Source organism: Diadema setosum, chromosome 10 (assembly GCF_964275005.1).
Source record: "Diadema setosum chromosome 10, eeDiaSeto1, whole genome shotgun sequence".
NCBI lineage: Eukaryota > Metazoa > Echinodermata > Echinoidea > Diadematoida > Diadematidae > Diadema > Diadema setosum.
In genome coordinates, this window is record NC_092694.1 from 18230625 (window position 1) to 18374803 (window position 144179).

Sequence of the window (144179 nt, forward strand, 5' to 3'; positions counted from 1 at the left end):
CACAAAGGGAAACCTTGAGAGCTATTTGTGTCACTTCAATTCTGTACTAGTATACGAGAGCGCGCCCCCACCGTACTGGCGTTCTGAAAGAAGCATGAAAACAGCGCAGTGCGAACAGCGTGAAAATGACATTGAGGTATAATAGCTCCGAGGGCATTGTTGGTCTATATGCACCATAGTGGAGAACGAACAAATAGAGCGAGCTAAAGTTTGTTGAACCGCTAACATGTACTCATGACCCCGATCCACTTATTTCGCCTCCATTTGTCGCCGTTGCATTAGAAATGTAGCTGGACTGGTCAGGGGTTTGTCTGCGTCGCGATCAATAGAATGACGTTCTCTGGAAGCTTCAAATACAGAATCAGATTCAGATCTTATCGTTTTCACAATTGCAGCATTCGAAATGAGTGCAGTACATTGTGATAGCATTTTACATTTCAGATTTCACTACTTGATTTACACGATGAAGTCACGAGTGTCAGAGACAAATTTCTCATCTTATGATCAAGATATCAAAAACTGCCAGGACAGAGCTTCACTCTAGTAATGTTCGAACTGGTGTATCCGAGAGAGACATAGTAGAAAGAGACGGGAGAAAGATAAAGGAGAGACTGGTAGACGTATAAGAATGGAGATATAAATATGTATGTATATATATATATATATATATATATATATATATATATATATATATATATATATGTGTGTGTGTGTGTGTGTGTGTGTGTGTGTGTGTGTGTGTGTATTAGAAAGAGAAAGGAGGAGAAATTAAAATCGAAAGAGAGAGAAAGAGAAGGAGAGACTGTAGTGGAAAATGGGGAAGAGAAGAGAAGTAGAAGTAGAAAGAGATAGAGAGAGAGATAAATTAAGATAATAGAGAGATATGAATAGAGAGATAGATAAAAGTAGGAAGCTATAAGAATAGATCCAGACAGGGAGATAGATAAAAGTGGATCCAGACGGAGGTAGATAAAAGTAGATCCAGACACAAAGGAAGATATAAAAGTGTAAACAGTTAGGGAGAGAGAAGGAGAGGGAGAGAGGGATATATGTGAAAGTGGGAGAGAAAGAGAGAGAGAGAGAGGAGGGAGATAGAGTTAGGAAGAAAACAGAGGAGAGAGGAGAAGTTGTGTAATAAAAGACAACGAGTGTGCCTTGATCATATTGATGAAGAATGAGAAAGAGGAAGACAAATGACTGGAAATATACTGGATAGATTGCAGATATAATCAGTAGATTGAATACAGAGTTGATAGATGTTGAAGTATCAAGTTCAACGGCGAAAGCATTAACCAAACTTAATGAAGAATAATGTACTGGATAAAATAATGGCTACGACAGTTTCAAATAGAGTATCATAACGCACACACTCGCAAACACGCAGATATACAGTCACCCCCCCCCCCCTTTCTGTCAGACACTGACACAAGAGACAAACAGACACATACACACACAGACAACAAACGAGTGAATGACTCCGTCCAATGTCGTCCATTGTTATCGGTCGCTGGCTGGTGTAGAGCCACAATGTAAATAACATTTTAACATCAGTACAGAGGGGGTAAATTATCCACGTTGATATCCACGGATATAAACCTAAATAATTCAATACGGAATGGTAACACAATGATATACCCATGAAGGGTTTCGCTATACCATGACATTACGTACGAGCCATTTTTTAGTCACTGTTAGTGAGCGTTAAGTCACTCTACACCGTTTCATAAGAATTAAAGTGCAGTTTCACACGATGGTTAAGTTGACTTATGGAATCAAATAAACAACTGGTATAGACGTTTCATCAAACTCAGACCGATATATCAAAGTTATGAGACTTTAAACTGCACTTTTCCCTTAAGTTGCGACTTCGGTCGCCACCACACTTGAAAATGAGATGGAGTAATGAGTGCATCACCTCACAGCTATCACAGCGATGTGTTTAGAAAATCGCTGTTTGATGCACATCCTTTCCTATCACTTGTCTTAAATTCAACCATAGAATCCATTCATAAAACATCTACTGACCGTTTTTCTTACAACTATTTTATGGTAGGATGTTGGTTTCATGTGTTTGTTTTAGTTTCATACAAAGCTGCACAAACCACATCCTATTTTGCTCTGTCTGATGATGGATTTACTTTAAAATGTTTAAAAATGGCGCTTAAAGCGCTTTGCGATGAAACTCAATCTTCATACTATCATTATGATAATAGACTCCATATGATTTCATGTTAACATTTAAACACATCTATAAAGAAAGATGGCAAGTTTTGGACCAATAATCTCTAAGATAAATTTAACATCCTCCTAATCATCGACTGGAGGTTACCGAGTTCAACCTGACACCCTCTTCAATATATACACTCTCCTCTATAGCACACAACTGAGGTATGATCAATGCGAATTCAGCCAACCCAATTATGGATCGTTTCACGGCCACCTGGTGCCGTTCACTTCTTACACGTTTGTGTCTGGTAAGCAAAGATTGCACATTCATCACGAAATAAAACATCTGATGAATGTTCCACTAGCACTTCCCATAATGCAACACCGAACGGATACGGATTATTCTCTGTATATATACGAGTTATAACCGAAACGTCCGCTGAATACTTTATGCATCTGGGACAGCATCATTGATGACGTCACCCAGGCATGACCATTTTGGCGTTATCAGGTTTCCACGTAGCGCCCACCATAAATATCCAGTCGACAGATGAATCACAAATGTGATAAACAACCAGCGCACCGGACGAGATATCGTTGTTCTGTACAGCCCAAAATGGTTCTCAGTTGCACACAGTAGTTTGACATCAGTTGAAGACGTACACTCCCAAGGCCCTCCTTTCTACCACTTTGCTTCTCATTGCCTGTGCTATTTTTGTTTTCATATAGTTACCAAATACAGGCAAGGTTGCCTTTGTATCAAAACTCCCTCATTTTCTCGACAAAAATAGTGTCAAATAGTCCGCAGGCCTATAAAATGGCGCATGAATTAACTTGAGCTTTGGCTCACAGGGCTACAATGACATCTCGCCTACTGGCACGTTGATTCCTTGCCCTGGGTGTGAATTCCTTTTTAAAACAATGACAGTGTCGGGGTAAAACCACTGGCAGGGCCCTCTCGGAGAGCAGCCACAATACTGAGTAGAATACCATGGTTTATGACCTGATTCATTGCATTCATATGATAATAATAATATTATTATTAGCATTATCAATGTTATTATCATTACTATCATTGTTATCATTATTAACATTATTATCACTATCAGTATTACCATTAATGTCATTACTACTACTACTTTTACTACTACTTCTACTACTACTACTGCTACTACTACTACTACTACTACTATTACTACCACTACTATTACTACTACCACTACTACTACAATTTATAACACCAATTTTCATGCTTAATATTTCATTATATTACATGCGTTCGACGTTCATGAGAATACATCACACAAACTTATTTGATTTTTTCCCCCAAAGACACAACCACACCGTTACTCACGAAAAAACACTGCATACACACTCACTGTATGATAATGTATACTGTGGGTGTAGAGGGATCTTCACAAACATGTCGGAATGATCACAAGGCTTCTGAAAGTATCACAAAATACAATCGCTATGTGGACTCATGGAGTTAATTTATGCCAGGCATGACATTTTCACACTGAAATTTTTGATTATTTTTTTTTAATATAAAGTATCACACAGTTTATTACCATTTTGGTAATACGGGATACTGATTACATCAGTTCTGTTTTACATAAAGCGCAAATCAATTTAATCAGCATAGCTAATTCAATTTCGCCTTCGGGTAAACATACATCGATCAATTATCTTTCACAGTGTACCTCTTCCATCACTCATAGAGCAGTCAATTTTTATTTTTGAGGTCTATACCAATGGCGCTTGCAAAATCGAATATCGAGCAATATTTCGCAAAACCTTCATGTAATGTCTTTAAAGTTTCTCTAGCTATTTTTGATCCGTCGCTAAAACAAATTGGGCCTCAAAGCAATGGACACTCGCTAAGCAATGGACACTCACTAATATTGTTTTGTTCTTATTTTCAATATCCTGCTGAGGAAATTATTGGGGGAAAAGTAAACACAGGAAAATGAATGAGAGAAATGAAGGCCACATGAATCGAGTACAATATACTTTAAGTGATACTTGGAATTGCTGGCTCATATTCTATTTATGAAGCAGAAAGTTTGATGACTTCTGCCAAGATAGGCAGTACAGCTGTCTCCCCTCCCCCCCCCCCCCTCTCTCTCTCTCTTCTCCTGCTCTTTTTATATTTACCACTTTCTTCTCGCCTCATCTTTCTTTCTCTAAATATCTTATTCTCATTTTCTTTCATTCTTTGCCCTTTGCCCTTTGTATGTGCTCTAACTGTAGATCTGAAAGGAAGATTTGACGTGCAAATTAATTCAACCTTTCTTCACCACTAAATTGACCTATACAGAATGACATGTTGCGAATATTTCATTTGGTATTTGCTTTGTTTTTGTTTCTTCTTTTTTGTTTTTTATTTTCTCTCACTATGTAATGATTCTCGTGACACCTTGGTCACGTGTGACTTCTAGTCTCGAGAGATGAGTGCAGTGAGGTGAGCTAGAGAGATATTATCTGTTGTTTTATTCATGAGGTTTATCCCGACAATAAATTCACTCATAGGTATTTTCCTTATACAAAAATATTGTATGAAAGAATAACCAATATACCAGTATTCATCATAATGGCGAGCAAAATAAGAGATTCCGCTCTTGACCTATGACAGGTTTCAATGTCAATTACTTTCTAAAGACAATACAAGAGAAAATGATTACATAGATAACAGAGGACAAGGAAAAAGGGTTACTGAAATAGATCAAGCTACAATATATCACGGCTGGTCTATCAAACATTCGTCGCCTCTTTCGTTTTTCCATCATTCTTCCGCGTTGATTGTTGTAATGTTAAAATACTCGTGAACATCATTTGGCAATTCATTTAAAACAAACGCATTAACAGACTTTTGTTGGTGTCCTGATCTGTTATCAGAATGTGATTATTCATGAAAGATTGGGAAGGCAGAGATTTCTCAACGCCAAATGCTTCCTTTTGGGCATTTTGCTGAGCTAGAAAAGGAAAGATTATGAAATACTATATTTTCGTAGAACACTTACAAGCAGAAGCTTGTTTCACATACCTTTTCTGTAGACCATTGCTAAATAGAGTAAATTCATTAATCAGATCAGAATCGAAAATCAGTGCAATGTTTTATTTCCCATTATGAAATAAAAGCCATAGCACATTATATTGTATGTAAACATGACACAAATAGCAATCATGGCAACTGTGTGATAATGGGAGAAAGGAAGACATTTCTAAAGCCTTTCCATGACTAATTTTTATCCCTTTTACATAGCTTCAAAAACATAACGGAAATCTATATCTTCTATCACTATACGTCCAAATTATATTCCACTTATATATCCTGTATGATCTATAGTATGTAGATTCAAATAAACGTTTTACGAGGATAAATCACTAAAACGAAAATGAATCTCCATCCCCGATGCCAATCGACGTCGAAACATTATAGATGATGACTGGCGAGGGAGGGAACATACCGAATGTTCCACCCGAAGGGTTTGAAATGCTATTGAGGGAGGTTATAAGTCCCGAGACGAAGTCGAGGGACTTATAGCCTCCCGAAATAGCATTTCAAACCCTGAGGGTGGAAAGTTTGGTAAATGTTCCCGACAACATAAGTCATCATCTGTTATATTATATAGGTTAGTCAAATCTGCTTTTTCACATTGTATAGAATAGAGGCAAATTAATCCTACCGATTGCGTGAAAAATATGATCGTTCAATCGTATCGTTTGTCATTTGTTACGTGAAAATGTTTTTCCATGGGAGAACATTACAAAAATGTTCTGCCCATGGGCGAACATAACCAATGTGCCTCCATCACGTGACTGTGTTTAGCCAATCACTAACCGGTATTTGACTTACCCATTTGATATTGGCTATTGTACTTAAAGTTTGCTGAGGGAGGGGTGTTCCTTGGGTAATGAAGACATGTAACGTGGCTGAGGCACAGAGACCGTTCGTATATCTTTGGGCATATTTTCCTTTAAAAAAAAAGAAGATATAATAGTATATACAATATTCTGAATTACCATTGTCGTTCTCATGCTGACGTAGTTTACTGTAACATTATCAGCGTTTGATTACTTTTTTTTTTTTTTTACTGAGAAGCGTTGTAGTGTAAGAAAAAGAAAGAAGTATCATCTTAGTCGAAGCAAGGATGTTTCTTTCGCCTCCCTTTATGACAGATACTTGATGCTTTTTATTATAACAATGTATTCACTTATGTCCACTTATTTCCACCAGTCCTGTTTGTTGGTCATTCATAGATGCACTTATAATATGCATGAATTTTTTTAAATAATCTTTGTTTTGGGTTGGTCCCTCCTTTCTATATTCACAGATCAATATAATCTACCATTTCTAACACACACAACATGACAGTCTGATAATCATATCGATTATTTATAATGATTTTAGAGCACCGACATACATCACACCTCCTCCATGAGATCATGTTGAGATTTTTATTGGCCATCCATGTTTCTTCTAGTAGGCCCTATCATTCGAACGTGATTCTCTGCATTCATCCTACTTGATTTGCACTGTATATACTGGTGAGTATGGAACATAGTTATTCTTTACATATATGACGTTAAATCAAACCCCTATCGCTTTTTACAAAACAAACAAACACACAACCAAACAAACAAACTGTCACTTCGACAATATAAGAAAAAAAAAAGAAGGAAAGTTGGGCAATGATATATATATATATAAAAAAATGGCCCCAAAGCTGTCCATTATGTATATATACGACATAAATTATCGTTTGTCTCTTAAAGATTCCATGTTTTTCCTCATATCAACAGAATTGTTATATACTCCCTCTAAATTTCCTGTTTGAAACCACTTAGAGCTTGCTGAAACCTTTTCTGGATTTCTCCTCACGAGTTAGGAAAGAAACCACTCCCTTTGTGTGGGATATCTTATCAACGGAAAATAGGCGAAATACAATCAACAACAGCGACAAACATTTTTGTTGATTGTTTGTTCTGTCTCGGATGGACAATGGGAATGTACATGTATGCCATAAAGAGCAGACGGAGAAAACGCAAATCTCGCCAATGGATGGGTGATCAGGGAGACAGCAAGGGGTCGTGAAGTTGTTTCGTAATTCAGCGTTTTCTTTGTTATCGTCGCGACAAAGCCTCTTTTTCTGCTGTTTTGGATTCTTGTAATGGGAAAAAGAGGTGTTTTTTTTTTATTTCACTGATATCTGGCCTCAAATCACGTTACCAGAACGCATGCAAACTACAAGAAGAGTTCCCATAGAAACAATCAAAGCAAAAAACAAAACAAAACAAAACAAAAACAAAAGGCAGATTGCCATTTAATTGTAGCAAAGATGACTATGACAATTTGTTTGGTACAACAAAGTTTTAACTTTGCAACTGATTGACAAATTGCCCTACATCGACGTAAATAAGCACTGAATTGATCAGTGTTTTAGTAGTAGCCATGATAAAAAATCATGGCGTACATACTCGAGCAGGACCTGCTCGAGTATGTACGCCCATGATTTTTTGATCATGGCTACTTCTAAAACACTGATCAATTCAGTGCTTATTTACGCCTAGTCGATGTAGGGCAATTTGTCAATCAGTTGCAATGAAAACATCTCGACGGAAGAATGTTATGAATTTGAATAAAGTTTTAACTGTCGATATCAATAAGGGCGATTCGTTTCAGGGGCCCTTGGGAGAATTCCCTTTTGACTGAACCCATCAATACAGAAAGGCCTCATTGTGCGACGAGTCAAGGTGTATATAATTTGCATGTAGCTGCAATGGTGGCAGCATGTTTTCTCTCAATGCGTCCATCACGCCTGCAGCTTTTCGGCGCGAAACGCTTTGTGTATCTTGTGTGTTTCATCATTGTTCGCATAGCACGGAGATCTGTACTTTGACCCAAATTTGGCCATACGCGAAACTTGTATTACAACGACATTTGGAGATTCCCATGTAAACGCTGAAGTTTATCAAGCTTTCACTTGGCTTATAGGGAATTTGAAAATAAAACTTGGCCCAATAGGCCCTACTTCCGAAATAAACCTCTCATCAACACTAATTACATTCTGTTCTGGATGAAACCAGCGCAACCCCACGAACGTATGGTATCTATAGAGGTAAACCGAATGGCATTCAGATGTGGAGATTGCAAAAGTTTGTTGAACCCTTTACGTCTGCCTCCGCTATGCTATCATTCCTGAATACGACTTCCTGTTCCAAGAAGTAATTCAAATAGTTCATTCATCAATGCTAAGTGAGATTTATTCGCAGTTCATTTCCTGTTGCTAAAAATGTTATTGTTCCTATAATAATTATTCAACGCATTAATCTAATGATCAAAAACTGAGGGAAAAGAATGATCGCCACCACACTTTTTTTTTTATTTTTAGAACAGAATAGCCATAAGAAGCTGTAAATCTGTGGACTGTAAGATCCGTCTAAAAATGACATGTGAATAATCATTTGTCCGTATTGTGCGATAAAATAAACAGCATAGAATGTCCTCCACAAACAAAAAGATTTGTGAAAAAAAAATGTCAGTGACTATTGCTGATGGAATATTTTACAATCGTTTCCACATTTCCGTTTTGAATATAAAAAGCGTTGACAGACAGACAAATTAAGATACACGAGGCTATAACATGCGTGGTTGTGCTGCATTGAAGTGCAATATATGGCTATTGTCGATTCAACTCGTTGCTGGGTTTTGGGGTTGTTTTTTGTGTTTTGTTTTTTTCGTCATCAGCTTCTTCTTCTCCTTTCTCGCAGTGAGTCATTTCAATATGTCTGTTTCTATTTATTTCATAAGCAGGAACACTCAAATTCACGAATAACTATTGTCGACAGTAAACAATTAATCATTGGTTTTAGACAACGTGCGTTTGCGCGCGTTTATATAATATTTCCAAAACGACTGATCCACTGTATCCTTGTTCGTTGAGTATATTTTTTGTTGTTGTTGTTGTTCTTTCCCATCACTCACTGCATTCGTGAACAGCCTGCACTCATGCACAGCTAACAGTTCATTACCGAGGCCAAAGCAGGTTATAAAGAGTTGTCAAGTTTCGCTTTTGTAAGCCACAATGGTAGTATGACCTCCACGACCGATATCACTGTCTCCAACAGAGAGAATATCATTTTAAGTCATAATGTTTTGTTACGTACACGCAGACACACACACACACACACACAACCATACAATCACACTAATACTCTCCAATTTGCTCAGTGTAGTGAGATCGAATGGTATTACTAGTGTGATCTGGTTGTGAAATCATGTCCCGTTTCTCAGTGGATATCGATTACTGTATAATTATATACTAATTCTTCTTTTCTTTTGTTTGTTTTTTGTTGTTGTTGCCTATGCATCGCCCAACAATAACTGCATGAAAACGGACAGCGAATGTTAATGGAAATAAGCTGCAGTAATAGTACTTTTATCTACGAACTAATGGGGGCGTGAAAATCGAAGCTTCGTATCGCATCATGCCCACATCCGGGATAATCTTCTTTACTTCAGGGGAAAACCGTTTGAATCTCCGTGGAAATCGTTTGGAGCTGTGGCGTCGCCATTGCGACTCTGTCAGGAGTTGCGCCAGTCTGTTTTATATTGTTTCTCGGTGTCGCAATGGCACACCCTTCGATGTTTGTCCAAACTAGCAGAACGTGACGAATAGACTAGGAAGGAATGAGGGAAACAGCATCGATTGTTGTCTTGTGTTATAGAATTCAAGCTGCATATGCAGCACCCGTAGTCGATGAGAATACTAAAGGTTTATTCATATTCTTTTATCCCAAACAGTTGGGATGGGTCTGCTACAATCTTTGCAAGATAACAAATCACGTGACGTCACGTCTACCTTTCGTTGGTGCTCATTCCTTTGTATGATGTTAAACGTACTTAAAATGTAACTCCAAAAAGTGTGTTCTAGCGTGTTAAAGCACCCCTACCCCCCCCCCCAAAAAAAAAATCTTTATGGCCGAAAAAGAAAAAGAAAAAGAAAAAAAAACTAATCAAACGCATCTTCTTTCTTTCTTCCGTATAAGCTCTTTATGAGAGGAGCATTTGGGGCTCCCATAGCCTAGCTGTCGAAACAATGTCCTGAAATCTGTCTTACAACTCCAGAAGATATAAAGTCATGGATTTTCATGGACGTAATAGCATGAGCGTTCACCAGAACTCTCAAGCCTACACATGCTGAGATCCATATACTTTAACGATAAGTACGCATGCAGAAGAAGAATGCTTTTAGGAGCCCTATTATCATCCATCGACACCCCTATACTCCTTTTTAGCGCAAAAGGATGGTCTTCATTGAGGTAGCAAAGGACCCTGTCACTATAATACCCTATAAAGCGTAGCCATTTACCTATTTTATACACGTTGGTACATTTTGGGTAAAAACATCTTGTCCAAGGACGCATAACAGACACTTGACGGGATTCGAACTCGTGCTGTAGGGAACGCCGGTTGAATGTTGGGAGTCTTAATAATTATAATCAAGTGTCAAAAGTGCCACCGCTGCATGTTGCATAGTACCCAGCATATCATTTTGGTATATAACTTTGAGTCTCATCAAAGAGTCAAGCATCTTTTCTTCATTTCATCAAGCTGAGGGGCAAATTTACAACTTGATTGATCAAGCAAATCTCTCTACCTTGTTCATTGCAAGACACAGTTGCAAGAGGAGCGGTTAAGCGCAGCGTGGTGGTTCGGAATCCATACTGTATAATCGCCTGGCATTCCTTGATCGTACCTTTTCGCCTCCTCGAAGCACAACAATTCCCGGCCGAACTCTTAGGTGCGCAAAAGCGTCAGTGCGGAAATTAATGAACAACGGGGCAACAACTTCTTATACTTGTTTACTGAATTTCTTTCGCTGATAACGTATATTAATCCAGCTTTTAACGTCTTCTGCAGGCTATGAGCAGATGAGGAATCGTATTAAGAATATAAGGCAAGAGAAGAAACGGTCTTTTCTGGTTATACTGTGAAGGGCCGGTAATTACATGTTCGTTACAATGAAAAACAAACCGCCATGCGTCGGTTCACCAAACTTTGAGGAGATGTGTTACATAACCCTGCGACAGGTTGATTACACGGGAGCTATTAAGTGTGGACAGTTCCCCTGAAATTAAAATAGGCTCTATAAGCCTGGGTGGCAAGTGGCCGTTTAATAGCAAGAATGAACTGTAATTCTCAAGAATGCTCATCTATGATAGCAGTAAAAGAGAGAGAGAGAGAGAACATCCCGATACAATACGTCTAACAAACAATGTACAAGATGCTCATTGATGTACTACTGTATCTATCTACATTCTTACTGTATATGGGCCTACCATATTCATGCAAAAAGCAGAATATGAAGGAAGTTGAGGGAACATATAAATAAGACTGCGCCGCATATTATTCATCAAATCTTATTGAAAATAAAATTATGCCAGAAACAAAAGCGGAAGAAGAATTTAGATGATGTGGGCATGATTTTGTGTAAACAATACTCGATGCGACGATCACAAACTCAGGACTGAACAGTTTACTTTGTATTGCTGTGGATGTTTGTACATAGTTATCCACGAAGTGAACAAATGTGAACTTTAACCAGCCGTTGTTACACGAGGCGCAGGTGTTCGAGCCTCCGGCTCTAGTAAGAGTCATGCTGTCCTTCTTATAACCCATACAAACACCATTAAATTGGCTTTGAACAATTTGCTGGACACTGGCATTGGACACGGTGACCAGTGCAAAAAGTTAGGTCATTTTCAGGGCTAAAATATATCTTACTAAACAACACTCCATCAGAGGTCAATGTTTTACATTTATAAATTTATGAACAAAACAAAACAAAACAAAACAAAACAAAACAGAATAACAACTTACATCTTCTGGGCAACAGATGAAAAATCCACAATTTTCGTCGTAACGGCACAGATGACAAAATTCCCATTAAAATCCTTGTCTCGTATTTAAGACGCGTGCGGCCACCCACAAAGTGTAGACAGAGAGCTCCATTCAAGAGATGAGATGAAAATAGTTAGAAGTCATCCCTCTTCCACATTTCACAGGGTGTAGGAAAGGACCTCTCAGCAGCAGACGAACACGTCCGAAATCGAAAGAGCCAGCGTCGCGAAATGAAGGTGTTGGTGAGCAATCCCCTCTCCACGTGTGCGGGCGGGTAGGGTTACAATTCTCCAACGAACTTTTGTTGTCCTCTCGGTAGCTACCGACCAGAGTTTAACAAACTTTGGCGCCCTTGCTCGCGTTGGATTTGCCTTCCATTTCTGGAGCCACGGTTAAGCAGAGCGTGACGCCAACCTCCCTGCGAGAACCCCACGTCTTTTGTTTGAGGCTACCTGTCTGCCTTTTCGTAATATTTGACATTTTCAGAGTGCTTCGTGCATGTACTTGAAATGTTTCATCGGCAGGCGAATGGAAGTTGAGCAATGTAAATAAGACTCTCGCACTCTTTTGATTATTTTTATTTGTTGTTCCATGAATTTAAAGTTACTTTGTCTTAGAATACTTGAGAAACAATTGTATATCTTTTATCTTTTATCATATACACTACATCAAAAAGAGAGGCGGATTTAAACTCTTTTCTTTAGCATGTTTAGTACAAGTTTTAAGACAGAGTTGCGACCTAACGTTAACGATTCGAAATGAAAATCGGCCCGCATTATTGACGATGTTTCACATGGGAAACTCAAAGGTCCCAAAAGAGCATCAAGTCTCTATGATGGGGGGGGGGGGGGAGGGGAAGAGATTAAATGTTTAATGGCATGCAGGTTCGTTCTAATTATTGCTAAAACTTTAAGATTACTGCTCTGTAAGCTGATTGTTTCCTCTTTGAATTATGTATGCATCAAGCATCTGTAGTCCCTTATAATGTATATGTTAAGCCCATAGCAACAACTTAAGTGTTTAGATCTCCGTTGAAAAGTGTTTAGGAAAATAGGGTTTGGAACATTTTATAGCTAAGAAATAGACATGGGTAACGTAGCCATTTTTTTTTTCATATTGTATGATGGAATCTTATTCGAAGTAACAGGTAAAGCAAAAATACGTCATAATAAAGTGTAATGTGATGGAGACGGTAATAAGATTATACTGTTTTACTTGATCTTGGGCGGTTTTGTTTGTTGGATTGCTGTTGTTTGTTTGTTTGTTTGTTTGTTTTTAAGCTTGACATTGTTCTTAATTTAGCGCATAAAAAGTCTTTCACATTTAGTATGACGTGGGGCATCACAGGTACATAATATATCGAACTGTCGAATTGTTTACAAAGATGCTAAGCACTCAGTCGAGGATTTCCAGTGTAACAGGTGGTTCAACTGATGGGACCGCTTATAACAGTAATACTGAATGTTTTGAATGTGTCAAAATCAACGTGGTGTGAATATTATATCGGTGTGTATCCATCCGGAGTCTTCATCAGCTTTTTGCCATATATCTGCACATTGTCCTCGTGAGATTACTATGTACTACAACAGACGATGTTAATCTCGAGGCACATTCAGAAGGTTGTTATGAGGAGCACACCTTAACTTGGGCCTCCTTTGTAAAGCGATTTCTTGCCGCATCAAGACCTATAGCTGTTGCATTGTGATTGTACCAGGTAATGAGCCCAGAAGATGTTGGGGCTCAACCTGGGAGTGCATGTACATTGTATTTTCCGATCCTGATTGTTCGTTCTTTGTCGCTCTGAGTACCTTCCAAGGACAGTCCTTTTTTACTTGGAGCAAAGTACGTCAGCAGTGGTTTTGTATCGAGCAGGAACCGTTATTCACCTCAAGTTGATTTTTAGGAAGTTCACTGTGTTAAGCATTGGGACGATCTTATTTGTAGCCCTGTTAGCATGCTACGTTTGCCTAAGTTATTATTTTTTTTTATTTACCAGTGTTCATGTGTGCATTGGGAACTTACAGTGTATACTGGTACTTTAATGAAAGCTGTTAAAATACCGTCTCTAGGTAACACACAAGCCAGGTTGTGAACTCCACCTGGGAAATGGAGGACAATAATTATACTGTTTTACTGTTTTATAGCGGGATTACGTTCACAGCCTTGAACTACTGGAAGAAGAGTATAACTGTTCTTCTCGAAATTGAGTTCGGGATCTATAGACAAATTTGTCGAAAAGCTCATGAACCTCGACTGAAGAAGGGAACCAGAATGAGTTTCGTCTTTATAAAGATTAGTTTAACTAGGAAAAATATCAATTCATCGTACAATTTCATAGTACTTAATAGTACAAAGCCAAGTTTATTCATTACATATCTATTTCAAATTCTTATCTGCTTTATTTTCATTACTATATATATTATGGTATTTGAACTTGTATTTGCTTAGCAATGATATCATGATGTGTGTGTGTGTGTGTCTGTGTGTGTGCGCGCGCGTGTTCTTTCTGCAAAAAGTTCTGTTCTTAATATTCTGCAAAAAGAGCACGGAGACATATTCACATTTATTTTGGGAGTGTATTAAAGTGCGGGATTTGTGGCAAATTATTATTCAGAAATTTAATTTAGAAGAATTAGGAAATATGAATCGGGAAGTTGTTTATACAGGTATATCTGGAAACTCGTTAAAAATCAAAGGATGGAATACAATTATATTGATGATTAAATATATTTAATATTTAGCGAGATCAGAAGGGGAGGTACCAAATTTTAATGAAGTTATGAAGTATTTTAATATGTGTAAAGAAGAAGAAAATAAGATAGCTAGTAAAAGAGGAACAGTTGCAATGCATCTGTCAAAGTGAGAATATAAATGAGGAATACCGAGGATGATAATCCTATGTGAGTATCTTTGTTTTTTTCTTGTTTTTTCCTCGTCTCTATTGTTTCATTTCCACATCACTTCCATATTATGAGTAGAAAGTATTTTATTGTATGGGAAACAAAATGGCAATTTATACTGCAAAGGTATTAAAGTGTGAATAAAACATGAAACCTGAGGGCTGAAGGCACGGGGGGGGGGGGGAGGGGTGCATGTTGGCATTGTGTGGGGATGTATGTGTACATGTGTGCATGTGTGTATGTTGTCTCGCAAATGGCCTTGTTTGTTTTGTTGTTTTTTTTTCATAGAGAAACAGTGAAATATGCCCCGTTTTGTGTCTTAAGCAAATGATCTTTATGTTCCCGTTTTGTGAGAATATTATGTGTCAAAAAAAAAAAAAAGCGGATTTCGTTTCCTTGATTATAGAGAGTTACAATGTGAAATTTGATATTAGTTTGCACAATGGTGGTGATAATGCATTTTGTTATTTATGTAGTGTAAGTTTGACGTTATTGTGTACAATGTTTGTGTAAAAAGCAGTTTGTTTTTGTATGATGTTTTGATTCTGTGAACATTTCTGTCTCTATGATATGGAAATTCGAATAAAGAATTATCAAAAAAAAAAGTGTGTCTGTGTGTGTGTGTGCGCACGTGTGTGTGTTTTACCAGAGATGTACAAGAGTGATTGCTAATAATAATGATGGTTTATGATGATGCTGGTAAGATAAGTACCAATTGTTCAAGCATCTTCACCTAGGTCACAAGTTCCAGAAAGAGCTATAAATTCTATTGTCTCGGCATGTGTGGGCTCCCTAGGGTTTAGCTATTCCGGCCACAGGTCAGTAAGATGGACACAAGAGATAGAGGAAATGAGAGCCGCCAGGATACCAGGTCAGGTGCCGAAACTCGGTCGGGTTGGGCCTTAATTGTTTTGATGCGACTTCCATGAACATAAAATTATACTTCAGCGATAAAAATGTGAACGCTGAAATCAGGATAAAATGCATTGTGGAAGCATTTTGTTGTAGAAGAACACTGTCCTTTCATGTTTTCAGCGAGTGCGTAAATCGAGTGCCACTGTTATGATAACTCAGATTTTATGAAGTGTTTGAAGATTAAAACAATTATTGTTCTTTGTCATTGTCTGTCTGATGAAACGACACACCAAACTTGAGTGAATTTAGATAGACCTACATCTTTTCTTTCGAGGGCCCATGCCAAGACCGGGGAAGCGGGTAGGGGGGGGGGGGGGGGTGGATCGGCACCCCCTCCCACTTCTTTTGAGGAATGCGTTGGATCGAACCACTTGCCCCCCCCCCCCCCTTTTTTTTTTTTTGGCTGATGAAACCCTCAAGTGGCAAGAGAAATATAAACTGTCCTCACTTTTAAGAACGCGGCGTCTGCATGTTCTCATGTTCTGTAAAATTTTCTACTTTAATGTCATCGGCTGTCAAGTCATATACGTGTACAGTCATATCAATACCTGCACATTCACTCACACACACACACACACACACACACACGCACGCGCGCGCGCACGCACGCACACACACACACACACACACACACCACACACATTGCACACTCTTAGGCACACCATCACGCAGGCGAGACTACAAACATACAAACACGAGAAGCATCCAGCGCATCATTTTCTGCTGAGGTTAGTGATGCTCTCCGTCTGTTACGGGAGTATAAGGTCAATAAAAGTTCATGATTTTTCCTATGCAATTTGTACTAACGCTTTGTACAGTCCTAATGGTGTTTAAAAAAAGTTGAGTGTACAAGAGTCAGTGTAAATTAGCCCCATTAATCGTCGCCTGCCGCTCATTAGATTTCATCCCTTGATCTTTCAGACAGTAACCAGATCGAAGGAACCCATTCTTATGGCGCGAAACTGACCCTTCGTCAGATCATATCTACAGAAATGAGTGACTAACGAAACAGACAGGCTCCTATACATTCTGAACCATTGACACCCCCTGCCCTTACCGTCTCTGCGTGGGATTACACTTTCCAACAAGTACAGAAACGGAACAAACAACAAACCATAATAGGAAGGAACATTGTTCCCTTGAATAGATGCGGTTAACCAGCAAAGATAATCATTATTATCAAAGCCAATTACAGTGTAGTTAAATAAATGAACGGCACGGTTCTATTTTTTATAGGAATTTCAGTCGATTCACATCACACTGCAATGGGTTCAGGTGATATTCCGAACTATTCTCGAATAGCAAGTGTAGGTGCGTGAGAAAAATTGCGGGAGAAGATATTCTCTTTATCTTCGTCCTCATTCTCATCCTCATCGACACAATCATCAGCGCTGTCGTCATCATCATCACAATAAAAAATAACAAAAACAAACAATCGTTGAAAATCGACAAATTATAATCATCACTTCACGTTTCTTTTCAATATTTTTATTGCAGGATAATCCAGCACATAGGCAAAATAATATTTCCTCGTTCGTTCATATACATGTACAAGAATATATTAGATATCTATATATCCATTCATCTGGCGAGATTGCAAACATTATACATGAAAGAGCGCTGAACGCCGCCTCCTCCATCCGTGACACGAAACCTTCACAAGATGCGGCTAAGATAAAGTGTATTGCAAGTCCGCACAGGTGGGCGTGGTCCATGATATCTGCAACGTTTTCAACTTGCCTCGCTTTCCTCTCTTTAAACAAAGCAACACAAACTATACAATGTGCATGACGTTTAGAACTGTTGCAATGATGTCTAACGAAGTTAACATGACGTAGGTTTCCACAAAGAACTTCTTTGACAACCATTTAAATTGTAAACGAAACTTTAAGCTGGTATACAGTGCAAATGAAACCAGGTCCTGCTCTACAGAGAGTTTTGGTTCATTAAGATCAATCCTAACACAACGGCTAACGGTGTATTCAACAAAGTAACAGTCAGTTTGAAGCTCTTTATGAAGAAGACTACGAGATGAAATCTAAAGTGTGCCTAAGGTGTCACCACTGCTTCTGAATTAATCCAAACAAACAACCACGGCTTCTGAGCACAAAAGTAGAAACAACATTTATAAATGTTATGAACATCCAAATATTGACATTGGTCTTTTTTTCTTCATTCTTCTTTTTTTTTTTCAAAAGTAGCGAGAAATATTCACTGTCAGAGACAACACCTTAATTCTAAATCATGAACACATTAACATCAAACTAAAAGAATGATAAACACCGGTTCTTCTTTGCTTTCTACTCCGACATTTCATGTCGATTCCAGAGAGATCATGTCCAGTTATAATCATAAGTCTCTTTTTTTTTTCAGCCCTGCGTGCATTGCGCGTTTTAGACATACATCCCATAACCCTATACAACAGCTTGATATAGAGCCACAAATTGTGAAACAGATAAGAGAAACAAACTTCTGATCACTCAATGACCTTTCTATGTCTATTTCAGCATTATTCATATCGTATCAAAAAGAAAGAAAATTTTATAGAATAACTCTTCTAGAGTAATATAGGAACCGAACAGTAGATTAAAAGTTATTTGGTAAGTTTCTTTGCAACATCTATTTCTAACAAGTTTAGTGCAAACATATTACTTATTGTACTCAGACGAGGTACAAGGTTATATTCTAAAGGCACATACTCTTCAGCATCAGCTTGCAGTTATAGATACATGTACGCTTCCATTAACGAGGTAATGGAAATATCCAGGAGCTACAGATCAGCACGACAGACATAGATGTAAATCAAAGCGAATCCTACAATTGGAGGTGAAAATAAACAATTCCCTTCGTTTTGTCACCCGTGGTGGGCGGGGAGCCGTAAGAGATGAAGACCTATTTTGTGACCTTTATTCAAAGACCAGAGTCTCATACATCCATTGTGTCTTTGATAAAGGACAAAAATTTGAATACATACAGATAATCAAATAAATAAAGTGCAGATTACCTTTAACAAAATGAATAACTAAAAAACCAAACGCTGATTTTCAGGACAGATGAAGAGATGCAGCGACTTGTAGCTCGAGGATAATCATTTACAATTATCTATGTTAGGAATGCACAACTGATGGCAAGCAATGTTTCTGGATTATCAAATCTTCCATTATAAGTCTTACATTACGTACCCGTTACGCACTGATGTAGAAGGAAAATAGGTAAATCACGTGTTACTGATCTACGTCAATTATCTTAGCAATCTGAAAGGGTATTTATGAACTTCCACAAGTTCGGCCTCTTTTTTCAATTATCATTTACAAGAGATTAATCATAAATTATAATTGCATGCATGTAATTGCATGCATTATTAAAATATTCATTTACAACTTCGCTAAGTTATTACAGGTATGTATCTTACATTATACCCTACATCAAGTTAATGTATCTAACGTATATGTATGTCATGTTATCCATACGTATGTCATGTAGAATATTTTTTGTTTGAAAAATACAGAAATCAAACAAACAATGCTGTTATATGAGAAGTAGCCACTGGCTATTACCACCATCATGCCAATAACATGGACAATATCAGAAGGTTCAATTTTTACTTTAACCATTGTCATTCTGCTATCAAATCAGATACATTTGAACTGCATGTGGAAACTTCTTATCCCTAAGTAATCACATCTTACAATGCAGCACAGTTTATACATCTGAGAAGTGCACCTGTTTTACCTCCCCTATATATGGCATGTTTTACCAGCTGAAATACATGTACATGTACAATACTTTTTAGGTGTCACGGCAATACACGTACCTTTCTCCGCCGCCTCACAAAGAAGCGCACGTTTACATATTGCATTGTGCATACTATAAGCGAATCAAGTACAATATGCTCTTCTATGCAATATTTTGGCTCCTCTCTAGAAAACAGAGAGATACAGTAAGTTTACGCTATGGAAATTTGCAACAAGTGAGCGACTCACACTATCATGAAACACATAGCTCTCATAAATAATATCTATACAGCTGTCGAGTTCATTACAGCTTGTGGTTTGGCTCTAACTAAAGACGGGGACAGAGACATGTTCGGAACATCCACATGAATTCACGACAGTAAATAAAGCTCCTGTTTGGCTTTTGGTAAGAAGATAGCTGCTAGACATTGATTTTGCAAGGTGCTTTCGACTGTACAGGCATAAACGTTGCATAAGATAAATCACATGACAGACACTTGGAAAAGAATCGCACATACGTGTATACTGAAGTAGTTGGGATCCAGGTTTTACGCCAATGAACTTTGACAGTGTAACCAGTCAAGATGATTGGTTCATACGCTCAAAATAAACCTACACTGTATAAACCATGAAAGGGATGAACTCAGAATACTTTTGATGCTATTCCTCACAGCAATAGTCCAGCAAGTAGACAATCCTTGTCGGGATTAGACACTCTCTTCAACAGTCAGCTCTCACGTTCGTATGCGCTTTGTTATGTCTTGCTTTGTTTTGATCTGAACGGATATGAGCATCTGCTCAAACTGATTTTAGAAAAATAGAGCAACACACATTATTCATATCCGTGCACACAAACAAATGCTCCACTCGAATAGCAAATGTTATCATGCAACTCCTGGCATATATGTGGCCAAAAAAAAAAAGAAAAAAAGAAAAGAAAAAGGTATTCTATCTGTGTGGCAGGATACAGTGTCAGGCTCCCACTCAAAGGATTTCTTAATGATGACTGTCACGCGTTAATACTATTCAAAAGTTTAATATTATTGATGTAGAGCAAGTTTCTTTTTGAAAACGTGCAAAGTATGAAATATACCGTCTAATACTGCATTGAACTGTTGCTATTACTGCATCTAGTTATCAAGACACATAGATACTGTGATAAAACGGTTCTGAACACAATTCTGTGTAAAGATGAACTTCCACACTCGTCCTAGATTCACCGCAAAAGCACTGCTCAACAATCAGCCATGCTCTTGCTGTTATGTTCCCTTCACATCGAACAGGTAGACAGGAACGAAATTAAACACAAGACTTTTTCAACTATTTCTATAGAAACACAGGGCGAAATTGATAAAAACAGGCAACTACAGATTTCAGAGAACTAATAAGCTGACGCAAAACATAAAGGCATGTCAAACACATCTGAAAAGAAACCACGTATTACTGACAAACACACATAGAACAAAGCCATGCACTGTCGAACACTTAAAAACAAAAACTCATAAGGTAAAGGGAGGGATAGGATTAACGAGGAGAATTTTTTGGAATCATTCATGTTTTATCTGGACAAGCCAACACTGTCACTGATATGGTTGAAACAGGAACATCGAGCGAAGTTAAAGGAATGAAACAGTGATCAATGATGTCCAAGTTACCTCTCTTGTCTGCAATATTGCCAAGTGTAATGAGAAGAAAAATATAAGGAAAAGAAAATAGGAGATTAAAACTGTTAGTATTCAAGAGATAAGACATGTCTCAAGAGGTAAACTGTAAAAAGAGAAAAATATATCAATTTTGTATCTTACTTTCTTTGGTCCCGCCTTTGCAAGTGATAAAACAACAGCTTATAAACAAAATCGTCTCCAAAACAAGTCTCCGTAAACCTACTGAAAAACTTTAATAGATGCTTGTTCAATACTGCCTTGTTCTTTGGAAGAGGCAGCTATACCTCAGCAGGAAGACATGCAGGTTGGAGGCTGGTGCTACAGCTTGGGTAGGGAAGGACGGTCACAAATAGCAATCTTGGCATTTGGGTTCCATCTCAGCCAAGTTGCTCGCAAGCGTGTTGCGTGGAATGGCAATGCAAAACAATGCGAAAAGGATGTAAAGAACGTTGGTCCAATAATTCTTCACAAATGTCATTAAACAATCTTATCAACTGAAAACTAAAATCAGGAAAATTGAACAAAGATTCATTTTGTCCAAGCAAAGAAGTCCCGTATGGCTTCCTACAGAATTAGCTTTGATCATACAGTTGAAATTTTCAGGTCTACAACTAAAACTTCCTGCTCCCCGTCAAAGACAATGGGGACTTTTGTAGGTTCTCCTGTACCTGTGATTGCTTTAAAATCCTGAACGTCCTTGGCGACACATGGGAGAGGAGGTTTCTCGTAGTACTTCTCCTCTTCCTGTTTATGTGGCATGCATCGGCCCATGTAGGATAGTATGACAGGGAGGAGCATCAATCCATGGTACGCTCCAAAGATCATCACGAGGAACAGCGTCTTGAAGAAGATGCGAAAGACGTAGACAGGTGCTGTCGATAGGACGGATATCGCCAGAATCGATGACGCTGCACCCTGAAGAATGGGCATTCCAAGGGCCCTCAGTGCAGAAATTGCCCTTTCATTTGGGCTGTCTTTGGGCGCGATGACAAACGCGTACGTTATGTGCGCCGAAAAGTCTACGCTGAATCCTATGCACAAAATGATGTTTAACATTGAGATGGGGTCCAGCGGTACGTCCCACAGAGACATATAGCCAATGACTCCAGTGTCGATGGAGATGACACAAAAAGTTACCCAGAGAGCACATACAGGATGCGGGATCATCACCAAGGCAACAAGGAACATACATCCAAGAGCAATACCCAGCGTCTGAAGTGTGTTTGGCAAGACACCAATGTACTGGTCATACACCACAAAGGCTGGGTTGAATACAGTGAGGTTAAAGTCGCTGTTTTCAGCAATGTCCCGCACTGCTAACATCATATCGCCTTCTCTCGTTGTGTTCATCATGTCTTTTGATGTGATGAGGAATCGAGACACCTCAATGTCCGTGGCTCTTCCATTCTCATCCTTTTTAAACTTAATATCTAATGAGTACTGCTTGAACTCGCTCCGCGTCAGGAAATGATTTTGCAGAACAGACAAAAATGTTGCTTTGTCCAGATCAGACGTGCCCATGCCCGCTTTCAGGAATCTTTGATACATTCGAAGCCATGAGTCGGTCAGCTCTGATCCGTATATGTACTCACTGGCTTCAAATGACTGAGTCAGGTCCTCGATCCTTTCCTGCGTCTCAAGTTTCCAGTACTCCACGTCATCCTGCAGGATGACACTCACAACTGGCCCAAACTTCTTGAAGTACTCGTCCTCGTAGCTGTAGTACAGGTAAGCCGGCGAGTTGTCCCTGGCCAGGCTGTTAAGCTGAAGTCCCTGAGTGATGTGAAAGAGACCGTAGATGGCACCAGCCAGGTAACCCAGGTAGGAGAGGACGATGATGGCCTTGACTGGGCTCTTCATCAGCAGGGGGCCAAAGTGCTCTCCAAAGAACTTCATGAGGAGGTGCTCCAAATCAGATACTTTGGTGCGCGTTGTTTTGGAAATGCCTCCAGCGCAGAAAATGTGGTAGAATTTGTTGGGAGACTCGTCCTTTGGCAAGACCTGAAATCAGTATCAAGGAAAAGAAAACAGAGCAAATTAAATTCAAGATATAATACATCTCAAATCGTGTATAATTCTATCTCCATTTATACTTAAAAAGTCTTCAGATGTTTTGGATTTGATTGAAATAGCAGGTCTTCTTACCTTTTTACAGGTGTAACAGTGCATGTTGTTGGCCTCGCGTTCACCAATGTACGCCATACAGGCGCCGAAGAAGGAAAGCTGGTAGAAGTAAACGAAGAGCATAGCGATTCCCGCGTAGATGCAAAACGTCCTGACACCAGGCATGGAGGTGGTGGCCCCGATGATGAAGGCCAGCATGTCGGTGAGATTTGTGATTGTGATGGACACGGCAGCCTCGGAGAACGTGCGAGCCATGCGCTCCTCTACTGACAGGTAGATGCTGAGCTGACGCCAGCCAGCAATCATGATGAACATGTTGTCGACACCAACACCTGGAGAAAAAAAAAGGAGTTGGCATAGGGCATTAACATTTAGTATGTATTACTGAGAGTCCTCCGTGTCAATGGCATCATGAGGAATGAACAAAAGCCTTTATATAAAAAAAAAAAAAAAAAAATTCGTCTCCATAATTATGCCTTTCTTTTGGCATGAAGGTACTCATATTAGACTTATCTAGGAAATATTATTCCCTTTCTTTGACATACATGTACACACAACTCTAACAGTAACAACTGCTCTTGATTAACCAAACCAAAATGACAGAAAAAACTGTAACGTAAGTTTATCACATTCAATAAACTAGTTTTTAACTGAAAATATGTGTATCCATCACTGGCTGAGAATCTTACCAAGAACAAGGAAGGGCATGAGTGAGACGATCTCGTTGAACTTTAGTCCACAGTAGCTTAGAAGACCCACCGCTGAGATTACAGCAAAGACAGCGGAAAGAACTCCAAGAAAACCAAGCCAGGGCTTGCTGAGAACCCAGTCCCGCATGATGCAAGAGAGCACAGCGAACAGGATCATCATGCAGAAGGTGCCACCAAAGCGGGGAACCACGTGGATGCTGGCCTCCGTGATCTCGTGGGACAGGGAGCGTGACGTGCATCTCGCCAGCTTGATGTGCTTCATCTCCTTAGAGTACATCTCGATCAGCTTGTCGAAGACCATCTCCCAGTCTTCAGCCAGTTTGTCCTTCTCCTTGTCGCCAGTAGACAGCGTGTAGATCAGCATCACATTCTTGGCACTTTTGACAACGTCTGAGCCTTCGTGGAGCTCTACTCCACCAAGGTTGGGTCCGATAAAGAGGGGGTACTGCCCTGCAGTGTGGAATGGATAGCTGAGGTTGATGTAGTTGAACATTTCGACGTTCTGCCGATAGATCATCATGAGGTTGTTGTCTAGGCACTGGCCCAGCCATTTCATGCAGAGAGTGCCATAGTTGTCCAGGGTTCCGTTGTCATGGAGCGTGATGGTGCGTATCTTTTCATCCAGCTCCACGATCTCCTCAAACATCTCCTTCTTCATGATGTTGTCGCCCTCAGCAGGTAGAATGATGAGACGTCCACGTCGGATGAAAAGATCGAGCTCACGGTTTGGCAAGAATTCTTCTCCTTCATCGCCGGTCATGAAGAGTTCCCGTGTGACTTTCCGGTCGTCTCGGCTCTGGCTGTTTTCAGGCGTGAATAGATACTCCACGTTGTCGTCAATGATAAAGTGCGTGAACCCCGTCATTAGAAAGGTCACCATTGCCAGTGGAATGAGCAAGAAGATGAGCTTATGTCGAAAGACAACTTTCCCAAGCTTGTAAAAGGCTTTGCTAATGCAGCGATCGACACAGTCATACCTTGCCATGATTGATGGATTGACAGTCCAACAAATTGAAATGGTGCTCCCTTATATCCAGACGATTGATCTCTTACTTGTCACCTCTCCGCTCTCACACGGAATGTGGAATGTAACATTTGGAATCGTTGGTCAGACGAAGGTGTGAAGTTTACACAGTGGCGTTAGAGATCTGAGGAGAGAATAAGAAAGCATAGCACTCAAAAATACAGAACTTACAGAGGATATACTTTTTTCGATTTCATTTTCACATTTTTTTTTTTTTTTGTTCAAGGAAAATGTATGCACAGAAAAAAAAAATGTATATTTTTCAGACTCTAATATCTGAAACAGAACAAAACATATAACTAAAACAAAGAGACAGATTAGAGGGGTGTACACTTGTAGGCTGATTCAAAACAAAGAAAAATGATGGTAACAAAGAAATGTATACTTATATTGAAGGACAAAGAGTTTTGTCTTCGCAATGCGAGAAAAAAAAAAAGTGAAGAATGCCAGTAAGGGCCTATGATACTACGCACCCATTCCACCAAAAGCCAATGAATACGTTTGCATTATTGAATTGTTAAATATTATAAACGCATACGAAAAAAAAATAAATTTATAATATTTAGAATATAGTAGGCCTATTAAAAACACCTGAAAAGATTCGACAGCATGGAGACAAAAATAATACCGTCACTGAAGTATTCTCTCTAATGCTCCCAAATAACAGAATTCATTCATTCCCGGCTAAAGATGACATGCGATTCGGATACAGGAATGACTTGTAGCAGAGTCTAGCAGATAAAGTCATGGCTAGACGGAGATGGCTCAAGAACACGAGCTACATCCTCTGAACAATATCTCATTTCCTTGGAAAGCTATGCGCATTCAACGCATTAACCACAACAACGGCAGGTGAACAAACTTTCTCTTAATGCATATTGATATATCGGGGAGGGTCTTTTCAAGAAGCCACTCCCCGATATATGCATAGCAATCCCCGAACAGTGGCGTTCTGTCACAATATACATATTCATGAAAAAAAATTATTCGTAGCAACCGCTGATTGGCAGTACGGCCTAAGCAACCCACTTTCACCGTATCTGATTGGGCGCAGCGGAGGGTAAAGCAAGGGCAACAAACTTTCGCACTGTGGCCGTTGCAGGTGAGATCATATCGAATGGTGACGCATTTAGCAACTCCCTGTAAAATACTACAACCAAGGAGCTTCCAAGCTCCTTGCTACAACTAGACAATGCATCATGGAGCAATAAAACATATTTCTTAGGAATGGCAAATGGCAAATTTCGCAGGCATTTGAGACATGCATGTGATGTACATTGTACTTTTTATATCATAAATCAAGTTGACGATCAGAAGCCAAGGGAAAGTTAGTTACAAGATGCATGTTTACCTCATAAACTAACAAGAACGGCGTCCCGCATTATTGCTGATCAGTTACAAGTTTCATAATTATGCATAAATTTCCTTGTGTAGAAAAAGAACAGACATGGTATGCGATTCTACCACTGGGTCTACAGTTACCAAGTGCGGATTTTTTTGTTCATTCTATTTTTGATTTTTCATTTGATTCAAGTATTCAAGACAATGACCATTGCTACATGCCACAGTAACGTCTAAATCATTGCGACATATGGGATAATTGTTGGCAGAAGAGATATGAAATCCATCCAGACAGCAGCTGCTTGGATCGTTGAGGTGAGGAAAAAAAAATCTAGAAATATTGGATACTGGATTCCAGTTTAAACACGTGAGATCGGTAATGTTTGCGCGAAAATCGATTTTCAACACTACATGTACTTACATCCAAGCGAACACCCCCCCCCCCATTCCTTGACCTGTTCCGTAGAACATTATATTGGAAAGAAAACACACATACACACACACAAACACTCACTAAAAAGTGCTTACACTGCTTTGGAAAGTTCGGTGCTAACTTTTAAGAGGGCCTAAAATAATCTGTGTCGTGCAGCAGAAAGATTTATGCTTTACACGTGTGGCACGCAAAATTACGGGGGCGCTGCAGACACGTTCTATGCATTTTTGTCTTTGTACTTTTTCTTCTAGTTCTTGTTTGTTTAAATCGACGAGTGGAATATTTTTTGAGTGCATGGTACTTTCCATTTAACGACCTCATTGCAGAGTTCATAAAAAGTGTAGGCCTACATTGTTTACGTCTCTAAGTACGAGACCGATTTCACACGGGAACGGCATTTATGATCCCTTCAAGAGTGAATGTCCCTTGGATTGAAAGTGCTTCTGATTGTTTTGGTGGTGTTTTTCCCCTTACTATAATCCCATTGGTAAGGGCAATAAAAAAGTCCTGTGAAGGTTCATGACATAATATTCCCAAAACTGTAGTACAGGGTATATCTGCAGATAATCCTCGGTAATTGAGTAAGAAAAAGCTCAAGCGTTCGAAAGTCTCCGTCGATCGCCTCTTTTTCGTGTGTGCATGTGAAGTTATAGACGAGCAAACTGATCCGACGTTCATATAAAGTGTCATCAATAGCGCTATTATGTCACGTGTATATCCATGCATGGAATATACAAAAGTCAGCAAACTGGGATAGTAGATTATTTGAGAAGAGAATAGGCCTGCATTTATGTGTGATTCTCACAAAGCTCTCTTATTTCAGCTGTGAATTATGCAGTGTATGCTACGCGGATCTGTGTTAAAATTGTTATGCTCAGTTTAACAGTGTGTGAGGGTTAAAAATAAAAAGAACAAAGCACGCAAAACTCGACAGGTTTTTGCATTAAAGCCAATACACAATGTAGGCTTAAATAGTTTCAATACGAAATTGGCATTAATATATTCAAAAGGATTTCGGTAAGTAAATTCGCAAATGTTGTTGCACCATTGATGTTGATTCCACGGACTGAAGGTGACTTTTAGACCACTAAAAGGTCCCCAAATTTTAATCCACACAATGTGGTGGACCTCGCTGATATCAGCATGTTTTCTTCCCGACTTATACCCACGTGAGGGCGTTTGTCAGACCAGCCCACGCTTCCTTTGATCGTTCCAAAATTTATCAACGGACAATTAGGTAGCACATAATTAAATCTTTAGCATTTTTTTCTTCTTCTTTATCCCACCAGGATATGACTCAGTCGTTCTCGCCACCAACTTTTGCCTTCTTCATAAAGCTAAACCTAAAACTACCCACCACAACATTTCGATCTTAAAAGTGCATTAGTGCCCTTAGTCGCGGCTATTCATTTATTTCTAAAGCTGAGCGAAACAACCTTTATGTAAACTGGACGAATCGTCAAATAGAAGGACGGATAAACATGTGTGGACAGCTGTGTTAATGAACCTCACTGCTATTATATCACACACCCGGATACGGGTTAAGTTCTCAAGTTAAGGCGGGAATGCATGCTCATTGTTCGAATACTTTGACTTCTGGGTCAACTTCAGATTAATAACCTTGGGGTTTGCAAATTATGGTAGTAAGATATATCCTGTTTTTAGCGTTTATCGTACATTTTGCATTGTATCCTTCCTGAAATATGACGATCGTAATGTACTTTTGATCTAAATAGAAACCACCTGGGCAAATGCTGCATATAATCTCGTTTTCTTTTTCCACTGGCGAAAATCAGCATGTAAATTATTCTCAGGTGTTCCTGCAGTTATTCCACAGAGTTCTCATTATTTGAGACATTTGTTCAAGATTGTCGCTGCACTTCAAATCCCCGTTGCATTGATAACAGGTGGTAAGCTGGCTTCAGCCTAGAATCTAAGCCAGTCCCATTGTGTATAGGGGCATGACATGGCTTATACAAAGGTAAGTCGGATCTCCGACCATGTGGTGCTCCTCCGTGAGACTCGATAAACAAGTCTTGCTCAATAGCCTGTAAGTGGTGAAGCAGTGCTCACAATAGTTCATACATTTGCACTCTTATGGGTCCCTTATTTTGTTGTGAAGGGGGGGGGGGGGTTACTAGGCAGTGGCGGATCCAGAGGGGGCGCATCGGGCGCGCACCCCCCCCCCTTTATTATGTCAAAAGAAGTTCGTCGACCATTTTCGCTTCTTCACATTGAACACGACGGTATAAATGTACGCCACATACATAAAATCTACAGCATGTAGGTTTATCTTGACATTAAAGTCGAAAACTTATTTTCCCTTAAGATGAAAACCTGCTAACAAAAATATTTTAAGACAGCTGAGGGATCTCTGACTAGATAATATTATGACCATTAGGAGTTACTGATGCCATCAGCAAAACATCCAGGCAAAGAGACTGGTAAAGTAGTCTACAGCATGTGCTTTGAATAACGTTCTTCAACAGAGGTCACAGACGATGAACGTTGAAGGTTGCCGCCAAGGGACTCTGTGACACACACCACGACCCTAGACGCCGTGTGATGCCAACAACAGGCGGCGCTCTATTATTCTGCTGACCCAGCCAATGGCACGAACTTGAACCCCTTTCAGGGAATACAGTGTATTTTGTATGCAAACTCGAATGTCTATAAATGACTACATTCAAAAACAGCTGGCTCCCCGGGAAGATGAAGTAGATTTTGCCACGGCGACAGACACCAAACCGCACCAAAAGTGACAGGGTTCAGACAGTCATCGTAGAGGTTGTCACTATAGGTCAATAGTTATACCTGGGTCCTTGTCTAAAACACTCTTGTTAGTTGAAATCAAAGAATATGCCTACGGAAAAAAAAAATGAAGAGACTATATAAGAAAGTATGAGATACCTCTTTGCAAAACTAGGGGTATCGAAGTAACATCTGAAAGCAACAACCACTGGACCTTCAGTTCAAAAAGTTATCTGACATGATCGAACACTATACCCGAGTTTTTAATTTCTAACACGTCTCTACTGGCATGACTGGTGTTCTCACTGGTAGGACCATGGGGCTCCATGGTAGCATCATGCATCAAGGGGATACTCGCCTAGTACCTTCTTGGTGTAGAACTAGGGAGGTGGATCCCACCTCCCTGGTAGAACCAAGGAAGTGGTGTTTCGCCTCCTTTGTAGAACTCGACAGTTACTATGGAGCACTGCGGTCTCTATCTCATTTCATTTCGGTCGAAAACTCGCATGTTTTATGTTCCTTTTTTTCAGCCTCGGCCTCCTACGAATGCAAAGTGATTATTTCCTACCTCCTCGCTACTAGCAGGTAAAGCCCATAATTATTATGAAACGAGGCGATTCAAGGTATAGGTATCGTGATACGAGTAGGGGATCTATCTTCCACCTCCTGATGCAACAGACCGTATAGTGTGTCTTTTTATCATTTCGCCTTGTGGACCTAGTTCTAGCTCCAGCCCACCAATTCTGGGATTTCTCTACTCGTGCGCCTCTTGCAGACTTTTTACCGTGAACATTATCATCACAGGCGGCACACTGACTGTTTTGCTCGCGCTGTACATTCTAAACATTACTACCCATCGCTCGAGGCCCTATCTATTTCAGCACCGGAGAGAAGACTACGCATGATATTCAATGACTTTGGCTTGTACATTCTCTGCCGCTAATCTCAGTCATCTAGACTGGCGATATTGTATTCCATCGACACAAAAATAGCATCATCACTTCGCCTCAAGTCAATTCACAGACATCTAGGCTTATACTCAAGTTGCTCGATTGACTCTCAAGTTCAGCCTTCGGAATTCTAAATCAGATTCTGTCCTCCTTTTTACGGCTCTGAGTTGGAGTGTCTGCGAAGAAAGCCATCTCAAGTTAGGACAGGACTGAATGAAATATCCATTACACAGCTGATCTGACAGTAGATGAGAACCTCTGAATGACATACAGTAGGATGTAGAACGGCCATGATTGTTGTCTCATTTTATCTATGCCAACGACGTACTTTTCGTAATACATGGACAATAAATTCTCTAAAAACACACACACACACACACACACTATATTCTAAGTTTCTTTCAACTGACAAACACTGAAAGGTGACTATTATTTCATACAGTCACCCGCCTCGCTGGATTAAGTGGTGGGAGACAGATAAGAGAAAAGAATCGGTTTGGACAGCAAAATATTGCCTCAGTCACCATGGATATCCTGTGTGAAGCCCCCACTGCGGAAATTGTCGCTCCGTCCTACATGGATCAACCTAGTCATGCGCCATTTCACGAAACCTCAGATGGAGTTAGTTAGTTGTGTGCATAGATAGGTAGAGCCCGAAACCCATACTTACTTACTCACTAGTTTGCAGCGCTTTTTCAATAAGGTAGATGGGGGAAAGAGATCATTCTAAGACTGTAAAATAGCTTACTAGTATTATGACCTAGCCTAGACTAGAATCGCAAAGCGTGGGACAAACATTGTACAAGATCACACATTTTGTTCATCCTCGTCGTATTTAGTAGGGAGGCGGAAGAAAGCAATTCCTTAAAACCAGATTTGTAATGTATTACTAGTATGCAATGTTAGGCAACGCCGTTTGCAGGAGAGATGAGGAGGCTGGAGAGACTTGTCTTCCTCTGATGATACCTAAAATGGGGGTTCCTGAGGGTGAACAAACTTTTGTGTCTTGAATATTCACGACTGCCCCTTCCTCTACCCCGAAGCAGCAGGGTGAACAAACTATCCTTTATGAATAGTCATTAGACACTTCCTCTGTCGCTCCGCCTCCCACTTGCCTCCGCTCCGTGATTGTAACAACGCCGCGCAGTGAAAGTGAGAGGTGAACAAACTTTGTCTAATGAATACGGCTGTAAGCAGCAACCAACCGTTCCTCTCCTCGGCTGGAGGTATATTCTCATTAATATGCATGACCACGTACCACGGAGGTTTTGTTGATCTATCTTCCTGCCTTACAACGCACGTGATTCAAGTCATCGCATCTAATTTTACCGCTCAAATACGATGGGCACTGGACTGAACAATAAAACGCACACTTTGATGTACTCGATCGATGCCTTCTTTAGCCGATACAGATGAGTTGGACAAACTTTTGTTTCTCGTCAGCATCCCGTTATTTGAGTTGTCCTCTATCTCATTCTTGCAGTATCACCATAAAACGCATCCGCCGTCTACTCCATGATATGCGGGAAGAGATACAAAAGGTTGTAAACCAGATCTATCTTTCTGATAACAGCCATGAAACAGAGAAAAACAACGTAGCTCTTCATGCATTGTTCATTATGGATGATATCTCGGAAGCGTAGCTCAGGGCTGGCTATTCATCACCGACAAACCATTTTTTATGCACAGTGAACGCGCATTTTGGGAGATTCAGTAGGCCCCCTACAATATTAAAAAACAAAAACAAACACATACAATGTACAATGTAATAGCCGACTTTTCGTGGGGTTTATGTAGGACTGGAAAGAAATTTACGCATAATTCACAGATGAGAAACAAAAATGAGAAAGAAAATTCAAAGTTGCACTATTCGAAACGAGGACTATCAGTGTTATTAATATGATATTAGCCGTGCGAGTATGCGACTATCTTGGTATATCATGTAGGGGTCCTATTGCCGCGTTGCAGTGAAAGTGACCCATAACAGTACTCAGTAGGGGATCTCCTCGGCTATTCCTGTAACCTGTATTCCTAGGATTATTAAATCAATAGTTGTATACATATGCACAGAGCTAGCTCCCCTTTGATCTTGTGCAACAGTTTGGCGCATGGACGAACAGGATGAATTGAAGACAAGGTGGTGAGGCTGTCTTCTCTTTGTTGAGGTTATTGAACAAAATGAACGAAAACTAGGAACAGAATGAATGGGCTATACCTGGTGTGGTACTATGGTCGAAGCATAAATTTTACGAATTCATTCCGGATTTTTTTATCGGGTATGATACACAATGCTGTCTGCAAAATGGAGATAAATATTGAGGCCAGACTAGTCGGAATACAAGTTAACAATGACAAATGATCAACAGCATAATTACTTGAGATTCAAAGACAATTCGAACGATGCCATCTTAGGAAGCTCTCAGAATGTTTAAAATCTGTGGTTCATCTATAAGTACAATTATCTTTAACTACAAAAGCTAAAATCGGTCAAGTAGAAAGTTTCGAATTTTGAGTCATAGCACTGGACCCTCCACCATTAAGAGCCTGATACCAATCTGCATTTAATTTTCATAGGCCTGTATACTATAGCTAGCTCCCTATTTTATGTCTGCAACGAGTTCATGTAGGCCCTATCAAAGCTAATGGTTGCCTATTTATAGGAATGATGAAATCAGGTTTACAGATACCCACATTTTCATCACCATACATACAGTTGCATGTTTCTCTTTCGTTGAGTGATTATCAAAGCACATTAAAAAAAACAATGAATGTGATTACAATAGCATGTATTAATGACAAACAGAAAACAATTGATATTCAGGTTATTTTCCCCTTTTCGCATGCAGTGAGCCGCAAATTTTCCTCTTACGCCCCCATGCTCATGGAGGACGAGCGATTAAACTGAGCCTTCAAGTCTAGTTAGTACACCGTATAGTACTAAAATTGTTAATTATACATTTCGTAACAGAAACACACCTCTATAGTTTACATACCACGTTTCTATAAACCTTTGAATCGTAACCTTGCATCAGTTGGGTTTCTTTTTTTTTCTCTCTCTCTCTTTCTCTCCCTCTCTCTCTCTGTATTTAGCCACGCCCGATTGACAGGTAAAAGAACTTATTGTTACAATGAATCATTTAGAACTTTTTCAATAGAAGTAACGTCCGTGAAACGTGAATCGGCTAAGAGGCCCGTAACCTTCTCTTTTCGAGTTGTCTGTTTTATCATGGACCCTATACATGTAGGGTCCATGGTTTTATTCATTGGTGTGGTTTTTTGTTTTGGGTGTTTGTTTGTTTTTTTGGGGGCGGGGGTTTGAGGGGACATGTTAAAAAGGAAAAAAAAAAGTGGATATAAAAAAGTGGATATCCCTTGATCAGTTAATGTCGACAAATCCATCACAGAAATTTAACTCGCATGTTCTTCACAGAAGTATTTTAGAAAATGTGAATTAGTCACACAAACGCTAATAAGATAGTATAACAATCTTTTGCTATTCTTGAAAAAGAAAGCGGGATGCCAAAAATAAGCAAGTGCATAATCAGCCAAGGTGTATTCCAATTCATTCGATCAAGATTTAGGGCCTATACACTATATAAGTTCCAATATAAAACACACAGAAGCGAAAACCTCCTCCTGTGCTTTCTTTCTGATTACAGTACAAATTAGATCGACAGACCCTGCTATGACAATGAGATGGCAAAACTTTAAAACACACTTGAAAACACACGAGTGTAGGAATATGATCAGAAACGATGTCACAGTAAGTTTACTTTATGATGAGTCTTGATCTACACGTGATACAGACTGAGGAAACATTAATTATTTTCCTCTAATCCTTTTCTTCAAAAGAATCCTTTTCTCCCAAACATCTTTCTTCACTCAGTACACGTTGTATCACAGACAATTCAGAAAACTCAGTCAGGCCATGGCATCAGCAATACGATTGTAATTTCCAATACCACCACATTTCACATACCGGTAAGTAAAGTCATAAGTGATTAAAGTAAATAACGTGGGAATATCCCGTAACGTGAGAAATTGATGGAAGATCATGAAACACATGTCCATCATCAAGGACAAACTTACCAGGAGTGCAATCTTTGTGATATACCGGTACCAGTATAGAACCAGGCATGGAACCAAGTATTCTAGTTTGTAGACCTCCCCAGTTTAGGCTTCTACCAGCACTGCACAAAGAGACTCATCCACAAAGACATCTCCTTTCTCGCGCCAAGTGTGCTTCATAAATGAAACCACAATTTTCAACAACCCGCCACATCACGAGGAGAGAGAGAGGGAGAGGAAAATAGAAAGCGGAGGTGTTTCCCTCCTCGGGTCGACAAACTTTCCAGATCCAGCCCACTCATTAATATTCATGTTTTTAAGTGGAGCACAACCTGAGGAGAACACGCCAAACGCGCTGTACATAGGTTCTGGAACGTCGGGGAAAGTATTCAAGCATGAATTTATGAATATCCATTTATTCGTTAGCGGTGTCTCATGCGGATACGATGCGGGTTAACAAACTTTGTCGTCATGCATATTCATCTAACCAATGCCTAGAGCGTGATTCACTGCTGTGTATGTATCCAGTTGAACAAACTTTTTCAAAATGCATATTTATACTACTGCTGAATATTACAATACCAGCATCTCTGATAGATGCTCTGTGAGAGCTTCCTCCTCCAATTTGCTATAGTTCAACAAACTTTTCATGGAATTCCCACTGTACACTGAAGCATGGTCATGACTTTTTTTAAAAAGACGGGGGGGGGGGGGAAGCAGACTGGTCTGGTAAATTCAGAAATACTCATGACCAAGTATGCAGGTGAAGAATGTTCAACAAAACTAACAATCACTTGTGTAGAAAAACATAATGAAATTATTTCAATAATGTTCATCCAGTGCTTCTTTTTTTTTTTCTTTCCATCTAGCTGATCAACGTTATCATCGAACTACTGTTGTCACTGGTTATAGATAGGAACTTCTGAAATGATAATGGTGGTCACATTTTCCTCAAATCTAATTTGACGTGATAAAAAATGATAGTGGAAAATTGAAGCTCAAGGAAGCGTTATCATCTTCAAAAGGAGTCCACTGAAATCTCATGTTTATTTGTTCAGTGTAAGCAGATCCAAATCCTCATCCACTAAGGGCTTGATTGACAAGCGTCATATAAACCAGCAAAGCTAAGGAAAATAGTGAAGGCTGCTAAAAAGTCAAGGTTCTTAAACTGTCCAATTAAATATGCGGGCATATTTACATGTTAATTTGTTGCCAGCGAATTATTTTGATCGTCTTCAGTTTAATTGCTCCTGAGGCGGTTTAAGCCATTTTTTTTTTTGACTTTTTCAGCAAAGATGACTGCAATATGGCGTGAATGTGACTCGGATCGAGGAGGTAAATTTCGCAATTTTTCATATTTTTATAAGGAGCTAGAGTCAAGGTGCGTGGATGCACGTTCTACTTCTCGCTTTCAGAGAACTACTTCCTTGTATCAAAAATACAATGCTTTATTGAGAGGTGTCAAGAGCAGTACGTAGAAAATTATGAGCTTATGTATATATATAAAACCGGCACTACATAGGATCGACTGAAAGGAAATTTAGGTTTTATTGCCTATAGGGATGACTGTCGTGTATCGTACTTGAAGATTAGAACAATCTAATTGTATTTGAAAAGATTCGTGAGATTCGTCGCTACCAGAAGAGCACCGAACTTCTCATGAGTGTCTCATGATAAAAACATGCTTATTTATAGAAACATACCTTCACGTAATCTAATCTAACACGAAACTGTACATCAGATTAAAAACACATTCTAATGGTATAAACTTTGCTTTGGAAGGCCTATCATCATTGCTCATTACAAAGGACGTGTACAATGTAAACTGCCGTACTCGGCCACTCTGCTTTACATGCATTGTGCGAAGGATGGATGTTAATGTAATAAGGTGACATTTAGACCAGTTAAGGCACGGTTACATCGACTACCTCCCCGCATTCTTAGTACATCGAAGGGCGCGAAGGTTGAGCGAATATAGCGGTTATCTACGCAAATGGTTGTCATAGAAACTGCCTCGGAGCACACAGTGCTTCCCACACACCATCGATGCAGGGACTGAGCATCTCATACTCCTCCATAATACTACACGCGTTTAGTTGTTTATATGTCCAATCCCCCAGTCCTTTGCCACCGTCAGTTATTATCATCTTATTTGCATAGATGATGAAGCCGAAAGGCGAACAAACTTTCTTTTTCGTTCAGCTGTGTTCAAACCCAGGATGATGTCCGAGAAAGAAAATATCTTACAAAGATAGGAAGAGAGGAATAGATTCAGAGAGAGATAAATTGATAAGCCAATATACCATAGAGAGATGGGTAGATGGCTGCATAGATTAATTCTATGCAATTTAAATGTGCAGGTAGAAAGATTAAAAGATAACTGGACAATTTAATTATTAGTCATTCTAGAATGTTAGAGAGGTATAAGTGGGATAAAGACAGAGAGCTAGGAGGAGGCTTTTAATATATTAGTTACAATGAAAAAGTACTAATGCTAATAATAGGTATGATAATGATCAATGAAAAAATTTAATATTAAAATCTTATCTCATTTTTCCTATCACAAGAATAGAAATTGAACGTGCTTCACTGCAGCTTGGATGGAAATGCATTATAATCTTAATAGAACAGATGATAAATCATACCTGAAATATCTATGCGTCCTTGCTTGTCACCGATGGCTTATGTAAATTCGAGGGGTATTGTATATACTGCATCGCAAAATGCAGCAGCTAAAGGATAAAATGGGAACGTCTGTTCGTGTATTATATCTTCTGCTTGCGCGCAATTCTTCACATCAGACTTCATTTCACTCACAGTGTGAATAATGGCTGATCAAATTACTGTCACTTACCGGCTGAATGTATAAGGTCCTACTATAAAAAAAAATGTCCCAATGACGCACACGTACACACACACACACACACGCACACACACACACACACGCACACACACACACACACACACAGACACTCAGTCACTCACACACGCACGCACACACACACACACACACACACACACAGACACTCAGTCACTCACACACGCACGCACACACACACACACACTCACACGCTAATATATTTCAGCTCTCAATATTACTGATGTACTTGTCTTTATGATTTTTTTTTTTGTCCAGGAAACCACACGGCAAAAAAAAAAAAAAAAAAAAAAAACAGACAAAGCAAAGACTCTTGTTGATCACCATGCAATGATATTCACATGTACTGTATATTCCAGTGGAAATGTGGAACAACTTTATAAAGTACTTTTCATTCATTAAGGACAATTTGAGAAACAGAATGCCTGAATTTTCATATGTATTGTTAGCATCCAAACGTGTTATGGATTACAAAATGGAATACAGGTTTATTGTGGTCTTTTTTTTTCAACGGAAAATATGTTATCAAATGAGGAAAAACTCTTTTTTCCCCTAATAGTAGTCTTTATATGCAAGACGAAAAACGAGGAAATTCCTCATGTGCGCATAATTTGTTTTCTATGCTTCTTTTATGAAGATCTACACATGCAAAAGAAGCAAAGTTTAATGGGAAAATGCTATGCTGTGTTGCTGTTTTCCCTGCTGAAGGCATAGGCCTCCAACACAACCACAATTGACGAGGTGCCAATGATTAAAAATATGTAGAAAATCCTCGCATCATATCAGCCACCAGAACACATTTTTATTATTATGTCCTGACAGTCCGAGGCTATAATACCTCCTTTGGGCAACGTACGGTACACCTCTGTACATAGCAATGTACTACGTCAGTACTATTAAAGTACTAGTATTTTCTCCTTCGGGTGCTAAACAGAATAACGCATGAGCTTTGTGCATGCATATTCACGCGAACGTAAGTCAACAAACTTTCTCCGCGAGGCTTAATTTTCTCCAGAAACAGTAAGAGTTGTTCATGATCCCTGTCAGTATTCGTGAATATCATCGCATCGGCAAAATTCTGTTCCTTCTTTTTTTTTTTCCTTTTTTTTTCTTTTTTACTGCAATAATGTAAGACGGTTAAAAACATTATGACACATTAAGTTTAATGTACTGTGCAATGATTTTGCTGTTGACAACACGAGTTAATTTAAAAAAAAAAAAAAAAAAGAAGCTCTATTTCGGGGGAATTATGCGGAACATGTACACACACATTGTACACCCACCCATTCAATAGCAAACTGTCGAAACTGTACTGTGACCTTATCAAATTCCCTGCCATGGAAAATGTCCGGTAATAAATACATTTAATGCATCTATTAGGAGTCTAATTTGCACTTTTGATGACAATCCTGTTGGTTTGTTATGCTGCTAGATAATTTGACCAGCCGTAAGTCGTCAAGAGGATGCATGCAGCACACAGAGCTGTACATAGTGTGATTAGGAGTCAAACAAAATTACAGTGCGTTCCCTTAAATACTGTAAAGATGCATAATGAACCCACATTTTCTTTTTCCTTTTTAATATCCAGACGATGCCCAAGGTTAGACCGAAATAACGATGACATCAATATACAACAAATAAACCAACAGACATGTAGTTTATTGCCTGTACTTCAAAATAGCGAAATGAATAGATCATAAAACCTAGATCGCACCGACACCAATACACATATAGACTGTATAGATGTCCGTTTATTTTGCGAGAAGTTGATCGCATACGTTAACCTGATTTCATACAGAGGAGTTGTTGGTTGGTTTAGCAAGAATTCACTTCTTTGAAATTATAAATCAAACTGCACTTCCTGAATTTAGTAGCCTGAATGAAAATAATGATATGCGTCTGTATTAATAGAATATTCATGAGGCACGGTGTCAACAAACTTTCTCGGATTGGATGCATCTGTGTATAGCACGTAATCTACAGTCTGCTCTCTTCCTGAAGCCGACCAACCGTCTGAACATAATGCTACTCACAATTTGTACACACATGTATGGGTGTTACTGTTTAGTATCAATTTTGTTGATGCATAATGGTAACCGTGTTTAAACGAAACAAGTTTATAATTGACGCAATTACCGATGAATGAGGTTTCTCACTTTCTATCATGAATCACTCCCTTCTTCTCTCTTTCTCTTTCTCTCTTTCTCTACTATTTATAGGCCTACATTCATCATCCAGTCCTTATTTGTTGACAAAAATAACTATATACCAAATAATGCATCTATCTTATGCTGCCTGGTATTTTGGACTGAGAAACAAAACTTATCTCGATGTTTGCATTCATGTAAAAGCAGCTCTTATTATACAGTATCGATGAAAGATGTATATCCTCATTTTAACACTCCTTGGTGAGTAGGCCTATACTAAATTACACAATATGCCATCACATGCAAAACAATTGAAATATGCGATTATTTCTAAAGAAAATATGATATCAAACAAACTGAAGGTTGATCAGCATCAAATTCATGAAATTCATGAAATCATGAAATAAGACCAAAATCAACAGACGAAAGTATATCCAACGAATGCATAATGTATGCATAACTTAAGAATCTGTTATATATGAATAATGTCAACACTCCCTCAATCCTCCGTTAACCTATCACCCCTAGGTCTGCACACACAAAAAAAGGCGTAAAATATTTACCAGCTCACATCCCGTGCATTTATCTCCCATGTAATTACATTTACAGACAGTCATCGCGATTTTTCCTATTTATTTGCTTTTCAAGTGTATTTCCTGCATGGTTTTGAAGGTTGAAGTTGTAAGCTTTTATTGCCTGATAGTAGTATAAATTATATTCATGAAATTACGCGTCCTTGTTTTAAAGTTCTCTGACCTATACTGGTACATGTATATATCTTTTCAAGTTAAAATGAAATTCTAACGATAGGAAATATGCTACATACACACACTCATCACATTCGTTTGTAACCTTGACTAACACATGTTGAGTGAGAAATGTTCCTGCACATGCCAGCTGAAAACATACTATCGGAAATAAGTCAACTCCCCTAAACAACAACATCATTATCAACAACAACAACAACAAACAAGGCTATAGATGATAAATGTGTAGTGCTGCCTAAACTGAAATCGGATTCACATATATAGGGACGAAGATGAAACGAACGTATGAGATGTAAACGTTTTTTTTTTTTTTTTTTTTTTTTTTTGATTCCCTATTATGAATCTATGCAGAATTTTCGGTGAGCAAAACATCTACATGCAGTGAGAAATTATTCCAGCTGGGGGAAAAAATAGTGAATATCACGTCTTGGCTAGCATATAGTTTTCAGAGTTTCCCATACATTGGAAGATGACTTACTGATTTTCAACCTATTAGCACCTTGCGTGTCTCTCATTTTACCCATGATTTCAATGTTTTACTCATACTAACTTTCGTTTTTAGAGCAGGGAATGCATAATCATAGTGACATGCGCTGTACATACAAGATTTTAAGACAGTACGCCCACCAGACCGAGCAACCGGCATCCATGCTACATTATCATAGACGATGATAGTACAACAACTGGTTGATATACAATTCATGTACAACACAATATTCGTTAACATGATACTATACTGCTCACAAACGCACATTATATATACATCGTCTATATTCTAGTTGGATCACATGCATTATCAGGGAGGGAGAGGAGTGGATTCCAAATAGTATACCCTGCAGGGAGCAGGGAACATCTCACTGCTTTACCCATCTCTGTGTATACCTTGTTCAGGAAGTAGCAACGTGTTATTTCTATCCCCAGATTTTTTTCTCATTGCGCACATAATCAGCAGTTTACATCATTTCCATATCGGGTGTTGTAGAGAAGGAATCTCAGTTATTGAACTCATCTATACAATTTATAGATATGATTAAGCAACATCTGCCTGATTGAATTGACACAATGGACCACCTGTCTTATCGTTCAACGTTTTCATATAGTTACAGTACATGTCCCTATTTATTCCTGCCATCACGTAGGTCACATGGTATATCTAAAGTCACGTGACACAGAAGAAAAAGGACAATCATTTATATTACAAAGATTGTTCAAACCATGAAGTCAACTCACATTCAATTGATATTAGAGGCATGGAAGGAGAAGGGGGAAGTGACGGGGAAAAGACATCTGATTTTGTCTGCATTGGATAAATGAATAGAATATTTTATAACATTCCACATATATTTAATGTAAGATCAAAATGAGACTTTGCATCAGAAGGTATAAGACAAAATTTGCCTCGCTGTGGAGAAGCGTGGAGCTTGGAAAGTTACATGTCTGTGGCTATTTGATTTTCGTTCACAAATAGACCTATGACCAGTGAATATTCAGCATAATTTCAATTCAGGTTTCAAAAGAAAAGTAATGATTTAGTCTCCTCCTGTTTTATGCAAAATTATAATGTATGCAGTAGACTGTATATAAACAAGAAAAATGATTTGTTGTCGTCATAGAATTTGCTTTAAAAAAGAATATACCAATCTTGTGGCCGTTAAAATGAGTATTTGCATGGAAAATTGAGAATTAGAACAGGAAATCTACTTTTCACTGTTCACGCTTGGTAAGGTGATTTTCTTTTTTTATTACACATCACTGATAATAATATTTTGCTTATTGGATTCTTGGCAATAAAACATTTCACGGCAAATCATCTGAAATGATCATGTCAATATCCTTTGCCTTCTGTCAATAAAATCTGACAAAAAGAAAATGACAAAAGGAGGAGAGTTTATTTCGCGCACAATGTTTCGTCAACTATAGTTATCATTATCATTTCAGTGATTTATAGTTATCTTTTAAATAACAAAATGAGACATACCTGAAGTCACAAGACATAAATGCGGTCAAGCAACTGTCCAGTTTTCTCTGAAATCTAGTTCGACCCTTTATATGTCTGGTTGGTCCTTCCTCGAGCTCAGGCGCGGAGACAAATGACAGCAAATAACCCTTTGTGGAGGTAGAAAAACGGGAGGAGATAACAAGATAGATAACTTTGTCGCCTCTCATTCTCTTTCAAAATCAACCCTGGATTTTGACCTCTTGGTTACCCCGTGCAGGTATACATAGAAGAGATAATGGTGAGCGTGTGTAATGCAATTTCATTTTCAGAAAATGGAAATCAGGCTAAAGACTACATAATTATTATTGCCGATATGGTAGGTGTTTCATAATGAAGAAAAAATTACATTATTAATTATACAATCTTTGCTGTGGTTAATGACTGCATGCTAATATAAATAGACTTTAAGATAGACTACCTATAGCGATCATTAAACAAGCCGCGATGAACTTCAAGAAGAATTAGATATTTCACTTCAAAAGCGCAATATGAGCCCCTGACGTATGTAAGAATGTCAACAGAAATGGCCAGGAATTATGTTTTTGCACTATGTTAATAAGACAATAAAAAAAAAACTGTCATCGCAAAATAAAAGGAAAAGACGACATATTCAATAATTCGTCTATTCGTTGGACCATTTGATTCCATTGTGGCTATAACAATATCAATATTGAGTATGGGTATAGAAACTGCTCAATATAAATTCACAATTCACTATCCAAAAGAATGCAATCATTCACATTCTTTTGAAATCAATGTATTTGAGCCGCGTTCTCTCGCAGTGTATCATAAATTGGTTCCGAGAAATTATTACTGGTGAGTTGCTGGGTGTTGAATGGGAGAGAAAAACGGTAATTCGTCAACACATTATAGGTGTCATTGTTTAATAATCTGGTTTAGTTTATCATTGCGATAGCACTTCGTACACGGTGTTGTACGGTCAGCCATCAGGAGCAAAATATTATGCTAATTCGCTATCAATACATCGACAAGTCGCATTTATTATCACTGAGCGCAATGTTTTGTATAAGGTCGGCCTAGAAATTCAAAAGGTGCTGCTCGATAAGTACGATATATTTTCAGACATGATGTTTTGTCATGACTCTAAAAGGTAATTCTTATGACATTGCATTATTGTGTGTACTTTGTTCATTTAACATGAGCGGTATCACTGAGAATGCCCTGTCCTCTGCTTATCAACCACGATAACATGAAGTCATGATCTTTCTTCATTCTTTTTTTCTGCTGTTCGTACCAGCTAGTGATATAACACAAACTGAATTGTTTCCTTTTCGGAGGCAAAGGTGGAGGTTCGAACAATGTTGCGCAAATTATCATACCGTTAACTATTATAAAAAAAAAAAAAAAAAAATCTTCGCACGGCGTGATGATTTGCACAGTGCAATCTCCTTCGTTGTATCATTTTGGTCCTTGCCCTTCAACAAAAAAGCTTGCTCGTCTCTTGAGGTTCGGACAGTCTTTTCTATGGTGTTCGGTCAATCACGGGGGGGGGGGTAGCGAAGAATCCACGCACATTCATTTCAAAGAGATTCGAATCTACGACCTCGTTAATTGCCATCCAAGCAAGCATGTAATGCACTCACCTGATGCATATTTGCTTGACATGAAACCATTCAGAGCCAATGTTTTATCCTGCCAATATTATACTCTGATCGGAAATGAAAGCAGACTGTAAGCATGCAGTCACATGATATTAATGATGACTCAAGCAGGAACACTAATCCAGAGACAAGCAGGCCCATGGAAGACCCCGCTAGGTGAAGATGGAAAAATCCTTACCTCTTCCTTCCCCCTCAAAAAAAAAAAAGAAAAACCCAACAACAACAAATAAAAGAAAGGGAATTAATGGAAGTGTAAGTGAAGACAGCAATCACTAATGGCTAACCTTTAACTTAGGACCTCTTAACGCCATTTTAGACAGCCTTCAGTTCAGTTTTTAAAAGTTCAGTTTGTTTTGTTTCTCCAATATTGTACAAATGAAATAATTATGACAAAGTCAACAATTCTCACATCAACATAAACAAGAGCTTGCTCAAAACGAAAATCGATATGATTATGTGTATAACATGCGTACATGTTTTATATTTCTAATCATTACATTATCTTGAGTTACAGGTGAAGGAGACCGTTATCGATGAGCAATTGCTTCATTGCATGTATGGATAACGGCTTCTGGGCTATATGGTGTTCTGCATGCAGGTGATAAAAGAGATTTATATTTCCGTAGGAGATAAGTAGCTTAGATAAAAAGATATTGGCAATTTATGTTATATTAAAAAGAGGACTTGCACTTGAATATAGCAATATAGGGTCATTCAAAGTGTTATTCCTATACGCTAGTATACTACTTCTTTTCAACCTTCAAATACCTAAAACTATTTTGTCAAGTTCTTTTTTTTTTTTTTTTTCTGTGTTGACAGTGGTAACTACAGGCTTGCGCTGGCAACCAAAAGAAAACAAAGTGCTCAGAGACAAGATAATTTCCTGTATAAAAGTTGTCGACACTGGGTCATGGTTTCTAACCGGCTATTCTTTTAGTAATGCGTGCATGATCACATGCTTGGCAAAGGAAGAGAAATCACATACAATACAAAGCAGTGTGATAGATAGAAAGATAAAGCACAAAAAAAACCCAACACAACAACAACGAAAGACCAACGAACACATGCAGTGCGAAGCATGTTGTTACGGTTACAGTTTGATACTCCGAAGGTTTGTAATTCTGAAAATAAAATAAGCCTCGTTATTTCAAATGTTCGTTAATCCGAAAACGAAGTAAGGTTTGTAATTCCGAAAGAGCGTCAGTTCGCACCTTCTTCACATTTTCAGATAAGCAAACCTTATTTTATTTTCGGATGAACGAAGCTTCGGAATAACGAACCTTCCGAATAGCGCCACTGCCGTTCGGATTGACGAACCCTTTTTCATTTTCGGTTCAACGAACTTTTACGTATAGCAGGGAATTTGCTTGTTTCGAAATAATGAACTTTATTTCATTTTCGGTTTAGCGTTCCTTCGGAATAACGAACATCACCCGTTACCCACATAATCTGTCTTATGTTTAAAAGACAGAGGTAAAGTAAAAATAGTTCTCATCTTGGGAATTCAACGGAAATACAGCGAGTCAAAACAAGAGTGTATTACCTCTACAGTTCGTTGTGCTCGGCGAATCTGACATCACTGATATTTATATCGCAAAGTAAACAAAGCCGATCTAACTTTTGGCACGTCCATAACAGTCCGACCTTGAAAGATATTGGTAAACGTTAGAAGGTGTGACGACCTGCAGACGTGACCTTCATTTTTTTTTAATCATCATGGAGCCTTCAATATAGTATGCCTACCCCTATATAATGACCACTAAAGGGGCAGAGAAGAAAAAATATTTACCCTTCTGGAATGCTAACTGTCTTTGTTTATTTGTTTTCCTATATTCAGTTTGCTTTAGAGCGTCATATATTTGATATTGATTTGCATTTGAAATTTCATGATTAACTACATATAGACGGATTATGCACATTGAGAGGAGTTAAACTAACATTGTGCGTAACGCATTAACTTTTTTTTAGGGGGTTTAGTGTTTTCATTTCCTTTCTTGATGACATTGCAATTTTACTATTTGCTTGCTCAAAGTCAATTTGTCAATTGAGAGTTTTCTTCTCGTTTGCTATTATTATCTCTTTCTTAAAATGTTATGTCAAAATGATGCTTTCATGGAATATAAGACAAAATGGACTTTAGTTGTGCATCGAGCATTCTAAAAAGAAAATAATCAATGATATACATGGTGTTTGTGCCAATATTTATTCGGTATTGTAATCAGTAAGATTTCATTTCATTTCATTCCTTTATTTGTGTATAGCTCATGTTTCGGTCCGAGGACTGTCCCTGTGGGTCCGTATGGATGAAAATACAACATAAATGTAACATAAATTGCTAATATTGCTATTATTACTAAGTTCTTAACAGAATGAACTTTGCCGTTCGATTTCGCCTCACGTTATTCTTAGTATGGGGTTACACGAAACCATTGGCCTTGAAAGTTTAAATCTTAACAGTTCCACTTCAGAAAGCACAACACAGATATCTTTATCTTTACTAGGATAAACACGATGCTTATTATCATATTCCCTCATTAGCGTTATCTGCGTATACGTCACTTTAACCAATTGAATAGTTGTGTAGTGCAATTCCATATCTATAATACTTCAAGTAACATTCTATCTATTTGAGCTTACCCTGGTTCAAAGTCGGTATGTTTGAAATGCTGCTGTTAACAGATTATGCTGACGAGGCTCAGATGTATCAGAGAAGATGATAATTCATTGAATTATGTCAAGCTTCTCTCTTTAATCTTACATGCACCACTTTGATCACACGTCACTGATAATGGTGGTGTTTGTTGAGTTCAGACTCACTAAGCATTTATCACGTCTACAGTTATTGGTTTATATTGGCAAACAAAATATTGAAAACGACAAATTTTTATGTAAATGTAGATAAATCCAGATGTATTAAATTTGTCTACAGCTTCATGAAATGATTTTCTTGCTGTGATTATATATAGATACAAGACTGCCGAATACAATTTCGCTGCAAATAAAAACGAATGTTTAGATACAATCCTGGCAAGCAGCGCTTTAAGAATAACCCCTTGAATGTCTAGCATTGATTTAGCTTTCTTTTGTTCTTCTTCATATAAATTTCCATGAATTTACTACTGTTATTTTGTGCATATTTCCAGTGATAGAATACCAGGTTCATAAATGTTTTACAGCAACTTAAAGTTTTTGTTCACTATATCCGAATATCAGTGATTTGTCGTAAGTGTAAAGTGCCTATTATGTAAAAGCAATGAGTATCATTAAATTGTTACGTTTTAAAGTGAGTTGTGCTTGTATTGGGAGGTGATGGACTGAATGACCTGCAGTCCCCAAATAGAGCATTGCTGTACAGGACTGACGGCACTATACGTCCTGTTCAGTTGGCCATGGATATTGATTTTCCTTTCTGCAGACATTGTTTGAACCACCTGATCGATATCGGCCAATCGATATAAAAAGCAAAGGTCCGTGCAATGTGTGTGGCATGGTATAGAGGTCTGTACCAAACACAAATCAATAAATGTTTGTTCAGGAATGCCTGATCTGGTTTGGCTCAGAATGCTATTGCTAGTCTTGCCTACATCACAAGTATAATTGTCATAAAACACAATACATGTAATAAAATTTTCATTTATATTTGTGAGTACAAATATAGCACACTAATAGGCGATAATGGATTTGTAAAAAATAAGCAGCCAAACATGTGTACCGATGTTTTGAAAGTAACTATGACCAAAATGACACTATGAACTTTGTGACTCAGCGCAAAGGAATGGAATCGTAAACATGGCAAGATTTTAATCCCTTCTCTCAATATAATGTTATGATATTCCTACATTATAATAAAGAAGTCATTAACATTAAATTAATCATGTGATCGTTTAATTCTGACATTTGTTGCTGAAATTGTCTGCTTTCCGCAAGAAAGCTCCTCATAATGTTGATATTAACGCTTCACAACTGTGTATTTCTTGAGTAATTTGAAAGAGTTGCATTCTTATTACTATTATATATCTTTCTACATTTCTCTATCTTCAGCTGAACTGGTTCATCTCGCTAACTGTAATTTGTCAGGTTGAATGAGAGAAAACTATAAAAGCTATCAGCTACTCAAAGGATCTGTCACAGTGATTAGCTTATGATTACTCGCTCGTGAGAGTTATCTGGTTGAACTGTCTTCCTCTTGTGGCAGATATTACATCCAACCAGGAAGAGATAGGTATTCGACACGTGACTCCAATACAGCTGGATTCCTGATTTCTGGCAAATATAAAGTCTCTACAAAGGTGAAACTATTCAATATGCTTATACAGTTGTTCAATGTCGCGTATTTTGTTTTGTTTTATTTGTTTGTTTGTTTGTTTGTTTGTTTGTTTTTGCAGTAATGTTGGGGCCTTTAAAGCGTCGGGAACCTATAGAATGTCAGTAAATTATACGCATTATCGCATGATTCTGTATATACCTATAGCTTTGCACCACTTTGCATGTATCGAAATCAAACTGAGCACAACGAATATAAAGGATCGATATACACAAACTAATCTATGGAAGTAAACAAGTTTTATATTTTTTAAAACCTGAAATAAATGGATAGAATGTGAAACAAAGAATAGAAAAGACAATTATTTTACACAAGCTTCTTTTAGCATGTTTAGTGCAGTATACATCAGACGTGGGATGACGTACATTGTATATACACGGTTGTACTAACATGTTGAATCGAGTCCATAAAGATGAGACATACCTAAGGATCCATAGAAGATACCTCAATCTATTTATATGCTGAACTGACGCAAGACGCAAAGAAGCGTAATTGGTACCATGTCATTAAGCCCTTGCCTTCGAGATATAATTTCTTACTTTACAGATTTCATCTAAACTCAAGCATACAAAGAGCTAAGATTGTTGTATATCAGTCAAGTATAATGAATGTCAGCTTCGTTTGAGTCCACTATTGGCAACGTACCATTGAAAATGACATTATATCCACTGCAAAAGGAATTCAGCTGTGATCGAGATTCTTGAGTCTGGATAATTAACTTTTATATAGCATGTTCACCCCGAAAATTATGACTTTAGATTAGAAATGAATTAAGGCCGACATTGGTCAATGACATTACTATTTATAACTATACATACCATATGCATACTTTAAATTTTGGAAGAATTGCAACAAAGCTTTCCATCCAAAGACGCTATTGATTTATAGATCAGAGAAAAGATATCGGTATAGTATTTTTTTAAGTTAAGTACTTTTGGATGAACTAAAGCAGAGTCCAATCTCCTCAGTGTTCGTGGCAAATACTGCGCTGTGAAAGCACTCGAAGTTCTCGAGTTGAAGGTATTATCTAAAAGAGAACGTGATTGTTATGTTTTCCAACTGACACGAAATCTCAAATCTTTAATCTTGACCTTCATATCCAAAGAACCCAATCACAGAAAAGGATGATGAGCAAATAACTTGTGCGGCAACTTACCTTGTATAGTTCATTGCCCTTAGACTCAAGCGCAACGCACTGTACGGTTTTTCGCAAACAATGCGAAAAATCAACAACCTACTGTCAAATTTATCTTGTTTAACGACACCACTCAGAGACACTTGAGTAAATATTGTCTTTAGTTTGAATTTTAACCACGGAACAGTTGCTAATTCAAGAATTGTTATCTGTCGTTGCTACATCGGATATAATTATCCGATGACATGGTTGGTCGTGGTATAGATATTGTGGGAGACGTGTATGCATCCGTTTGACATGACATAGCATTATATTGTCCAATAAGGTTGAGACGATATCTGAGCTTCTAGTGCCTTCGACCTGAGTCCACACTGAGTGACCTTGACTCATATCTATCAACTCAATATCTGACTCAACAACTCTGACAACTAGATATGACAGAAAACTGAAAGGCAGTAGAAAGAAATAACAGTAACATGAAGGCTGATTATTTTAACGTCATCCGCTTTCATTCCGAATTTAATCATCTTTGAATATCGCACAAACGGATCGTCCTGAAATTCGACCTGAAAAAAAGACAAAGACGGATACTTAAAATCTGATCTCATACAGAATACAAGGAAAAAAAAAAGACTTGAGCGCACACCCAAACACATACAAGCACATACACAATCTTCAGTCCATAATGTGAACAATAATCATCAATGAACGTTACTGCATCAATGTCAAACTTTCATCAAATCCAAATTCTGAGGCGGATTGATAAATGCCACGCATGGAAAATGTTTTCTGCTTTAGTATCTCCTCAACCTCGTGCGCCATTTCGTGATTAAACTCGTGAACAATTTATCACTGGCATAATCAAGGTCGATGCATCCAGGTGCAGTGATTTTACTTGAAAGCAGATTAGTTCTGGCCTGCATCTTTCATGTCCTTCAAAAATTGTTTTTACCTGTCTCCTGCTTCATTGACAATTGACTTTTCCGGATAAAAATAAGGTGATGACAACAAATTTTCCACGAGGTGAATTTTCCCGTTTCTATCATGAAAATAAAACGTTGAGATAACTTTATCTTTCAGCTATACCAAAGATGGATAGTTTTTCTGAGACCACAGTTATATGCATACAATAAGAGCTTCTGAAAGAGGTGTTGATTAGTTTGTACTATTTCCCTGAAACAGATAAGAAGAAAAAAGAAAGGAGAAATGAGAAAGAGTATAAAAGAAAAAAACAACAGCAACAGGAAAGGAAAATATATAGTGGGAGAGAGGCGGACCCGAAGACCAGTGAATATGTTTCAATCAAAGCATTCGTGCTGTGTTCCTGGCGACAGCATTTCAAGTACTGCACGTTTTGTATAATGTATACCTCTTTGGACGAGACGTCTAACCTTGGACGATAACGCCACGCTTCACACAGGTGTATAAATGGATACCTTTCAATGCTGGAGTGATAGAATTAACAAACTCATCGGGAAAAGCCGAGATGACTTTGCGTGTGAAGAGTCTGGAACATATTCTGTGTGTATATAATATTATATATACAGCGTATTTATAAGTAAGCAGCTATTCTGAAGAGAAGGTTCAATCTCATCACTGGGTACATAGTGCAGAGTCCGTCTCCTGGCTGGGGCTTCCATGCACTGCTTAGAGTTGGTCGGCTGCCCAATGTCATCACTAGAACACGGAAGTCAGCTGGAAGTAAAGGAACTAATGTGCAGTAGTAGTAAAATAGTAGTAGTAGTAGTAGTAGTAGTAGTAGTAGTAGTAGTAGTAGTAGTAGTAGTAGTAGTAGTAGTAGTAGTAGTTGTTGTTGTTGTTGTTGTAGTAGTAGTATAGTAGTATAGGCTTAGGTTATAGTATAAAAAATGGTAGTGGTGGTGATGGTGGTGGTGGTGGCGTCAGTGGTAGCTACAGTAATGACAATCAGTAGTGATAGAAGTAGAAGTAGTATACATGTAATACGAGGAGAAGGCTTGATAGTAACAGTGGTAGCAAAATAAGAGTTACATTGATGTATAGTTGTAAGATAGTATCATGTAGAAGTTGTTGTGGTTATACAAGAAACAGCCATAATAGAAGTAACGGTAATAGTTAAAAAATAGAAAGTGCAACAACAACATTTAGAGGTGAAGGTGAACGCACATTTACAGCAACAGGAAATGACCATGCAGAAGCAACGTGCAGGGATGTGAACCTCATTTTAGGTCCGGCTCATTCTATTAATTGCTTTCCAAGCTGCGTTGAGTTGTTTTCAATGCAATTATTAGTCGAAGATGGGCGCACTATTTTATTGGCTAGGTGATTTCAAAAGGAGGGTGTCACGTGGTGAGTTTTCAGTTTCAGTTTCAGGTTGTTTTCTTTGTCCACTGATGCAAAGGGAAAATGATTCATAATTAGATTAACAACAGTTTAATTATGAAAATGGGGGGAAATCGAATATATCTAATCTTACTTATAACATAATACACATAAAGGTACATGAAATATAATACTGTTCAATATTTTTACATAATATTCAGAGGCACAAGTGGAGGAGATTGTCACCAATAAGCAGCATGCTTGACTGGATGACGGCCCCGGAGTGACAAGAATATAAGAAAATTCAATTAGATTCTAATTTGAGCTGAAGGAGTTTCAAAATAAGAAATAATGCTCTCCACATCAAATAAAACCTGTATGGTTAGTCGCTCCCTTTGACAATACGGCATGGCACGATTTTGTCATGTTTGTGGGATTAAGATAAGCTTGCTGCATAATCCTAAAACAGAGCGATCGTCTCTAGCCACATTATATTATATCATCTATCATATTGCATTGTTATTATTATATTATATTATATTATATTATATTATATTATATTATATTATATTATATTATATTATATTATATTATATTATATTATGTTATATTATATTATATTATATTATATTATATTATATTACATTACATTATATTATATTATATTATATTATATTACATTACATTATATTATATTATATTATATTATATTATATCACATATAGGAATTGCAATTGTTCATGTTTTCCATTTTTCGAATCTTTCCCCGTGTCTACGGAAGCCGGAATGTTTAAACCCTAACATTATGTCGTATTCACAACATCACTCCCATGTCAAAATTGCTATTAGAGGAACTGCTATAGTGTGCAGCATGTGGTTACTTGTTCTCATTTTATCACACACATACATATAATATATATGTGAGAAGAATCTTCTGTACCCCCGAATATTAATAGTCATTCTCTTTTGTTTATCCTTACTTTTGGTCTTTAATTTTTCCCGTGCTCCTCATCCTGTACCCCACACTAGGCTTTTGTTGGGACCTACACTCAACAAACTTTCCTTTTTAGTAGGTTCCATCGTATTTCTCTTTGCATCATTTACTTTGATAGAAAATGACACATCGACCGCTATGTATTATGTTAGTATTCCTATTTTTTTATGTATGTATCCAAGCTGGACATTCTGTATTATCATATTTTGTTATATCATGTATTCTTCATAGAGAAATACGAAAATAAAATTGAAATTGAAAATTATGTTATATTATATTATATTATATTATATTATATTATATTATATTATATTATGTTATATTATATTATATCATATCATATCATATCATATCATATTATATTATATTATATTATATTATATTATGTTATATTATATTATATCATATCATATCATATCATATTATATTATATTATATTATATTATATTATATTATATTATATTATATTATATTACATTATATCATATTATATCATTCTTATCACATTATTTCGATTACTATTATATTAAGTTATAATATATAATTCAACTGAACATGACTCGGGATCGCCAACACAATTCCATTATGGATGGTTCATCTAAGAGTTCGCACCATTCACCACAAGTAAAAGTTCAGGACTTTTGACCTATGGGAGCCAGGTCTGGACCTTGGCATATGTCATTCTCGTCATGGCCCAAAGAACTTGGACTTGATGGCAAGTGAATAGCCTTTGTCAAAGAATCTCGCGGTAGCAATTGCAATTAAAAGCGATCAGACTACACAGGGACCCCACACCAGACTGGTAAAGCCGTCAGCGAGTATTGGCTCTGCAGGCTAGAAGGCTAGGTTACAGACCGCAAAATCGACGTGACAAGCCGCCCAGAGGCTTTATTCAGGTCAATCACATTGTATAACAAAGATTTGTTTCAATTGCAGGAGCCTTTGCGTTATCTCTTCTTGTTTTTGAATTAGCGAAGAGAAAGTCAGAAACAACAACAGCAACGACAACAAACGCCAACGAACAAAGACAGTGAAATCAAGAATAGACCAACAATTACAAAACAGATCTTAAAAAAAGAAAGAAACAACAACTAGCAAAAGGTACAGTAGTTACAAATTTAATATGATTGTATCTCTGGGGATAAACACAAAGGTGCATAGCAAGACAAGAATACACAATAACGAGTTGTGATAGTTATTTCACTCAAATCTCTCTTTGCTTGCCAGCTGTAAGGTTAAATAGTTGAGGTCTCATACAAGCCAAACGTGCACAGGAAAGAGTCCTCATACCATTACACGATTAGAGAGAGTGATTTTAAGTACATAATCCTATTATAATTACGTGATTTCAAATGTTATGTATACAGTTGCCTAAATCAAGTCGGGAGAGATTCCAAGAGAGGGCGCTCTCCCGTGACCATTACCTTGGAAGGCCCACGACATTATGAATCGTCACCCTGTCAATGTAATCCAACTCAAGGACCGGTGTGTGTCCATTTATTGCTCTCATCACACAGATGATCAAATAATACACATTTTCTTCTCTGCATGTGCCAAGATAAAGAAGCTTATAGAGTCATTGTTAGTTGTAACAATAGCAGCTACTGTGGCAGTAGCCAGTGGGGATCATAATCAGCAGCAGCTGTCAATTTTAGTTGCTGCTGTGGCAACTGCGACTAGTGATGACGTTAGTATAAGTTTGAAACATCTCTTTGAATCGGGCCCCTGGATTTTCTTTGGTTTTCATGGAGATCTTTGGCAGAGAAAACATACATTATTTGGATCGATTTGCATGTCATTTTGAAGATAGTGTACACCCAAATGACAGCTCCATTTGAGTCCTCTCTAATATATATATTTAAAGGTCCATCGAAACAAATTCTCTTCAGGCAAGGTACTATCTGAACACGGCATGAAGTATAAAGAGCATTGTGGTTACTATTATCTCCTTTATCCTTTTTTTTTTTTGCATTCTTTCGACTTCTTAAGAAAAAAAGATCGAAAAATAATGATCATTACACAGATTCTGATTTCACTTCACAATAAATTGTTCTTAGCCATCAAAACGGGACTTGACAGATTTCTCAGTGAAAATCCTTATTTCTAAATGGATTAGAGAGCAGGTGAAGGTACAAACTTCAAAATTAAGCAAATAGCTACTGTATATTTATGATAATTAGCGTATAGCAAAACTTGTTTATTCTTCATATTTATTGCGCCAATGAGTCAAATGTGCAGACATACATACAACGTGTAGATAGGTAAATAATGTGGCATACATGGTTGATGAAACAACGTACCTGGACAAGGTCAACTAACCCACTAGCTCCCTAGAGGATTGGACTGATATCATGTCCATGAATTTCGGACATGAACGGATGAAGAGAGCTGCGCCTTGCCATCACCTGTTTCTTCACGTACTAGGTATAGCGTTACGTGTCTATTCGTCATATGACGGTTCAACAAACTTTTCTCCCGTCACAACTCAGACAGGTCAACAAACTTTTGCTCAGTCTTTGGGAAAATTCCACAATTTTCTCCAGACGAGCAAGCGTGCATTTATACCTCTTTGCCTCATTTTTATTTGTGATGTCAAGCATGACGAACACCAGGAGTGAGTTCCGCATAGGCCTATTATCCATACAAAGTCAGATTTGCTAGAGGTCACAAACTGTCTGGGTGGAGTGGGTGTACAAATCGGATTTGACCTGCTTGAACACTGGAGTTATCTCCTCTCTAAGCAAGGACATGCCATTGTGACAAAAGGGCATTAGAGTCAGTCAAAGGACTTATAATACATGTAAAATGTTGTATCCAGGAGAGCAATAGAAAGGGTGAATTGTGTTCATTTTGTCTGACAGAGACAAACTGTTAGAGACGTCATGATCTTGATACCTGATTTTGTCAACCAGGTTTAAACTGGTTTATAAGACTGTATTGCCATTAACCCTCTTCACAGACTCCGGACTGACAATCGAGGTTATGTAGAGGTCGATGAAGGTTGAGTCAGGCAGGTCGGAGGGAGCACCTCCCTCGTTGAGTCATCTCGGGGTAACCTATAACGTCCCTGGACACAACCCTTGAAATACAGAAATAGAGAAAGATGACGAAAGCGAAAGAGCAGGGAGGTGGGAAGAGAATTGAGAGTGACAAAGGGGAGGGGGGGGGGGGTGGGAGGGAGGAGAGGGGGACACTGCATGAACCAATACATGAGGATCCCTGAGTGTGGCCTTCAAACCTATTCAGAAGTTTAAATCCAAACAGAACGAACACTTCACAACTGGCACTAGTACACGCAATCGAATACACAACCGAGAAACAACCAACAACAAGCAAACGAAAAATGCATCCAACAAATAAATTGTGTATTGATATTTAGAATTTAAAATTTTCAGAGTTCTCTATATACTGTATACTGCAAATCCGGGTAGGGTCATTAGATCTAAGTCAGCTGAGTGAGCATCACAGTCCCCAACCCTACTTTTGACTATAATGCATAAATGTTTTTTGTTTGTTAAGAATTAAACAATCGATCTCGATATTGTGAGCTGGTACACCATACTTTGCTCAAGGTGCCTCAAAGTACGCCATGGTGTTACCAGTGAGGTGGGAAGACCACCTCCCTGGTGTTATAGGCCTACCGCTATAATATCTTTCTGCTGATTTTAAAGTGAATTGTTGCATGTTCAAGTTTACACTGAAACAGAGTCACCTCCCTGGTGACATCCAGGATATAGAATGGTAGAAGCTTCATTGGAATCACTACATAGAGTACTATATGGTACTGCACGTCGAATTGCACAAAACGATATTGTATCGGAAGTATGCAAGAGAGATGAGGAAGTGACGTCAACAAGGTCAACTTGACCATGGGGTGATATTTCCATATCTTTATTCGATTTTGGCACATTGATTTGGTTTGATTTGATTTGATTTGATTTGATTTGATTTTTATTTATTCATAAACTAAGTATACACATACATTATGGTTTGTGGAATAATAATCTATCATCATAGATATTCAAAGCTTGACTACGACGTAGGGTAGATATACATCTATATAATCAATTATTGGCTACAAAAGCAGTATACTAAGTATTACGTTCGATAAGTTAAGGATAAGTATTTAAACTTTCGGAAGGGAATAGAAGTAAGAGAAATTTAAAATGAGGTCTATAGGCCTATCGAGCATCATACGCTCTCCCTATTATAGAACCAATAGGACTACAATCTGATAATAGACCACAGATCACCTGCCACCTTACTGGAGACACGATATTATCAGGTAATCTTCATCGAGTAACTTTATAATCTCTCAGTCCTCGTGATAATAGACAGCAGCTGCACCTGAGCAGACAGATTTCATTAAGTTCTCTCATACCACCATTCTAACTCTCTCACGTTCTCACTATTATTTTGCGTAATTTCATTTCAAAACCAAAGTCGGTGTGGTTGTCTGATTCGAACGAAGTGTTGCTACAGTGATTTTCCCCATCTGTGTGGGTGAAAAAGGGCGGAAGTAAAAGTAGGACGCTTTTCCAACCTCGTCCGTTAAACAACACTTTAGATAAGTAAATTTAAGCCCACGTTGATAGGCTCTCAAAAGTGAAATGAACTTACCGGTAGCCACTATATCATAGTTTCATTTTCACAGTTAAATACAGTGTCTTTGTTGCTTAATGTTCCCTTTTGTTACCAATTTTGTTATATAGCACGGAGTGCAGAACACTATTGCGGATGATGCCCGGGAGGTATGATAATGTGTATGTGTAAACTGATTAAGTTTTAGTTTGATCTCCATCAAATATATTATAATCTATTAATGAAAGGAAACAAAAATAAAAGGAAACAAAAAAGATTTGCCATGATCAAATTCGATTTGAGAACCCAGTAATCATTTGCCTTATTTTCGAAAATAAGTACATAATAAAAAAGGACGTATCACAAAAACTGTTCATCTCCAATAAAGACTGGAATAAAATTCAAATTTCCAGCTGTCGTTCATGTCCACCACCGTGATTCTAATTTCATCAATGTTTATCCCAGCTTGTGTGGGTCAGACGCACTCTTTAAAATTTAATGTCACATGTATTACTCCCGGAGGCATGGCGCTTTATCACATCAGCATCTTTTGAGTTTGAACACAATAGCATAAGTATGGCCGAGGATGGTATCTAATTATACAGGTAACTTTCAGATTTATACTTTAAAAACATTGACGTAATAATGATACACAGGGAGTTTACCCTTTAATCGTTTAGCTGCTGGAAGATTTCCAACTTGTGCTGAAAGTTACTGAAGCACATTAGACATAACATTGATACAAGTTATTTTGACACCCGATGCTATACAGTTGGTATCACCATGCAGGGAGGTCCGGCCACCTTGGTGGTTTTATCTCTATTCACTTGGTTTGCTGTGCAATCACAATTACAGATAGATCTGTGGTTACGTGCAGAAATGATTTGCAGAAATGATGTAGCATTTTCTCTGTGTGTTTGCACGTATAGAAATGAATAGAGAATTTTCCGCGCTGGCGAGTAGGTCTCATTGAGGCATGAGAACTACCATATTATGGGAACAATAACCCGGATGACTTAAAAAAAAATGATGATTATTCAAAGTCTATTTGCTGAAGGAGTTTTTTTCTGCCGGACACTGTCTGTTGAAAGAGGCCAAGAAAGGGAAACCGTGAAAGCTGAAATATTGATCATATGAATATTAACCATGAATTCATATCAACCTTCCGTATAGGCCTAAATGCATGTGACAAGTATTAGTTCCTATGCATCTTTCTGCTCAAAATTAATGATAATCACGCACACAGGTACACAGGTACACAGGTGCACACATACATACCATACGCAGGCACACAGAGAGGCACACACACACACACACACACACACATACACACACATTCACACATAATGCATGCATGAGCATCTTTGAAATCATTAAAAAAAACGCCAGTAAAGGAACTTACACACAGAAACTAGTACAGTATCTGGGAATTGTCTTTTTTCCCCCCATAACGCCCCGAGTATGACTGGATGACATCTTTGCAATACCTACATACAGCCTCTACAGTTATGGTATGTCTATGATGCGTTCAGGATAATTAATATGAACGCATTGTTTTGTGGAAGCCTATAGAAGGACTGTGCAACCCAAATCATATAAACTCAATTACACAAAATTCGGCCGTGATAAATAGTTTGTGTCATATCAGACGACAGACAATACGTCAAAAGGTTAAAACGACTACAAAATAATAGCATTTTTTTTTTTTAAATAAAATTCCGCATTAACATAAACCTGAGCGAATTTACATAAACCTGGATGTATTTACACTAGGCGTTTTCACATCAGCCCGATGTTTCGAAATAGCGCGCTATTTTCTGACTTGGGAAATTTTCCCGATAGCGAAATAGCGCGCTATTTGATAATGTGAACACAAATTAGAGCGCTAATTATATCGCTCTGATCAACAAAATTTCTCGACTCCAACGCGGGAAATTTCTGAAATAGTGGGATAGTAGCGCGCTATTTGATAATGTGAAAACGACTCGAGAATTTAGCGCGATGAATCGTATCATGCCTAGCGTGTGTGACCCGATCGATCGAGGCAAACTGCACACAAATCATGAGGAATTTTTTAGAGGGCACACACAATACTGATGCTGTTTGCACATACTCAGCTGTCGAATTAGCTATTTCAAAATTTTTAACTATTCGGGCAACCTCTCTTCGGGCTGATGTGAATAAGAAATGAAATAGCGCTCTAATTCGCAATCGCGGAAAATATTTCGAGCTTGGGTTTTTATCGGGCTGATGTGAAAACGCCTAGAGAGAACAATATCATTAATATTAATTTTTCTCATAGAGAGATTGGCGCACTGAAGAGAGGTAAGTTCAACAAAATTCCAGGATTTATGGTTTTCAGGAAACTGTGTCGACAAGATGTCGTGACCAGTCTTTGTTTGACGCTGTGCAACAGCTGTAGCAAATATTCCCACCCAGCTTTCCCCTTTTCTGTTTGTGAATATCTCTGGTGCATTGATTAGTGACGTCAGCAGCAAATCATGACGTCACGTTTACACTTTCCCATCTTTTTCTGTTCCATGTCATTGACTACATGTCACACACGTAGGCTATATTATTCCCACATAATGAGGCCCACGACTCTACGCAAAGGCGTCTGTGAGGATCAAAGTGGCGTCTGCGTGGAATTCATAGCGAGGAGTGGTTAATGAGATGCGTGAATTGTTGATGTCAAGTTCCTTTAAATTTCATCCAAACTCAACGATAGTGGCATGATGACTTACAGATTGGCATGGTTCTTAGAGCAGTAAATATCGATATGTAATACTATTTCTTTTGGTGTTACTCTCACATGTTGGGACTGTTGCATGATAAATCATTATTTTTCTCTTCGTATCTCTATATCATGACGAGCTTTCCCCGATATTGTTTTCCAAACTGTTACTAATAAAGTGCTAGTAATGCATGAAAATTATATCACCGACATTGTTGTGTCTCGGAAAGTATCGATTATTACTTCAGCAAGGACGTTCAGAATATCAGCCACCAGGGTGAGACAAGTGCTTTATTTGTCACCGTGTTAAAAATAAAATATGATTGATTAAATGAAGGATGCGAAATTACTGATAGATGTACAACTGTGCGTGGATAATTGGAATATATAAGTTGACGTAAGTTGATATAGATAGGATATGTACATGTGTATGTTTGTCATTTATTCATTAATCTATTGTGACTGGAATTACACCCCGACTATACCACGGCATGCATTTAACAATGACTCCAGACAAATGATGAAATAGCCTTGTCTACTCCTCAATCTGACAATGTCAACTCCTGAAATATTAATTGCGCACTCACAAGAAGTCTTCAAGTCGGCTTATTAGATACGTTTCTTAGTGTCGCCTGGGACTTTAATTACATTTTAACACGACTGATTATCACCGATCACTTTGTAATTTTCGTCAGTTCTCTTTCTCTCAAAATCATGTAAATTAATGACGGGCTTCACTCTCTCAACGACACAACCTCAATCCAAACTCCGTCCATCAGCTCATCAGCGTTCACGGTAAAAAGTGCACACAAAGCAAGATTTCCATTTTGGATTTCAATAATAGATTGTGTTATTGCCTCTTACTCAATGCAGTCTATTACAGAGTAGCTATTATCATACACATCCTATAATATAAAGGAGTCGATTCACAGTATGCCACGCATCTACCACCAGTGTTCCAACATACTTATCTTTGGTAAAAGTACAGTAACGTCATTCTAAAATGATAGCAAAGAACGATGATAACAAACAAGGTGTAAGCCAAAAAGAGCAGAAAAAAATACAATCAAACCGTGCAATATTGAAACATAGCATCATCAAGGTCATGGGCATTGTATCATCATGTTTATATTGATGAGGGCACCTCTTTTTGAAATGCGTAATGAGAAACTGTATTCATTATCTCCGAAGGTGCTTTACAACAATGATATATCTAATTGTCATTAGAAACTTTTTCTTTCACTGCTTGAGATCATTGCACCCGGATGCATCAGTCCCCATAGCAATATCTCATGCAGGGACTTTATCTTTCTGTCAAATTGTATACCTAATGATAATTTTCCTCTTCAAAACAAACAAACAAGCAAACAAACAAACAAACAAACAAACAAACAAACAAACAAACAAACAAAAAATGTCAACAAGAATGAATTTGTTCTGTAACTATGTTGCTGGGGGTAGCATGCAAGCCATTGTAGACTTCAGAAATTGATAAATGTAGGCTTCAATTAAAGGTCCAGTTTACCTTTGGGAGCAGTGATTTCAAAAATTTTCACGATATCATATTTGATGCATATGTGTAGGTCTGTTGTATCATAAAACATCCTACCATATAAAATATTTGCAATAAAACCTAAAATATAAGGAGATATCAGGGTTTTTCTCAATAAACCGTAACTGTATACGGTTTAGTCTGGAAATTTTTTTATTATAACTATTGTTCACATTTTGTGTATTTAACAACACTTAACAGCGATTATACGGATTCAAATTTTGACAGTGGTTGTTTCTATCCCTAACTCACATTTTAGAACTATTTTATAGCACTGATGCTTTCATCTGCAAATGGTAAATTGTGCCTTTAAGGTTTTAGCCTCTTTGTATCGCCCTGATTTCACAATTACTTGAATGTAACAATTGGGTTTTCCAAATGAAGGTTGCAGGCTTCAAAAGTAAACAGTCAGTCACAAATGAATTGTAGAGTTTTATTTACCTTACAATATAGAAGGCAGAAATGTCTGCCATGCACTGTCGTGAAATTCAGTTGTATTGCCTTAAAGAACAAGTCCACCTTGATATATATGTGGATTGAGTGAAGGCAACAATACTAATAGAGCACATCAGTGAAAGTTTGGGGAAAATTGGACAATCTGTTCAAAAGTTGTGAATTTTTAAAGTATCTTCGCAGTCACTGCTGGATGAGAATACTACTACAGTGTATGATGTCACGAGCGTACAACGATATAAGCAAAATAAAAAGAGAATTTCACAAAACTTCACACTTTGAATAAAGTGCACATTTCTTTGGCTTGTCACTGATGTATGTTATGGGTAATATTATTCCCCCTGCCTTCTGAAAGAGAGAAGTTGTGTTCTTTTGTTATGCGAGAAAAATGAAAATATGTTGAATTTTCTTTATTCTTTCTTTATATCATTGTGCACATGACTTCACAAGCTATAGTGGTCTTCTCATCCAGCTGTGACTGAGCAGACACTTTAAGAATTCATAACTTTTGAACGGATTGTCCGATTTTCCTCAAACTCTCACTGATGTGTTCTACTAATATAGCTGCATTCACTCCACCCACATGTCGATGAAGGTGAACTTGTCCTTTAATTGCCATCCACAGCATTCATTTTTTTTTTTTTTTTGCCAATTATGACAAGATTCCATAATCACCTCCACATTAACCACATCTTTACTGGAAAAAGTTTCATGAGGTTTCTGCGGGACACTGAATTTAGAACTCTGAACTAAAGACTAGTGATAATTATCACTTCCTCCTGTGTTGATAAAATGCAGGAGGGCAAACATGTGACTGGTACCAGTATAATAACAGCAGGGAATTGAATTTGGGGGTAGTTTTCTTCCTACACATTATGGTTCATTGAAGGGCAAGCTGTTCATTCATTTACTAATCTTGTTTATAACATTGCGAACGTGACTAGATTATATCACATTTGGCGTGACTGAGAGATGTCTGGCCATGTATCTTTATCAGGAATCAAATTACTGCTCACACACTTTATTTCATTCTTTCATTTCTCCTCCAGAATGTGGTGTATTAACCGCCAACGTTTCCACTGAATCATCACTGCAACACTCCAACCTGAAATTGTTTTTGATAAGTCCTTCCTGTGAAATGTTAGAGTATTCTTATCCAAGTCTTGTCAGCTGTAGCAAATTTCATCTGGAGTTGGTGAAGTAGCAGCCAGTAATGTATTGATCAAATCAAAAATATGTTAGATTTATACCCTGCAAAGTGAGACTGTGAAGTACTCGCTACTCAATAAATCTTACAAAACAATTTTCTAATCTGACAAAACAAAATACTGCAAGACATAGATAAACTGACAAAAAAAAAAAATAAATTAAAGTGTAATCAACAATCCAGTGCATCCAGTAAGAGCATACAAAGTATAAGTATATCAAGTGAACACCTGCTTCAATACATACAACTTATCTTCGTAAAATTCACTCTGATGAAATAGAAAGCATGTTCTATAAATATACGGCAAAGATTAAATCTACAAAAACTTTGGAGCTAGGCACATCTTCATAGGCTCCCAATTCACTGCAACACATCAAAGTTGTACACCTTGTAACAAACTGCAAGGCTCTAGCAACACTGATCACCTTGTACGAAAGGAATTGTTAGATATCATTTTTTCCCCTTTTTCTCTTACTATAACAATATCAAGTAATTGCAATTGTCCAAAATACTCTAGAACATTTCCTTCAAAGATGGTGAAATCTTTCATTTAAAAGCAGGAAATGACAACAATTTGCTCTGAATTTATGGCCATCTGACAGAAAAACACACCACTTTAACAAGCATGATTCTAATGAATACTCTCCAAAAATTTGGCAAGAAGTTGTGAATACTCCACGGAATTTAAGGAAGAACCATCTAACTCACAATGTTACTTACACTGATCTAAACAGCATAATCATGATGAAGTATTCTCCTTTAGCAAATATAAATCAGCAACAACAATAGCAGTATTCCATATGATACAACCATGGAGCCAGATGGGTAAAAAGTTAGTACCTAGAAAATGAAATTACAGTCATAGGGAAAGGTCTGATTTCCTATACAATGGAAAATGAACAGCTGAAATTGAAGTTTATGTCCCCGACAGAAAGGTTTAGAAATATTGCACAAATCAATCAATTTTATCACGAAGGAAGCTATAATATTTGACAAGGTCTTGATTTAATTTCTGTAAGTTAAATTTGCACACACTGTTGTGAAAACACAATACTTGTACTAAGTGTATACTTTGATCTCAGTAATGTGCTACACATAATTATTCTTTGAAGGTTTCAAATGTGGTAGAACAAGTAGTGGTGGATGCTTTCATAATGCACAATGTATTCTTTCTTGGATGCGAGTGTGGTCCCTACTGTTAGGGACCTACTTAATCTGAACGTTCTTGTAAGAATGTTCTTATACCATCCTTAGGAAATTGTGCTACTGCATTTTGTAAACTACACACCTCTGGTACACACGGGACACAATTCTTCTTCGGATTATTCTTGGCTCAACATTTTACTTTCTCACTTTTACCTCCAAAAATGTAGGTGAGACATTTTTGTGTACAAACTGTCTGCCAAAATAGATTGTTCGTCAGCTGCACATATCATTATTGCATCTTCCTTCAGCAGGAATCGCCCAGTATGAATAACACGAGTTGCAGTCCTGAAATGAGTTACTGAGTACACCAGTCACTAGAGGGCGCTATTTCAGCTTACTTCACAGCACAGATCAACTGCACGACTGGAGTGTACTTTACTATAAACATATTAAGTTTTGCACAAAAGTAGAAACTGTGGGATATGTAAGGGATATTTTGGGCAGTAACCATGAAAGATGGTACTGTATACACAGGATAATTGAAAACATGAAAACATAAAGCGAGAAAAGCACAACAAAGTGTGAAGACTTGTCATCATGAGATTTTGACCCCTAGTGATAGCTTTCATTTTGAACTTGAGGAAAACCAATGCATATCATCAAGACTTTGTGGTTTGGACATCAAGCAAAGGACTTGTTATATGAAATGTTAATACATTACGTATTACCAATCTTCTGTATAATCAGTGCAATCTAGACCTTATCTGTTAATTAGGCCTACCCAATACTGTCAGTGTGGCAAGAATATAGACAACTTGTCAAGACACAATTAACCCATTCCTTTGTGGGAACCTATAGACAAACTTGTAAAGACACAATAACCTGTTCCTTATGGGGACCTGGTATACCAGGTTCCAATGTTCCAATGGCATCAACTTGTATACAGGAATTTGGTATACCAGGTTTGCAAAATGATGGCAAGACTGTCAGAATTCATGTTTATTTCTGTTATAATTACCAGAAACCGTGTATTTCTATCTAATTTACCCTTTTCTGATGTAGTGGTGCACTTGTTTTGCTATAAAACTTATATGAAGACGTACATGGCAATCAAGATTGATCTCGGGCTCCCTAGATTTTGATTTTCCCTGATTCCCTTCCGGCTTTACAGTGTTTATGGAAAGAATCTGTGAACCAACAGCACACCCTCTATTCATATCACATGTCTAATCGATATTTTGCATTGTTTCATGGCACATGCAGTTGAAAGTGGAAAGAGGAAACACGTACTGCTTGACTGCTTTGGCACAGGCAGATTACCAACCTGTTGGGTTTTTGTCAACTGGCAAAAAAAAATCTTCTTTGAAAACTTTGAAGGTTCTCTGAGAATTGCAAGAGGAATGGATTAATTGCTGTTGTTGCTTTTTTGTGTTTAGTGGCGTTTAGTTTAAAACACTGATAATTAGCCTTCAATCAAGACACAGTCAATATGAAAGAACCTTCTGGTCATAGCTGTACACCAATCATACAAATGGATAGCGGTACACTAAGTGTTTAGACTGGACGGCCACAGACTTCTGGTAAGCTGACGGCATAAACAGACTGATTCTAAGTTTCACACACACAAAAAGCAAACAAACAAACAAACAAATAAACACAACAACTTGCAATGTAGTACACAATGTGAAGAGAAGTTGTGACAACTCACCTACCCTCCATGTACTCGCTCATCCCATTAAACTATAATACTTACACATTCTAAATACAAAACTATTGCATGACATAAATATATGTACATCTTCATGCTTCTTTATGTTTAGCTCTTTCATGTCACAATCACTCTATGACGAAAAACATCAACTCTGCCTGTACTTTTTAGAAGAATATCAGTGTGTTCATCCTCATAGTACACTTGTAATATGTTCATCAACAGTGAAACAAGATACTGTACATGTGGTATACTTTGCAGTGTTTCTTTTTTTCATGAATTTTGCAAAGTTGACAAACATTCCTGAAATGAATGGCTTACCTCCGGGGACAAAAATGTCATTGTCAAGGTGTAGGACTGCTAACTTTGTCTCTTGAAAATGGATAACTCTTTCTTTCTTATTTCGTAAATGTGTTTCTTGCTTGCAAATTCAACCACTATGCTTTTCTTCAGTACCCCTCACCTTTTCATTTCAAGGTTTAAAAGTCATATTTTAAAGATAAGAAATATGAATATTGTACACTTAAGTATTCAACACAAGTACAGCATATACAACCTTTAGGAACTTGACAAAGTCAGTTACGCAATTGTGAATACAGTGGCAAAATAGTAACTAGGCATACTTCGATCATAGGCAGATATTGTCTGAAAATAGCATACCAAGGCATCATGCAAACACTGACATCCCATCAAAAGTTATGCTAGTAATGTTAAAGGGTACACAAGAACACTGTTCAACATTGGTCCATCATTCTTTCCAGCTTCATATCAAATTGAGCAACTAAATACAAATGTCACATACACAAACAATTCAGCTCATTTATCAGTTTTCACTCTTCTATTTCTGCAAGTTGTATGAACATCTAATTCTCACACATTTCTACAAATTAAATTTCAGTATCAATATATAGTTCTGTTCCCTATGATTGTTTCTGCCAACATATTTACAGACATTTGAAAATTGTTATGTGTTTATAAGTCTACTGCCTACAACCCTGTAATCCTATGGCACAACAAAATGCAGGCTAATTTTCAAAGTTCACCTCAATGCGAAAATAAGTGCAAGCCAAAACGTATCAATAAATCTGACAAGTATGAGACAAAGAGAAAGAAAGAGAAGGAGCAAAGCATGCACTTGAAAAACAATCTGGTACATTGACCATTGCTGTAAAAACTATTGCATAATTAAAGAACCTTTAACACTAGACAAACATTCACTGGTCCTGATATCAAGAATATATTCCCTATTTGCTGAAAATTATCATCTTTTTTTTTTTTTTGTCAAACAGACATTTCCTACATGTTTTAAAACTTTTGTAGTTTTTTTTTAATAATGATTAATTAGCCATACAGAAAGCAGCAAACAATTGCACACAAATCAGTCAAATAATCTTACACTTCTGTAAGGCCAAAAAAAAAAATTGTTGCATTGGCGTAACATGAGATTTTCAAATAGGGTCGGTCGGGCGGATTTTTTTTTTTTTTTTTTTTTTTTTTTTTTGCTACCTGCATTTTACGTGTAAAACTCGTGCTCAGCTCAGTAAACAGTTACAACTGCTGCACCGAATGTGCTGTGTTCATCTATTCTACAAATCATTTATGAGGCCGATATTACTGGAATTATACCCCTTCACAGAATTTAAAGATGTTGAAATCCCTATCCTGAATGTTTTCACTTCATATTTTACTATTTTGACTTAGATAAGATAGATGCAAATTGACCCATATGTACGATCTTTTCATCGCACACGGCGATCTCTATTACAGTCCCACATATACAGATTCGTGTAAGTTCTCCACACAAGAAACCTATGGCAAAACTGTGCACAATACATCGCAGTCTGAATGCTACGTATACACTGAATAAATCTTGTTAGAGTACATGTCCGTGTTGGAAACAGATGACGTACTGATCAAGGAAGGCTTATGCGAGGCGCTAGATCTCTCCCTCGTACATCCGATATCCCCAGAGCCGTTTCCACTTCCGGGTTTGTGCGATCGCGATCGCAATCAACAAGATATTTGATATCGATAGCAAAAAAAAATAAAAAATAAAAAAACATGGGGTCGGCGGAATTTTTAGGGTCGGGCGGGTTACGCCAATGCAACAATTTTTTTTTTTGGCCTAAGCGCACTACACAGACAAAACTTGTCTAGTGTAGAACACTAGTGTAGAACACTAGTGTAGAACACTGCAGAATAGTAGCTGGATAAAGACAAGTATCATGAGGGAAGAGAATGTGCTGATCTGAATTGGGGGCGCCACATTGAATTCACAGGGGATAGTGACATCACGTATGATGGCACACTTGTTCTGACTGACCAGGGGGATCTTGTCATCTGTGTGCGCACAGGTGCCGTTGATGATGCGAAAGGCCCCAGTGGCTGACACCCTACAAAGACAGGAGAAAAGGTTTTGATCAATATCCTTGTTTCTTGTATGTGTGACCTGCTACAACAAAAGGATCCTAAAGTCGCTGACGGCTGAGCCGAGAAAATCAAGTTTGAAGTTGCATCATCAAAACTGGTCACAACAATCGGATTTCTTTGCAACTGATTGACAAATTGCCCCACATCAACGTAAATAAATTTGAATTGAGTTATACATCACTTTAAAGCTTAGAGTCTGCTTTTCAGAATCTGTCCTAAACTAAAATTGCATTTCTGGCAACTTTTTGTTGTTTTTGTGATGCAGGATCACAAATGGTATCATGGCCCACGTTTTGCATTGAAAAGAAATAACCCTTAGTAGGGTCATACTTTCTACCACAAAGTCAAAGGTAACAATGAAAACATCTCGACGGAAGAATTTAATGAATTTGAATCGGATTTCTGTTTCGGCATAATTTTATAGTCTAATGTTTTGTCTATCGTTTGCCAAAATTTCGAAGCTAAATGATCAAAGGAAAGGCAAGAAATCAGCATTTTTTTTTCTGGGCCATGATTTTCCGACTTTCAACGTAAACGAAACGTGTGCAAAGATTTGGATTTAGCGCCGCAGCTAGACTCCGCCTCTAGCAACAAGGGAATGATCTTATTGGTCAGTGCGTGGCATCCTGATCACTAATTGGTCGTGCGTAGACCGCTGGCGCTATTGAAAGCTTGAATGAACATCACGGAGGTCGTTAGGAGCATGCCTGCTATTGTCAAGTGGTGAAAACTGTCTTGCCTCCCCTTGATCATGATAGCGTCAGAAGGGGAACTTTTAAGACGTTTTTCTCGTAACTCTGATTTCCTTAACCACTTGACATGCACTAATAAAATCATCAATATCTCCGCAACTGAGTACTTTTATGAGTTGTGCTATATATGAAATTAAACTAGAAGACTAAGGAAATAATGTCATGCCATTTTCAGAAAATTGTCCTCCCCCGACTTTCGGATCCTTTTGTTGTAGCGGGTCAAATATGTACTATGGGTAAGAGGATATGCCCTATAAGTTTACTGGTGTTGTCAGCACTCTTCTTTCTTTCACAGGTTAAAAGATTATCCTGACCACATGAACGTTTATAAAAATTCTCAAAAATGTAATGACTTAGTTGTTCCTCTATGGATTACTCAATGCCGTAAAGGTTTAGTGATGTCTATGTTTTTTAACCGGTGTGTCGTACACAATGCCTTATAGGTTTAGTGGTGTTGTCCTCATTGGTCTGTTTCACAGGTTAAAAAAGATCATCCTGACCACATGAACGTTTATAAAAAATTCTAAGAAATGTAATGACTTTGTTATATTCCTCTATGAATTCCTCAATTATTCAGTTGTTACTGAAAGGCACAAGAAAATTTCAGATTGCATTAATGAACTTGACAGAAAAGTCTTAATTAGTATTTCTTTTTTGTACTAAATACAAAACAGGTAGCCCAGCTCTGAGCAGAAATATCCAATACAAATGATTGATACTTACCAGTGTCCATAAATTTGACTTGCTAAAAGTAATGCACACTCCACCATTAACATCACGAACAGTGAATGTCTCACCTGTTTGTGATTCTGCAGTTGAAGTTGAAGTAGAGAGTTTCCTTGGCATTTCGCCAGTTTTCCACAACCAGAAGGAAGAGATTGGTTTTGGGCAGAGCAGTCAGATAGTAGAAGCCAGACTTACAGGGACCTGAGATGTTTCCTGTTATCATCCCTGTAGATCCTGCAAGTCAGACCACATGCAATAACAAATACATCATTGCAATCGTCACTTATTTTCTATTGAAAAAAAAAACACACCAAACAAATGGATAACCTTCGAGATTCACTTGCACAGCTACAAATGTAAATTACGAAATATTGATAGCAGATGTTTTCATTCACGTTAGAACAAAACTTTTAGACATTCCAGAGAGGAGCAACAACAAAACTTTCAGAGAAAACATGTGTACTATGCAACAGAAGACATTGAAAGACACAGAAAGACATGAACAAGATGAATATATCCAAATATCATCATCAGAGTATGTATGTGAGACATGTGTTGTGTGTGAAGACTAGCAAGGCATGCTAGTGGTCTGTATGGATCGTGATAACTATGTTTACGCAGTCTTGTATGGTGCATGGTCTACAACATCAATTTTGCATAAGTCGTATAGCCTACACTGGTTTCTGAAAGTGTTGCTGGGTATCTATGATGCATTCATATCAAGAGAGAACTAGAATATCTCTAGTTGTATCAGATGAGCAAGAAACAGACATGGCATATGAATGATATGAATAAAATGTGACCCGCTACAACAAAAGGATCCTAAAAATCGCTGACGGGTGAGCCGAGAAAATCGAGTTTGAAGTCAGATCATCAAAATCCGTCAAAACGTTAGGATTTTTGTTTTCGACACAATTTTGTAGTCTAATGTATCTTCTATCATCTGCCAAAATTTTGAAGCTAAATGATCAAAGGAAAGGCAAGAAAATAGCATTTTTCTGGGCCATGATTTTCCAACTTTCAATGGAACAGAACAGAATACTCAGAAGTGAGTATCTTATTTACTAGCGTAGCCATACTTACCCATCCCAATTTTACAATTGCTATTCGTCCCCTCAACGCGAATAGCCACCGGTAATTTCTTTGCATTTTCCCTTTAAGCCCCTGAGAACCGAAGCGGGAAACCCCGCCAGGGGCCTATATAAGCAGCCCTCGCGCTGCGCCCTTCCTCTTTCGTACCCCTTAACCAAGTGGTGAAATTGCCACCGGGGAGGAGGGAGGGTTCATGGGTAAGTATGGCTACGCTAGTAAATAAGATACTCACTTCTGAGTATTCTGATTTACGGCGCTTTGCCATACTTACCCATCCCAATTTTACAATTGCTAGATTCCAACGGATATTTATAGGAGGAGGGTAGGCAATACACCACTGACAAATTTTCGTTACTACTGGTTTCACCTACCATTTCTTGTCTTTCAAGTCCGCGTTAGACCCGAGAGGGGCACGATAACACTGCTTTAGCAAATTCTGTCCCTTGGCTTATTACATCAGAAAGGTAGTAAGAGATAAATGTGTTTGGGGTAGCCCAGTATGCTGCTTGCAGGATTTCTTCTAGAGATATGCCCTTAAAGAGGGCCCATGATGCTGCTTCCCGGGATTCGGGTAATACGTTTGTGTACCTGGTTGTTTCAGTAGGTCTTTCTTTGCTGGGAGCGTTCTGGGGATGTCTACGAGCAGTTTCGTCAGACGTGGGAACCATGGTCTTCGAGGCCACCATGGGGCAATAAGGAAGATTGTTGCGTTGTCCGTTATTACCTTCTCGAGCACTTTCGGGATCATTGAGAATGGTGGGAAGGCGTAGCCTAACATCCCTTTCCACGACATTGAGAGTGAGTCTATTGCAAAGGCTTGTGGGTCGTGATGTTTCGTGCAATATATGGGAAGTTGTTTGTTTAGAGAGGATGCAAACAGGTCGATCTGAGACTGCGTTATATCGATTACTCTGTGCGCTATTTCCCGATTGAGTTGCCATTCGTTGAGGAGATACTTCCCGCGGGATAGAAAATCTGCTATGTAGTTCTCCTTCCCGGGTATGTGGCATGCTTTCAGAGAGATGTTGTGTTTTAGACACCATTCTAAGATCTGCACTGTCAGGCGGCAGAGGGTTGGGGATCTTGTGCCCCCTTGCCTGTTTATGTACGATACTACTGTCATGTTGTCTGACTTTATCAGTATGCATCTGCTCGTTATTTGTGTTTGGAATTCTCTCAGTGCCAGCTGGACTGCTTTCATTTCCAGTACGTTTATGTGCAGCTTTGCTTCTTCTCTCCCCCAACATCCCGAAATTTTCTTGTCTGAGATGTGAGCTCCCCAGCCCTGGAGAGATGCATCTGTAGTTATTGTCAAAGAGGGGGAGGGGTTCCTCGTTGGTTTTCCTTTGTGTAGTACACAAGAATTTATCCACCTCTGTATTGCAGTTGCGACCTCTGGTGATAGAGGGACTAGTTTGTCGAGGGGATGATATCTGGGTCGGTAATGTTTCAGCAGGTGAAGTTGGATGGGTCGCATTAGCATCCTGCACATATGTACCACGTCTACCAGACTCGACAAGAGTCCTAAGAAGGTTAGCCACAGTCTTGCCTTCGACGTTGTTGTCGACAGTAGTTTCTTCCCTATTGTCATTACTCTCTCTACTCTGTGTTCCACTGGGTAGGCTACTAGCCGGGGTATGGACAGTTTGGCCCCAAAGAACTCTGGGTCTGTTGTTGGTGTAGTGTTCGACTTTCTCAAGTTGATTATGAATCCCAGATGGGTGGCTAGGTCTATTGTCATTTTCAGGTGGGCAGTGATTATCTCGTGGGATGGGGCCAAAATGAGCCAATCGTCTAGGTAGCAGAAAAGAGTGACTCCTCTTCTTCTGAGTTCTCCTGCTAGGATCCTGATTAATCTTGTAAAAATTCTTGGCGCCGATTTTAGTCCGAATGGTAGGGCTTTGAATTGGAAGTACCTGTTGTTTACTGAGAATCCTAGCAAGCGTTGGCTGTCGTGGTCGATAGGAATGTGATAGTAGGCGTCTTTCAGATCTATCGTAACTGCGAGGTCTGTGGGTTTTACAGTTGGGAGGATTGTGGATAGGGTTTCCATTTTGAAGGTTTGGTTGGATAGAAATTTGTTCAACTTTTTTAGGTTCAGTACCATCCGAAATCCCCCCGATCGTTTTGGGGCGAGGAACACTGGAGATAGGATTAATGGGGAGTCTCGTGTTACCTCGTCTATTACTTGTTTTTGCAGTAGGGTGTCTATTTCCTGAAGGAGAGCTGTTCTTTTTTCTGGGTCTTTGGGTAGGGGAGTTTTCTGGTAGATCTTTATCTGTTCTGCGGGAGTGATTAGCCGAGGGGCGTAGCCTGTCTGGACAATAGCTATGGCCCATTTGTCTTGAGAGATGTCTTCCCATTCTTTTCCGAACCACTGTAGTCTCCCCCCGACTGGTATTTGATTGTTGATTTGGAGCAGATCTGGGTCTAGATAGTCAGAATTGTGGTCTAGGGTCTCGTGATCCCCTTGCACTCTTGTGCACACTTTGTGAGAAGAAGGGTTGAGGTCTTTTGTCACCTTTGCCTCCATGCCATGTAGCCCTTTGGCCACGAAAATTGTCCTGTGGATTACTAGTGCTAGTAGTGGGTCTACTCTGTCTGCCCGTGTAGGGGGCATCACGCCGATACTGACGGCGGTAGGCTGGCACTCTGTCTTGGTTCGAGAAGTTTGCCTGATGTCTACCAGTACTGCTGAAGGGCCTAGTAGGCTTGTATGTAGGTCTAGACAACTTGTATATCGTCTTATCGGCTGTAGTGCTAGCGGTGATATTCTCATCGAGGATGGACTGGAACTTACCACTGAACAGGTCCTTTCCCTCGGTCTCGACTTTCATGAGGGCTTTTGCTGCATCTCTGTCTAATTGCAGACCCTCTATCACCTTCTCCCGTCGTAGCCGTGTGCAAAGGAGGGCAGTACGTGTTGCCTGTTCGTACTGGATGTCTGCCACCTTTGATAGCATGTCCCCGATTTTTTCTTTGTCTTGTTCTTCGACGCCAAGTCCTTCCGCTTCTAGGAAGGCGGTTGTGAGGTAACCTTGGTATATCGCAAGTCGCATTGACGCTCTAGCTGAAGCATCGATGGCTGACAGATGCCATTCGCTATTTCGGAAGTTGCGTGATCGCAGGCTATTCGGATTGCCCTGCTTTTTCACACTCGCATCGCCAACGCGAAAAGCTACGTCTGGGACTGACGGGGTAGTGAGAAACTTTTCGTAGTCGTCTTCCGCGATTCGAAAGTTTTGATTTACTTCTTTCGAGCATATTTTCATTTGTGTACGCTGTTGGTCTAGCTTTTTGAAGCAGTCTTTATACGGGGCATCCATCTTAACTGCGCTTTTCTTCGCGTTTTGTGTGTCCCCGAGTGTAGAATGTATACGGAAGATCGACTTCTCTGTTTCTTTTGCCTGCTCGCTGGCGGCCAGCTGAGGGCAGTATTTGGTCAGAATGTACGCTGCAGACGTTGTGTCATCGTTGTCATCGGGCGCAGCACTGGTACGGGATGTCAAGCGAGCGGTGCGTGCCGCCGCAACGGAGTTAATAGGTTCACTTTCTGATACAGAGTCCGCTAGTTCGTTCTCTGGGTCGTGATTTCCCTTCACCAAAGCGTAGCGGGCTGTGTTAACACTATTTCCCGATTCCGAGAATGAGCTAATAGAGCAATCTCTCCAATTTCTGGCGCGGCTAGAAATGCGTGGCCGATGGTAATCGAGATCTGAATCAGACTCTCCCATGATTGAAATTTCTGCGTCTCTGTCCTTCTCTCGACGTTCTCCACTAGGATTGTTTTCGCGGGCTGCCCGAGATCGCGACTGCGTGTAATAGCTAGTGCGAATATGGGATCGGGAGGGTCTACCTAGGCTCGAATCGTAGTTTTCCTCGCCAGTTACGTCTAGTGGATCTGGGTCGGGGAAGGTCGATACCCCTCCCGAGGAGCGTGGCTGCCTCGTTTCCTTACCCGCTACAGCGGAGGCAGTCTCGATGGGGATTATTCCTTTCGGAATTATGTTCTGTAGGGCTTTTATGAGCCACTCCCCCGCATCTTCCGGGTTTGGGAGGGTATTTGTGCCTGTGGTAGGTATTTTAGCGGGAGTCCCTTCGTTTTTCTTTTGAGAGGAGGGTTTTCTTTTTCTTCCTCTAGTTCCCTGTGAGGTTTGGGATGTCACGCTACGGGGAGATTTCTTCTCTGAACCAGTGGCGGGTGGGATAGGAGTTGCGGGCTCGCCTGCGCGTTCGTGTGGTTTATTCTTTGCTGACTGCACCGCCGCATTGCCGCTGTTCTTCTCCGGCGGCTTTCCCTTCGCCGCGGAGTTTTGGGTCTTACTTTCTACGTTTTCATTTCTCTCTCTCGGCTTTTCCTTCGCCGGATTTCCTTTTGAGTTCGGCTTTGCCTTCGCCGACTCATTTTGTTTGTCAGACATCCTTGTAAGTGGGATAATAGGGGCCGTGTTTGTAGTCACACTTTGAAGTTATCGAGTACAGTTAAGATTTCTACCGGTGTTCATGAAGTCGCGCGGTAACGAAAGAGGAAGGGCGCAGCGCGAGGGCTGCTTATATAGGCCCCTGGCGGGGTTTCCCGCTTCGGTTCTCAGGGGCTTAAAGGGAAAATGCAAAGAAATTACCGGTGGCTATTCGCGTTGAGGGGACGAATAGCAATTGTAAAATTGGGATGGGTAAGTATGGCAAAGCGCCGTAAATACGTGTGCGAAGATTTGGATTTAGCGCCGTAGCTAGACTCCGCCCCTAGCAACGAGGGAATGATCTCATTGGTCAGTGCGTGGCATCCTGGTTATTGATTGGCCGTGCGTAGACCGCTGGCACTAAGCAGCTTGAATGAACATCGCGGAGGTTGCTAGGAGCGTACCTTCTATTGTAAAAGGGTGAAAACTGTCCTGCTTCCCCTTGATCCTGATAGCGTCGGAAGGAAAACTTGGAAGGCATTTTTCTCGATACTCTGATTTCCTCAACCACTTGACATGCGCTAATGAAATCATCAATATCTCCGCAACCAAGTACTTTTATGAGTCATGTGATATATGGCATTAAATTGGAAGAGTAAGGAAATAATGACATGTCATTTTCAGAAAATTGTCCTCCCCCGACTTTCGGATCCTTTTGTTGCAGCGGGTCACAAATGATGAAGCAAACTCTTATCAAATGATTGGTTGACAGAGTACAAGTGGCCAGGCATTTATTTTGCCTAACACAAAATTTTGCTTATGACCTATCATAAGTAAAGTATATTTAAATGACCTGTCATTCGCACTTTCATGTCACAATGGTGACCAGGTAAGATGTCATTGTTTTGATTACTTAGGAAAATGGCTGCTCCAGAATTTCAAATGCTTACATTTGAAATTCTTTCTATTGAAGAAATACAAGGGCTGGTAAGTGGTACTGATCAAATGATGAGGGTCTCCTTCATCATTTTGTGAAACAAATAATATACATCATTTTGTTGGGGTATTAGTATAATTACCCACACTCAGTACCTTGCAACAGTCAAAAGACACCCTCAGCTATTGCCTAAGATGTATGATACTGTTTCAAAGGTACCTTGTGTGTGTGTAATTCTTACTAATGCCCTCAACGATGTAAATCATTTGTAAATTATCACTCACCCAGGGCGGAGAAGTTGGCTTGGTAACCAACCACATCCTGGATGCAACCAATAGAGTTGGAGAAGGAGGGGATGGGCCCCTTGTACCGGTAGAAGTTATCCAACTCTTCTGGTGTCTTGGCAATACCCTCAAGGGAGACCTTGTTTATATCAGAGACAAATATAAATTTAACCCTTAATGTACATAAGCACTCCACTTTAAGTACTGCCAGGCAAGAACTTTGTGTTTGCCATATGCCAGATGCACCATTCAGAAACATATACATGTATATCACTTTCGTCATCCTCACTGATATTTTATTTCTCACCAACTCCACAAAAGGACAACATTTGTGCAATCTTTTGATCATTGTGACTTGTAAGTAATCATATAATAAATATTTCCTATATTTCCAATATCTGAAACCAAAGCTATGGGGTCCATGATTAGCAGTTCATGGAAATGTATAATTTGTTTGATGTAGCAATGAATGGTAATTGGAACACAACAGCCTGTGTCTCCTGTTCAACTTGAGAGTTACAGGAGGATGTTGTTCCAACTTGAATATGAGTAAATATGATCTTCCGGATTTTTTTTTTTTTTGGATTTTTTTTTTATAAGAGGTGGAGGCCGGTTCACAGGATGCAGAAAAATTAAGGGAAAAAATGTTTTAAAACATATTTACATTTGTATATTGATGCATATTTCCACAGAGTATTTAGTGACCAAAGGGCATCAATAGAGGTCAACATAGATTTGGATTGCAGGGGCCTTTTAATTCAATTTCTTTGTTTACTGATGAGAATTCTTCATAACATAGCAGCTGGACTTGGACTACAGTAAACTCACCCGGGGAGCCCCTGGAGACACACTGCAGCTTCCCTGGAAATCGATCTGTTCTTTCCGCTGGAAGAACTCGTGTCTGTAAATGAGGTCGTGCATGATTTCCCCTTCTTTCTTGCCCAGCGAGACCCTGTTGTACTTAGCCGTGTCCAGATCACTGATGTTAAGGAAGACGGGGTCAGTCACCAGGTTGGCATAGTTGTCAAAGAGATAACATCTGTGAGAAAAAAAGAGTAATGACAGCATTGCTTTGATATTCAAGTTTAGGAGTTTTGAAAAGGTGTATTTCCACCATTGCAATTAATGGTATTTATTGTGCAAATATGTTAGGTCCATACCAGACAATAACATCCGATTCTGCAAGGCAAGTTTCATGGTATGAAGATTCTTAGTTTGGTTTGGATGGAGTAATTTCTTTTTTCTTTTAAAGTGAATTGTATCTTATGGGTTGGTCTGCTCACCATCTCAAACTTTATTTTCCTGGAATCCAGTTTGCATGAAAAGTTCATGTAGGCAATCCCTGTGCAAGATTTCCAGGCATCATAAACTACTTTATCATAGCGTGTGCACAAAAAATTGCATATTTAGTAAATTGCTCTCTTGATCTTTACACCACAGGTGGCAAAAGAAAGGTGCCTCTGTGAACCATAGAAAAGAAGAACTTGACTCTACAGCTAAGGATATCAAATTGAAAGGTATTTCATTATTAATCTATCTATTCACTAATGGTTTGAAAAACAACTGCCGTAGAAGTCCACAGGCCAAATTGAGGTAATTTACAATAATTACAATACCTATCAATATTACATGCAATATTACTTTACATACTATAACAACAAAATCTTATATACAATAACATAACTACAAAGAAATATTACATGAAAGTCATTCATAAATTACTGGTGACATTTGAAAGGCAACATACATAAATAGATTCATGAAAAACAAACACTACTAAGCACATACTTTAATATATTTCACACATATAACATCCAAACACTCTGCACTCTTTTCCCTTTCACATACACACAGAGTACCACTTTAAATCACATGCTGATGGAAAGGTGATGACTACCTTGTCTGACAGCCAGGCTCTCCATTTGGGCATCGGTAGAAGTCACCACAGGAGTATGGCATGTCGTTGTCATGCATGATGTTATAGACGTTCTTATGGAAGTCGTTATAGAGGATGTCTAGTGAGGTAACGGCCTCCACACGCTCTGAGGCACAGCGAGTATTCTTGGTGTATCCCGCTGCCTCGCTCTTGTAACATTTCCCTATACATGTGGGAGATGGAAAAAAAAAATTAACAACAAGGTAAGGATAATGTCAAAGCCATAGAGTGATTTAGACGATATCAAGGTATACACGTCCACAGTTCGCTGCCTTGACTTCAAATTGTTCAGAATTGGTGACTACTTAATAGGAGGTGTGGTCAAGCCTAAAAAAAAAAAAAATCAAACTAATATTTCTACTAACATTTGAACCTACAACCACCATCATACGTATAAGCACAGAAACAGAGGTCCTAGGTATCAATTCAAGCTGTCTGTGACTCGACGTGAGTATCTCTTTGTCTAATTTTGATCATGATAACAAACTACAGTCTATAATTTCTTCAATGAATGATTCACAAGGGATGGTTTTACAAGTTCTGTGAGATTATACCTATGATATGCCGCCAGTCTCACTTTTAGGCAAATCATAACATATTATCTATTTTTGTTTTTCTCTGTCAAAGATGACATATTATAGCACTTAACACAATCTAAAACATGCAGAAAATGAAACTTTGTACATGGTATGGGCTAAATGATCTGATGATGGTTAAACATATTATAGCTTTATGATAGCGCATGATAATGAAAAATATACCCTGCAGTTTCTAGATTACTGTTTCCATGGAAACCCTCAATTGGAGGAGAATGCATGTATTTGATATTCTCACCAGAGATGCAGTCCCTGTTGGTATGACACTGACATCCTCCTGGAAGTTTTCCTGACAGCCCCTCACACTCTTCCTTAGTCTTGTTCTCCATACCCTCAAAGACAGCCTGGGAGAGACTGATAATCTTCCCCACACCAGCAGCATCCATGTAAGCCGTCGAGATGGTGGTCTTATCAGGGTTGACGATGACACGGTGGAACCACGGTCGTCTACGGGGAAAGAAAGGAGGAGTTGCCTTAAAAAAAAAACTCAGGTGCGTAGCTTTCATATTATGAACGAGGATAATATTTCTTTACCTTCCAAGATTAGATTGAATGCAATCTTGTGACATATTCAGCATCCATTACACATACCAGCACAGGTTTAATATCTTCTTAACCCATTGAGGACGGGCTGATTTGGCTACAACACGCATTTCCCCTAGACACTTGCCCGAGTATACTCAAGACTTACAGACATAAGTCTTCAACAAGTTAAAATTATGAACCAGGGGTGAAATTCATTGCCTTCTCCTTCTCCTTGGGGCGGATACTCTTGATGTATATTCAGTGACGTATGGGCATCATAATCATCATGCAACACTTTATTACGGTATACTGGATTTGGACACATTTTGCTTTAAACTTTATGTCTTGTTAGATGTCTTGGCCAACTTCTAATAGTGAGGACTCCAGAATGTGCTGAGTTGTGCTCAGATGGAAGTCTCCAAGCTGAGATGTGCAAATCTACTCACTTTGTAGGATCATAAGGTCGTCTTGACCTATGACCTGGGTAGGTACGAAACACTCCACTCCTGCACCCAATGTATGTCCACTTGACATCCTTTAGAAGGGGTGAGTTTCGGTCTCTCCAGATGGGTTCAATTTGTGATGTTATCAATACGTCAGCCCTGTGGAAGATACAGACATTTACACGTAGAACACTTGATAATTTCACCCTTGACAGCTCTTTGCTTGTGTAGATTAGTACATCACGTGGCATGCATACTTCTTTATTAACACCTTTCACCAGAGTATAATCTGGTCATCTGGCAAGATCTGGTCAATGCATGTCTAACCCACATAGGCTCCTATCACCTTATTTCTGCCTTACACCAATAGTTGCCCAAAAGCCACTGGAACTATGGACTTTAGGAACTTAGATGATTTTGAGGGGTATAATAAAATCAGTGCACAGTCCAGTTGAGAAGATATTCATAAACATAAGTATCAAATTATCTACAAACATTCCACATAACGACAAGGGTACAACTGGTGAAAGTGATTTATATATTGTATAACTTTTCATAACGTCTGTTGGTATCAAAACATACATGCATTGTAACATCATATGCTTTAGCTTGTGCAGTGAGTCTTGTTTTTCAATGCCGCACAAAGATGAACTGGCTGTGGAATGTGAATTATAGAGCAAGAATACCAAAAGGTCTTATATACTACCAGTGTTCATTTTACAAAAAACAACAACATATATATATATATATATATATATATATATATATATACATATATATACTCCTAGATGGGTCATTTGGAAGACATTTCCATTTGTTTTATATGCAAATTTTTATATACATGTTCAATGGCAGTTTACGCAATGGAGACACGAAAATTGTCTCCTTAATGACCAGTTGTCTCCCTAATGAAGACACTTCCCCCCAATATGTCTCCCTAAGGTGCCAACTAGGGATATATATATATACATATATATATATATGTACCATATTTGAAAGCCTGATGAATTTTACACCATTTAAAAAGACATCTTTGGTTATACAGCGCCAAACAAAAGTACATTACACCTTCCAATTTATACAAAGACATTGGTACATTGTACTGTATAAGCTGTTACTTTTGTGAGGGTTTAATTTTCGCAAATTTCGCGAATGACTGTTGGACTGTGAATTTAACATGTGAAAACGTTGCCATGCGCTAAGTTAATAATGCACCTATAATAGCCTCTGTGTCAATTCACGAGAACAACAACGAAAATGTCGGTGACCTGCTCATCCACGAAAATATCTACACATGAAAATAACAGCTTAGACAGTACTTATATTCAAAGATATTCCTACCTTGTATTCTTTTCAAAGTAGCCTCCTTCTGTACAGCCAAGGTCTGTTTCATTGCCGTTGAAGAATTTGTGTGCCCGAACTGTCTTCTTGGCCAAGTCATCATCAAAGAGGAAATCGTTTGGATTGCAGTAGCACTTTGGGGCAAATCTTATGGAGGAGTACTTGTAGGAAACCCGGAGTTTGGGATATTTGGGCTCATCGTAGAACACTTCAATCTCGTCTATCAAACCTTGAAGAAATGACAGTAACATATACTTTCATGTTATAAGGCTTCCTTTTCTCCACATACATACTGCACATGTATGTGCAGTGGTTCCAATTTCTAGTTCAAGCTTTGAGGCACTTTTGAGAAAACAATGTATTCCTTCCATTTCCTTAACATGTAAATATCCATGGTACAATACCTTGCATAACAATGAATTTAAGAAATAATAATAATAAATACTGGGCACATGCTATGTACATGTACTTAAACCATCAATTGAATTTTCTGATATGCAAATTTTTTTATAATGGACACAAGTCATCACACCACAAATGAGCCTGTTTTGTCAGCTCCACTTCCCTTATTCCATCAAACAGTGATCATCAGGCAAGACCCACTACCATTAAAGGGTGCACAGTGAAAACTCTTTCTATGTTGAAGTACCGTATATACGACAATTCAAGATTGTATGAATTGTCTTTTAAAATTACCTGGTAGTTCCTGCCTGGCTAGAGTGCTGTTATATTCAATAAGGAGGTTGAAGTAGCTGGTGTTATAGCGGGACCGGTCTGGAGGCTCAGCAAGACGACGAAAGATCTGTGGTTGATAAACAATCAAAACCTTGCATTTTCTTTCAAAACAAATGAATACATCATTAAATCTCTACCCAGTGATGATAGATTGACCTTGGTAACCTACAAGTATTTTTCTTAATCGGTCCTTGCAATTTTCATTGACTTCTGTAATACGACAGTCTTCAGAGCCATGCAGATTCCAACAAATCCACAGCATATACTTAGAGACTACTTAGAGACTATTACAGACATTTGAATGTTTGCTGTGCCAACCATTACTTGCGTTTCTTCAGTCAGTAAAAGAGCTAGGTGAGATATAAGCAATTGGGACATAACATTGCAAAAAGCATTAGAACGTGAATTATAGTAGATATTTCAACCTCATCATCTATGAAAGACTCTCTTACAATACAAGATTACTATCTTGTTGGGAATATCGCCTAGTTAGCTGATTGAACAGTGCAACAAGACCAATATACATTTGCACCAAAATCCATTAAAGGGATGGTATCGTTTTCGTTGAGATGAGCTAGGATTCAGATTTCAACTTTTTGCAAAAAAAAAAACTAGAAATGTCGCTATGACGACTGGTATGCCTCCGGCATAATGCATGATTCTCCTAATAGGTCTATAGTACATGTGGACAATGTGTGATGACAGTTTCACATGTAACTGGCAAAATATTAAAATGACATGTTTGTCACAAATGTGTTGAATGTTCACCTTCCTTGACCTACAATGTATGTTTCATTGGATGAATGGGAGAGGATGTATTTTGGGATTTGAGGACTTTACTTGACTTTAACCATTTTATAAGTTTATGGATTGAGTAATTTTCAAGGTATGGAGAAAAAGTGCAATTATTGTATTGAATAGTAAATTGTTACCATTTTCTAATGACCTTTGACTCTTGACCTTCAACCCTATGACCCTAAAATTCACAAGTCTAGAATCACTGTCAGGCAGAACATGCATAGATATGTACTAAGTTTCAAGACAACTTGAGTCACTTCCAAGATGGAGGAAGAAGCACCGTCACTTGACCTTTGACCTTTTGACCTTTGACATTTTGGCCAAAAAAAAAAAAAATCCCCAGAGAATCTCTATTGGGTAATACATGTGACATACACCAAGTTAGAAGAAAAAATCCAGCAGGCACTGCATAACTACGAGGGAAATAGTCAAATTTTGAAGAGTTAACCTTGACCTTTGACCCCTGACCTTTGACCCAATGACCACAAATTCCCAATATCTTAAGGCATGCATAGATATGGGGAAATAGTGAAATCTAGAGCATTTGACCTTGACTTTTTGACCTTTGACCTTAAGCATGTGCCCTCTAAAGTTGATAGGCACAACTTCACCCCCTCATACACATACATGCCAAGTTTCATTAGGATACCTTAAAAGGTTTTTGAGTTACGCTGTCCACAAAATTTGATTATGGAAGGATGGAAGGACGGAAGGACAGACGGACAACCCAAAAACGTAATGCCTCCGGCACCACTTCGTGGCGGAGGCATAAAAATAAAGAAATAAAAATAGAAACCACATATGAAATACTAAAAAGCACACAATTCTAAGAGGAATTCAAAGCTTATTTGATGAAAATGTAATATGAAGAAGTCTGGGGTGTTTTCTTTGCAGCTTGACACAAATGTCTGAAAACTAATTGTGACCCGCTGCAACAAAAGGATCCTAAAGTCGCAGAGGGGCGAGCCCAGAAAATTGAGTTTGAAGTCAGATCACCAAAATCTGTCAAAACATTTGGATTTCTGTTTTTAACATAATTTTGTAGTCTAATGTATCTTCTATCATCTGCCGAAATTTCGAAGCTAAATGATCAAAGGAAAGGCCTGAAAATAGCATTTTTCTGGTCCATGATTGACTCGCCCGTCAGCGACTTTAGGATCCTTTTGTTGTAGCGGGTCACAATTGTCAATGAACAGAAATTAATCAATCATCCTAATCCCTATATATTGTGTCATCATAGCTTCTCTGTTTGATTGAGGCACATTAACACACTTGAGTGGGCTTGCCAATCTACAAGCCTGTACAACTAGGTCAAGTTTAGATGAATTACTGACTGCTGATGAAAAAGAACTTGGCAAGTCAAAGTTAACCAGTCAGCTACTAAATATCCTTATCAAATGAATTCATGGGAATGTTTAACATATGTAACGACTATATAGCTATGACATAGCGCCCTCACCTTGTCTGTGTCGGCAAGGTTGAAGGCAAAGGAATAGACAGAGTCATTGAGAGAGGTGTAGAAGTAGGTGGCTGGCATCTTCTGGGTCTTCACTCCATCTGCAAAATCTCCCTGTAGATGGTTGAAAGGAGTGTCATATAGAAAGTTTGGCCCCTGGCAAACTCAATGGAACATTAATTGGTTTATTAAAGCTGAGAGGGGTACTAAGGTTTGTTTCCTGACAGGTTACCCACAGACTATCAAGGTCTCTAAAATATGGTTCTTGGTGATTGCATGGATGAGGTGTGGTAATGAGTAGTGGGCATGGTTGTAGTTATTGTACACATACTACTCAATCCAGTCAAGAGTTCTTGTCATGTTCGACACTGGAACTCCTGTCAGATAACTTTTGTTATGGAACTTGATACATAGAGACTAGGAAGATAACAACATGCTGAAACAAGTTAACCCTTTGAGGACAGACTCATTTTGCTACAACACACATTTCCCATATAGACACCTGCCCGAGTATACTCGGGACTAATCCTAAACGGGTTAAAGTTGATTTGTGTCATTACTGGATAATATGACTCATATATTACAATGCACACAAGTGTGCGAAATTTGGTGGCTTTCATACTAAAACCAAAGTAAGAAAAATAATCTTTCATTTCTTAATACCATCTATGAAATATCAATATTTCTCGGATGTATCCATGGACTCATGGTATCATCAATAGACCAAGATGTCCCCAAAACAGAGACAAAGAGGCTGGCATGTTATTCATCCCTCACACCATTTCATACTACCGGATCAATAAAGCAGGACTCAAGAAGGTTGCTTTACCTTGGGGATTCCCCTGATGGCATCTTGGATGTAGAGGGAACCACTCTTACCCTGTCTCATCTCAGATACCACCTTACTGAAGGCTTCAGGCTTCCCCTCTGGCTGCTCCAGCTTACCGATATTGATAAAGATGGGATCGTCCACAAGCTGTGAAAAGACAACAGAAGCATGGGTACATGTCAGTGGCTCTGAATGATATGCATCCAAACACCCTATTTCTATTTGAAATTACAAGTGGGGGGACATGTATAATGGTAGGTGGCTTGAATAGACAATATATAGAGTAGATTTGAGAAGTAGTTTAACCCGTTGAAGACTAGTCCCGAGTATACTCGGGCAGGTGTCCATAGAAAATGCATGTTGTAGCAAAATCAGCCCATCATCAATGGGTTAACAGGAACATTTAGAGACTAATTTGCCAAATAAGAATTTCCAGTGATCTTTCGTACTTCAGTATTAACAAATGATTGTATAAATAGGAAAGCAACATTATGTTAATCAAATTTCTTTTTTTCCTTAAAAACCACGAAAGACACAAGACACAAGTTCAGTATTGCTCTTCTAATCCTGAGGGAATCCTTTTTTTTTTCATACTTGTTTGATCAAGAAAATAAGAATTCCTTGCTTTTCTATAACTTTTCAGTATGGAATAAATCATATTGTAAACACGTTTGGATCTTTCTTCAATTGGCTTACTGTTTTACTGGGTTTTAACAATGGATGGAAGATGGTTTCTCCTTCATTGTCAATGAGGAAGGCGTAGACGGTACCCCACTGATTATTGACAATCAGGTTTTCAATCTCATCCAAGGTAGCATCAATCCCAACCACTCCGATCACACTGTACACAATGACAAACAAAGGTGAGGAGAAAATGATGAAGTTAGTCTTCTAATTTCCCTGTAGCATGCAAGAGTTACAAATAAGAAAATATTAATAGAGAAAGAACTCCCTCTACAGATACAAAAATAACAATAAAAATAAAAAGGCTTAAATATTGTGCTGCTAGGCCACTGTGATTGCACAATGTATCTCATAAAGCAGAGTTTACAGTGCTGTTGCAATCAACATAGTCAGGATTTACTGACTAGCACATCTTGTCAAACAGCTAGTGATTGGAGTTTAGATATAAATGGATTCAAACCACAAATTAACATTACTACTGGTTTGACTATATACCAATATTTCTCTGTTAACTTTCCCTCTCACAGTAAATAGAAAGCTATAATACAATGAGTAAATATCTTATATTGGTACAGATGAAGTAAAGGGGTAATAGATATTGAACCTGTTTGTAATCTTGCTAATAGCAGGAATCGCTATGGTGACCATAAGGCCCAGCCCCCAAGAGTCAAGGTAGGGAGCAGTCCAGAGACCAGTGGGGTTGAGGGAGTTGTTGGACAGGAAGGTGAAGTATTGACCCATCTGAGAGATCAGATCTTCACCATTCAGTAACTTCTGCATGTGACCTTTGTTGTCACATGACAGCTTGCCAGGAAACTGTTCTCCGTCGTCTTGGGTCAGGTAGCTAAAGATCCGAGCCTATAGTAGGAGATAGGAGGCAGACACCGTATTATCACATTAAACTATTAATATTTAATAGACTATTAATATTTATCTCATTAAAAGTTTTCTTGATTTACATGAGTTATTCTTAACACACACTGTGGTTTATTGATAAATTAATACAGAGATGTCTCGAAAGCAAATTTCAATGCATTACCTTAACCTTCTGAACCCTTTGGTGTCAAGACAACCTGTAATACAAAAGTGTATATGAGAGCTTGCAACACCGTTTCACCTTGGAGAGCGAGTCCAACTGGGCGGATGTATCCCATTGAGAGTGTGGCTATAACTTTAGTTACAGAGTTAAAGTTTTAGGGTCAGAGTTAGTTGAATGCCAATTTAAAAAACAAAACAAAAACAAAAACAAAAATAAAAACAAAAACAAAAACAAAAGCATGGCTTAATACATCATGGGTTCAGACAGGGAGAGCATACACTATTTTAAACTGATCCTTCACAAACTGAATTTGCACATATAGCTTAATAATAAAGTATGTATACTTCCCAACACACTGCCATGCAGCCAGGAACAAACAAATATGGTGATTATGCAATCATCATCCCTATTCCATGCACAAAGCCCAGATTTTTAAAAGAAAGTGGGATACTCCAGACATGGCCTTTTTTTTAACCTGAAATCACTTGCTAATTAAGACAAAAACAATTTATGTATTCCTCATTTTGGTCACAACCATATAAATATTCTCAATTACATTCAGTATATCCCCCTGGAAATTACACACTCCCTTTGTCTTGATTTTGAGACTTTCTATTTATGAATAAAATTACTAATTTCTCACTGCTAAGAGTAAGAAAGAGGAAGAGAAAGCATTATGATGAGATTGATAATGTTATTTTGAAAAGTGTTGTATCTTCGGTTGCTGATCCGCTTGCTCATATATTTAATTTGTCAATGTCTCACGGTGTGTTCCCCGATAAAATGAAATTGGCAAAAGTTATCCCAATACTCAAAAAGGGCGATAAACTTGAAATCAATAATTATCGTCCAATTTCATTATTATCTTCTTTGTCTAAGGTCCTGGAAAAACTTATTCATAAGAGAATGATTAATTTTTTGAAACAGCATAAAATTTTTACAAATTCTCAGTTTGGTTTTCGTGAGAGGCACAGTACTACTCATGCTCTCTTAAGTTTCGTTGAAAAAGTAGCTCATGCAATTGATGACCATTCCCATTTCATTAGTATTTTCTTGGACTTCTCCAAGGCCTTCGATACAATTAATCATGATATCTTACTTTACAAGTTATCACATTATGGAATACGTGGGAAGGCCTTGGAGTGGTTCAAGAGTTATCTATTTAATAGAAGACAGTTTGTCACAATTAAAAGTGATAAGTCATTGACTAGAGAAGTCAAATGTGGGGTTCCTCAGGGAAGTCTGTTAGGGCCATTGCTATTCATTATTTATATCAATGATTTTTGTCAAGTATCTGAAACTCTTTCTTTTATTCATTTCACTGATGATACTAATGTATTTTATTCTCACAGTAATATTGATGTTCTTGTTCGAAAAGTTAACAGTGAATTGAAAAAAGTAACAAATTGGGTTAGAGCTAATAAGCTCTCGTTGAATGTTCAAAAAACGAAATATATGCTTCTTAGTAATACCGTTAGCACTTTAAATACAGACATAGTTCTGGACGATACACATTTAGAGAGAGTTTCATATTTCAAATTCCTTGGTATTATTGTAGATGACAAACTTTCTTGGAAATTGCATATTGATTATATTTGTAATATAATCTCTCGTAATATAGGCGTCATTAATAGACTAAAATTGTGTTTCCCACAAAAATCATTACTTATGTTATACTCGTCATTGATATTGCCCTACTTTAATTACGGAGTGTTAGTTTGGGGCAACACCCACCAAAATTTGTTGGATAGAGTGTTCCTTTTACAAAAGAAAGCTCTCCGCATCATTTGTTATTCTCCCATACGTTCTCATACAGATGTATTGTTTGCTTCTAATAAGCTGTTAAAAATCAGAGATTTGTTTTTATTTAATTTAGGACAATTTATGTGTATGTATAATAATAACTCTCTTCCTGATATTTTTCATTCCATGTTCCTAAAAAATCAGTCATTTCATGAATATCCAACTCGACGTTCTAATGAATATCATTTACCTCTTCTTCGTACCATTTTAGCTAAGAACACATTTGTTTATACCGGCCCAAGTTATTGGAATTCATTGCATTCCCATATTAAAAATGCCCCCTCTATATACTCATTCAAAAGGAAACTGAAATTTGTTCTACTGCAATCTTATAATTCTACTGATTTAAATTAACCAGCTGTTGTAACCCTTTATCTAAGAAAAGAACCACGTATTGATTGCTATGTGTATTCTCTTATTGTAATAAAGCTAGGATATTTCTTCGATAATATCTCTAGTAGGCCTACATTGTTTTTTCTCGCCTCACTCTCCCCCCCCCCCCCTCTCTCTCTCCCTAGACATACTTCCGACGAGATCGCTGTTTCTGCTAAACGTTTTTGTTTGTTTTGTTTGTTCCGTTCTGTTCTCGTACTGTTATGTTAGTTTTGTCTCATCTCGTAGTCAACTGTCTGTTGTGTACTGCTACTCCTGTTCAGTCCCGCTTCATGTTTTTTATGTGTGTACATGTGTCTATTTTGTTGATCTGTTTCTATAGTGGGCTTCCAGACCTTCTCTTTACTTCTAATTGATGTTTTTCGTCTGAGGGGCCCACATTCTACAAGACTTGTCTTTTTAGTGGGTCCCTCCATTTTTCGAATTATTCACAATGTTTACTTACTTCAAATCACTTGAGTTTTATGATAATGTGTAATTATTGCAAGGTGCTACAATTATTTATATAATATTGACTGGCCTCGAGGGAGATACCAGAAAATATTGCCCAAACTGAAAGAATATTGCCTGAGTCGAAGACGAGGGCAATATTCTTTCAGTGCGGGCAATATTTATCTGGTATCTCCCTCAAGGCCAGTCAATATCATAATTATTACCTATCCCCTAGGTAAATTAAGAAAATATGTGAATACGGCTATACACTATGATATAGATCAAGCCACATTTGACTACCTGTAGATCATCAACATGTCGAAAAATTGAAAAATTGTTCATCAATGTATATCATTCAACTCCAACTTCAAAGATACATATGTCGTTGTAACAGGCGAACTTCAAACATCTGAACGCTTTTACACTTTATTTTTACTTCTGTTTAAATTTGGAGAGTTGTGAAACTGATGGTCACTCTGCAATTATTGAGCACAAATGGACTAGTCATTGTTTGATGCGTAGTGTTGCTGTAAGTGGTCGACCTTGTATGAGTTGATTTATCAGCGTTCTTCTGCGGTGCGTGTAACCGACACCCAGCGACGTCCAGGAATGTTTTCTTTTCGTGGTCGATCGGAATGTTTACATTTAAAGCAGGGGGGTGGGGAGAGAGATCCCACTCTTTCTCTTCCCAACTCCCTGTGTAAAGTGAATGGCGAAAACCGGAAGATTGCACTGTTTGCACACGTTGTTTTGTGTACGGTACGGTGTGTGTGTAACCGACACGCAGCGACGTGGCGAAAACCGGCAGAGGCGAACGAATATTGCCTGCTGACCTTTAACCCTGCAAAATAACAACTGCTGACCTTTAACCCTGCAAAATATCAACTGCAATTGCCTCGCAAAACTACCTCGTATAGGTAATAATGTATATTCTTTTCATCCTACATAGTTTTACGCACCTGATTTTCTGTTCACAAAAAAAAGAAGTGATGTTTGTATTATGTTCTTGTTGAAAAATGAAATAAAACATTTAATTGAAATTGAATTGAATATTATTTGAGCCACTAACATTACGGTTGAAGAGAATAGTACATGACATCTTGCAACAAGATGGCTGCTGGGCAAGTGATCCACAACCATGGGACTGCGGTGAAAAAAAGAAAAGAAAAGAAAAGAAATTGGGGTCTGCTATACTTGCCTTTGGATGGGCCTTGCTGTTGAGACTGGTGACAGTGTCCCAGACTTTCTCCCACTGATACTTGCAGATAGGGCCAGGAACAAAGCCACTACGGGTGTAGTAACCTATGCAGGACAGAAAATGTTGTTAAAATGTCCTAGTTTTGTTTTGTAATTCATAACACAACAGTGGAAGGATACGAATTCACATTAGAATAAAACTTAAATGTGCATTTTTTAATGATCCTTACTGAACTTTGTTTGCAGATTGGCACATACTGCTAGCACAGATGTCATAGAAAATAATTATAAATGAATAGAGATTACATAATACCCCTAACTTACTATTTGTCTCCGGGGTCTTTCTGTTGGATTATAAGGCACATTGCTACACCTGAGTAGGCTAGCTAACACTGCAGCTAGGTCAAGTTTGGATGGATTACTGAATGCTGATTAAAAAGCTTGGCAAGGAAAGCCGAGTTCCATGCCTAGGCAGCTAGGATTAATGGACCCTAACCTTATAGGACAAGTTCACCTTCATATACATGTCGCTTGAGGGAATGCAGCCATATTGGTAGAACACAACGGTGAAAATTTGAGGAAAATCTGACAATTCGTTTGAAAGTTAAGAATTTTTACAGTTTTTATGCAGTCACTGCTGGATGAGAAGACTACTACTCTTTATGATGTCACATGCATAGAACAATATAAGGAAAATATAAAGAGAATTCCACAAAATTTCATATTTCCAAAAAAGTACACATGCCCTCAACTTGTTACTGATGTATGTGAAGGGTAATATTATTCTCCCTGTTAAGGGCTCTTTTATAATGCGAGAAAAGTGAAGATATGTTGAATTTTCTCTATATTTTCTTTATATCTACATATGTGACATCAAAAGCTGTAATAGTAGTCTTCTCATCCAGCAGTGACTACACAGAAACTTCAAAAATTTTAACTTTTGAATGGATTGTCTATTTTCCTAAAACTTTCACTAATGTGTTACTGTTATTGCTGCATTCACTCAATTCACATGTATGGTGAATTTGTCCTTTAAATGAAATGATTACAAATGTCATGTGATTTGTTTTTACCTGGTCCACACCTGACGTGTTCTCCGTCTGTATCCCTCCCATCAGTCACCAGGATGATGAGGGCCTGACATCCTGTCCGTGATCGACCACGCAGCAGCTCAAAAGCTTTCTGAAAGCCATGTCTACAGGAAGAACACAAATTCTTGACATAACATCTCAATTACACATATGGACTCAGTACAGGACATCTGTATTTCTAACACATTCCTAGATATCTATCAGGTATCATGAAAATGAGTCAATGTTTCCATCTGAAAGTGTAACTTACAGTATTAGTAGTAAAGAAAAAAGAAAAAGTTTTGAAGTTATATGCTCTTCTTGTTATTCAGACTGCATCATTTGCATGTAAAGTGAGTGGGAATGATACATTTTCATGTTGGAAAGCATGGAGGCTTCCATAACGAAATAAAATAGATAACATAATACTTGATGTAACTTGCTATCAAAGCATAAACACAAATTTCTCCTCTGAATATGACAGGACATAAGTTGTAGCTGTATTTTGCAGGCCACACTGCATCCCCTTCTCATATCAACTCATGGCAAATAATGCATTGCTAGCACACTGTCTCTACCAGAGGATTACACTCACTTAAGTTCACTCGTTCCACCTGGGACAAGATTGCTGGTCTTGGAGTAGAGATCCTTGCGGTGGGCTGTAGTGGCAGGAACCAGCGTGTCATTCTTACAACTCTGTACCTCTGTTTCATAGTAGTACCATCTGAATCACAGGAAGAAATTAGCGTTGAAAGAGATGAGTAAAATAAAGAGTCTTATTGGCAGAAGCTATACATATAAAACATGTTTCTTTGTGCAAAAACAATCATTTGATACAAAGATGAAGTGGACTTTGTTGTGGCAACCTGGCAGCAAAACAAGCAATTTGTGGACGACGGGTACTAATGCAAAGACTTTAGTCCTCACATGAACGATACCTAAACTTGTCTGCAGAACTTATAGCACTCAGATTGTAACATATATAATAGAGAACATTGTGAATTCATCAATGGTATACTATTTTATTGGGAAAAATTATCATGGCCTTCCATTGAGACGTCATAAAGGTGAAAATTTCTCTGAATACAGCATACTACTTACAGGTTGGCCATTTTCATGAGGTAAAAAAAAATAGCTACAAATGCATATTACTGTGGCACACAAAGGGAGTAATAATGGCAAATGTTAATGATAATGAGATTATGAAATAAATAATGATGATAATGATTACAATATCATCACTACTGATTTATGATAATGACAAAAATTCTTGTAAAAAATAGGAAATTCAGCAATATGTGAGAGTGCAGACCTTCACCAAGCAGCTCATTTCCACTCATATACATACATACTGAAAATGACCATATTTCGCAATAATGCGGAAACCTTTCTAGTGTCTCTACCATAGCTTCCTACTGCACCTTGCCCGCATGTGCACCTCAAATATGTGCAGCTTGAATCCCCTGTTTGTCGGCCCTATTTCCAAATGGTAAAAAAAATCCTTACAAGTTTTGTTTTGTTTTGTTTTGTTTGTAATTCCTGGACCCAGACAGTGATCCGGATCACTAGCAAAATTCAATCTCTTTCTTGTGCCATCATCAACTTTTCCTCTAAATTTCATCAAAATCCGTTATAAAAAAAAAAAAAAAAAAAATCTGATGTCAGCAAATAATGCAACCTCCATGGTGGAGGCAGAGATGATTCATTTTGAACTCACTTGCCCTCTCCATCCCAGTGGCTGGCCCGGGCACAGATGATGTTGACATAATCCTGCTTGGTCAGTGTGTCCAGGACAGTCTTTACAACCTCTGTGGCTATCTTAAACTTATCTCCTCGCATTGAGTAACTGAAAAGAGAGACATAGTACCATCTCTTCTTCTTGCTTGCACACAAATAAGCTCTACACTTCTGACACAACATTAATACATGTATAGGACAGAAAAACATATTTATCTTATTGTTAAAGAATATACTACTACTTTACTCGTGCATTAAAACAGAGAAACATGAAAGAAAATACAAACTGAGATTAATGTATTAGTTTGAGTACAGCTGTATAGTGTAAAACCCATGAACTCTTTATGTGCCATGGTGGAAACCCCCTGTGTGCCACGTTATTCTGAGACACGAAGGTAGTCATGCTTTGAGAAAGAATTCTGTTTTTCCAATTTGTATAACCTCTACAAATTTCTGTTAAGCTGGACATAATAATGAGCAAAGTTATAGAGGAGAGCCAAATTTTGCTTCCATATAATTATAATGAATGACAATTCTATTTTCCATTTTTCTTTAAATTACCAGTTGCTACAATACTGTAAAGGCATGACTTTTGTACATAAAATAGTGACAGAAACTTACAATGTACAAGCAAATTTAGTTGGGAACACCGCTTGATAGTCAATCACCACATAGAATGCAAGCCGTATGTAAGAGGAACAAAAGCGCGAGAAACGCTTTGATTGTACCGCAGGATTAGCAATTTATTGATCGGGTTTGGCGGCTTTGTTTGTTGAGCAGAATATGCGAAGTTGGCACGCTGTCGACTGAGTCGGACGTGCGAACGTGGCACATAAAGAGTTAAAAATGCAAGCAAAGTGCTGTAAATATTCAGCAAGATATATTGCTAACCATGAGCTTGATGTAGTTCCTATTAAATATTTTCGACTCTTATTAGCAGCAAGTTGGCATCTAAGTGTTACTTGGCTTGTTGTCCAAATATCTATTCTTTTCGTGGCTGTTTTGTTTAATCTTGGTCTTTAAATACTCATTAATTGACAAGTAAATGCCTTCATTTATATATGGCACATACAGTCACCATTAAGCATGGAATTTCACATGATGGCATTAAGGACTTATTTTCAAATCTCTATCAAAGCAATAAATAGGTATATACAGTATTAATCATTGTAAGCATTCCGAGTCCAAAGGTACTTAAAGCATGAAACCAACCTGCAGTCAAGAACAATTACAACATCTTTTGGCCCACTGGTGGCAGCGATGTACCAAGGTCTGACCCGTGGATCATAGTCATTGTAGAACCCCACAAAGTTTGTATCCCACTCACGTCCGGGAAAAAGTCTGACAAGCCCCTCAACAGAGCCAAAATACTGCCACCTATGGGTAGACGAAACACAGCATTCACAGCATTCTCAAACAAACGTTGTGTCACTACAAAGTTCACACATAATAGTTTGGGATATGCAGGTATGCAATATTTACAGAGATTAAGAAATTGCATACAGCAAGCTTCAAGGCCATGAATGAGGTTGAAGGAACATTACACGTATCATTTACAGTTGAATACAGACCTCTTTAGGAGCAGCATACAATTAATACTATTAAAATCTTATTGATTCCCCTTTTATGGCAGTAAACAAAACTGAATTAATTAATGACAAATATATATATATATATTTTTTTTGCCAAAAATACAGTTACCATGGCATAAGATGTGGTCCAACAAGACATAACCTGAACATTCATGTTTGCGGGAATAATGTGTACAAAGACTAACTGAAACCAGCTCAACGCTGTGGAAGCAGGTACCTTTCCTATTTTCCTCCCCCCCCCCCCCAAAAAAAAAAAAGAAAAAAAGAAGATACTGTGGTTGCCATGGAAACTGTACTGGACTCTTGACATAAAAAGTCTCCATACCGACATCCTACAGTCATGGTAATATATGCAATATCCTACTGTACGAGCTGAAATTTTTGCGTACAGATATTTTCGCGAATTGCTACTGGGAGGACATATGCGCGTGTTGTTAATTTCGCGGTTGCGACGGTCTAACTGAACGTAACTATTTGCGCGTTGTTATATTCGCGTGTTGTTATTTTCGCGGTTCAAAGGCGATTCGCGAAATTCGCGAAAATAAAACCACCGCAAAAATTTCAGCTCGTACAGTATATGATTTCTTTTATAGACCTAATAACTTTTGCATGGCAATGGCTCTTCACACAATGGAAAATACAAAGGTGTAACATTTTGCGAAGAATGGCATTATGTCATTAACCTAGCACTCAAATCGTGACAATTAATGACCAACACATATTGACAGATATACATGTCAATATATTTTGTTTTCTGAAAACCAGCCCCAAGTCTGATTTTCTAAGAAATTTACAGCCATGATGACACACTGACAATATTTCCAATATCTTTCTTAAAATATATATCCAATGCTGCTAGACTTGAAATCTTTATTAAACACATCCAAAGAGAGATGATGAAATCTCCATAGACTTTGCAGAGAATATATATACCAGCTTCCCATATGTAGTGGGATTCAAATCTTCACATCAGGACATGGACTGATTGACTTACAGGTAAGGAGTTTTGAAAGCTACATGTACAACACTGACCTCAACTTTGGGTCATCTGCCACATTTTCTTTGAAGGCTTCATCGAGACCAGTGGTGAAGTAGGTGGTTTTAATGACCCCTTGACCATCACGCATCACGCTGTCAGATACCTTGATGATGCTGGATGTATTGCTGACTCTCTGCTTGAAATATCTGGGAAAAAAAATCACAGAGACATTATGAAACAAGCTTGACACTTCCCAAATGTTACAAACATCAATTTTTTTTCAATGAAAAATGGAGAAAATGGGATTCCATCAGGACTTGAACCCGAGTTCTCCTGATTGCTTCACAAATGCTCCATTGACTGAGCACTATAGAAAGCAATAGTACAGTGTTTGTCTCAGAAACCCCTTATTCTCAATTTCTCATATGTGACCGGCGACAACGGTTTCAGGCAAAAGTCGGGAATTTTGAAAATTCATTTTTTCACTGAATTACATTGCCCATTTCCTAAGCTTTGCATTGATATAAAACACTTGTATTCTTCGGCACCATAAGTGGGCATAGAAAGAGAAATAAAATGCACTTTTTAAGTTGTTAGCCTGACAAAATTGCGAGAAAACAGGCTTTGAAGATTCACCTCTTTCTCAAAGACAATGTCCGAGCGGCGATGCTAGGGGAGAATCACCCATCCGTACGATGGTGCCAATCGATGTTAAGCTCCGCCTCTAGCAACCACATCGCCTTCTGATTGGCTCACTGAGAGAGTCAAATTTCCCGGGCACCTTCCTCGGAGCTCAGCGTATGGAGCCGAAAAACAATGCGTTTCGCTCGGGTTTGTTTACCAGTACGTCTTTCAAGATGGCGAATACGATAATTGCACGTACAGCTGTATAGTGCACATGTACATGTGTTTTTGGTGTACGCATTACGCAATGGCATTCACACGCCATGACCGTGTGCATGTAACAGGAGCGGTGGCAAATCCACACATTTACAAATCGCGTTTTCATTGTGATTGATTTGTCTTTATCATTGGGGACCCTTTTGAAGGGACAAGATTGCTAGTGCTGGCAAGGGTCACGCTTCCTATTTGTTTTGCTTTTACAAGCATGCATATGTTGCTTTGATCGGTGGTGCTAATCAAATAAAAACAAACAAACAAACACGACTCGTTAGTTTGGTGCGATCTTGACGTGTAGTATTTGAATATAATTAGTCACACGTGACTGCTCCTTTCCTCTTATCTACCTTCCATTGAGTCAGTCTGCTGTCATAATTTTTACTACATGTACAAGTAGACAAATTTGAGAATATCTAGTTTTCTTTCCACACGGTTATGTAATGCTACATGATTTTTGCTTCACTTCCGTTGTCAAATATTGCGGTAGAATAGTTTGGATAGAAAGCCAAACGAAGAGCACGAACTATGTAAGAGAGCGTATAAACCACAATAGCAAGAACAATGGAGCATTTAATCGTGCACGCATGGACAAAGCATTCCCCAAATGCTGCAACTGGTGTCTCCGAATGCCGAATTATGTAAATGCATGCGACGCACCAGCCAATCGCATGCGAGACCCTGCGCCGTAGCAACGCTGGGGATATTGGCGCGGCGTTCGAAAGAAGCTCGAAACTGACAAGTGCGATCCAACATAGGGTGCTTAAAATTCCATTTTCGATAGGAAAAACTTTGTCTTATGCTATGAAATTTAGTGTAGATGTAGATGTAGAAAACATATCAAAGATTCAATTTCTGCAAAAAACCTAAATTGACAAAAATAATGGTCAAAATCTTTGTACCCCGCCTAGGAGGGAATTTACTCTTGCGACTTTTGCCTGAAACCGTTGTCGCGGGTCACATATGGTCAGAAGCTATTGTAATGTGTGTGTGTGTGTGTGTGTGTGTGTGTGTTTGACACACACAAACATTTACCTGGCATACACCTGAAGGATGAATATCAACATGGGGATATATGTGAGGGATAACCAAAGTGATGCAGCTTTTTGTTGATAAATGCAAACAAAGGGAAAGTGACCAGAAAAGTATCTATATAAATGACTAGAAATGTCGCTATGGCGATTGGTATGCCTCCGCCATTATGCTCCTAATAGGTCTAGATAGTACATGTGGACACCACCACTTCGTGGCGGAGGCATAAAAAACTGAGAAAAAAAATAGAAATGTCGCTATGGCGACTGGTATGCCTCCGCCATAATGCATGATTCTCCTAAGAGGTCATTTGTACATGTGGACAATGTGTGATTACATTTTCACAAAATTGGCAAAATATTAAAATGACACGTTTGTCAAAAATGTGTTGAATGTTCACCCTCCTTGACCTAGGTTTAATTGGACGAATGAGAGAGCATGCATTTGGGGATTTTAGGTCTTTTACTTGACTTTGACTCCTTCATAAGTTTATGCATTGAGTAATTTTCAAGGTACAGAGAAAAAGTGCAATTTCTGTATTGAATAGTAAATTGTTACCATTTTCATCTGGCCTTTGACCCTTGACCTTTGACCCTAAAATTCATAAGAGAATCATTGTCAGGCAGAACATGCATAAATATGTACTAAGTTTCAAGATAACTACTTCCGAGATATGGAGGAAGAAGTAAAGTTCAGCACTTTCGCTTGACCTTTGACCTTGACCTTTTTAGAAAAAAAAAACACTTACTGGAGAATCTTTATTGGGTTAAATATGCATACACAAAGTTTAAACAGAAAATAATCCCGCAGGCATTGCATAAATATGAGGGATATAGTAAAATTTTGAAGTGTTACCCTTGACCTTTCATCCTGACCTTTGACCCCATGAACCCGAAATTCCCTACACAATCACTGCCGGTCAGTACATGCATATATATACTGTTCCATGAAGATACCTTGAGCCATTTCCAAGATATGGATAAAAGTGAAATTTTAACATTTTTACTTGACCTTTTGACCTTTGACCTCATGACCCCAAACTTTCACCAGAGAATATTAATTGGTTAATACATGTGTACACTAAGTTTCAAGAACATATCTTAATGCATTGCATAGATATGGGGGAAACAGTTACATTTTGAGCATTTGACCTTGACCTTCAGTATGTGCACCCAAAAGTTGATAGGCACAACTGCACCCCCTAATACACATACATGCCAAGTTTCACGAGGATACCTCAAAAGGTTTTTTAGTTATGCTGTCCACAAAATTCATTACAGACGGACGGACGGAAGGACGGACAACCCGAAAACATAATGCCTCCGGCACCACTTTGTGGCAGAGGCATTAAAAAAAAAAAGAAAAAAAAAATCCATCTGGAATCAAACCCCAAGACCTCCAGAATGCCAGACCGGTGTTCTGCTGAGCTATGGAAAGCCCTATGGTAGTGTTCGTCCCAAGAATTCTTATTCTCAATGCTTGTGTGGTGAGAAGCTATTCTAGTATAGGCATGTGAGACACACACACACACACACACACACACACATCAACCCGTTAAAGACTAGTCCCATGTATTCTCCGGTAGGTGTCTATGGGATATGTGTGTTAAAGCAAAATCAGCTCGTCCTCAAGGAGTTAACTTGACATACATCCGAAGGATGAAAATTTATTTTTGAGAAGAAAGAAAAGTGTAAAATGTTAGGACTACTACAAACTATTATGACATTCAAGTAGGGAGAGACAGTGTTTCTAGATTGAGGACTCTACAAATATTGAAAGAGCCTTACGAATTGAAGTTGAGGTCCTTTGGGAGTTTGCTGGCGATGTCAGAATCCCGGTAGATGGTATCATTGAGGTCGGACAGTTTGCTGAAGGAGAACGAGTCCATAGACTGATTGAAGAAGCTATCATGCAGCTCCACCACCTTCTCCACTAGTTTCTAGAAAGAATTTAAAATCATATTCAGGGTAAGTTCCGTGTCATCTGAGCTAAAGCAGCATTATGAAAACAGACAAAGCTGTTCGTAGGTTTCTGATTACACAGTAGACAAAGCGCACAGTGTATGCACTCGTTACAGTCAGCATTTACCAATGTACAGTACTTCACATCCAAGACGAGTCTAAGACGTTTTATCATGCATACCCAAAGACAAGATCACTGACTTTGTATGAAAATTGTAAATTGGCAACTGCCAGAAATTTTAACAAAACAGCACACTAAGAGTCAATGTTGCTATCAGAATAAGATATTAAACTATTATGTTGCCGAAGACCAAGAACCGCATCACTCATTTTGTATAAAGGATGTAAATTGGTAACTTCCTAAAGTTTTCAAATTTCAATTTGAAATTTGAATTTCAGTTTTCAATTATTATAATCAGAATATTAAATATATTAAACTATTATGTTGCCAAAGAACAATACTAACATCACTTACTTTGTATGAAACTTGTAAATTGACAACTGCCAAAAATTTTAACAAAACAGAAGACTAACAGTCAATATTACTATCAGCATATATCAAAATGTTATGTAGCCAAAGACCAAGAACGACAGCAACTATTTTGTATGAAAGTTGTGAATTTATTGGTAACTGCCTAAAATTTTCAGAAAACGGGACATTTACTGTAATTATTATAGTCAGAATAAGATATTAAATTGTTACGTTGCCAAAGACCAAGAACGACATCACCTATTTTGTATGAAAGTTGTAACTTAATTGGTGACTGCCTGAAATTTTCAGAAAACAGAGCATTTACTGTAATTATTGTAATCAGAATAAGATATTAAACTGTTATGTTGCTAAAGACCAATGCCAACATCACCCACTTTGCATGAAAGTTGTGAATTAACTCGCAGCCGCAGAACATTTTATCATAACAGAACAGCACCAACAATGGTCACAATCAGAAAAGAATTAAGTTTAGTTAGAGCATCAGGCAATCACAAATGGCTGTTTCTTGCTTTTGTCTTTTTATCTCAGATGTTGTGTGAAGATATGTGAGATGGAGGTTCTGATGTCTTCATGACTGTGTTTTGGTGACTTGCTCACCCGAGCTGATCTCTCCTTCTTGACAAAGTAGTCTCCAAGCAAGGCTTTGACTCTTTTCACCGTATCGTTGCCATCCTTGATCTGGTAGGTGTAGTTGGCCGTGTCAAAGAAATGTTGGGTGTGATGTGACTGCAGACCATCACTCGTAAGCTTTGGGAACAAAAATTGGGGGGGCAGAAAACAATAGGACACAATTTAAATCATGAGATGAGATGAAGTACTGGAAGTTCTGTCAAAGTACTTGTCCAAGGTTTAATTTTGCTAGCAGGGTCAGCAAAAACATTGTAGTAGGTTCTTAATGCTTAATATGATTTTAAAGTGCAATTACCTTACTAATGAATATCACTTTATTCCAGATACTTAACTTTCTATTTGCTTTGAGTGCCAATTGGCACAGGAAAGCAGATAGAGTTGTACATACTGTTCAAAGACCATTGCACAGAAAGGATTAAGTAAAAGATATATGAATGAATGGGGGAAATGACAGCAATATCTTGAATGTATTCATCCTATCATATTGTCCATAAACGGCTCAACCTCTACAAGAAAGATTACAGGCTCCCGTTTTACTCATTGCTCTGCAGTGTATTCTGTACGACATTAACAAGTACTTTTGTCAGTGATCATCTCCCTATCACACACAAGCACTGTTCTTTGATACAAAGCTTCTCAGCAAGTGAAAAGTTTGGAGACACATATATGTCCTAGCTAAGCAGTTGCATGTGTATGAACTACAGTCCTAATTAAATCAGAACTAACCTGTACAATGTAGTTTTGGACAAGAGTTGCCCAGTTTTGCACATGACCAGCAAGACGACCATCCTCACTGCTCTTGTGGTAGCTGTACATCATCTCATCATACTGCTGGATCTCAGCAAGGCCCAGCCCAGGCAGGCCTCCAATGGTTAGTATCACCACCAGAACCACTCCAAGACATCGAACGTGCACCATCTTTACGACGACGTCGTGTTGAAGACTTGCCATGTCTTTTTCTTCATAAGACTGTCACAAGCAGACTGGAACGAGGAGGCATCCATGTACTGTATGGCGGGTGGTGTCGTTTGTGTGTTCTCTAGGGATCTAGCTCTCTCTACATAGATTAAGGCCTATTCAATGAATTTGAACAGATCTGGTACCGGTACTCTCCCCATACATAGGAATTGGGTGTATTTTGTCCATTCTTGTGCCCGTCGTCCTGAAATCAAATATCAAAGATAGGAAGGCAAAAGTTACTGCTTCATCATAAACACAGGCTGCTCTCTCTCTCTCACACACACACACACACACACACACACACACACCTATGTCCTACATGTACATAGACTAACCCTGGGGCGTTGTAACCAGTAACAGCATGTTGGCGTCGCTGGTGCGGTTACATCTTACAGTTAGACATGTAGTAATGATTTACTTGGCTGTTAATTGACAACTATTTAGGCCTATCCCTGGAAATTACTCCTGTCTATCTAGTGTCTGAAGTTGTGTCTACAGACTGGCAGCACAGTGGGGTTTCCATTTAATTGGGGTGGGGGGGGGGGCAATTGCATTGACCCTTTACCCCATCATCAGCCCGCATCCCGCATCCCCCCCCCCCCACACACACACACCCAAACACACACAAACACAACACACACTAAGGTGGCAAAGCTGATTTTAACTACTGGTACCTTTTTGGTCAAGCTAAATCGTAGCGACGTAGGCATCATCACTACTTTTTACTGAGTCAAGTGGTAGAATCTACATCAGTGTCATCAGGACGTTACTACCAGGCACCTTACCTAAAGCATAGCTAGGCAACCTAATATTAATTCTCAGTCATCAGTAAACTTAATATTCGCCCTCTGGTCAACTTAGAGTGGCAAGGACATAGTCTAACAGTTTGTTAGCGAGTGTTGTGAATAGGTCCTAATTTCATTTACAAAATAAATCAGTCGTTATAATCAATACAATAATAGCCCCAGACACAGGGGGCCAGTTTATGACTGACCAGTCATGAATTCGGTGATGACTTCCTGTTTGATTAGGACGAACAACTCTGACAAGAAAAGACACTGACATTATTCAACATACCTCAAAATTGGCCGGTTTTACTTGCCTTTTGGCTCCAATCTTTGGTTTGCTGGACATATGAAGACGATTTCAGGATTAAGACGCAAGATTAGCGCTTGGTATACAACGACAACAATTTCACACCATTTTGGACAGCAGATCAGCGAGCAAACCCCCTATCGCCTAACTACGCTGGGCATGGGAGTTGAGTTACAGAGAACGTACAACACGCGCGTACTGTATGAATGTTGGGCCTAGGGATTTATCGCACGTAGAGACGTTCGTTGAGGCCAGTCTCGAGCAGCAGGTGCACTTCTCCCTGTTTTGCCATGCATGGTGGTAACGGGCAGGCGAAGCACCCCGGCGAAAAATCCATAATCATGCGGCGAAGCCCTCCCAGACACGTACGTCCACACACACAAACACACACAGAAACACACACAAAGATGGGACCCATCATTCCGCATAATGATGCTCGTCGCACACACACATGATGGTGTGCCCGACGTCGCAAAGCGTTCAGCTGGGAAATGCCGGTTTTATGCTACACACACACGGGCGATTGTAGACACATGTCCACCATTTCAACCCACCGAAGGTTGAGGGGTCAAATCTATAGGTGATCGCATCAACACGGTATCATATTGAAGTTCAATACTGTGTTGATGCTTTGATCAGTACAATGAATCGTTGTGTTTGATACCGCGAGGCATAAAATTTAGAAGTATATCAATATCTTACGTAGATGAAACTCACATTGTTTGATGAGCTCCTAAATAAGATTATGTTCATCTTAGCAGTATGAATACAAGTCATCTTTTTATCTTTGTTTCTTTAAATCTATAAATACTCTCCGTGAGCCTAACTCTAATAATACTCATACTGTACTAAAAACAGATAATAGACGGGGGGGGGGGGGGGTAGACATACACACATCGACATATACATGTGTATACAGGTGCAAGTATCAAGAATGCAACAAGAACGTGAATCTATCTCAGCAAATAAATTAGAGCAATAGAAGAAATGATGCCACCGTAGACTCCATTTAATCATCCCGGACAAAGTCTAGGCCATAGTTAGTATTAATTTTTTTTCTTTTTCTCTCTCTCTCTCTATTTCTTTTTCTCGGAAAAGGAGGGGGAGGGGAGGAGTGGAGGTTCAGAAGATCAAAAGGTAATTACTAAGCTTACCATAGTAATTTCATGCCTGTTGGTAAGTGTGGCTACATGCATCTGTTGTGAGTACTAGATTCAAACACGCTGGTGTTAAGAACCTGCGTTTTGGGTTTTTTTTTTTTCCACTGGTTCCAGGATACATTGTAATTATAACTATACTGTACATCATTAATGGGACCAAAGAGGTTTAACAGGCCTAACACTTAAACAGCACCAGTACGCCTATAATCATACATCACTATGCATAAAATAGTGTCTTAGATCAACTTTCCAGAAAAAAAAGTGCAACCATGTTTCTCAAATGGAATTGTAATGGGAAATATTTGAATATTATAATCATGCCATGGATATCAATCATCAGGACACCTTATATGTTTTCTTGTTAGTTTATGCAGTATTGTTCTTTGACAGATAATCTGCAAAGCCTTGTTACAGTAAGATTAATAATACATGAGTGTAATGTCTTATCAATTATGTGGAATTGTCAAATGTTCATCTTCCAAGAGTTCAAAGCGACAAAAAATAAGTGGCATTCTTTTAATTTCTCTTTTGCTCTTCCTCTCTCTATATTATCTATGAGCATTAAAATATGTATACATATCATATAATAACATAATATACAATGTAAACATGATTATGTACATCATATGTATATAATACATACAACATGCATGTTCGTAGGCCCACATATACATACCAGTTTATCATGATAGATACATTCAAACACACAGACACGCAAACACACAAACACACACACACACACAAACACACACACACATAAAGAAAACAAGAGGAACTGGAGGCAGGATGGAATCAGCCAACACTTAGTCAGCTCAGACATAAAGATAAGGTCACTCAAAATGCAAGGTCAGCTGGTTTTACAGGTCCTGTAATACTACAGTTAAATTTGTTGCTTTATTCAAAGACTTGATTGGAAGACTTTTCTTTGCACAAATAAAGATAACATCCACAGTAAGAGATATTTTCCCAAATCTGACTTAGAAACTTATACATGAGAGCTTGAAAAAAAAACCCAGGAGTACATTACATGCAAGTAACTAATACATGTAAGAAGATACAGAAATGTAATTGTTAGTTTTTATCATTTAAACCTCGATGGCAGTGTTTGGTTACTCACATCTCATTATAGTATGTGTATATTAAAAACCATCATTTCCTAAGCATCAGTTATTGCTGGAGGTCTTGAATAATGATTCATCAGCATTGATTTTTTTTTTTTTAAATGCCATAACTTTGGCAGATATAAAAAACTGTGGCATAATCAATATCATTAAAGCTGTTTAAACTTTTTCATCATTAATCACATTTCACTTCATCTGCTTACTCTCAGAATAATTAAAATTCAGTTTTATGACCTACAAAAATACAATGGCAATTTGCTTCAGACATTGAAAAGAATTCATCAACTACATGTTCTGCGATCTGTTTCACATGACTGTGACTCTTGTCTGAATCAACTGAAAGTCAGGTTGTACAAAATTATTTTTGTTTTCCACCATGCTTCTTGCAAGCTGAAATGTTGTCGTACGTAAACATATATAAAATTATAAAAAATGTAATGCAAACATAATATTCACTTTCAAGTGTAGAGTACTGTTATGTTTACTGTAAATATACACACACAATTCAAAAAATTGTGACATAATGATTAATGTCCATAGTATTCACTGTTTATTCTATGTAAATGACATGTGCCTTTCTACACAAGCGACAAATACCAAAATCTCATTTTCACAAGCCTTTCGCTTTCTATCTTCCATACCTACATCCATATCTCCAAATTCAGGTAAGATTTTCCTTGTATCTCAAATATACTTTTCTCTGCTCGCATGTTGAAAACAGTGATTTAGTCAAATGGAAAATACAAAAATAATTCTTCTCAATATCTCATACATGTACTTAAACCTAATTTGCTAAACTGCTATAAATTTGTTTTGCAATAACATATTGAACTACATTTGATATGCAAAGAAATGTTCTGCCAAATGATTTGTAATGAAATTCACGTCGGAGTGTACTAAACCTCGAAGTACAGTGAAATATGCTTTCATTTCACAAAGTATGTTTTGTATTACCAATGGACACTCCCACTGCAGTTTCTTCTTTGATGTAAAACAAATAAAAGTGGATACAAGCAAACTTTGTTCACAACCAGCTTCTCACACAGCAGATTCTGTCACAGCACTTTTACCAGAGGATTTATATATTGCATGGGAGATACATATAATCACGGAATGTACTCACTGGTTATCGCATAAATAAGCAAACCAGACAGTTCAATATTGTTGAATTCCAAATACTCTGCAGTACTGACAAATCTGGGGGAATTTTCACAATTCTCTCTCAGAATTCTCTCAGAGGATTAATGCTCTCACATTGCACATTAACTCTTTTGTGTTACTCTGATAAGTACACAGTTTAAGGTGCCACATCTCCAATCTGTTGGCACAAACAAACCCACAGTACATCTTAAGTACACAGTCAAGCACACTTCCATTTACAGATTTAGCATCATTTCAACATGAACACTATTAGCTATTCTACATCAAATGATATAAAAACAGGAATTTCATTCCATGCTTTCAGTCATATTCCTGACTCTGTCAAAAGATATGATCAATTCTTCATGATCTAATTTGCACCTGAAACAGGAAATAAGACTGTGTTTTTCATATAAATGTAAGATTCATGTACATTGTATATTAACATGTATTACATTGTATACCCCGAGTTAAAATTGACTGGCCTTCAAAAACATTCACTTCAATTAGTCAGTCCTTCTATTACCCACGTAAGACACATAAAGGAAACACACACAGTACCAATCATTGATGTGGGACTCTTGTTGTTTCTTTATAAGCCCACACATTTTAAATCTTGTACAAACAATCAATAAGGCACACCTTCATTTCTTGTTCTGAATTTAACCCATTGAAGATGAGCTGATTTTGCTACAACACGCATTTCCCATAGACACCTGCCAAAGTACACTCAGGACTCGTCCTCAACGGGTTAAAGTCCTTGCTTAAAGTGTTGCAGCATAATCATGCAGTGTGATGTACCTCCTGTGTGACATACTTGTACCCCCCCCCCCCTTCTCTGAAACCTTTCATCTTAAAAGTGGTTGTCAGCAGTGACATAAACCTTATCGTAATCATTCTTTTGGGTGGAATACAGATAATGCCAACTATTACATACAACATTTAGGCTATTGGTACACATAATGCCACTAGTAAAGACATTCAGTGCACCATTGCAGTTGGCAACTTGTTAGATTGTACAAGGGTCATGGTTAAACTAGTACACTGTGTGTACTACCTTACTAAATGTTAGTTGTCTCTTGATACCATTATCACAGAAACCTAGAGGAGTGCTAGTGCCTTGGAACCCAAAATATATTACGTTTGAAGTCAGTGAACAAGTTGAGACGTACACTGTAAGGACTGTCTATGGCCCAACATGGTTTAGAAAAGTCTGTGATACAGTTCACTCCCGTTATAATGAGCACGGTTATAACAAAATTCCTTTTTATACAACGAAGTAAAAATTCAGGCTGCAACATTATCCACTCTATGTATTTTTATTGTTTATTTGTTCAATTATAAACAAATTTCGATATATAACGAAAGAAAACTGCCGGTCCTGAGGACTTTGTCATAACGGGAGTCCACTGTATCAGTAAACAATACATCAAAATTGGTAAATATGGCAAAGTATAACCAAGTGGTTAATTCTATACTCTTTAACAGTGTTCAGTAATGCAGCTACCACCCCCTAGCACTGTACAGTGTGATTCCATTATAACATGCATGGTTGTGATAAAATTTTGTTACAGCAAAGTAAAAATTCAGGTCCCCAAATTATTATCTACCCAGGGGGGTGTTTCATAAAGCTGTTCATAAAGTTACGGACAACTTACGAGCCACTGGTGATCAGTTCTTGTGCTGAATTATGGAAATTCTGGTAAGTATAGCACATTAGAACTGATCACCAGTCGCTCGTAAGTTGTCCGTAACTTTACGAACAGCTTTATGAAACAGGGCCCAGGTATATATCTCTATATTTTACTTGTTTAGTAACAATGAAACTTTGATATAATGAAAGAAAACTGCCTGTCCTGAGGACTTCATTATAACAGGAGTCACCTGTGCATGATAATTTCTGCACAGCCGCATGTATGTATGGTCTGTGGTTTTCAATTAAAGAACATTTTGCACTTTTTTCCTGCCAGTTTACAGGGCATAGAGAATGATTATTCAGTCTTCACCATATCAGTGTTCTACAGTACAGAGATATAATAGTACTGTCTCATGCCTTTAATACAAGTCATATGAGGATAAGCCGAGTGCATTGCAAAGGAGAAAGATGATGACAGTGTTACTTTGCATAGTAAAGATCCATATTACATAAATTCGTTTACTCTTGTCGTATTTTATATTCTATGACGAGACAAATGGTTGGCTTGATGTTTACAATTTGACCTTTCCCTCTCTAGCTAGCTGCTGCCACGCACGCCCCTGTGGATAGACATAGTCTCTGATGCTGGACGCTTTCAGCTCTGTGGAGTAACCAGGACTCTGTACAGTGAAGTTAGACAAGTCTTTAGTAATTAAAAAGAAGAAAAATCCTTTTCTGATAATGTTAAACTTAACAAAATTGGATGAAATCAATTAAAACAAAATAGTGAATATTTCATCATAATTGCTAATCACAGAAGAAAGTTACATAATTTTAAAGTCTCACATGTTTTCACAAATAAGTGATATTGGTTGCAACCACAGCTACATGTGTGATGAGGTGATGATGTCAGAGTCATTGAAGTAAGAGTCTGCATTGAATATTTTGAGAAAAATTAAATATGTTAACTCTTAATGTGCCACGTTCGCCCGCCCAACTCAGTCGACAGCATGTCAACTTCGCATATTCTGCTCAAATGCACAGACCCACCAAAACAGATCGATAAATGCCACAAAACATGAAATCATTCCTCGTGATTCTGTTCCTCTCATATTTAGCTTGCATTTTATGTGGTCATTGACTAGCAATTGGTGTTCCCTACGGGATTTGCGTGTAAATTCTAAGTTTCTCCTACTGTTTTGTGTGCAAAAGTCAGGCCTTTACAGTAATGTAGCTACTGATCATTTGAAAGAAAATTAATCATAGATTTGACATGCAATTTATATCAGAGCAAAGCTTGGCATTTTCTCTACAACTCTGCGCACTGCATGTCTAGCTCAACAGAAATTTTTTAAAAGTTACATAGATTTGAAAAACAAAATGTTTTCTCAAAGCATGACAATGTTGGTGTCTCAGAATAATGTGGCTCTCAGGGGGTTTCTACTGTACCATGGCACATTTAAAGAGTTCTAAACAGATTTACAAGGCTTACCTGTTGTGGCATGTAGCAAGCATTCTTGATGATGGATGGATACTTGAAGTGTTCAGTGAGATGGTCTATGTACTCGATAACCCTGGTATGACAGAGGTAATCATAAAAAAACTAGAAATGTCGTTTTGGTGACTGATATGCCTCCAGTATATCGCATAGTTCTCCCTATAGGTCTCGAGTACATCTTGCCATTGTGAGATGACAGTTTCACATGATTTTTCACATTTACGTCGATGTAGGGCAATTTGTCAATCAGTTGCAATGAAAACATCTTGACGGAAGAATTTCATGAATTTGAATAACAAAGCAGTACCCGCTGCATGCTATAAGGATTAGAACCAACACTTGCTGTCGGGTGAAAGTTTGGTGGTCTAGTGGAGATGACGCCTGTCCGGTGATCAGGAGGTCGTGGGTTCAAATCCTGCTTGAGTATGTTTGCCCATGAAATTTTTATCATGGCTACTATTAAAACACTGATTAATTCAGTGCTTATTTATTCACGTCAATGTAGGGCAATTTGTCAATCAGTTGCAAAGTTTCACATGATCAGTAAAAAAAAAAAAAAAACTGAAATGGCATGTTTGAAAGTTTGGAGCAACCACAAAAGTGTTGAATATTCACATTTCTTGAACCAGGTTTCATTTGGATGACTAAATTATTTCAGAGAGGAAGTATTTGAGAATGTGAGCAATTTCACTTGATCTTTGGCCCTAGACCTTTGACCCCATGGCCCACAACTTTCTTTGAATAATCACTAATTGTGACTCTGCACCTCAAAACAAACAAAAAGTCGCCAGGCATGAATTTTTAGTTAAGACCATATTCTGAAAGAGCAGACTTTAAGCTTTAAAATGACGTATAACTCAAATCAAATGAACTCTCCTAACCTATCTAAATATTGGAAAGAAAGCACAAACTCAGGAAAAGTGTGAACTGAGAAAAGAGGCTCTGAAGTACAGTGTCTATTCAAGCGCTTAATCTTTACCAAACCGTGCTGGCTGTGCCATGAATGGGACAAAAAACAGGAAGTAAACCAACAGAGTAACAACAATGAAGGGATTATCAGATTAAACTGAAATTAAGCATGCCTCATTAACACGTTCTGTCCATAATTAATGCCAATTTTCAAAGCAGTAGCACTATCTTTTCAAAAGTTATTATAGTTGAAAGTGAAGAGTGTGGACAAGCTTTTTCAGAAATGAAAAAGGGATTCTAAAGACACACCTAATCACACTATTCTACCAAAAATGTTTGAGATAAACTGCTAAGAAACACACTTTCCTGCCCGTTTTATGATACCAAATTTTAGCATAATGTAAAAGAAGATCCGCTCTTTCAGAAAATATGAAAAAGTCAAGTTCGGCTAGGTTGACCCATTTCACTTATTTTCAGTCCTCATGCAAAATCAGTGTGTGCGACTTTATGTTCGTTTTGAGGTGCACGGTCACAATTGGTAACATCCAATTTTCATAATACTTTTAGCTATTTTCAAAATGTTGGATACAAATAACCTTTGGGCCAATGGCCCAAAATTTTCCCTACAGAATCACTGTGCAGTAAAGCATGGATATACCTATCTACATACCTACCTATGTGACTCATCACATCAAAAGGATCCTAATTTGCTGACGGCTGAGCCGAGAAAATCAAGTTTGAAGTCAGATCATCAAAATCGGTTAAAACCATCAAATTTCTGTTTTGGGCATAATCTTGAAGTCTAAGGTTTTATCTGTCATCTGCCGAAATTTCGAAGCAAAATTATCAAAGGAAAGCAAGAAATTAGCATTTTTCTGGGCCATCATTTCCTGACTTTCAATGGAACAGAAACATGTCTGAAGAGTTGGATTTAGCGCCGCAGATAGACACCCCGCCCCAAGCAATGAAGGAGTGATCTCACTGGTCAATGCTTGGCATGCTGGTTATTGATTGGTGGTGTGTAGACCTCTGGCACTGAGCTTGAATGAACATTGTGGAGGTTGCTAAGAGCGTACTTTCTCTTGTTAGGAGGTGAAAACTGTTACCTCCCCTTGAGCACGATTGCTTCGGAAGGAAAACTTTGAAGGCGGTTTTCTCAAAACACTGATTTCCTAGACCACTTGACATGCCGTCTTTAAATCATCAATATCTCCGCAACCTTGTACTTTTATGAGTCGTGTTACATATGAAATGAAAGCGAAATGATAGAGCAAGGGAAAAAATGTCATGTCACTTTCGGAAATTCGACCTCCCAACTTTCAGATCCTTTTGTTGTAGCGGGTCACATTTAGTGTATGCATTGAGTAATCTCCAAGGTGTGGAGAAAATAGTGTAATTTTAGCATTAGATAATAGAATTTTATCATTTTGACTGGACATTTGACCTTTGACCTTTAACCCCATGACCAAAAACTGATGGTGATGATATCATACTTGGCACTGACATAGCTATTAATTGGGGAGTTTCTTCAATATAGTTCATTCACTTCTCTTGAATCCAATGAGGTAGAACTGAAGCCTGCATATGGATCTATGCCATTCATTTCCAGTTTGTAACAGGTCAAGTTGGTATGTTTGAATTGTACAATCCATATCATAGTGCACATTAAATCAACAAGGTAGGGTTCCAAACTTGCTCAACCATAGTTGATAATCATGTTAGAACGACTTTACTGATGAAAAATACTAAAGGGTAGTGTACGTCAATCCATACCATGGATCTGTTGACATGGAAAAGGGGAGTGAAGTCAAGCCTTTCACTACACGGTCCTCTTTCATTATTAAGTCAACAAGCAAGCAAGCCATACCATACCATGGCAAATTATGGTTTGGTGTAAGGGCACACAAAGGATTGACAAAGTACATGAGGAGGTTCTTTCCAAATGGTGCTAAATCCACTTTTGATGGCAAGGAGAAACACAAGGAGAAAAATTTGAATTTTTCTTCCCATTTTTCTTTCCATGTCCCATAGGAATACATCAAAATGGGATGAAGAAAATGTGTCTTGGAAAAATTTATGCTTCCACACTGATTTGGAAGGAATTAGTACTTTTTGATATTTTTTAGATTTAGCACTTTTTGGAACAAAAATTTTTGGATGGTCACATACAACACATAAATGTTGTTTTAATGACAGCTTTCTGTGAATTTGTGTATTTTCTCTGGGATAATTTTCTATGACTTCAGACATATTCTCCTATTTCCTCCTTCCCTTTGACAAATTCATGTGCATGGAGATGAAACATTTTACAGCTAATAATAACATAATAATTACGTACTGTAAACCGAGGAATGTTGGTGTGCATTTTACTTTTACGAATTTCGCGAGAGCCAAGATTCGCGAAATTAAAATGCACGCGCAAGTTCTTGCCTCCTCTATATGAATTGAGTGTTACAGGTAACTCGCAAAAATTTCATGCCGCAAAAAAGGTCGTCGGTTTTCCTCAGCTCATCTCTCCCCTTCCATTTCTGGGTTTTTTCAGCTGACAAGCAAAAAAGAAAAAAAAAAAGGTCCTCAGTGGAAAAACATAACCTTACCGCGCCCACACTTCAAGATCTCTATCTATTTCTATTTAGTGCCACTTACATACTTCCGGGTTAAAAAAAGTGTGGGGGCCCAAAGTGATGACACCTTGTGTATTCCTTTGTATGGTGCACAAAAAGTGTGGGGGTCCGAGCCCCCATGACCCCCACGGTTCTGCCAGCCATGTAGTGCACATTAAATCCACAAGGTTGAGTTTCAAACTTGCTCAACCACAGTTGATGTTATGTAGAATGACTTTACTGATGAACTAGAAATGTCACTTTGGCGACTGGTATGCCTCCGCCATAATGCACGATTTTCCCAATAGGTCTAGATAGTACATGTGGACACTGTGTGATTACATTTTCACAAAATTGGCAAAATATTGGAATGACAAGTTTGTCACAAATGTGTTGAATGTTCACCTTCCTTGACGTAGGTTTAATTGGATGAATAGGAGAGCATGTATCTAGGGATTTAAGGACTTTAACTTGACTTTGACCCACACATACATTTAGGCATTGAGTAATTTTCAAGATACAGGTGTGGAGAAAAAGTGCAATTTCTGAATTGAATAGTAAATTGTTACCATTTTCATCTGGCCCTTGACCCTAAAATTAATAAGATAATTACTTTCAGGTAGAACATGCATAATATGTACTAAGTTTCAAGGTAACTTGAGTCACTTCCGAGATATGGAGGAAAAAGTTAGTTCAGCACTTTCACTTGATCTTTGACCTTTTGACCTTTGAGGCAAAAAGAGAAAAAAAAAACTTTCCAGAGAATTTCTATTAGGTTACACACGCATACACCAAGTGTAAAAAAATAACCCTGCTGGCACTGCATAAATATGAGGGTAATAGTAAAATTTTGAAGTCTCGCACTTGACCTTTGACCCCTGACCTTTGACCCCATGAACCCTACATTCTCTAGATAATCACTTCCAGTCAGTACATGTATATACTACGTTCCATGAAGATACCTTGAACAATTTTCCAAGGTATGGAGAAAAAAAAAGAAGTTCTAATATTTTTACTTGACCTTTTGACCTTTGACCTCATGACCCAAACTTTCACCAGAGAATCTTAATTGGGTAATACATGTATACACTAAGTTTCAAGAAAATATCTTCAGGCATTCAAGAGATATGGTGGAAATAGTGAAATTTTATGTATTTGACCCTGACCTTTTGACCTTTGACCTCATGACCCAACCTTTCACCATAGAATCTTAATTGGGTAATACATGTATACACTAAGTTTCAAGAAAATATCTTCAGGCATTCAATAGATATGGTGGAAATAGTGAAATTTTATGCATTTGACCCTGACCTTTTGACCTTTGACCTTTGACCTCATGACCCAAACTTTCACCAGAGAATCTTAATTGGGTAATACATGTATACACTAAGTTTCAAGAAAACATCTTCAGGCATTCAATAGATATGGTGGAAATAGTGAAATTTTATGTATTTGACCTTGACCTTCTGACCTTTGACCTTGAGCATGTGCACCCAAAAGTTGATAGGCACAACTTCACCCCCTAATACACATACATGCCAAGTTTCATTAGGATACCTCAACAGGTTTCGATAGTTACCTTGTCCACAAAATTTATTACGGACGGACGGAAGGACGGACGCACGGAAGGACGGACGCACGGACGGACGGACGGACGGAAGGACAGACGGACAGCCCGAAAACATAATGCCTCCGGCACCACTTCGTGGCGGAGGCATAAAAATACTAAAAGGGTAGTGTAAATCAATCTGTGCCATGGATCTGCTACCATGGAAGAAGAGGAGAGAGTGAAGTCAAGCCCTTCACTCCATCCTCTTCTTTTATCATCAAGTAAACAAGCAAATGAGCTCCATAAAATGGCAAATTATGGTTTGTGATAATTATGTAAGGGCACATAAAGGATTGACAAAGTACATGAAGAGTTTCTTTCCAAACAGTGCTAAATCCACTTTCAATGGCAAGGAGAAAAACTTGGATTTTTCTTTTACATTCTCCTGAATTGTTTGCATGCAATAACTTTCCATGTCCCATAGAAATACCTCAAAATGGGATGAAAAAAATGTGTCTTGGAAAAATTTACGTGTCCACACTGATTTGGAATTAGTGCTATTTGATATTTTGTAGATTTAGCACTTTTTAGAGCAAAAACTTTTGGATGGTCACATACAACTAATGTTGTTTTAATGACTAGTTTCTGTGAATTTGTCTATTTTTTCTGGGATAATTTGCTATGACTACACATTCTCCTATTTCCTCCTTCCCTTTGACAAATTTATGGGCATAGAAATGAAGCATTTCACAGCTAATAATCAGGTAATATGTGGGTCATCTGTAAAGCTGGGCAGCTACACAGACAGGAATACTATTTTAAACCACCCTGGCCTTACTACTGGATCAAAGTACAGACAAGCATGCACATAGTTTTTGATGGGATCCAGCTGGATTTTGCACCATTTGTAACAAAACTCATTTTTCATTGTCTGATTTCTGTATTTTCTCACAAGAATTTCAATACTTTAAAGAGTTTATTATGTGGGACAACTGAAAATGAATACATTTACAAATGTATGTAAAAAAAAGTACAATTTGATGAAAAATGGATTTACCACCTTTTGGAAAGAATCTTGGCTTCACATGTATATCTATATTCATCACTCTTCATTTTCCCTTTAAGCATGTCTGTCTGAACAGTGAAATTTCTGAAAGCGACAATCAGCGAAGAACTCGCCTCCCTTCCTTAGTCCCAGATACACAGACATAGTCAAACATGCTGAGATGGTGCACCAGCTCACATAGCAAGACTCCACCGGCATGAGGACAAACGGGCACTGCATGGATGGGTGTATGCACAGAAATATAGCACAGACCATTATCCACTACCTGTTTCATGGCTTGACATATTCAACATGTCTGAGCAATCAATATGTTTCACAAAAGAATTTCATCATTTTGTTGACTACAATAGATCATGCTAAAGAAAAGTAACAGAGTGAGTGTGTTGCTTAAAATCTAATTATACATGTATATCAATTATAATACGAAGTGACTTTAATATTTTGTAGTTCTTGCAGTTGACTGAGATAGAATTCAAAACTGTATATTGACTAAAATGCAACTACAGCAATCAAAATGGCATTGTACAGTTGAAACATAAATTTTGCAATCTCCTTGCCTACAAACACTTAATCCCAATCAATTCTCGCCACCGACAAAAGGCGATATCAAGTGATATCGTACGATACCTCCGATATCAAACCTCTCAGGCCGGGGCAGTAACTTCCGATTTCATGCGTGTGAGCTAGCTCGATGCGCTACTGGCAAATGTTTTTTCCGTACATGGAAACGCTATGGGACATGAATTATTCATAAGTTGAGCTGTGTGATCACTGTGTGCGTATGTACGTGCTTGCTATTCAGTTTACATTCGATTCGCAGTTCATAAGTGCTAGCGCCCTACGTAACCCCACTAGTAATATGCGGGGAGCGGAGAGCATCGTGATTGTCAGCCCGGGCAGCTGGCACCTCGGCGTGGTGAGCATGGTTCGAAGAAAATGCAGTCAATTGTAGAGAGCAGGTACATGCTCAGCTCGCATGAAATGTGACAAGCTACAACAAAAGGATTCAAAAGTCGGGAGGACAATTTTCTGAAAATGGCATGACATAATTCCCCTACTCTTCTGCTGTAATTTCATACATAACTCAACTCTTAGACGTACTCGGTTTCAGAGATAACAATGATTTTATTAGCGCATGTCAAGTGGTCAAGGAAATCAGAGTTTCGAGAAAAACGCCTTCAAAGTTTTCCTTCCGACGCTATCATGATCAAGGGGAGGCGAGACAGTTTTCACCGCTTGACAATAGAATGTATGCTCCAAGCAACCTCAGCGATGTTCATTCAAGCTTAGCGCCAGCGGGTCTACACACAACCAATCAGTAATCAGGATGCCACGCACTGACCAATAAGATCACTCCCTCGTTGCTAGGAGCGGAGTCTAGCTGCAGCGCTAAATCCAAAGCTTCGGACACGTTTCTGTTACATTGAAAGTCGGAAAATCAAATCCCAGAAAAATGCTGATTTCTTGCCTTTCCTTTGATCATTTAGCTTCGAAATTTCGGCAGATGATGGACAAAACATTACACTACAAAATTATGCCAAAAACAGAAATTCGATTGTTTTGACCAATTTTGATGATGTGATTTCAAACTCGTTTTTCTCGGCTCAGTTGTCAGCGACTTTAGAATCCTTTTGTTGTAGTGGGTCACAAATGTACAACTTTACAAGCTACAACCTCTACAGCCATAGGCTTGGAATTGATGTCACATTACCACTATTTGTACATGCATAAATGGCCAAATAAGAGCTCTTCCGAAATCTTTTGCATGCCCTTTTTGTCGATCGGGTACTAGTGTTCGTAAATACATCGCTATGACAGTAGGCCTAATTCATACTTGGCTATGAAGTGGACATGTATTCACAATCGACTTCTCAGTGCTGCCAGTGACCTGAGCATCACAAGTGCACTTTCGAAATACGATAAGATCATTACCAATCCACATGTAAACTAATAATAGTAGATCGAACTTCAGTAGAGTCTTATTCTGCGTTTTCAAACTAATTAGTCAATTAGACGTACATGATATGTGAGCATGATTGTATCCAATGTACAGAGTGCTATGCCTGCGTGCAATGTGATGTGTGTTATGTTAGTATGTTGTATATAGAGCTATCGCAAGCGACAGTTCAGTTTCCTGCAGTTGTTCACTGATCGTGCGAACCTCGTGAGTGCAGTGACATGTTTACGCACGAACGTACGTATATGCACAACACACACGCACACATGTCCCATAGCGTTTCCATGTACGGAAAAAATATTCACGGCCTGCGGCCTGCGAATGTGGTGCACCTCTACTGCTCGGAGCACGGATATTTGTCCAGTTTTTTCCTTTTAGCATCATCAGAAGTACACTCTGCTGCCTGACAGAAAAACCCCATGGTTTAATGGATAGTTATATTCGAGAAATAAACAAACTAAAGTATAAACAAATATATTTCTTTGGATCCAAAACAAAGCTGGCAAGTTCGCCAATAGAAAAGGACGTACACACGCAAATCAAAAACCGGACGTCACTGCCCCGGCCCTAGAGGTTCGATATCGGAGGTATCGTACGATATCACTTGATATCGCCTTGATATCGCCTATTGTCGGTGGCAAGAATTAATAGGTTGGCATCCCTTGATGATTGATCAGTTTGTCTACCAACACTTATTATTTGATGTAGTCAACCTTTGTTGTCTACCAACCTCCAAACTTCTTGGCCATGAGGATGACAGAGAGGATCTCATTGACCCCACCGATCCGGCAGCTGTCGATCTGGAGTATCTGGAGTGCCTCTGCCTGAAGGAATTGTTTGAACATGACTCGGTTCTGACAATGCTCCCCTGTGGCCACCATGATCCCAAGTGGGTTAAGAGCCTGAAAGAGGTGCATTTTAACAGTTGGTAGAGGCTGGTATGTATAAAACCATTTGAGTTATCACAGTTGTTGGAAAAATTTTGATCTGTTACTGCAGCTTTTTATAATAATAATAATAACAAGGAAAAGTAGAAATTACGCGGTGCGTAATATATGCCCCCGCCGGAAGTAGCATTTAGTAGCAAAATGTACAATATACAGGTAAAAAGATGAAGGTCAAAGGTCAAAGAAGTCAAAGGTCAAAATTCTATGTAGAAGTTTTGAAGCCCTCACCTAGTGCCATCACATAAAGCAAACGGAATCGAAATCGGGTTAGAAATGGCGAAGGAGTAGCATTTTGTAGCCAATGTACAATATAGGTAAAAAAATCAAGGTCAAAGGTCAAAGAAGTCAAAGGTCAAAATTCTGTGTAGAAGTTTTGAAGCCCTCACCTAGTGCCATCACTTAACCCTAACTAGGCCGGGGGGGGGGGGGGGGGGGGGGCCTCCGAGGCCCCCCCCCCCTTGACGTTTCGCGCGATGTATCGCTATCGCGAGAAGCTATCGCCGCGACGTTTCATGACTTTTTTCTTTCGAGTCTCCCGCATCTTTTGACACCAAATTTGCGATGCCCGGATGCGCGGTTCCAAAGTTGCGCATAAATATGCACGTGCATGTCAGACCAAAAATTGCTCAAAAACGTGAATTTGTGTACAATTTCAATGCAAACTGTGTTTACAGACAAATTTCATAAAAGCATGATTATTTTGGGGTTATATTGATTAAAATCAATTAATAACGCATTTTCTTGTTCGGAACAATGTCACGGACAAATTTCATCAAAAAAACAATGAAAAACATAAAGTCGAAAAAACAAAGAAATACATAAGAAATTCAAAAAACAATAAAATACTTAGGAAATTTTTTCTGATTGCGCAATTTTTTTCTCTTACATTTGCTAAGGACACTGAAAAGAATATTTACACAAAAAATGTGCCTGTTTTGAGCTTTATTTAGTGATTTATACCAAATTGTCTGTTTTCACGCATCATTATGCATAAATTAGCATAATTTAGTGTAAATTATAATTTTTGAAAAAATTAACTTCTGGTACTTTAGATTACATCATAGGCAATGCGCATGCCAATTTTCGTCGCGATCGCGCAGTCAACGGCCGAGATCCGGAGGGGGGGCCTGGGAGGCCCCCCCCCCCCCCCCCCGGCTCTATCATCTACCTGAATAGCCTGGCCTAGTTAGGGTTAAAGCAAACGGAATTGAAATCGGGTTACAAATGGCAAAGGAGTAGCATTTTGTAGCAAAATGTACAATATAGGTCAAAAATCAAGGTCAAAGGTCAAAGAAGTCAAAGGTCAAAATTCTGTGTAGAAGTTTTGAAGCCCTCACCTACAGTAGTGCCATCACATAAAGCAAACGGAATCAAAATCGGGTTAGAAATGGCGAAGGAGTAGCATTTTGTAGGCAATGTACAATATAGGTCAAAAATCAAGGTCAAAGGTCAAAGAAGTCAAAGGTCAAAATTCTGTGTAGAAGTTTTGAAGCCCTCACCTAGTGCCATCACTTAAAGCAAATGGAATTGAAATTGGGTTACAAATGGCGAAGGAGTAGCATTTTGTAGCAAAATGTACAATATAGGTCAAAAATCAGGGTCAAAGGTCAAAGAAGTCAAAGGTCAAAATTCTGTGTAGAAGTTTTGAAGCCCTCACCTAGTGCCATCATATAAAGCAAACGGAATCAAAATCGGGTTAGAAATGGCGAAGGAGTAGCATTTTGAAGCAAAATGTACAATATAGGTCAAAGGTCAAGGTCAAAGGTCACAATTGAAATTCTGTATAGAAGTTTCAAAGCTCCCATGTAGTGCTATCATATAAAGCAAACAGAATCGAAATCGGGTTAGAAATGGCGAAGGAGTAGCATTTTGAACATTTTGATCACACACGGACGCACACACGGACGGACACACGGACGGACACACGGACACACGGACACACGGACGTACGGAGCCCGTTTCATAGTCCCCTGCTCGAACTCGTTCGGCGGGGACAATTAGTTGATATTTTTAGAGCACCTTTTCCACTGGATACAAAGTGCTATGAGATGTCATCCCTGGTCGCCACAGGAGATAAAATATATACAAATAACCAGGCAGTGACAATACAGGTCCAGTGCATATATAGGGATATCAAAATAGGTAGGTCTTCAAATTTTATGAAATAAGATGCAAACTAGGATTTGAACATGAGGGACTGATTATTACAGCTTCAATTATGAGGGTCAGACATAATGGACAAAATAATATTTTTTATTTTATTTTATTGAAACATATTTATTCAGGATAGCTTGATCAGCATGAGTTGTTTTTCATCAAGGTCCTGAGATAAAACATAAAAATACAAACAAAAATTCAATCATTACAATGAATTGTCATCAGTATAAGATCCAAATCAGCTGCAGTAATTGAAGTATCAAACCAGATGAATAGTTAATTATTAACAATATAAAATTCATATTCTAAAATTCACTTCACAACTCCTTTGTTTGTATAATTCCAACATTGCATACAGACAAGCCCTGTGATCTGTCAGCGTGTATGGTATAATGTATTCTATATCTCCTCAGCCAGGTTGAGGGGATCGAGTAAAAGTTGACTCTTGATATGCAACAATGTTTCTATCCATAAAATGATAACATAGTGTAAATGATATATTGTTCATTATCAGAAAGCAGAAAAATTCAACCCCCAGCTAGGAGTTACTGTAAAACATGATATATTCGCAGCATGAATTTTTTGCGAATTGGAGCCGGCGGCCTTTTAGGCGGCATGAAATTTTGGCATTCAATACATACAATGTAGACAAGAACTTTTGCGTGCATTTTAACTTCACAAATCTTGGCGCTCGCGAAATTTCGCGAAATTAAAATGCATGAAAACATTCCTCGTTTTACAGTACATGGTAGTTTGGTATTTGAGTCTGTTTGTGTGTGAGTGTGTGTGTGTGTGTTTGTTTGCTACAAAATTATTTCAAGTGAAATGAGTTGTGCTCCAGTTATTGGTTAAGAACACACACAAATATATTGCACTTGTTGTCCTGATAGAGCTGCAAACATTCTCAATTCTATCCTGGATTGTATAAACAAAAAAAAACATTAGACACAACTAAATCATAACATGGAACCTTATGTAAACAGAAAATTGAATCAAAGCTTGTGCCAAAAGAAGTCAGAGTCATGAATGTATATGCTGCCCTCTTGTGGTCTGTCTTTGAGAACTGGCCACCATATTTCATAATCTGCCCTCACAACCTGAGAGAAATATATAATATTATCATCTATATAGGACGTTTTAGCGGCGCATTAAAAACGCGTATTGTAGTCCGCTCAATTTTTACCGTTCAATATCAGAGCATATTGAACGAAACGCATAGGCCAACGTATTAATTCCCCATAGGCTACCGTTGTTACTTGCCGTTCAAGATCACACCATATTCAATTCTGTCTCGTCTATTGCGCGAGCGTTTGCTGAATGCGCAAACGCTTGCTACTAGTGCGCGTCGTTTTTTTGTTACAATTCACAAGCGCGCAAGCATTTTGCTAGTTGTCTGTTTCATGTACGCAGTTTTAGGGGCTTCCCCTTTTCAGCGCTGGGATGTGACTGCCGAGTCAACTTCAAAGACGAGTAGAAGCCGGGTAATTTTGTGCAGTTTACAAATGCTTGCTCTACTTGATTGTATAGATGATAATAATTATATTGGATGGCCTTGATTCATGGAATACCAAGGAATATTGCACTCGTTAGGGCCAATATTGCACTCATCTTCGATTCGTGCAATATTGGCCCTAACTCGTGCAATATTCCCTGGTATCCCATTCATAGCCATCCAATATAATATAAATATTGCTGATCCATGTAAACAGATCAATCAAGTCTGAGGTTTGTGAGTGGGTTGACAATCCAACCAGATTTAAAATCTAATCTAGGACAAAAATAGGGCTAGCAAGGCATGGAAAAGCAAAGAAATAAGGTCACATTCTGTTATGAATCTTCTCATATAAAATGTATAGTATGGGTGGGTTCATGGTGTCTACTGCACTGGACTTCGCTCTCAGGCTGTTGTTAAGCAAGCTTAGTTTTGATACGGCACTTCTGTGCACTTGCCAGTCCTGACATCTTGCACAAATCTTATACAACTCAGAGTACCGTACTTGATAATGTAAAATACAAAGTGCATAAATACCACACAGGATAAGGAACTTTAATTTCCATTTACAGTCTTTCACATCGATGAAGGATTGGATTATAAAGCAGATACGGTAAAAGACCTAGGCATTGGTATATATGTCAGTCTGTTACAGTATTAAAAAGTCCAATAGTCAGGATTTATTCTACTCACATGTTTGGTGTTTTTTTTTTTTTTTAGCCATATTTTGACATGTTTTTGCCTTTATAAAGCTCATCACTGAGGCAATTGCCACACACAACACTGTATAAATAGGACAAACTTTGGAAAGCTGAACATCAATGAAATACAATATTTATAGAATTTTGATTTCAGCTGTGAAAGTTTAACTCCAATCTGAAAATTGAAACACTTACATTTGAGTTCATCCATCCTTTGTAATACCTTTTAAAGGCTGTGATGCTTCAAGCCCATAGATGTCAAGGCCAAAGAGCAGCTTGGCATAAGATTTTTGGGTGCATCAGCACCACCCGAATGACAGAAGTGGGGAGAAAGGTTAGGGGTCTCCCCTCCTCCCATGGCAAGGAGCTTTAGCATTTTTAAGCTATAAATCATGCATTCTAGTGCATACTACATGTAATATTTTGGCTTTTCTGACAAGCAAAAAATATTTATTGCCTCAAAATGGTTTTGGGGGTTTATTTTTTGAGGCATGAGAACTTTAGGAAGACCCTCTAGGCCGGAGTCTCATGCCTAAGGCGTGAGATTTGACATGCATGCTTACCCGAGAGATGGTAGCATGACCCATGATGTCATCTGGTGAGATGGGTTCCTCGATCCAGTATGGTTTAAACTCTGCAAGTCGTTTCATCCAATCTATGGACTGGGACACTTCCCATCTCTGGTTACAGTCCATCATCTAACATCATGACAATTAGTGAATAAAGCACAAAATTGTATGCAGAACTCTATAAGAGAATTGATGATCAGAGGAAAAGAGGGTGTGTGTGTGCGTGTGTAGGTGTCTGTGTGTGCTTGCATGCCTAGTGAGCTGTGATTTCATTCAACTTCATTAAGTCATTGTTTACGGGGGTGGAATTCATGTTGCATATTCTAGCTGTTACTTGGTAGGGCAAACCTCACACAAGCTTCAGGATTATTTGTACTGTGAGCACTGTTTGTGTACAAGGTATGAATATGTAATCACCACAGTCTTTATATAACGCTATATGATTTTCTGTTTGTATCTATGTCCACTTGAATTCTATGTTGAATTTCCAAATAAATACATAAATAATAGTAATAACAATAATAATATAATGAACTCCCTTATTCAATATGATTGAATGAAGTGGACGAGTAGGATGTGAGCGGGAACTCTAGGACTGCATGGGGGGGGGGGTAAGAGTGTAGGTAAAGAAGGTTTTATTTTGTGTGTATGTTAGTGTATGAATTTAAAATGTATGTTATGATCTTCGGGTCACCCCGCTTATTATGATCTGTTTCATATAAGTATTGTTGATTGCACATTGTTTGCATTCATTAAAGATGAATGTTATGTCATTTAAAAATTATAGAGATCATAAAGATTATTTAAAAACAATAAACAAAGTGTGTGAGTGATTGAGTGAGAGAGAGTATTGTCTCACATATACATGTTCAATTGGAGTGGGTACTGTAGTCCTGTCAGTGGGGTGAAAGGTGGAAAGGGTTTGATTACTGTACTCTCCAATATTTTTTTTAATGTATCATGAGCGATGTACATTTGTTTTTAAATGAATGATGATCATGCAGAAAATTTCATTTGTCTGTTTTTTATACATCTAACTGAAAGTTTATGATTTATAGAATGATGTATTGAAGAAATTAAATAAAGATTGCTGAACAAAACATACATTGCACACAAATCCATAAAGACCATCATCAAGTCATCATTAGTTGTCAATACATTCACATCTTGTTACCATTCCACTTTTCATTATATTTTTCGATTACCACTGCAAGTCAAAATATGAGGCACTCTCGAGTCATAAACGAAGCAATTGGGTCTGATAATATCCTGCAAAGAAGATGGGATATATTTTTCTTTTGATGGTGCTATGCAGCCCTACTCATCAATGATTGAATATTTCTGTGAACTCACCAAGACTTTGTCGTATCCAATCTCCTCCCTAAGGAGCTGTGCCCTGCGGATGTCATCATTAATGTCTGCTCCAATCTTCATTTTGAACCATGTCCATCCCTCACTGAGAGCAGCTCGACATCTCTGCATGAAGGAGGAAGACAGGTTCAAATGGATTCATTGCTGAATGCGTATTCACGGTACTCAATCAGTGCAGACCTGGAACAAAGTAGCTATTAGCCTTCATTCCAGGAGCACCAGTTTTCTAAAATCATATGATAATTTGTACATTTACCCCACAAATCAAACATACAGTGGCTGTGAATAAAACATTAACTCGATTGTTTGTCTGTGATTAGCTCTTTTTCATGACCTTCATATTTCAATTTTGGAAGACTGGTACCACTGGGTCCTGTATCAAAAATAATGGCAACTGATTTTGATTATAAATCTTAAAATGACCCATTATGCAAAATAATTATGGAACAAACCTTCACTGGAGTACAGACAATTTTTGTATGATACAAGCCATAGAGATGTAAAATATTGTTACGGGTTACAGATACTGCTAGAATGATGGTGTCCCTTAGACCAAATTTTGAGCTCATCATGGGTGAATTGGTTGGGAAAGCAAATCATTTTCTTTCTTTTTTATGACAAACCTGAGGGGAAATCACCACAAAATATCAACCATGTGCCAAGGCAAGACTTCATCCAACTGCCTTTTTCCAGATATGTTCTTGTTTTCTTTCTTTTTATCAGTCCAGCAAATGCATCAAGTATTATACACTGGTAAATTTTATTAAATTATGTGAATATAAAATACGTAAATTTACTATATATGACAAATATACAGGAGATGAATGAATAGCATATCATTGAGTGTTTGTCCGAAGAGATAAATGTCCTTTTATGAAATACAGAAGTACTTTTTCCCATACTGTACACAGAATATGTGTGGGGAATAAGAAATGGGATTGATGTTGGGTAAAATAACAGTCTATCAAAAGTGACAGCTACACAAGCTATCATTCATTGAGATCTAGAGGCAAATGATCGCTATACCAAGTTTTTAACAATTTTTATATGTTTCTTTACCTGTCGCAGAGTCTCATCTGAGTAGCCGAGCCAGGCAGTGGATGTAGTGTATGCTGGGAAGCCATTTTTGATCAATTCTGCTTCTGTTGGAATCAAAATTGAAAAGGGAATTTGATTAAGCAGTTGTACTATGATGTACACTGTAGAGAAAAAGAGTAAAATCTTACAAGTTCAATATGAAAAACAGACTGAAATCAGAGGAAAAATAAGGAAGTTACGACATTTTGAAGTTTTGCTAATTTCTGCAAAACAGTTCTTGTACAGTGGATTATATGCAAATGAGTGAGCTAACCATGTCATAACCTCACAATTTTCCACTGGTCATGTACACAAAAAAAAATAAAAATATGAGAATTCAATGTTTTCGACATTGAAGTCTGAAACATGATGTTATTCCTGGCTAAATAATTTCGGTAAAGTGATCCATTACATATACCAGGATTTGAGCCTCGGGCATAATTGCGTTTGAACAAAAATCTGGACATTTCAAAATCTTATGTACAAACTATATGGTAAGTTTTGAGGGAATGACTTGCTCACTTTGCCATTTGCATATTCATATTGACCATTCAAGAACTGTTTTCTGAAAAATTAATGAAACTTCAAAATGTCATAACTTCCCTATTTTTCACCCATTTCAATCAAAATTTTACTGTTGAACTCGTAATATCTTACTCTTTCCTATCAGACTAATTTATATTTGGACTGGATTTCCCCTTGAACAACACAATTTACAATATATTGGTAGTGTCGGGGTTAAAGAAATAATGATTATGATAATAACAATGCAAGTGATTTATGTAGATATTGGTTCTACACTGCATGGGCGAATATATCACAAATTTCATAAACCCTGAATAAAGGTTATCAAAGGTTACTATGTTAGGTGGTTTGCCATGAGTCCTTGAAAACACTTTTGTGCTTGGTGTAATATCAAGTGGCCATTATCAATGATGGACCCAACCCACTGCCAACTAAATGCACTTAAAATGCACTTAAATACATCATACTGTAATCATGTCTACAGCAATAGGAGATATACACCATACCTCTCTCCCCTTTGGTGGCTTCATTAGCTCTCAAGATCTCTAAAGCCTCTTCCTTGGTCAGGGCATCAGTTCTGAGTGGAGAAAAGAATACATCAAACATAAGTCTGACCTCATTTGAATATTCATCATCTACCCAAACAACTTTTCCTATAAAACTAACAACATTTGAATACATATGATAGTGCTCAACTAAAGTAGTCCATGTGGAATCGTAAGTACAAAACAAAAGTAGGCGCTCTGTGTCTTTAGTCACATTGAGGGCAGTGAGTTGGCCCAGTCGGTAGCACGTCTGCCTCACGATCCTAAGGGCCCGGGTTACACGTAGAACCTGAGTCTGGACTGAGCAATGTTGTGTGTAATCATACCGTCCCCTCTACCAAGAGGCAAAACACTCTGTTCCTCGGATAGGACATAAAATGGAGGTGCTGTGTGTGAGAGAGTAAGAACTCATGCACGTAAAAGATCCCGCTTCATTCATTCATCGCAAAGAGCAGTGTGTTTAACCCAGTGAAGTGGTTCCACCCAACATCCAACTGGACCCCATGGAAGACCAGCTTAACGTAGCTGAATACGGGCTATCCAGACATCTTATCCGATGGAAATGAACAAACGAATTTCACTACAAACACTAAACACATAATTGACATTTTGATATCATGATTCAAGGCATGTAAAATATTCATATCGCTAGTGTTTTACCAAATTAACAGTGTTTTTACTCAAGTATATAATTAGCAGTTGTTTGAAAATCTACTGATACTAAACTGACAAAGATTTCTGGAACTACACCTGAAATTAACACCTTCCTTTCTTTTCTTTCTTTTTTTTTTTGCATCAGTTAGGAGTATTCTACTTTTGATTGTACAGTGTATGCATACTTTCCTGAATTCATTTGCCATGCCTGTTTTAAAATGTACCTATATCAATTATTAGAAACTTGCTTTCTTTTATTTTTTTTTTTGAGGGGGGGTGGAGGCATTAGCATGTCTGCTGAAATAGACCAGTATCAAAACATGTAATCACATTAACAATATCATTAAACTGCCATTTGCTTCTCATTGTAATTATGAACAAATTGAAGGAAGTCTAAAGTGCTGAATGGCTTCCTCAACAGGTACGTAATGCCTCCTTCCTGCGATTGTCCAACAATTTGTGACCCGCTACAACAAAAGGATCCTAAAGTCGCTGACGGCTGGGCCGAGAAAATCGAGTTTGAAGTCACATCATCAAAATCGATCAAAACATTCGGATTTCTATTTTCGGCATACTTTTGTAATCAAATGTTTTGTCTATTAACTGCAGAAATTTTGAAGCTAAATGATAACAGGAAAGGCAAGAAATCAGCATTTTTCTGGGCCATGATTTTCCGACTTTCAACGTAACAGAAACGTGTCCGAAGATTTGGATTTAGTGCCGCAGGTAGACTCCGCCCCTAGCAACGACGGAGTGATCTTATTGGTCAGTGCGTGGCATCCTGATTTCTGATTGGTCGTGCGTAGACCGCTGGCGCTAAGCTTGAATGAACATCGCGGAGGTCGCTAGGAGCGTGCCTTCTATTGTCAAGTGCCTCCCCTTGATCATGATAGCGTCGGAAGGAAAACTTTACAGGCGTTTTTCTCGAAACTTTGATTTCCTCAATCACTTCACATGCGCTAATAAAATTGTCGATATCTCCGCAACCGAGTATTTTTATGAGTTGTGCTATATATGAAATTAGAGAAAAAGAGTAAGGGAATAATGTCATGCCATTTTCAGAAAATTGTCCTCCCCTGACTTTCGGATTCTTTTGTTGTAGTGGGTCACATTTTATCCACTCAGTAACTTCACCTACATGTATCTAAAGTCTATCACGCTGACAAGTTGCTCAGGTGTCTACAAGGAGAAGAAGCAAAGAAATAAATGAAGATTAAGTATCAGATTTCAATAAGATGAATACATGATGTCATGGTCCTTACAATGTATGGTGTACGCTTTCTAAACTGAGGTTTACCTATTGTTGGAAAAAAAATGTAGATACTACAAACATAAAGTAGCAATATTCACTTCATGCCAATACTGACAGTATTCATTCACAGAAAGTTGAATTTTGAGAAAATGAATTCAACTCATTGCAAAATAGTAGTTGATTTAATTTTATGTGATTTCCAGATCAGAGAAATGTTTTTCACAAATATTCATACAAGATGTCCTATAAAAGGGTGAGTTCATCGCTGAATAACATGGAAGCTGTGCTTCAAGAATTAAATCAAGGTTTCAAACAAACAAAAATATGATCTTGATCAATCCCCTTTCACCTTTCTGTCAAAGTGATATCACAGAAATTGGTCAAGATATACTTTTAATCACTATGAAAAAAACAAATACACCTGTAAGCATATGACCAAGAATAAGACTACAACTTTAATTTAAAAGCATAAGCATTTCCTTCTGCATACTAGTAGTTCTTCAGTTATTAATAGTCCTATTCTCAGTTGGAATGAATAATCATTTGACATTATCACCACTTGAAATTTTGGAGCTGATCAAAGTTTTTGCTGCATTTTGGGTAAATGAATTCGAGGCTGGTGGGTAATGATACAATGTACTTACCATGTCAACCAGAAGTTTCCACAATGGCTGTTAAAAGAAACAAATTGTGATCAAGATGTTATAATATGATTTATAATCTGATTTATGCTTTCAGCATTTTGTATCAAAGTTCCAGTCTTCATGTTTTGGAAACATCTTTAACCCGACAAATTCAAAAATCAAAATTTTACATAAAATCCATTTGCAGCCTTTCAGATTGAATATTTAACTCTTTATGTGCCACATTCGCAGGCCCAACTCAGTCGACGGAGTGCAAAGTTCACATATTCTTCTCAAACACACAAACTCGCCTAAACCAATTGATAAATCGCCAAACACCACTGTAGAATGAAAGCATTTTTCACGATTCCATTCTTGTCACATGTATTTTGCATTTTATGTGGTGATTGACTATCAAGCGTTGTTACCTACTGGATTTTTGAGTAAATTTAAAGTTTCCGTCACTGTTATATTTGCAAAAATTCACACCTCTACAATAATGTAAGTACACTGTAGCTACTAATCATTTGAAAGAAAAAGAATCATAGATTTGTCATACAATTTACATGAAAGCAAAGCTTGGCATTTTCCCTACAACTTTGTTCATCACATGTCCAGGGTTACAAAAATCTGTAACAGTTACACAGAATTGAAAAATAGAATGTTTCCCCAAAAGTGTGAATGTGACTACCTGTATGTTGCTGTCTCAGAATAATGTGGCACATAGGGGGCTTACACCATGGCACATAAAGAGTTAAACCATGACTGGTGGACACATCTGATGATGACAAAGTTAGCAGGACAGTTGAAAAAAAAATACTCTGTAATATGAAACATTACTGATACCAAACAGATGATGTGGCACAGTTTGTATTTTAAAAAGCTCATACAGGAATCACGAGAGCCTGATGTCTTTGAAGAGTGCAGCAAATGGATGGGCCTTAGTCTGCAAGTCTCAGATCAACCTTTAATTTGGATAGTATCTACTTCGTTTCATGGCACCTTGCCCCTGAGCTTAGCTAGGCAACTCATTTGGATGTCTGAATACAACAATCTTTTCATGCACTGATCAATAGTTCATTTGGGGATGTCTGTGCTACTCAGTTAAAGAATGCATGCCAAGAGATGTGGCAGCGTATGAACAACAGGAAAAGAAGGATTGATAGGGTATCTTGGGAACAATTTTGAGTCGAATTTGGCATATAAATAAGTTTATTCTTTCATTGTGATATGTACCATCACTGTATGCATGAATAAAGATCTAACATACTCCACACCTGTGGCACTAACTCATGGATGGCAGAAATATTGGCTTTGATGCCATTTTGGTTTTCTAATTTAATCAAACATACACCTTTCCTTCTCTCTTGGCCCAGAGGTCCCAGAGAGCGTTCATCATGGCCGCTGTAGCAAGATGAATGACACCTTTCTCTGGACCAATCTGAATGGAAAACAACAAAAAAGAAATGAATACCTGTTTATGCTTGAAGTTCAAAAGCTCTAGCCAGAATCTTTAAAATATCTCTCCGATACCTGAGGTTGGTAATTTGTATTCACTATCTACAATGACTTGCTGAATACACCATTCACGTAGACACCTGCCGAGCATACCTGAGAAGTCTTCAACAAGTGAATGTTCAAGGTAAATTTGTTACTGACTTGTCTGTCTAAACAGCTGCCTGCCTGGTTGCTTTTTTTTTTTGTAAGTCATTTGTTTGCACTATTTACCAGTTGTATCATCCTAAATGACTATGTATAAAGTACTAATCAGCTGCTCAATTTGAACAAATCTGCATATTACAGATTGTTGTGTGATTACCTACACTAGGTTGATATGAATTCTTCACACTTTGAGGGAGTACACATTCAAAACAATACTTGGCTTTCAACCTGGAAGGCTGTAACTATGATGTGTCATCGCATCAGGAAAATAGGAAAATGAGCCGGAGGTGTTTTTTTTTTTTTTGGGGGGGGGGGGGAGGGGTGCTTTGGGTGATATGAATTCATTAGATGATGTGCTTCAAATACAATTAGCCCTACTTCATTACAAGGAAAATATCTTTTATAATAATGGAAACTAATTAAAAGTTATAAAACTGTAACAGTTATGTTGCCAAAGTCGGCTCTATGCATATTTTTTGCCTTTTATAATTTCCACCTTTATACAGGTAATATGATGATGCATCACAAATTGTGAGATTTTGTCATGGGTTTTGATCTGCATCATGTAGTTGATTGAGAATTCCTTTGTACAGACAAGAGATCATTCTCATTTATAGTGATCTTACTCAGAGACAGCCTCTTCTGGAGAAGTCGTATGAGGACCACAATGGTAGTGTGTGACAAAATTATCTGTATTTGCTTAAGACATCTTCCTTTTTTCTACTACAAAGACTTTCTTTTCAGCATAAAAATGTTGTGGACAGGTTTTTGATGAATCCTAATATAATCTAGTCACTCACCCATCTGAGCTGGGATTCACTCGTCAGCTTCCGCCAAAATGAAGCAAAATCTCCAAAGATCTCTGACAAGTTGACTCCGACAACAAACGGAACCAGAGCATTTACCCCTGCCACAACTTCAAAGGCAATAAGAGATCATGGCCAGTATTAGAAAACTTCACAAGAGTATCAAATATTGCTCAAATATTGACAGCATTGCACTTATGAGTAGGGAGTTGAAAGAATTAGCACCTCTCTTCCCCAAGGATGGATGAACAATACATAAAACACAAGATGAATTTCACTGAAAGGAACACACTCTTTTGAGAACATGAGGACCATTTAAGAAGTCATAACCTATACGTTCCCCACCCAAACATAAATTCATAAATCCAACCAATAAATGTTTCACTCCTGAAAGACACATCCTATCCCAGATTCCCTTCATACTCAAGCACAATTCCCTGCATTAGATCTACTGACACATGATTCACTCTGGCAACACCCTCCTTTAGTCCCAACCAACAAAGAGCAAGACTTATGGTGAAAGAGCCTTCTCTCTAACAGTCCCCACACTCGAATTCACACTCGAATTCTTTCCCCACTACTGTTCATGTAAATAAATGTGTACCACAAGTCTGAATGAGAGAAGAAAGAAACAAACAAACAAAAAATGCTACAGCATCAGTTATTTCCAGTTATATTTACAATTTTAAAGACAAACTGCTATTGATACATAATTTGGTATTTCTGCATGAGCATCTGTTTTCATGTGCAGTGTAATAAGAGCTCTTCAAGGTAAAATATGCACTTAATATCACTGGCACTGATTATCTAAATGTTACTGTTATATCTTTATAATCATCAGAATCAGAATCTATATTTCACAGATTTGCAATCTAATTATTTTTGCGCATACAAGGTGAATGGCTCATTAGCATGATGTTTGCTACCTACCAACTTCTGTGCCCCTCCCAATGGTGAATGTGGGTCCGTGACCCTCGAGGCCATCTCCAGCATCTGTCTTGATGATGACGTAGGCACAGGAGAAGTCTGGATCTGTATGCTAATAGACATTTTAAACATTGGCATATCATTATCATTATTTATTTGGCATTTCAAACACAAAATCATATTACATGATATAAGGATTGTGGTGATTCTAGGTGCATATCGCTGGTTGCCACGGAGTAAAAGATAAACTTAACCCATTGAGGACAGACTGATTTTGCTACAACACGCATTTCCCATAGACACCTGCCCAAGTATACCTTGGACTTGCCCTCAACAGGTTAAAAGACAAACTCACCAAGGCTAGAGGCCTTCCTCCATGACCAGTGCAACACCCAGAATCAGCTACATCAATGTAACAAAATTAAAAACAATATCAAATAATTTTTACACATTATTACACATAAATATGAACAGAATTCATATTTGTTTTGTTTCCTGGAATTCTTGTGAGATTACTGATGCCCCCCCCCCAAAAAAAAAGAACAAAAAAAAAAGAGACACAACAAACAAAACAAAAACAAAAGAAACATTAATCTATGAAAACAATCAAAACATTTCTTCTACATGTAGGCCAAGGCAGTGTTCCAGAATGGCAAAGCTACATTGATGCACCCTTTTCACTGAGGATCAGTCCTTTACCTTGTGCTGATTAGGGATGCTTCCCTAATTTACTAGGAGGCTTACTAAACATGTCAGATCATTTTTTTTTTCCAACAATGATTCTCCTTCAGGACTATTTTGACACACAATGATTTCTTGTAGTGCAGCTTTCACAAATTTGCAATTTTTCTCAATATTCTACTTTCCAAAGTACATTTATTATATTTAAATAAGTAAATAGTTAGTGCTTATGCATTGCTGGTTTGAGTAAAAGGCAGTTCCTGTCTATAGAGGTGGAGTTGGTGATGCACACCTCATTACCACCAGTTTTAGTAGAATTGACTGAGAGTTGTACAGCCTAGTATTACATAGCATTCTCTTTGTACGTTGTACATGTAGTGACTGCAAAGGTCTAAAAAGGACAATGTAAGGCTTCGGTCACAACTCAGAGCAGCGACCAACTGATTTGTAGCCTGCTCGGTCCCCGCTGAAATTTGTGGCACCGCCCAGCAGTTTTTAGAGATGTCGAGCAGGCTATAAAAACCAACCGATGGCCGAGCGATGCCCTGTCAATTTCCCATCGGTCACCAGTCGAGTTTAGGTAAAAAAAACTGCAAAATATGGGGATCTTCTCCGCGCAGAGACTGAGCAGTCACCGAGCGATGCCCCATTGGCAACTGGACGATCTCCCACTGGCCACCGGCCGATTTTTGCAAAATCGCTCAGCCACCGACGGGTGATCGATAGGTCATCTACCGGTGTCCCATAGGCGTACCAGCGGCCGCCCGCCGGTCTCTGCTGTAAATTTCTCACGAGCTACCTGGGTTTATTCATGTAGCTATGTGATTTGTGACGTGATAATTGATTAATTAAGATACAACTCGAGGCAAAAGATTTAAGAGTTAAATTACCAACTACCAAGCCTCAGCTATGTGAAACCTCAGATAACTAGAAATTAGGAAATAATAATAATAATAATAATAGTGTATACTTTTATAGCGCAACAGTCCATCAAAAGATGCTCATGGCACTTTTAGTCTTAAGGTTAGGAGAAGAAAGAAAGAAAGAAAGAAGAGAGAGGGAGAGAGAAAAGGAATTATGTGACATCTTCACTTTTGTTTTGTTTCCTACAACATGTTAAACAGATATGTTTTTAGGGATGATTTAAATGATTCCACAGAGGATGACTGGCGAACAGTGACAGGGATATCTTTCCAAACTTTTGGTCCAATGTGGGAGTAAGAACGAGTTCCCCAGGAATGCTTAACCTTAGGTATCTGAAATGAAAAGGAAGTAGAGGATCGAAGTCTGCGAGGAGGGTTATAACAATATAAAGAATTCTGGAGATACTCGGGTGCAGTTGAGTGAACTACATGATACATAAGAAGAGCAATTTTGAAAATAATTCGCTTTTCAACAGGAAGCCAATGGAGAGAACGTAACACTGGCATAATGTGAGCAGTTTTCCTACTATAGGTCAGTAATCTTGCGACAGAGTTTTGAAGACGTTGTAGAGCGTTGATTTGTTGTTGTGACATGCCGAAAAACAAAGAGTTACAATAATCTATTCGAGAGGAAATAAGAGCATGTACGTTGTATAAGCTGTTCAGCTGCTGTTTTAGTGAGATATTTCCGAATAAAACCAAGATTACGCAACTGGAACCTTACAGATTGTGATACATACGCAACATGATATTTGAAGGACATGGTACTATCAAAAACAACACCAAGATTGCGTGCCTTTTCAGAAGAGTTAATAACACTGTTACCAATTCTCAATTGACACTTCTTCATGTTAGCCTTTGTCAGCATGTGTCTTGACCCAAGTACCAGTAACTCTGTTTTATTGTCGTTCAACTTTAGTTGATTTTTGCTCATCCAACCTTTGATTTCATCACCACAACATCAACACAAATTTCAAGTTGTTTCAACACTGATGCTGCTATAGTTTCAGATGGCGGGAAGGAAACAAACAATTGAATGTCATCAGCAATCAAACAAAAGGGAGGAAAACCCAAGATGGAATTAACAAAGATTAGAATAGATCAGAATTTTCCAATATATCTTTGTTTGCTTCTATATTTTACAGTATTTTTTAAATTTCTATCTAATTTCATATTTTCATTTTCCCACCTCTTGTCATTCATTACTTCTTCATTCAATAGATTTCGATAAATGATGAAATAACCAAACCATATAAAGTCTACATACCGGTATCGACCTACGTCTACATAATGGACACTATTTGCTTTCATCTCTTTTGCCCCAAAGTGGTTGTTCCTGTCTTCCATGTCCGTCATGTTGGTTGCTGAGATGTTGAGATGTTGAGATGTTGGTGCGGATTCCTTGCCTCTATTCTTCCTCCTGCTTCTTCCACATTACCCTGGCTTCTCTTCCCCGTCTATTCCCTGGTTTCCTTTAGTGTTTCTGCCATTTTATTTTTCTTATTTTTAGTCCTTAAATCGCTCGACAGCAACCGTTCAATCCATTCCACTGGTTTTCTTTTGTGCTTTTGTCATTTTTGTCTCTATTAATTTTTGTTTCCTAAATCGCTCGGCAGCGACTGCTCGATTAGGTCAGTGCCTGGGCGGTTGCCGCTCAGGCACCGAGCGTATTTTGGGCAGCGAGTGAAAACTGGTCGGTCGCAGCTGAAATTTTAATTCCGCCTTAAAACTTCAGCGGCGACCGACCGATGCCCTAAAAATCAGTGGTGCGCCTGGTCAGTCACCGGTCGGTGTCCAACCGAAATTGGCTAAAAACTCACCAACCGGTCACCAAGCAGGCTGATTTCGGGGGTTGTGACCGTAGCCTATAAAGTGAGGGTGTAAATTTATGTGTAGCTGTAAGAAGTTGATTAGATTCTTTTTCTTTTTTTTTTAGATTCTACCAGCTGTTTGATGTCTTGCCTCTTAAAGGGACTGTACAGTACTGGTTGAGGTAGGATTTCATGTTTTGAACATTCCTAAGTGAGATAATGAAAAGCCTCTTATGAAATATTACAGAGCATGTAGTTTTAAGAAGGATTCAACGTTTATTTGATGAAAATTGGTTTTCAAATGGCTGAGATATCAAAAAAAGTGCTAATAATAAAAGGCGACATGCCACAACTTTATTAGAATCTCTTTGTTTCACCTTGTTTTTGGATATCTCAGCCATTTCAAAACCGATTTTCATCGAATAAACTTTTGATTCCCCTTAGAACTGCATTCCCCCTTACATCTCACAGAGTGGTTTCTGAATATCTCGCAAAATTTTAAAAGCTAAATCTACACCTCGACCAGAACTGTACACACCCTTTAAATATTACTTACATGAATCTAGACTAGGGTCCATAGATATTTAATAATGTCGATGTACATTAATTTTGTATTTTCTAATATTGATAACACTAGGTTCTATGCTATCGACCAAGAAATCTAGGCACTGGCGGCATGTGTTTGGCCTTGCCCATTAAACCATTCACGGCACATCGATATCTGAGAGAACTAGGCGAGTAGGTCAAACTTGTCTTGTGATCACACCGTGAACTAGCCTGACCAGACGCTGTAAGTACGCTGTGACGTGGTATGTACCTACGTACAGCGACTGGGCTGCGTATAGTTAACCGTGAACAAGACAGGCGTTCCCAACCCATGTAAAATTCATGTCTAGAATTTACTTGAACCAGTAATGTTATCCACTCTCCATTTTGCCATATACATTGTATGTTCAAAATTGCTTAGACTCTCATAGCCCCGGAGACCGCGCCGCCAGTGTGGCGGCTGTCGCAGTTAGACTCTCATAGTCGTAAGTGTGACGTTAGTCGTTAAAGTGGGATTGTGACAATTCAGAGACTAAAGGATACTTTTATAAATCGCGTTGTCATTTTCATATGTGCACTCCAGGGTATGTTGGCTTTTGGCAATTTAAAGATAAAATTTTAATCGTACACGTTATTTCCAAAAGTAACAAACTCAAACTTCAGTAAATGGGACTACACAAACAAATATTTCAGACTTAGCAGCTCCCGTGCCGATAAATATTTGCCACGTAGTGTCGTAGGCCTAGACTTCAATCCTACCATGGCATCGGATACATGACCTTCGAGAGAGGTAGGAAATCGTATGTCCTTGACGTCTACCTCCACAATTTTAGCGTTGGACATGGTGGTGAGACTTGTTCTTGACTCCCCTCGAATCTTTACAAACGGGTGCCCACTGCATTAGAAGCGGCGCGGAGCTGCTGGCTCGCGCTCCAATCCCTGCCCTCTACTGTTTACATCTCACACGAACACCGGTCCCTGGGAAAATGTGCGTTACCGCCCCTTGTACATGTAGTCTGCTGCATGCCGTGAAGTTTTGTTTACATTAGCGCAATCTTGTTCTTTACTTTGAGTATAGATCTATACTTCAGTTGTTGGATTTTTTCAGGAGGTGTTAAAAATTCTAAATAAATTTTAATGAATCAGCCCGACTTGTACACAAACATACAGGCAGACGTAATAACAATAATAATAATAATAATAATAATAATAATAATAATAATAATGATAATAATAATAATAATAATAATAATAATAATAATAATAATAATAATAATAATGATAATAATAATAATAATAATAATAAATAAATAATAATAATAATAACAATAATAATTATAATAATAATAAGTATGTAGGCCTACATCATGAGTAGGCATGACATTGTATTGCTACTGTACATTGTACTTTGAATGGGATATCGTGATATAATTATTATTCAACTCTATAAAATGCTCTGAATGATAAATGAACTGATTACCTATCCACATTCATCTATGATTATTATTGCTTCTCCACTCATGTTTCGGGGGGGGGGGGCGGTGAAAATGTGCCACCCGCTGACAATATTATTCACGTAATGTGTGACCATGGATGACTCAGTGTTTGCGGACACATGCTTTAAGATATGCAGCATGTAAGTTTACCATTTGATTCTTTTATGAACCCATTTTACAAAGCATTGCGATGTATGGATGTATTTTCCTGATTTTTCTTCTTCTTCTTTTTTTTTTTTTTTTTTTGAACTGGCTAGCCTCATTAACTCAGAAAGCTGTCAAAACTCCCCTCGGTTGGGCCTCTCAATTAAGGGTTTGAAATGAAATTTCAAGGATCATCACCTCATTTGAGTTGATCTTGGTTGTCACTGGTGGTGCCACTGTTTCATAAAAACGTGTGAAACTTTTTAATTCTATAACTTTCTTGGTATAGGTCTGATGTTGAGAAATATCTACCTCTCTGTTGGTTTAATTTTGCTTTTTATGCAGTGACCCAACTTTAATGTGATGTGGAATCATGCACACTTCAACAGACTATAGCCCCCCCCCCCAAAAAAAACAAACAAACAAACAAACAAACAAACAAACAAAAACAAACAAAAAAAACAAAACAACAACAACAACATAGTAACAGGATAGAAAACATATACAGGTAGATAGATAGATAGATAGATAGATAGATAGATAGATAGATAGATAGATAGATAGATAGATAGATAGATAGATAGATAGATAGACGGACGTATAGCTGTGCTTTGGCGTCTTGTCCGCTACCCGTCCGGCGGTTTCACGCTGTGGCGATCTTCAGGCAGACTGACTTTCAAAGTGATGTGCTTCTGTGTTTATGTGGCGCGGTGGATCCTCAACAATTATTCCTGACGGATATATACCCAACGGATATATTGTTACATATATATATATATATATATATATATATATATATATATATATATATATATATATATATATATATTGTGAGTGGACGTATAAGTACGTCAAACAAAGCACAGACTCTGAACTGTTGCATGCGTACTGATCTTCGCTATAGTTTCTGATCTTTTCAAGTTGGTTGGTTTGTTGACCACCAGGTATAGAGGTAAATTTTCTAGTGTGTTCTCGTGCATGTACATTGTAAATTCAGCCTTGGTTGCAAAATTTAATCTTCATCATAGTCAAGTCAAATCATTATGTCGTCAGACCAGAACAATCACTATCACAATCATTTTCATCACAACGAACACGTGCTTTATATTCCCATTCTCAAGCTCGTCATTCCAATTTCTCATGACAATATGCAGTGCAGGTGTTAAGTACATGTGCTCTGCAATAACTATTGTCTTCAGAGATGTTTTTGAAATTGCGCTAGATGACCCTCAAACCTTGTCACTGGAAGGGGTCATGTATGGCGATATGGGGAGCCCAACACAGAACCATCCTTCACAGTAAAAACTATAATGGCCAGTCGGCTGTTGTTGGCCGTATTAATGATAGCCTTTCATTGAACAAATTCATATCTATTCTGAAGGCAGAACACACTGGCGGAACAAAATCAAAACGACATTTCGTATGGCATAAATGCTTTGCCATCCATTATTAAAACATCGATAGCAAAGCATTTATACTTTTGCAATGACCCGTAGACAAGAGGCAATGTTGTCTCTGTTTCTTTTTTTTTTTCTTACTTTTAAATGGTGATTGTAGATCTACGACCATACGAGATATTTTAATTAAGTAAAGTTACTCGATCATCAAGCCCATTTTTAGCCGATATCATTATTTATGGCCAAGATAGCCAACAAGGGGGGGGGGGGGGTCTCTGGAATCATCAAATTGTTCGTGCGCTCTTATCTTCTGAAATGTCATCGCAAATTGTCTCGTAAACAAACCAGAATTCCAAGACCAGGAAGTACGATTGACCCCTCTCGATTCGACTTATGATGATAATTCAACTCCTCTATTTCTCCCTGTTTTGCCATGAATGGTGGTAACGGGCAGCCGAAGCACCCCGACGAAAAATCCATAATCATATGCGGCGAAGCCCTCCCAGACACGTACGTCCACACACACAAACACACACAGAAACACACACAAAGATGGGACCAAAGAGGTTCTATATTATATCCCTCACAAAATGCATCTCGTCCTCTGATTGGTCGAGAGCACTGTAAACAACAAAACATAATTCTACCATACAAGTGCGCGAAAAAGACTATACTCCCTAGGGAAATGGTAAAAACTATACCACGCTGGTGATTTTCGCGCCTTTTTTGCTTCGCGTCGCGACGCGAAATATTTCACGTGTAAATGAATGGGTATCGCAGCACCTTCGCTTCGCGAGAGATTTCATGTACAAATGAATGGGTATCGCGCGGCGCCTTAGATCACTGCACTTCGCAAGAACCACAAGGCACGCATACACTCGAGCAATGCGACACGGGTTACGTTAGAGAGACTCAGACTCAGACTCTTATAAAGCCCTCATTCTACGTTACAACAGAGTAGGCGATATCGTAGATCTATAATTAGACAACAATAAGCAAGCTAGGGTTCTTCGACGTACCGTAGGCCTTTCGGGAGTTCATGCTTCGCCGTTTGAAAGTTGGTCTCGCAGTTCACTATTAAACTCGAGCGACCCACCCAAAAGATGTTGACAAACGAAACTGCAGTAGATAGTAGGCCTGCTCTAACGTTTTATATAGCGCTAGTTAAGCCTAACGTTAGTTCTACCTGTCTAACAGTAGGCCCTATTTCCCGTAATCTCATTCCTAATAATTATTTTTTAGAGTGTCTAACAAGTAAGTTTAGAGTCTAACTTGTTCACTGTTTACGTTAGAACACCGTACGAATCACACGAATTTACAGTGGCACTCGATGCTTTAATTGCTAGAATTTTTCCAGTGCCTAATCTAACCTTATACACTGTTACTGAATGCTACCCAAATTTACAATGTATACTTGCATTTTAACAGGAAATGATAGTCCATATTCATGTACAGACATGACAGAAAGACGACAGAAAACACAATCAACTGCTGCAGCTCACAGTCACATCGTTGATCAGCTCGAGCACGCACATCATCACCGCACTGTGGCAACCGAACGTACTTGTTGACAGATCGGATAGGCGTATTGCATGTATGAAGCGCGTAGTGAGTTTGCAGTTTGCGCATGTTTACCAGTACGTTGTACAGCAATGCACCGAGTTTCAGCGGCTGAGCGCGCAGTGGTCTCTTCATAGTACGCGTACGCGCTGCCCTCCTGCTGAGCTGCTTTCCCGAGCGTGAATGACTAGTCAATCTTCTTGAAAAGTAAAGCAAGATGCCCTTAAAAAAGAGGTCAATTACAGAATACCAGCAGTCGAATACTCTTAAATTCATTGGGAGGGATATAAAACAAATATACCAGGCCAATTTTTCGAGGCACCGGTTGAAACTATGTGCCTTCGGTGACTTCAGTAGCACTATTTTCTTCGGGGCTGCGCCCCTCAGAAAATAGTGCTACTGAAGTCACCTCATGCGCATAGTTTCAACCAGAGCCTCTCAGGCCTGGTATATTTGTATAATGTAATAGAGTAAGCGCTCACCATTCAGTGCGTACAAATGAAAACGGGGCCAATTGAACAGTGGCGCGCGCGCACGAAAGAGGTCGACTACCAGAAGTCCGAACCCGGAAGTGCCTATAGTAATACACGTAAAGTACAGCTTCGAAGATGGGGTTGGGTTGGAAAAATCATTCTAATTTTAAGGAAAATCAATATTTGTCCATATGCCTCCGGATTTTATAAGTGAGATACATTCTCAACACAGTATACATGTTTTGATGAAAAAAGGACTTGCTCTAATGTGTCAAATATGTGCCTTAACATGAAGCCAAAATTGCCAGACAGGCATTCATGCATTCATACTACATATAAAGACTGCAGAAAGGTACAGTGTATACTCTTTGGTATGGGAGTACTGATTTCACATAATATACGTCACTTAGAAACATCAGACACACATACAACACACACTCCCACACGCATACAGCACACACTCCCACACACACACACACACCCACAACAAACACACACACACACACACACTCACAACAAACACACACACACGCACACAGTGCAAGTACACACCAAACCACATTTTTTTTCAAATTCCAACACACATACACACACACACAGTGTGTTTTGTGTGTGTGTGTGTGTGTAGGAATTTGAAAAAAAAAATGTGGTTTGGTGTGTACATGTGTGTGCGTATGTGTGGGAATGTGTGTTGTATGTGTGTGTGAGTGTGTGTTGTATATGTGTCTGATGTTTCTAAGTGACATATATTATGTGAAATCAGTACTCCCATACCAAAGAGCATACCCTGTACCTTTCTGCAATCTTTATAGTATGATGGTGTGCCCGACGTCGCAAAGCGTTCAGCTGGGAAATGCCGGTTTTATGCTACACAAACACGGGCGATTATAAACACATGTCCACCATTTCAACCCACCGAAGGTTGAAGGGGTCAAATCTATAGGTGATCGCATCAACACGGTATCATATTGAAGTTCAATACTGTGTTGATGCTTTGATCAGTACAATGAATCGTTGTGTTTGATACCGCGAGGCATAAAATTCAGAAGTATATCAATATCTTACGTAGATGAAACTCACACTGTTTGATGAGCTCCTAAATAAGATTATGTTCATCTTAGCAGTATGAATACAAGTCATCTTTTTATCTCTGTTTCTTTAAATCTATAAATACTCTCCGTGAGCCTAACTCTAATAATACTCATACTGTACTAAAAACAGATAATAGACGGGGGGGGGGGCGGGGGTAGACATAAACACATCTGTATACACATATACATGTGTATACAGGTGCAAGTATCAAGAATGCAACAAGACCGTGAATCTATCTCAGCAAATAAATTAGAGCAGTACAAGAAATGATGCCACTGTAGACTCCATTTAATCATCCCGGACAAAGTCTAGGCCATAGTTAGTATTATTTTTTTTTCTCTCTCTATTTTCTTTTTTTCTCGGAAAAGGAGGGGGAGGGGAGGAGTGGAGGTTCAGAAGATCAATAGGTAATTACTAAGGTTACCATAGTAATTTCATGCCTGTTGGTAAGTGTGGCTACATGCATCTGTAGTGAGTACTAGATTCAAACACGCTATGTAGAACCTGCGTTTTGGGTTGTTGTTTTTTATGCCTCCGCCACGAAGTGGTGCCGGAGGCATTATGTTTTCGGGTTGTCCGTCCGTCCGTCCGTCCATCCGT

At 38.3% G+C, this 144179-nt stretch overlaps 3 protein-coding genes across 4 annotated transcripts; all 3 read right to left on the reverse strand.

Moving 5' to 3' along the window:
- Positions 1 to 21382: 21382 nt before the first annotated feature.
- On the reverse strand, positions 21383 to 34848 carry LOC140233612 (patched domain-containing protein 3-like). 2 transcript variants are annotated; one of them, XM_072313710.1, is made up of 4 exons: positions 34709 to 34848; positions 24100 to 25268; positions 23432 to 23742; positions 21383 to 23287 (listed from the first exon to the last, which is right to left on the reverse strand). In XM_072313710.1, exons 2-4 carry the CDS (start codon positions 25103 to 25105, stop codon positions 21869 to 21871), a joined length of 2736 nt encoding a protein of 911 aa, XP_072169811.1. In that variant the 5' UTR covers positions 25106 to 25268; positions 34709 to 34848; the 3' UTR covers positions 21383 to 21868. The 2 variants fall into 2 exon arrangements, with proteins under 2 accessions (XP_072169811.1, XP_072169812.1); XM_072313711.1 differs by lacking the exon at positions 34709 to 34848 and adding an exon at positions 25773 to 25864.
- Positions 34849 to 68414: 33566 nt separating this feature from the next.
- Positions 68415 to 102348, reverse strand: LOC140233829 (voltage-dependent calcium channel subunit alpha-2/delta-3-like). The gene is made up of 22 exons (XM_072313921.1): positions 102181 to 102348; positions 101422 to 101571; positions 100158 to 100309; positions 96495 to 96647; positions 95083 to 95247; positions 93851 to 93979; positions 92729 to 92857; positions 92137 to 92258; positions 91065 to 91168; positions 86804 to 87057; positions 86212 to 86356; positions 85516 to 85662; positions 84690 to 84800; positions 82394 to 82499; positions 81698 to 81926; positions 80360 to 80515; positions 79627 to 79835; positions 78754 to 78955; positions 77685 to 77895; positions 76857 to 76995; positions 70215 to 70377; positions 68415 to 68628 (listed from the first exon to the last, which is right to left on the reverse strand). Exons 1-22 carry the CDS (start codon positions 102271 to 102273, stop codon positions 68415 to 68417), a joined length of 3483 nt encoding a protein of 1160 aa, XP_072170022.1. The 5' UTR covers positions 102274 to 102348.
- Positions 102349 to 109044: 6696 nt separating this feature from the next.
- Positions 109045 to 136416, reverse strand: LOC140233830 (mitochondrial enolase superfamily member 1-like). Its single transcript, XM_072313922.1, has 14 exons — positions 136342 to 136416; positions 133460 to 133568; positions 132524 to 132639; positions 131416 to 131502; positions 130083 to 130109; positions 129325 to 129365; positions 127494 to 127564; positions 126445 to 126527; positions 125368 to 125490; positions 124009 to 124143; positions 118879 to 119050; positions 116305 to 116404; positions 110059 to 110140; positions 109045 to 109246 (listed from the first exon to the last, which is right to left on the reverse strand). The coding sequence occupies exons 1-14, from the start codon at positions 136414 to 136416 to the stop codon at positions 109139 to 109141; spliced, it is 1329 nt and encodes a 442-aa protein (XP_072170023.1). The 3' UTR covers positions 109045 to 109138.
- Between the last annotated feature and the right edge of the window lie 7763 nt (positions 136417 to 144179).

Excerpts from the sequence above, each read along its gene's own strand:
- LOC140233612 (XM_072313710.1), bottom strand. The coding sequence starts at position 25,105 with ATGGCAAGGTATGACTGTGTCGATCGCTGCATTAGCAAAGCCTTTTAC. Across the intron at positions 23,743-24,099 it reads CATGCCCTTCCTTGTTCTTG|GTGTTGGTGTCGACAACATG; the intron begins GTAAGATTCTCA and ends TTTTTTCTCCAG. Across the intron at positions 23,288-23,431 it reads ACTGTTACACCTGTAAAAAG|GTCTTGCCAAAGGACGAGTC; the intron begins GTAAGAAGACCT and ends TACTGATTTCAG.
- LOC140233829 (XM_072313921.1), bottom strand. The coding sequence starts at position 102,273 with ATGATGTACAGCTACCACAAGAGCAGTGAGGATGGTCGTCTTGCTGGT. Across the intron at positions 100,310-101,421 it reads AGAAGGAGAGATCAGCTCGG|AAACTAGTGGAGAAGGTGGT; the intron begins GTGAGCAAGTCA and ends AATTCTTTCTAG. Across the intron at positions 92,259-92,728 it reads GGTGGAACGAGTGAACTTAA|ACATGGCTTTCAGAAAGCTT; the intron begins GTGAGTGTAATC and ends TTCTTCCTGTAG.
- LOC140233830 (XM_072313922.1), bottom strand. The coding sequence starts at position 136,416 with ATGACGGACATGGAAGACAGGAACAACCACTTTGGGGCAAAAGAGATG. Across the intron at positions 130,110-131,415 it reads GGGCCAAGAGAGAAGGAAAG|CCATTGTGGAAACTTCTGGT; the intron begins GTGTATGTTTGA and ends TTCTTTTAACAG. Across the intron at positions 125,491-126,444 it reads CAGATGAGACTCTGCGACAG|AGATGTCGAGCTGCTCTCAG; the intron begins GTAAAGAAACAT and ends TCCTTCATGCAG.